Source organism: Aulostomus chinensis, chromosome 22 (assembly GCF_037954235.1).
Source record: "Aulostomus chinensis isolate RoL2024-O1b breed Wild chromosome 22, RoL_Achi_v1.0, whole genome shotgun sequence".
NCBI classification, from domain to species: domain Eukaryota; kingdom Metazoa; phylum Chordata; class Actinopteri; order Syngnathiformes; family Aulostomidae; genus Aulostomus; species Aulostomus chinensis.
The window spans coordinates 9,823,171-9,962,289 of record NC_141341.1 but is presented as its reverse complement, the minus strand read 5'-3'; the positions used below and the strand labels follow the sequence as shown (position 1 = coordinate 9,962,289).

General features: G+C 42.8%; 11 protein-coding genes, 2 long non-coding RNA genes and 1 other non-coding gene across 32 annotated transcripts in view; 8 read left to right on the top strand and 6 right to left on the bottom strand.

Annotated features, from left to right (window-relative positions):
- Positions 1-19,137, top strand: part of ash1l (ash1 (absent, small, or homeotic)-like (Drosophila)) — a 29,035-nt gene extending 9,898 nt beyond the window's left edge. For 4 of the 6 annotated variants that reach the window (XM_086193202.1, XM_086193205.1, XM_086193200.1 and 1 more), the window contains 24 exons: positions 1-56; positions 2,608-3,277; positions 3,445-3,618; positions 3,740-3,834; positions 4,747-4,820; positions 4,952-4,997; positions 5,241-5,349; positions 5,556-5,762; positions 5,949-6,095; positions 8,072-8,180; positions 8,335-8,484; positions 8,921-8,988; positions 9,774-9,940; positions 10,055-10,207; positions 10,346-10,400; positions 10,888-11,020; positions 13,262-13,531; positions 13,712-13,798; positions 13,944-14,034; positions 14,334-14,472; positions 14,632-14,804; positions 15,084-15,250; positions 16,729-17,209; positions 18,209-19,137. The exon at positions 1-56 is cut by the window's left edge. In XM_086193202.1, the coding sequence (XP_086049328.1) occupies positions 1-56; positions 2,608-3,277; positions 3,445-3,618; positions 3,740-3,834; positions 4,747-4,820; positions 4,952-4,997; positions 5,241-5,349; positions 5,556-5,762; positions 5,949-6,095; positions 8,072-8,180; positions 8,335-8,484; positions 8,921-8,988; positions 9,774-9,940; positions 10,055-10,207; positions 10,346-10,400; positions 10,888-11,020; positions 13,262-13,531; positions 13,712-13,798; positions 13,944-14,034; positions 14,334-14,472; positions 14,632-14,804; positions 15,084-15,250; positions 16,729-17,209; positions 18,209-18,300 (3,913 nt within the window). In that variant the 3' untranslated portion in view covers positions 18,301-19,137. The remainder of the gene's footprint in view (positions 57-2,607; positions 3,278-3,444; positions 3,619-3,739; positions 3,835-4,746; positions 4,821-4,951; positions 4,998-5,240; positions 5,350-5,555; positions 5,763-5,948; positions 6,096-8,071; positions 8,181-8,334; positions 8,485-8,920; positions 8,989-9,773; positions 9,941-10,054; positions 10,208-10,345; positions 10,401-10,887; positions 11,021-13,261; positions 13,532-13,711; positions 13,799-13,943; positions 14,035-14,333; positions 14,473-14,631; positions 14,805-15,083; positions 15,251-16,728; positions 17,210-18,208) is intronic. The other 2 variants (XM_086193204.1, XM_086193203.1) reach the window with 1 other exon arrangement.
- A 1,855-nt stretch (positions 19,138-20,992) lies between these two features.
- lrrc71 (leucine rich repeat containing 71) lies at positions 20,993-26,720 on the top strand. Of its 4 annotated transcripts, none has more exons than XM_086193206.1 (17): positions 20,993-21,205; positions 21,538-21,570; positions 21,956-22,090; positions 22,550-22,657; positions 23,046-23,121; positions 23,217-23,291; positions 23,426-23,494; positions 23,571-23,730; positions 23,815-23,898; positions 23,976-24,050; positions 24,173-24,265; positions 24,337-24,385; positions 24,478-24,536; positions 24,628-24,657; positions 24,761-24,869; positions 25,289-25,380; positions 25,648-26,720. In XM_086193206.1, the coding sequence occupies exons 1-17, from the start codon at positions 21,133-21,135 to the stop codon at positions 25,762-25,764; spliced, it is 1,437 nt and encodes a 478-aa protein (XP_086049332.1). In that variant the 5' UTR covers positions 20,993-21,132; the 3' UTR covers positions 25,765-26,720. The 4 variants fall into 4 exon arrangements, with proteins under 4 accessions (XP_086049332.1, XP_086049333.1, XP_086049336.1 ...); XM_086193207.1 differs by having other exon boundaries at positions 20,994-21,205; positions 24,631-24,657; XM_086193209.1 differs by having other exon boundaries at positions 21,014-21,205; positions 22,024-22,090.
- Positions 26,721-26,857: 137 nt separating this feature from the next.
- Positions 26,858-29,433, top strand: rps27.1 (ribosomal protein S27, isoform 1). The gene is made up of 4 exons (XM_086193214.1): positions 26,858-26,972; positions 27,557-27,665; positions 27,759-27,869; positions 29,182-29,433. The coding sequence occupies exons 1-4, from the start codon at positions 26,967-26,969 to the stop codon at positions 29,208-29,210; spliced, it is 255 nt and encodes an 84-aa protein (XP_086049340.1). The 5' UTR covers positions 26,858-26,966; the 3' UTR covers positions 29,211-29,433.
- Positions 28,786-28,915, top strand: LOC147240695 (small nucleolar RNA SNORA35). The gene has a single exon (XR_015111404.1). It is a non-coding gene; the product is annotated as a small nucleolar RNA SNORA35 (small nucleolar RNA).
- Positions 29,434-29,563: 130 nt separating the features above from the next.
- LOC147240693 (small conductance calcium-activated potassium channel protein 1-like) lies at positions 29,564-36,336 on the bottom strand. 5 transcript variants are annotated; one of them, XM_086192443.1, is made up of 12 exons: positions 35,951-36,336; positions 35,036-35,348; positions 34,457-34,900; positions 34,147-34,242; positions 33,629-33,916; positions 32,748-32,783; positions 32,262-32,383; positions 32,009-32,150; positions 31,731-31,841; positions 30,996-31,123; positions 30,380-30,458; positions 29,564-30,258 (listed from the first exon to the last, which is right to left on the bottom strand). In XM_086192443.1, the coding sequence occupies exons 2-12, from the start codon at positions 35,321-35,323 to the stop codon at positions 30,031-30,033; spliced, it is 1,962 nt and encodes a 653-aa protein (XP_086048569.1). In that variant the 5' UTR covers positions 35,324-35,348; positions 35,951-36,336; the 3' UTR covers positions 29,564-30,030. The 5 variants fall into 5 exon arrangements, with proteins under 5 accessions (XP_086048569.1, XP_086048565.1, XP_086048566.1 ...); XM_086192439.1 differs by having other exon boundaries at positions 34,457-35,348; XM_086192440.1 differs by having other exon boundaries at positions 30,389-30,458; positions 34,457-35,348.
- Positions 36,337-40,329: 3,993 nt separating this feature from the next.
- Positions 40,330-58,082, top strand: chrna11 (cholinergic receptor, nicotinic, alpha 11). 3 transcript variants are annotated; one of them, XM_086192447.1, is made up of 10 exons: positions 40,330-40,445; positions 41,996-42,135; positions 42,755-42,799; positions 43,097-43,206; positions 43,364-43,443; positions 45,286-45,453; positions 45,546-45,740; positions 50,965-51,051; positions 52,665-52,774; positions 54,423-58,082. In XM_086192447.1, exons 1-10 carry the CDS (start codon positions 40,394-40,396, stop codon positions 55,158-55,160), a joined length of 1,725 nt encoding a protein of 574 aa, XP_086048573.1. In that variant the 5' UTR covers positions 40,330-40,393; the 3' UTR covers positions 55,161-58,082. The 3 variants fall into 3 exon arrangements, with proteins under 3 accessions (XP_086048573.1, XP_086048570.1, XP_086048572.1); XM_086192444.1 differs by having other exon boundaries at positions 42,755-42,840; positions 43,099-43,206; XM_086192446.1 differs by having other exon boundaries at positions 42,755-42,840; positions 43,369-43,443.
- A 4,761-nt stretch (positions 58,083-62,843) lies between these two features.
- On the bottom strand, positions 62,844-77,834 carry snx27a (sorting nexin 27a). Of its 2 annotated transcripts, none has more exons than XM_086193268.1 (13): positions 77,408-77,834; positions 73,595-73,820; positions 73,243-73,435; positions 72,842-72,906; positions 72,247-72,351; positions 71,926-72,004; positions 71,518-71,681; positions 70,155-70,244; positions 68,706-68,855; positions 68,237-68,365; positions 68,026-68,085; positions 67,667-67,715; positions 62,844-66,867 (listed from the first exon to the last, which is right to left on the bottom strand). In XM_086193268.1, exons 1-13 carry the CDS (start codon positions 77,716-77,718, stop codon positions 66,797-66,799), a joined length of 1,692 nt encoding a protein of 563 aa, XP_086049394.1. In that variant the 5' UTR covers positions 77,719-77,834; the 3' UTR covers positions 62,844-66,796. The 2 variants fall into 2 exon arrangements, with proteins under 2 accessions (XP_086049394.1, XP_086049395.1); XM_086193269.1 differs by lacking the exon at positions 77,408-77,834 and adding an exon at positions 77,210-77,314.
- A 1,889-nt stretch (positions 77,835-79,723) lies between these two features.
- LOC147240690 (ictacalcin-like) lies at positions 79,724-81,809 on the bottom strand. Its single transcript, XM_086192695.1, has 3 exons — positions 81,713-81,809; positions 80,242-80,387; positions 79,724-80,000 (listed from the first exon to the last, which is right to left on the bottom strand). The coding sequence occupies exons 2-3, from the start codon at positions 80,377-80,379 to the stop codon at positions 79,857-79,859; spliced, it is 282 nt and encodes a 93-aa protein (XP_086048821.1). The 5' UTR covers positions 80,380-80,387; positions 81,713-81,809; the 3' UTR covers positions 79,724-79,856.
- Positions 81,810-85,761: 3,952 nt separating this feature from the next.
- s100a10a (S100 calcium binding protein A10a) lies at positions 85,762-87,437 on the bottom strand. The gene is made up of 3 exons (XM_086192605.1): positions 87,282-87,437; positions 86,121-86,282; positions 85,762-86,026 (listed from the first exon to the last, which is right to left on the bottom strand). The coding sequence occupies exons 2-3, from the start codon at positions 86,259-86,261 to the stop codon at positions 85,865-85,867; spliced, it is 303 nt and encodes a 100-aa protein (XP_086048731.1). The 5' UTR covers positions 86,262-86,282; positions 87,282-87,437; the 3' UTR covers positions 85,762-85,864.
- Positions 87,438-89,127: 1,690 nt separating this feature from the next.
- On the top strand, positions 89,128-91,222 carry LOC147240688 (uncharacterized). Its single transcript, XR_015111130.1, has 3 exons — positions 89,128-89,276; positions 89,625-89,778; positions 90,976-91,222. It is a non-coding gene; the product is annotated as an uncharacterized LOC147240688 (long non-coding RNA).
- Positions 91,223-91,491: 269 nt separating this feature from the next.
- Positions 91,492-116,859, bottom strand: LOC147240686 (uncharacterized). Its single transcript, XR_015111129.1, has 4 exons — positions 116,380-116,859; positions 93,807-93,966; positions 92,714-92,821; positions 91,492-91,840 (listed from the first exon to the last, which is right to left on the bottom strand). It is a non-coding gene; the product is annotated as an uncharacterized LOC147240686 (long non-coding RNA).
- On the top strand, positions 91,738-104,947 carry trim46b (tripartite motif containing 46b). Of its 3 annotated transcripts, XM_086192649.1 has the most exons (13): positions 91,738-92,200; positions 92,704-93,029; positions 94,628-94,889; positions 95,078-95,267; positions 95,940-96,138; positions 97,467-97,613; positions 97,885-97,980; positions 98,857-99,110; positions 99,464-99,585; positions 99,792-100,130; positions 102,176-102,405; positions 103,441-103,508; positions 103,602-104,947. In XM_086192649.1, exons 2-13 carry the CDS (start codon positions 93,006-93,008, stop codon positions 104,047-104,049), a joined length of 2,379 nt encoding a protein of 792 aa, XP_086048775.1. In that variant the 5' UTR covers positions 91,738-92,200; positions 92,704-93,005; the 3' UTR covers positions 104,050-104,947. The 3 variants fall into 3 exon arrangements, with proteins under 3 accessions (XP_086048775.1, XP_086048774.1, XP_086048773.1); XM_086192648.1 differs by lacking the exon at positions 92,704-93,029; XM_086192647.1 differs by lacking the exon at positions 92,704-93,029 and having other exon boundaries at positions 91,738-92,212.
- dpm3 (dolichyl-phosphate mannosyltransferase subunit 3, regulatory) lies at positions 116,099-117,380 on the top strand. Its single transcript, XM_086192650.1, has 2 exons — positions 116,099-116,169; positions 116,408-117,380. Exon 2 carries the CDS (start codon positions 116,432-116,434, stop codon positions 116,708-116,710), a length of 279 nt encoding a protein of 92 aa, XP_086048776.1. The 5' UTR covers positions 116,099-116,169; positions 116,408-116,431; the 3' UTR covers positions 116,711-117,380.
- An 8,081-nt stretch (positions 117,381-125,461) lies between these two features.
- Positions 125,462-138,830, bottom strand: efna1a (ephrin-A1a). 2 transcript variants are annotated; one of them, XM_086192819.1, is made up of 5 exons: positions 138,479-138,830; positions 127,858-128,153; positions 127,369-127,434; positions 127,155-127,250; positions 125,462-127,040 (listed from the first exon to the last, which is right to left on the bottom strand). In XM_086192819.1, the coding sequence occupies exons 1-5, from the start codon at positions 138,574-138,576 to the stop codon at positions 126,913-126,915; spliced, it is 684 nt and encodes a 227-aa protein (XP_086048945.1). In that variant the 5' UTR covers positions 138,577-138,830; the 3' UTR covers positions 125,462-126,912. The 2 variants fall into 2 exon arrangements, with proteins under 2 accessions (XP_086048945.1, XP_086048946.1); XM_086192820.1 differs by having other exon boundaries at positions 125,462-127,037.
- Between the last annotated feature and the right edge of the window lie 289 nt (positions 138,831-139,119).

The following is a 139,119-nucleotide window of genomic DNA, read 5'->3' as shown; positions in this document are numbered from 1 at the left end:
CATGGACCGACCTATAAGGAAGGACCGATCAACATCAGCGGAGAGGAGAGAGTTAGGTAAGTCCAATTTGGCACAGTTAATTTGTAAAAGAAACTGTCCAAAAGCCTACAGCAGAGCATCGGCTTATAAATTGATTGACAGGTTACAACATCTGCATATGGTTTTTTAATTGTAATAAGAGAAACTATGAAATTAACTCACTAATAATAAATGCCTGTAGATATTTTAGATGTATTTGTTCTTAAACATTCCATTCACTTATCATGTATGTAGCCCTATAAGCTTTTGAGTTTGATGAGATATTCTGGACAGAAAATCTTTGACCCAATTAAATTTGACATTGTTAGAGGTTATTGAAGTCAATTGTGTACCAAATTAATTTTCCAAAAATAGTTCTGATGCCATTGTATCAAGAATCATGCGGTGGAATTGGACTGGTTGATGTCTGATGAGCTTTATATCTCAGCAGACAGATTAAGTGTTAAACTGGCACAGCCGACTATGCAGCAGAACTAAGCATGTGTGCACTTCAGACATGCTTATATGGCAGAGTATGTGAGCCTTGAATCCCTGATTGGGTTGCACGGTTAAGCCTGTATATCTCTTGAATATCATTCACAATGCTGGGAAGAACCAACCATCTTTGTGTCGAGGTTGTGTCAACACCAGTAGTGATAGTTGTGTTCTCCTATGGTAATTCTCCCTACTGTCTCTGACCGGAACAAGGAAATTACCCAGTGGAATGGGCCACTTTACTGAAAACGCTACCTTTAAAAAAAGTGATACACCCTATGCATACAAGGTCTGACATTTGGTAGCTCTTACTTGTAGTTATGGGCTTGAAAAAAATACGTAATTACTCCGTTGCAAATGTGGATGGCCACAGTCGATATAGCATTTCTGTCAGGGGTGGAGTGTTTTGTTAACATGCTATATTTAGCAGACATTTCCCTCTAAAGCTCACAATGCATGGCTTAGTACTATCTGTCTGTGCACCCAGTACCTGGGCTCAGCTACGGCTGCTGATGTAAGACACAGAGGCTCAATATTGGTTTCATCTGTGTGACAAATGGACCCTGACTAAGAATGATGCGCTGGTGTGTTGCTGTGTATGAGCAGTGGTAAGATGAGTGTTACCTAATGTTTATGTACGTGTTTGTTATTGAGATGTGAAGCACTAGGGTCCCAGTTGAGGCAGCCTGTTGCTGTTCAAAGCAAGCAGGGGTAATCCTGGATTAGAGCTCAGGCCTTGGGGTCAACCAGTGGTCACAGACAGCACTGTGAAGGTAGGTGAGGCCAGTGGTGGGGAGTGAGCTGGCACACATGACGAGTGAGGAAAGATGGAAGAAAAGAGATATGTTTAATATATTGTTATGAAGAAGGCCAGAACAGGATAAAATGCATTTTCAAGTTAACAAAATAAAATGCAAATAAATTTATATTTCCATTTCCAATTGGACATTGGAAATTGTTGTCAGTTCTTATTAGCCCGTAATTAGTTTTCTCTCATCAACCTTCTTTTACCTGCTGATCGGGGTTGTGTGTGTGGTCCCTGTGCTCCCAGTGGGCTGTCAATATGGGTCACTCGTTTGGAGTGCAGTGCTTTTCCACTGAGCCTTAACACATGCCTGACACATACTGTATCATGTTGATAGACGTATACTTGTGTACCAACTAGTATAGTACATTTAAGTTCAACACTACTGTCTCAAATGATTTACTCTGTCCCCTTGTCACTTCTTAGTTCAGCTAGTTTTGCAAAACATAGTCTTGTTTTGAATTTTTGGTATTTTAAGAAAGAGAATTAAATAGATTGTAAGTGCCCACAATGACTAGAAGGAAACTTCCTTAATGAGTAGCCACAGAGAGATGCAAGAACAGTAGAGGGATTCAGTACATGTTTCTTTATCGGTTGGAAGGGGGCAACAGGGGCATGAGGGATCAAACTTGAAAATGCGAAGGTATAGGTTACATAAGTTGAAGACGCCTAACAGGACAAGGCTGAATTAGGGATGAGGGGATGTGCTCAGGTCAGATGAGGGGAGAAAGGAGGGAAACATTCAGAATGAATTCAGTCAGAGAGTTTGCTGAATTAAGCCATGTCAGAAGATGAGAGTTTGAGAGTGGGTGGGGATGTAAGTCAAGGTAAGTTAAAGGAAATGAGAGATTTCAATAATGCGTAAAGAGTCCTGTGAATGGCAAGCTGGGGGAGGGGCTTGAGCAATGGAATAGTAGTAGCAATGATGATTAATGAAAGTGACAGTAAGTATAAATGAGGACCCAGATGAGATTAGAGAGGGGAATATACAGAGAAAATGATCTAATGACCTACCGTACTCTATTTAACATAGTAAGTGTTTTTTTTCTTTTTTTGATGTCTGTGTTAGGTACCAACATGTTTTTTTTTTTTTTAAATCCTACATTAGTTTTGTGCATGACAATTGTTTGTGGTCTGAAATATATAACACTCGTGCCACTCACTGCAGTTCACTGTAGATATCTGCAGTTGACTCTTTGTGAGCTCTTCTAAAGCCACGTAAGATTATGACAATCACTATTTTGTCTGTAGTGTATTCCAAAACCTTTTTTTTTCCTTTTTTTGAAAAGGTTCATCAGGTATCCAGACAAGAGGTGGTGTCCTCTCGAGTCCTGAAGTGCCAGAAGGATCCCTGCATCATCGACAGCAACACCTTCATCAGCCATCTATGTTTCACTCCCATGGTTCTGCCTCTTCCTCCTGCCTCTCCCCTTCCCAGGACTGTTGCCTGGATGCCTCCCTGCCTCACCAGTCCCATCGGCCACAGCCATCCAAGCACAGCCTCCACCACGTCAATAAAATCCTGCGTGCCAAGAAGCTGCAGAGACAGGCTCGGACAGGAAACAACATGGTGAAAAAGAGGGGCCCTGGACGTCCCAGGAAACACCCGTTACCCTCCCCTCCACCATCCCCACCCCCTGTGGTAGGGTTGAATCAGCCTCGACACAGGGACAGAGGGGGTGACCGGTCAATGGGGGGCAGGTGGGAGGGGGATACTGTGACAGATGCTATTGAGTCAGTAGTCCAGGGCCAACGTAGTAAAGGCCAGAAGCGGAAACACTGGGAGAGAGATGGGGATGAGGAAGAAGAGGAGGAGGAGGAGGAGGAGGAGGAAGAGGACGGGGAGATAGAGGAAACTGAAGAGCGATTGCCAGACAGGGAGGAGAACATGGTGGCAAGGCCCAGGCCTGGATCTGGAAGAAGCTGGCTTACTCAGGATGATATCGGTCATTATCACGGGTAAGCAGGTTTTTACTGCAGTATTGAATGTACATTTGTATTCTGCCTAAGAGCCTCTATTATGTTTCAGAGAGTAAGTACTAGTTTTAGATTTTAGAGGTGGTATATGTTGGAACATTTATTATGGCCCGTGGTCACAAGAGACCAAATCATGGTTCTATATTTAGTTCAGTGGAGGGCAAGCCAGATGGGCACTGCTCCCCAGAACCCCCAGGCCCTGTCTCCAGGGAACAAGCACCAGCAATCCCCATAACCAGCCAGCGGGAAAAGAGAGCAGCCAGACCGCCAAAGAAAAAGTTCCAGAAGGCTGGGCTTTATTCTGATGTGTACAAGACTGAAGAGTGAGTCCTAAAGAAATCTCAAATATTTTACTTTTTTTTCTCTCCAACCAGAATGATATTTTTTTCTCTGCTACTCGTGAACTGCGTTTACATTTAACTGTTTCTGTATAAAATATTGAAGCCCCCGGAGTCAGCTGCTGCAGCTGAAGAAAGAGAAGCTGGAGTACATACCTGGGGAGCACGAGTATGGATTGTTTCCAGCTCCGATACATGTTGGTAAGTGTCAAAATTGATCACTTAACCTGTCCAAGGGTGTACCGTGCCTCCCGCCCGAAAGCCGCTGGGCGAGACTCCAGCCCTCCCGTGACCCTTAACAGGATAAGCGGAAGATAATGGATGAGTGGATGGATTCTCTTATGATAATCTAAGCACTGTTAATGAGTCACTTTAGCTACTTGACAAATCAGAGTTTACTACTCAGCCACAGGTAATGTGGCTTGTGTGGTTTGTTTGAGTGTCAACTGGATCATACAAAAACTGGTGGTTTGAATATTCATGTAGCATGAGCCCAGGAAGAACGCAATAAATCCCTGAGTGCTCTTTTAGTATTTTCTAACACATTCAACTTTTGTAAAGGTTTGATTGATTATCTCTAATGGTTTTGTGGCTCCACACTGGTGACATCAGCTGTCAGAGGATTTTTTTTTTTTAACTTTGGCTTGATTGTCCATCTGTCAGTCTGTCCCATTCTCATGAACACAATATCGCACGAATGCTTTGATGAAATTTCCTCATGTATGATACAAAAGTCTATTTGGATTCAAGAATGAACTGATTACAATTTGGCAGTTAAAGGTTAAGTGCACTCTGACCTTTTTTTTTGCCACATCCGCATGTTGATTATAACAAAATGTCACACAAATGTCTTCACAGGATAAATTTTGAATATACTTAAATGTCATTCTAGTTAATTTGCAATTCAAGAATGACTGTTGCATGATGTTTGCCGAGTAAAAAAATTGTACAGCTATGATCAAATGAAACAAGCTTAACTTATTGAATATAAACACTGAATTTTATGCTGGCAACATTGTTAATTTATTCTTATTTTTCAAACATGAATAGAACCTCAAATTGTGTTTCAATCGTATGTTCTCTCTCTAAATTTTTCTTTCTGTTATTTCTCAGGGAAGTATCTGCGACAGAAGCGCATTGATTTCCAGTTGCCTTATGACATCTTATGGCTGTGGAAACACGATCAGGTGATCAGTCATGTTGAGCATCAAGTGTTTTTAGGAGTTGTCGATCCTCCAACTAAAAGAGGGTCAGGGGATTTCAAAGGTTGTAGCCCCAGTAGAGGCTGACACAAGTGTTAATTTCTGTCATGTTCCAGCTTTACAAGAGGCCTGATGTCCCCCTTTACAAAAAGATCAGATCAAGTAGGTATCCAGCTTGGTTCTTGTTGCCTGATCAGTTTATGCACATCCTCATTTTTGCTAAATCATTACACATAAATATATTTACTTTATTGTTTGCCTCAGATGTGTCTTTGTTCCTTGTTATTAATCGCATGTATTGTTTGCAAAACAGGAATTAAAAATATTTGATGTTCTCGTCACTGACCAAATCACCTATTGAGTGTCAGTAAGTATAAAATGGTAATTCTCTTTTATGTGTCACAGATGTCTATGTGGATGTAAAGCCTCTCTCTGGTTATGAAACAACCACATGCAACTGTAGACCTCCTGAGGACTCAACTGAAAAAGGCTGCTTGGATGATTGCCTGAATAGGTATAAGACACACAAAGCACAAATACAATTTGAGGCTGACACTGCTATCATGACAGCAAAACAAAACGTATGTTTAGCTGTAACAAGCAGCTTGGATGAATATATGATTGTATCACAAACAGCTGAATTTTTATGCTTGACCTTCATGGAAATCATTTATCATGAGCAGGTTCAATTTCAGTATGTGCAACTGTCCAATTCCTTAGGATGAGCTTTGCCGAGTGCTCTCCAAGCACTTGTCCATGTGTTGACCAGTGTGACAACCAGCACATCCAGAGACATGAATGGGTACAATGTCTGGAGAGATTCCGGGCAGAGGGCAAGGGCTGGGGAATCCGCACCAAGGAGACCCTCCGTTCTGGACAGTTCATTATTGAGTACCTGGGAGAAGTGGTTAGCGAGCAGGAGTTCAGGTGAGACTGTTTGGTCATGTTTTGTGCCAGGTATATTTTTGGTGATAGCCATGTAAGAATACATGTATGGATTGCATAAGATTAAGCATCCATTAGCATGTCTCGTGTCTTTAATTCAGACATATAAACTAACAAATGGGTGCCCATTTGTTTAATATTCCATTACCCCATATTGTCATGTTTCAGGAGCCGTATGATGGAGCAGTACTTCTCTCACAGTGGCCACTACTGTCTGAACCTGGATAGTGGCATGGTGATTGACAGCTACAGAATGGGCAATGAAGCACGCTTCATAAACCACAGCTGTGAGCCCAACTGTGAGATGCAGAAGTGGTGGGTGTCATAGCAGCGTTAAACCTGTTCCCTCTTACTGCCCTTGTGGTGCTTTTGGGTTCTCACTAATTTGTCTAACCTTTTTCAGGACTAAGTATTAGAGGTTGCAAGCTCAAGCTGTTACAAGCCGCTCCTGGCTCAACTATGTTTTTTTTTTTAACTGTGTTGACAAATAATGAGCACTGCTTTTACTCACTTAGTATATAGAGTTGGTGGAAATGATAGGATTTTCTGAAAGGCAATTGTGTGCATATTCCATCAAATATTTAGGATAGGTGCGAAGCCTGCAGGGCTAGAATAAAATTTTGATTTAGAAATTAAAAGTCACCGAAACTTGCAGGGTTCATAAAATAACCCCAGGATAAATGAATGCCAATGTAAAAATTCTTTGATTCTGTAATCATGGGCATTTGTAACAATACAGTATATCAGGGACAATATGATACTCTTTGTTGTGCTGCCCTAGTTTGGCTGTTTTCCACAGCACCTTTAAAAGGGACACATGTAGCAGGTGCACTTCTTTGTAAATGGGAGTGCTCTGTCTCTAAACCCCAACTATTTTAATGTGGTTATGTGGTGGTAATCTGGTGATATCTAATGTCACTGCCAGTTTTCAAGGACTTAAATGGCTGAAAGGTGTGACACCATGCCAAAACATTTCAATCATTTCTTGAGTGGTTGTTCTCACTGATTCTTTAAGTCCACTGCAACCATGGATTTAGCTAAGCAGGCCTCTCTGTATCTGACTTTTATACGTGAACCCTAGGTGGTTTTATGTTGTTGTGAATCTGCAACATGTGTCACCAGTGTTGAACCATCAAAGGATTTGATTGTGGACAGTTAATGACCTCAGAGAAGTGACTTTGAAATTGTACCCTCTGCCCTCCAGCATAGACCAGCTCATAATGTAGGGCACTGGTTGCTGCATGTATGTGTGTGCATGAGTGTGTAATAAAGCGTGGCTAGACTGAAATAAAAGCCTCCACAAGGGTGGAGGACTTTCAGTACAAAGCCTGACGAGTCATCCATCTTGTCACAGAAGAGAGATTACATGCAGCCGGGCCTTAGATACAGCTGTAGTGCCCCAAGACAATGCGCTGAACCAGCTTTTTACCCCTATAGAAGAAATAAATTATCAAGAGGCTGGCAAACAGTATAGTGTGCTTCATTCTTTGAAGAAAGACGAAAAGCTGGAACACTACTTCATTTGGAAAGGCGACATAATAAGATGTATTGGTGTGTGTTGAGTGCTTGCCAAATCGTTCCTTTTCCCTTTTTGTCCTGATTTTTAAACCCCTTGATTTAATTGTCATTCTAATGGGGAGAGTTGGACAAAATGTTTGAAACTGAGGCATGAACTTGACTTTTAAATTGACTGGGGGACAACATCACTGAATGTTTCCCCTTTACACAAAGCTCTTTATTTAGTTTGCTTCCAGATATGGGCGGAATTTGACTCAGCATCCCAGGCTGACGGCTGTCCCATGTGCAAACAATAAACTGTAGTGTATGATTTGCTTTATGGTCTCTGTCAAAATATCAGGCTTCATCTATCCAACATTTCTATTTCTTTTGAAATGAATTTCTGTCCTCTCACACATTCTGGTGCCTGTCATGAAAACGCATGGAAAAGTGGTTGGTAGTTACTGTATATTTTTTTTCTCTATTAATCACACCACAGTATTTTACCATCATTTACCACTAAACCTGTATAACCATAGACTGTTAGATCCTGTAACAACCTGACAGGTCAAAATAGAGGCCTAATGCACTCCTCCTGAAATGGAAAATTATCTTAAATCATTCTCTCAAGTCCTCGTCCTTTTAAATTCAAATTGGCATATTTACAGTCACTCATTTCTGAAACAGTTTATTTAACAAATGTCCTTGTGGTTTATGATTAAATGCAATTATGTGATAAATTATGTGAATGCAACACTCATTCAACCCATTTCCCCATGACTTGTCTCCTGTAGGTCAGTGAATGGGGTGTACAGAATTGGTCTCTTTGCTCTGAAGGACATCAGCAGCGGTACTGAGCTCACTTACGACTACAACTTTCATTCCTTCAACACAGAGGAACAGGTGAAGCACCCTCTAAGACCTCATTTAAAAATGTTTTGGGATATTTTATGTGAAGGACTTTCATATTAGCTACTTCTATTTTAGAAAGGCTTCTCTTTTTTTCTCACCTACTTAAAATTATTGAATTATTTTGGACATCATTTTTGCCCTACAGCAAGTGTGTAAGTGTGGGTCGGAGAGCTGCCGGGGCATCATTGGAGGAAAAAGCCAGCGCATTAATGGCCTGCCTGGGAAGACAGGAGGGACTCGACGACTGGGTCGACTCAAGGAGAAGCGGAAATCCAAGCATCAGCTCAAAAAACGAGTGAGTGATAAATGTAGATGAAATGCAGAAAAACTGGGGTTAGACATATGAACGTGATGAAAACAAACCTCTAGTTGTTAGGTTCTAGTGCTATTATTATGAACCGGTTGCCTGGAGATTTGTGATAGTTGGGCTCTGTCTTGTTAAATATCAGGTACAGTATCTATGTAGGGCAGGAGTATTTCTGTCTCAGAGGGACTTTTAGTGGGCCAGGTGTTAAAAAAGAAATTTATACCTTAAAGGCTATACTGCCTATTTGAAGCTGAATGGTATGATCATAGTATATGAGGTTATAACTTGTAATTTAATTTCAAACATGTTTTAAAAAAAAGCTTTTATGAATCAGATATCAATGGAATGAACACTAATGATTCCAGGTAATAAGCTGCCAGGTGTTTTAACAGCTTAAACGTACTGTGCCTTTTTATGTTTTCAGGAGGAAGAGTCGAGTGACAGCAACAAGTTTTACCCTCATCTCATGAAGCCCATGTCGAACAGAGAAAGGTACTTTATACACCGACACAGATGTACGCACACTTATAGGGATGTGAATCAAGAACTGGTTCCAAAAATCAGAATGGTATGCATCCAAACTTTTCAGTTCTTATTATAGATGCCAGCTTGTTTTCTGACAGCTGAGCATTGCAAAACCATGTTGACAACCTCATGCTTCTATGATGCTGGAACTTACTGCTGTGAGAAAGAGTCAGAGCGTCAGCCAATGTCAATTCCATCCTGACCTCTCAAGTTTGAAGAACCTTATTTCTACACGCAGGACAGAAATGCTCCTTTACGATAGATGCCTATTCACTGGTGCACTTTAATGATATGCAGCTACCTTGTTTTTATGTGTGCAGGTTTTGAAACGATTTAAACGCCATATGGTTCAAAATGTGCAGTGCTAGTGGTAAAAGCTGTACAATGATCAAGATGGGAACACTAGCAATATGCTGAAACAGCTTCCAAATTAAAGAGTGGAGCTTTTACACACCTGAGTCACACACATGGCTTTAATCTGTGTTTACACTAAGATCACATTTAGACAAAAACTGATGAAGACAATTGTATCCACAAAATGTTATCATTATTACCTGTCCGTGCATATAAAAGATTTTACAGATTTTATTCTATTCATTTATGATTATCATTTCAGTCAAGTAAAATGAATGTATCTCTCAATCCTCTCCTTCCCGAACTATTGTAGTGGTGATGATTGAGAGTGTGAATTCATGAGAGATGCACACAGGTGACCATGTTTACTCATTCCTGTTCTCTGCCTCAATTGTCAGGAACTTTGTGCTCAAGCATCGAGTGTTTCTTCTGAGGAACTGGGAGAAGATGAGGGAGAAACAGGAGTTGCTCAAGAGAGAGGGTGAGAGGGAGAGGGACGCCAGCAGTCTGTCCATATACACCCGCTGGGGAGGAGTCATCCGTGACGATGGCAACATTAAGTCAGGTGAGAGGGATTATTAAGTTGACAAGCAAAGTTGGTTGTGAGATAAAATGAAATACAAATAAAACTGAGTCCAAACCTACTTGGCAAACAATGATGTTTGTGCCCTGTTTCCAGATGTGTTCCTGACGCAGTTCTCAGCCCTGCAGACATCACGGTCTGTGAGAACACGAAGACTCGCTGCTGCTGAAGAAAACACTGAAGTTACACGGACCGCTCGCCTTGCTCACATCTTTAAGGAGATTTGTGACATGATTACCAGCTACAAAGGTTAGTTTCTTTACGGGGATATTTACAGCTTGTACCTGTATGTATATACACACCTTTGTCTGTGCTGCTGTTTACAGATTTAATATTCACTGTCAAATGAAAAATATGATAGAAGTGTGTTTTTCTGTGTCACCTCAGATTCAGCGGGCCAGACCCTTGCTGCTCCATTGGTGAACCTCCCATCGCGGAAGAGGTAGAGTGCAAACCTGCAATAACAACTGTGTCACTCATTATGTTTTCTGTTTTCACGACAGCAGAGATGCTGTTATCTAGTGCATCAGTGTGTAGCACCCACATAGTGTAACAAATTTTGTCCTCCCTCACATTACAGCTGTGACAGCCTTTGCTTTGATTCTCAACCCCTCTTGATGATAATCACTCTGTGTCAAAACAATTACAGATCCCTGTCTTTGTTTAGCTCTATGAGATTACCCTGGCAGGGCTTTTGTGCTGTTGGACACTTTAAAAATCTTCAGATTCACGGTCTTTAACACCAAATGGTCCATTGTCAAATTAATTTTCAGAAAATGCCTATAAATGCATCAGCATTTCGCTGCTTTCCCACTTTTTTTATGTCTTCTTCCAAGCTAGCACCTTACTAAAAATACATGTACATTTTATTATTTTTATTATTATATTTCAGATTTGAAATTGATGTTGTTGTTACTGTGTGCCATCAGGAACAGCCAGTACTACGAGAAGGTGTCTGACCCTTTGGACCTGAGCACCATCGAGAAGCAAATCCTCACCGGCCACTACAAGACAGTGGAACCATTTGACACTGACATGCTGAAAGTGTTCCGCAATGCTGAGGTAGGCAGCTGTCTCACTGTAGTTTAGTGTGGACAGGGGAGGCAGAGGAAGAAATCGAGAGCACCATAGAATCACTTTTTCAAAGTGGAGAACACTTCCCTTCTTGAGTCTTATGAAGCAGACATGGATATCAATTTGAGCTGTTGGCAAGAGCCTCCAGTATTTCATCTCACTGTGCGACAGAACTCTTGTCCACAATGTCAGACAGTCTGTTCGACTTGAGAGGCAGAGGTAGAGAAAATGGTGGCCTCTCGGCTGAGTGTCCCCACTGAAGCTGGAAGCCTCTTGTGCAAAATATGTTCTCTGTAATATAAAAAGTCATGATGTAAAGACGTCAAAAATGTCTCAGTGGCAATGTTCATTTTGCAGGCTCAGGGCTGATTGAAAACAGATTTTCAGACATTTTTACCTCCACTAAGGAGATCATGCTTTTTTGGCTTTTGTTGGTTTCTCTGTTGGTGGGATTACACAAATATATGAGGCTGATTATCACCAAACCTTGTGGAGGGTTGTAGTGTTGGAAAAAAGAAGAATCCATTCAATGTTGGGGCAGTGCTCCTCAACACAGTGAAGAATGGCATTTTTGTTTGGCTGAATATATCATGGAATCATATCATTTAGTTTAGAGATACAATGCATGTTTTAGTCTGCAGTGCCTTTTGAAGTGCTCCAGTTAATGTTCTCTGCTATGAACAATGAGCGCTGCTGGTGCTGCAAGAGCAGCTGTTCAGTGAACAGCAGTGGACTTGTGCCTTTTATATCCGTAATTTATAGCTCAGTATTGTAACAGTTGAGCAGCGCTGTTGCTGACAGAGTATTTTAGAGGAGGAACCTTAGTAGCTTGTCACCAATGCTGAACACATGCAGCCCGACTGGACTATAAAATTGCAGGAGTTTCTTGTTCCCCTGGGAAAGGTCCTATGACTGCAGGCCTTATTAGCTGCAGACAGAGAACCACTGCCATCTATGAGTCACATCTGATTTTGAATGCGTTTGTACCAACGTGAATCAGAATCAGAGACTTAACTGTAGCAGCAGCTGACTAAGGGGGTGGAGTGGTGACGTATTAGACATTTTCAGATACAAACGAGAGAGTGACAGCAGAGCACAGAGCAGCTGATCAAATAGATGGACTGGGCCCGTGCTTGTAAAATATTCACCATGTCCACTTCTTCTGATGACTAAATAAAACTGTCTCTGTAGCGGGCAAGCGAAGAGTAGAGCATGTATGAATGTCTTGTTCTTTGGTTTTATTGGTGGACGCAGTGCGTAATTGTCAGCAGGCATTTGAACATGCAGAGATTGTGCACTAAATCAGTGAGGACCCTTAAAGGGTCGCCAAATGTAATTGGATCTCACAGTTTATTGATTAAAAAATATCGTCACATCGAAGATGTAAAGATTGTTAATCCCTGGCTGAATCATTGCAACAATAGTATGTACAAGACGGGAAGAGAAGAGCATGTGGAGATTGTCATCTAGATAATCGATCACATGTGGCGTCATGCTTCGGACAGATGAAAAATAAATGGTGTTGCCTGTTGATCATTTTTCATTTGAAAATATTTTATTGTTACAGATGTGACTGTTCGTTTAGTCAACAATAATGACTGCTTGAAGGCTAGGTCCTCTTTCAGTCAGATGCCGCAGCATCTAGTCTTTATCATGTAATAACCATGATAACAAGAACACTTTGGAGTCTCTTGAGTATGATACGTTATTCTTAGAAGCCAATCAAAATGATCACTACAGCTGTTACTGTGCAGCTCCAACACATTCTTCCTCCCACTCACTCAGTGCTTTCCTTCTTACACTGTCGACCACAAACACCTCCCAGATGGGGTTTTACTTTTGATTTACATCTGTGTAGCTTAGTAGTTTAAACAAGAGCCACTTGACAGCTCTCAGAGGACCTTATTCCTTCAGTCAGAGAAGTTTGAAGTGGATGTCTAAATTAGATTCTCTCTTTGGCCCCGAGGGCCTTTTCGGTAGACAGAAAAAAATGTGTGAATGTGGTGAAATTCTGGCTGCTGCAAAAACTGTTTTGAGTGTGTCTCCCTGTTTTGCTGTCCCTTATTGTTGTTGTTTATTTTTTTTGTGAAGTTGATAAGTTCAGAATCTGTTTTACTGCTTTAGTGATGAGGGGTAACTGCAAAGCCAAGTTTGAATTCCTGTGAATCTCTTGTTTTTGCTGAACAAATAAAACAGTTGCATATACTACTGTCTTGTTTTTCTCCACAGAAATATTACGGCAGGAAGTCATCAGTAGGCAGGGATGTGTGCCGGCTGCGGAAAGCCTACTACAGCGCTCGTAATGAGGCTGCCGTGCAGATCGATGAGATTGTGGGTGAGACTGCCAGTGAGGCTGATAGCTCCGACTCACTGGAGCGGGACCACCACCACCATGGAGGGGGTGGACCGGGATCCCACGACAAGGACGACGATATCATCCGTTGCATCTGTGGAATGTACAAGGACGAAGGCCTGATGATCCAGTGTGAAAAGTGCATGGTAAGAAGCAGGGAGCCAATCACATGCTGAGGTTGTGTGACGTCCTGATATGAGAATGGCCCGACACATGAGTGAATGAATGTTGATATCATCTACGCTTGTAACTCATTAGACCGTTTCAGATCAGACTGTTTTTAGCTTCTGTGTGACTCAACATATTGATTGAACATCTCCTTCTAGGTTTGGCAGCACTTTGACTGCATGCGTCTGGAGACGGAGGTGGAGCACTACCTGTGTGAGCAGTGTGATCCTCGGCCTCTGGACCGGGTACGTCGATTTCCATGAATAATCCTTGAAGTCTAGGACGTGAAAGTCAAATTCACCTTTGTTTTTTACCACTGACAAATCATTTGCCACCCACTTCCTCCATCTAGCCCGCATATAAATGTTTTTATTGTTGTCATTGCTACAGGAAGTTCCCATGTTACCCCAACCCAGTTATGCCCAGGCTGGTTCTGTATACTACATCTGCCTCCTTCGAGATGATCTGCTGCTCCACCAAGGTATAGAAAGCAGAAGCTATGCTTGTCCTTAACTCTCAAGTTAATCTGCCTTCTAATAGATTCTTCCATTTGTAAGGACAGACTTTGCCAAATTATTTTGAGCATGCTACTCATAAATCATCATGGGAATTTAATTGTCATGGTGACGAAGTGAATTCTTGTTTAAAAAAAAAAAAAAACAATAAAAAAATGTGTGCATACCTTTTCTCTACAGGTCGAGCAAGTTCAGTATGAAGTGATCCATTTCTTGTAAAGTTGCACCAGTGTAGTCAAGTAACCTGTCTTGTCTTTGTGTGCAGGGGACTGTGTGTATCTGATGAGAGACAGCAGACGCACACCTGAGGGCCAGCCTGTCAGGCAGTCTTACCGTCTCTTGTCTCACATCAACCGAGACAAACTCGACATCTTCCGCATTGAGAAACTCTGGAAGAACGAAAAGTAAGTCAATTATATGTGAACAACTATCATAATATAAGAGTGAGAATAAAAGACAGGTGCCACTTATATGTTTTTAACACATGGTACAGTTGCCATTATCAATGCGCTCGTCAGTTTGTGTCACTGTGTGCTACTTTGGCATTTTGTCGAATTTTGTAGGGGGGAGCGGTTTGCCTTCGGCCATCACTACTTCCGTCCTCATGAGACGCACCATTCCCCATCACGGCGGTTCTACCAGAACGAGTTATTTCGCATGCCGCTCTACGAAATTATCCCCCTGGAGGCAGTGGTGGGAACCTGCTGTGTCCTCGATCTGTACACCTACTGCAAAGGTGAGGGAGCACACACACACAAGCATACTCAGGAACACATTGAATTGTGTGTTTAGATTTTTCTTTTTTTCTTTGTAGTGAATGAGTCTTATAAATACTAGTTAATTGTATGAACATGAAGCATTGTAACATTGGTTAGTCTATGCTCAGCGAAGCCTGGAAAATACCTCAGAGACACAAAGCGCAGGAAACATGTCCACAAGCTTAATCTTTGAACATTTGCAGTGACACAGATGTTTGCATATCCCTGACTAATACAAAGTGAATGTCCTCTCACAGGACGGCCAAAGAGTGTGAAAGAGCAGGATGTGTACATCTGTGATTACCGCTTGGACAAGTCGGCTCATCTGTTCTACAAGATCCATCGTAACCGCTACCCAGTTTGCACCAAGCCATACGCCTTCAACCACTTCCCCAAGCGGCTGACGCCCAAAAGAGACTTCTCGGTGAGAGTGATGAAATTTTTGAACTCCTAATACTACTTCAGGAGAGTATTTTGAAAGATTGCACTCAGGAATTCAGAGCAAAATTGATTCATCTGCTTGGATTCGTCATCTCGTTATTTCAGTTCAGTAAATGGAGAGCTGTAAATCTTCTACCATCCATCCATCCATCCATTTTTTTCCCGCTCATTCCTGTTAAGGGTCGTGGGGGGGCTGGAGCCTATCCCAGTGGCTTTCGGGCGAGAGGCAGGGTTCACCCTGGACAGGTCGTCAGTCCATCGCAGGGCCAACACATAGAGACAGACAACCATTCACACTAACAGTCACACCTACAGTCAATTTAGAGTATCAATCAGCCTCGTCCCCTCTTGATGTCTTTGGACTGTGGGAGGAAGCTGGAGTACCAGAGAGAACCCACACAGGAACAGGGAGAACATGCAGACTCCACACAGAAAGATTCCGTGCCCTAAATCTTCTACCTTCTGCTAAAAATTTAGCATTTCCTTTTTTCATAACTGGTATCATTTTGGAAAATGAGGCTTGAAGTGATTTTCAATTTTACAAGGTTCTCTGTGAGAATGGAGGTTAAATTACTGCTTCTTCTCATGTTTCCCAGTTTTTTGGTTGTAGCACAAACCAGAAACAAGTGGAACAAAACCACACCTGGTTTTGTCTCTCATCCAAACCACGTAGACTCACTTGCAGTGAAGCACATCCAGATCTCACTCATCCCTCTTTGTCACTCATGTAGGCACTTTGGGCTGTGATTATGAACATTGTTATCAAGATTATGAAATCTTGATGCTTACAAGCTTGAAGGTTTCTTTATATTTGAAGTGACCACATTTATATGAACAGCCATTCCGAATAAGACACAATTTCAGTTAACTGGTTAGCATAAGTTGCTTGTAGAATATTCCATGCATATTCCTGTTTAAATACTACAGAGCAAAGTCTGATTGATGACTGAAGATGCGCGCCCACGTCATGTCTCTGCTGCAGAGTTTCACTCGGGAATGCTGGGAATGTTGTCCTTTTTAAAGTATTTAGGCTTCTTTGTAAGTTGGCAAAACTTGCTGGAAGCTCATGTGTTGTCAAACAGTTTGCTGCACATTTTAAAATGTTGCAAAAATACTTCTTATGGTCTTTAAGGTGTTGACACAATACAATGCACACAGTAAAATGCAACTAAGAACCGAATACTTTTACTAATTATACTTTTACTTTTCAATGAGATTCATTCGAGATCAGGTATTTAGGTATTTAGAGAATGCAGTACTCTTATTAAGAGTGTTGTCTTAATCTGCTTCATATTGGAGTAGACATAGGCAGTGTCAGGTGAGGGTTTTTTCCCCCAAACCAGTGCCTGATCTAAACTTTCTGGTCCTGATGTTTCTTACCTCGCTCATGTGGGGCCTAAGTTAGCTACATCAAAATGAAAAGAATTTCTGAATCCAATGTTGTTGGTGGCATTTTTGCAGCCTCACTACGTACCAGACAACTACAAGAGGAACGGGGGCCGCTCAGCCTGGAAGAGCGAACGACCCAAAGGATCTGAAGGCTGCGAGGATGACGGCTCTTCCTGTGACCGGGGCGATGACTTCCCCCCTGAGGCTGAAGACAGAAGAGGAGTGGAGGATGACACGGACATGGCCCCGGAAGATTCAGAACTTTTATCAGGCAAGCTTCGACAAGCAGAAGGGGAGGGTGATGAGGATGAAGACGAAGAGGAGGAGGAAGAGGAAAGGCAGGAGGCTGAGGAGCGCAAGGAGCTGGAAGAGGGTTCCTCTGAGAGGATAGGGGAAATGCTTGAGCTCCCGTCCTCCTCAGCTTCCTCGCCACTACACCACCCAGCACTGGGCAGGAGGGAGGCCCAAAGGGAACGTCTCAACAAGATTCTGTCGGATCTGCTGCACAGAACACCCAGCAAGAATGGTGAGGGACCGGGCACGAAGCAGGGGGGTAGGTCAACAGACGAATGAGGGTTACAGCTTCAGATCTCTTGGTGTGACGCATCCCGCGAAACACATTTCTGAATGGCAAAACCTGCCCAGTAGATGCTAATTAAAGCAGAGCATGATCTGCTCTTCAGATCTTGCTCGTTTGTATTGTTTCATACTGTTTTTAACATTGTCCAACAGACAGGAATCTCAGTTTTTTTTATCTGCTGTTTGTTCATGCTTTGTCCAAACTGCAAGCAGCATCTCAGTCTGTTGCATCTTCTCTTCAATCTGCTGAAATTAACACAAATTCTAAATTTAGATACTCTTTTTAATTCTTCGTGCCTCTGGTGATAATCTATATATGATGGATGTGGTCCTTGGTCATTAGGCCACTGTCATCGAATTTTAATCATTTATTCACACATACACAACCCTTCTGCTGTTAAAACTCAAACTTATTCAAATGCGCATTTAAAAAAATCTCCCCAACAAATGCACTATTGGTGATGATTGTCAGTTTTTTTAGGAAAGTTGTTGATGATACAAATAGAATATCACCAGCCGTATCCTTTCAACTGAACACCTTCTGCAGCTGCCTCATAATGAAATCAATGCAAAGGCACCATTATAACTTGGAATGATGTGGCAAGAGTGACTGAGTTTGCTGATTAAGCATAGCAAAGGAACAGATAAGAAACAGTAGGCTTTGAGTTGTAGATGAACGTTAAGAACGGGAAGAACGGAGTGTAACGACAAGGACTTTCCATCTTGCAAAGACTAGACCTCCCTGCCCAAAATGACATCTGAACACCTGAACACATCAAGTCAAGTCAGGTGCTTTCAGAACATGTTTGGACTCCCAGGCTTAAAAGAATGATACCAGCTATCAGACACTTTGAAGATTAAAGCAGAAGAAACACCTTCCCCAACCTTTACCTTTGCTGTTTCTTTTACCTCACCTGTCAGCTGTTTCTGTCAAAGCTCCTAAGCGCCCCCTATTTTTGTGTTCTTCCAACAGCCATAGATGTCACTTATCTCCTGGAGGAGGGTGCAGGGCGACGGCTACGGCGACGGACACTTGGATTTGGTGATTTTGTTGGCAGAAAATAACGTTCTACGTGCCTGGCAAGCACACTGCCTTTCACTTTGTAAGCAAGCTTGCAGAAAATGGAGAGACAGCAAGAAGGGAAATGAGCATTGTTGTCTGCCCGACCATTAAGGGCCACAATGAGTCCCTGGGAACCTCTTCCACTTTACCTCTTCCAAGACTGTCTCATCTCAGCTCTGAGAGGGAGGAGGGGGTTTTGAAGCGCTGACTTCATGTCAATCTTTGCTTTTCAAAAGTTCTTAAGGAGCATGAACAGAGAGAGCTGACCATCACTTCTTGCTTATTTAAGTAGTTTGATGCAGCTGTTTTCTTTTCTAAGGATGAACATAGGAGAATTAACCCATGCACCTAAATGCATCGAACATTATAGACTGGGGTCAATGAATTTACGACTAGCAAGCATCAGAAATGAAACACTTGGTACTGAGCAGGGACGCGTTGTTGAGAGGTAGTCTTTCAGTCAGTGCGGTTTGCTGGAGAAGTGTTCCCCCCGGTGGAACCTAGCTGCCATGACAAAAGAAAGGAGGATCTGCGTGGGGATTTGGGGGGGGTGGGGTGGGGGCGGGGGGAGATGTACGTTGAGCAGTGTGCTCACATGCTGCTCATGAGAAAGAGAGAAAGATGGTGGTGAACTGCACTTTTGGTACCATGGATATTGTGAAGCTCTGTGTAATGTATCTATAATGAAAACACACTAACACTCACAGTATTGGATGATGCAGTCTGGAAAAAAAGCGAGTTAAAAAGTCTATTATCTTTTTTCCTGTTATACTGTAGTAACTCATTTAGGATCAGAGGAAATTGGGGGCCTGTTTTTGACAGAAACTGGGTGGGCGGGTGGGAGGTTGAGTGTGCGCTTTTGTCAGTCAAAGTGTCTTGTTAAGGTTTTGATTTTGATTTTCCCGTGAGGCAGTCAGCTTCGCCCCTCTTTTTGAAGAAACATGATTCACCAGCTTAACTAAATCAGGCGGGAGGGACACCGGCTTGAACTGTAACGCCTTACACAGCCGCGCTCTCTGACTGCCTTTTGCGTGAGTGTGTGCGTGCGTACACACTTATTGTGTGTCTGTACTCTGCCAGATTTCTTGAAGATTTTACCTTTTTTTAGAAAAAAATGAAAAAAAAAATTAAGGGCTCGATGGCAATTAACAGTTTTAAGAAAACTATGGAAAAACAATACTTAACATGAAATGTATCGTGATGGTCATATTTTCTTATATTCTGTGAGACGGGTGGGGTGGTGTATACTGTATATTGGGCGGGGAATTTCAGATTTTTGTCTTTTTGTCTTTAGACTATGTTCCCGGTTGCCATGGAGAATGTTTTGAAAGAATTTGCGATATTTGATTTCTTTTTCCCCAAAATGCCTCTGCTAAAAAAAAAAAAAAAGAAAAAAAAAAGGGGGACAACCTGCAATGTCCCAATGCGGTAAACTGACGGAGAAATGACTAGAACGAGACACTGACGGAGGGAGAGAGGGAACAGGAAGCTGTACAGTGCCAAGTTATGTAAATATACACACTTTACATTGAGGAGTTTCTCCAAAAGCAATATCTTGAAAAATGATTTCGTTTATTATTGTACTGTACAGGACTCAGCCCTAAATGTATTATGATTATTATAATAATGATAATATTATAATTTCTTTTGTTTGTATTACTATAATGAAGACACTTAAGCTCAAAGGAAAAAGTTTTTTTTTTTTTTTTAAATGTCCAGAAAATCTCACCATAACTGTCCTGACGACATAAAAGCTGAGTTTTGTTGCCTATAAATGAAATTCATCTATGTACTGCATGAGCAAGAAGAATGTCAAATGGACACAGAAGGCATTGGGACATGACGGTGACCCAGCAACACCTTTGTCACTGAATATTGTTAATAATATTACTTTTGAGGAGAAATGTACTCCTTGTTTTTTGCTGCAAAGTGTTGAACACTAAAAAAACAAACCAACATAAAAATGTTATGATATTTTTAAATGGTGACAGAAACAAAAGTAAAGCTGTCTGCCCGATATCATGTTATTATTATTTTTTTCTTTCAAATAGAAAATGGTTCCGTTTTGTGATAGCGGTCATTGTATGATGCTTGTACTTGTATTTGTGTGTTTTCTGTGTGATTCGTTTAGTTATTTTTAGACAATCACAAAATAAGATGCAAGCATTGTAAATGGCAGACTGGCGGACATTTTGTGATGTGTACAGTTTGTCAACAACTTCTCCCACTCGTTAAAGGTTTGTAATTATGATTCTTAAGTCATAAAAATGCTGTTGGTTTTTACTTTTTGTTTTATATTTGTTTTTTGTTTTGTTTTTGTTTTTTAATAAAAAGCACTACATTATTGTGAATACACCATGTTGTTCTTTCAGTACTTCTAAGATAACCTGTACAACATGAAAAATAATGGATGTTTTCAACTGGTGTATCAGATCTCTGATGTGTCATGTGACTAGTGTGAAAAGTTTACCTTTACTTGTTCTTTCATCTTTGAAACCTATTGAACAGCAGGTTCTGCAAATCAAACAAACCGGGTGGAAAAGTAGGAATATAAGATATTCTTGTTTGATAAATGGCTGCCATTTCTTGAAATGTGTGTTACAGCACTTTGAATAAGTCGATAATAGTGATAATTACATCGTGTGTAGTTGTCAATCAAATTCTCCTTTAACATATAGTCCCGCAAAATCTCGCGATGAACTGTACAGTCGTTTTAACTGGTGTTGCCGTGGTAACGACACGCTCGCAGAGTCTTGTCCGACGGACCGTCATCGTAACGTCAAGCACGGCTTTGTTAGCTGACTTATTCGATAAGATTACCGTTGGACAAAACAATGTCGAGAAAGAGACAACTGAAAGAAAAGGCAGACAAGACTGGTGTCGAGGATGCGGCTTCGAAAAGCATTGGTCAGTATTTTATGGCAGAAATCAGTGTTAGCTAACAAGCAACACATTTAGCTGTCATCATCGAGTAAACTACAAGTATAAAAGTATAAAACCAGCGTTGTTTCAGTAACCATGCTTCATACTTAAGCACATCATTTTAAACGTATCTGCAAGGGAACTGGTGGAAAATAGCAATGCAATTTTAGAGTAAGAATACCTCAATATTATTTCAGAAGTTATTTGTTATGGAATAAAGTAGTCAGGCATTGGCTTTATTGTCAGATCATTGTTGAATTTTTGCAGTAAATATGTGGGTAATATCTGGAGTAAAATTAATCTCTGTTATTGTGCAGTATCGAATGCAACAATTCCCGCACCAACCTTTGGTAAGTAAGCCTAATCAAAGTGTAGGTAGTCCTTTATTTTGATCTGATTGCAGTTGTAGGTCGGTCATTCCTGAGACATTGACACCAGATCACTAGCCTGCATATCATGTGCCCTCCTCATCCCAAATCAATACCAGTTGGTATCACTGGGAATTTACAGGTCAATTAAGACAAGCCTGATTTTGTTTTAATTAAAAAAAGGAGCAGAGTGTATGAAAAGAGGTGTGTTACATGAGAGGTTCATTAATGGGTGAAACCATGAGGAAGCAGCTGCTGGATCTGGAATGAATGTTTGGTGACAATAAACCTAGTCTAATCTAAAACTAACTTCCCTGGGATTTTGGACCTAATCTGTTTGGATGATCTGCAAACGCACTTCTTCCAGGGGAATATCAGTGCTCGGGCAATGTGGCGATCGACTTTTCTTCCCTTTGTGCTCTTGTGAATATGAAGAATATTCCAGCTGTGAAGACAGAGCCACCAGCCACCCCCTACCCAGATGCTGAAGGAGAGAAAACAGGTAAACATTAGCCTTTGGTGATCTTGTTAGATCTGAGAAAAAGTAGAGAGAATGTTAGTCAGACATTTCTTTGTTTTGAATATTTACTGATGACTAACTAGCATAGCTGATGTGGCTAAAACTGAAAGGTTGAATTACATCAGTGTTGAATTAGAGCTGGAATATCATACTCTGATTACTCTCTTGCACGTCATAAAGACCTGCACCACCATGTTTTGTATTTTTAATGTTGGAGGTCAAACAGCTCTACCTATTAGTCCTGAAGACTGATTAAGACATGCCTTTGAAGGAAGCAGCAAAATATACCAGATTTACAATTGTATAAATAATTCTTCTGACTTTTTGGGTTTCAAGCAGGAGGTGTCAGAAAAGTTACCTTGAAAATATGTGTGTTTGAATACAGAATCTAATTTCTCCCTCAGTTTTGTTTATTTATAATTAAAATAATTGTACTTTCAGAGGATGGAGAGACTAAAATGGATGCTGCTCATAACTTGTTTATGCCCTGCCTCCGGGTGGAGCTGGCCAATGAAGACCCCCTCAGTGTCAAGAGCCTCAAGATTTCTGGTTAGAAAAACAGAACACATGTATACATACAGTATCTGTATCTCTCACCCAATGTCAGCTTGGCTAGGCTCCAGCCCCCCCCCCCATACACACACACCCATGACTCTTAAGGGATAAACAGTATAGAAAATGGATGGATATTTATCACTTGTAATTTGCATTTGTTTTACACGTATTTCATTTCGTCATATGTTGTTCTAGAATCTACATGTATTCACATACTTTTACTGCGTTCTGCCTGGTTTTCTCTGATTCTGATCATGTTTTCTTGCTTTCTTATTTGACTTCTGTCGAATTAACCACATCGTTCTGAGCTGTAAGTGACTATTAAGTGGTTTGAATGATCAGAACTAGAAATATTACTGTACATAATTGGTGGTGAACACAGGATGGGGGGTGGATGAGCAGATTGTCCGGGTGCTGGTGAAGCTACTTCCTTCCTTGAGTACTCTTCAGAATCTTGAGTAAGTACTGAGTTGAGCTGTTGGGTACCATGAGCAGAGTACATCTCTCACTTTTTTGCTTCTTTTGTTGAGTGATATTATCCTCTGTGCTGCAGGTTTTGGCAGGCCAGACTAACAGATCCAATGGTGATTTCTCTAGTGAACGGAATATCTTTGTGCTCCAGCCTTAGGTGAGTGGATTCTGGTCTTATTCAAACTGCAAATCATGGTTTGGTTGTTTCCGAAAGCATATTCTTAGCGTAAAGATAGGAGACTAAAATTGAGTCTAGTATATGTACCTGTGTCTTTTTTGTTTTTCTGGTAGGGTTGTGGTATTAGAGGGCAACCCTCTACCAGAGCACAGCTACCACCTTCTTCTGTCTGAAGAAAGCCTGTGAGTCAAATATGCCCTCATTTTACTCTTACACACCCGCAGAAGCAAAACGTTACTTATCTTTCTTTGCTCTTAGCATCGGTAAGATTTCCCTGCGAAATAACAGGATAGGAGATGAGGGCGCACGTCTGATGGGAGCCGCTCTCTCAACGCCCAGATCTGCAAGCAAGAACCTCTGGTCGCTCAACCTAGCATTCAATTGGATTGGTGATGCAGGTGCAGCACATATTGCACAGGTATCACTGACAATGCTCGGAGTCGGTGTTCTCTATGTATTTGACCCTCATGATGTTTTTGAGTCGTGCTGTTTTGTGTCCTAGGGCCTGCGGTTGAATCGTGCGCTGCTGATTCTCTCACTGTCCAACAATCGGATTGGAGACTCCGGGGCAGCTTCTCTGGCGACGGTATCCTAGGAGATGCATTTAAATAGGTGCTTTTCAAAGTGTTATAACATCAGCTTCCCTTCATATCTCCATTTCAGATTCTAGGGGAGTTTGCTTTGACTCATGAGGAAGTTGTGGAGAGGAGGAAACTGCTCCTGGAAAGACAGAGTTGTGTAAGTGTTGCATGAGCACCTGCTCAGTCTGGAACTCATCGTGACTGTAAACACAAAAGAATCCTGCGTAAAAGTAACGACTGAGCCTTTGAAAGCACCACGTTTCTCCTTTTGTTTTTCAGTCATCCCTCAAAGGCTATGTGAACCAGCATCCTGACCATCTCCCCACAGTAGCAAGTAGTTCTGCACTGGGAAAAAGCACTTCTAAAAAAAGGGTAAAATGTCAAAAATTCAGTGAATGTACGGTGCAGTCGCAGTGGTATCCTAAGCAATTTTTCCGTCACAGGAACCATCCAAAAAAGATGACAAACCAGTCACAAAGTCTACGAAGAAATGTAACCGCTTCTGTTACTGATACTCATTTTTATTATCCTCTGGTTTCTAGGATGTTTATTTTTCATTGCTTTTCCTTTTCAATGTCTTCAAGCTGCTGCACCTCAAATTAAAAGTAGCAAGCTGGGGTTGGGCCAGAAACCAACGCAGGAGGTGCACTTAATATATAAAAATCATCATTTAATAATTATTTAGTTTTATTATTTTTCTTTTCTAATTGTCATCATAATGCTTTGTTTTTCAGCAGGACAGTTCAAGTACATCCCTTAGTGAGGTTTGTTTATAGTGATTTACTTTGGAGCCACAGCGTTCTTACAGATGATAGAGATGTCAACATTTGCAGCACTTGTGTTATGTCCATCCATTTCAACCTGCAGGCAGAGACTGTGGAGATAGTGCACCCCCTGCTGGATAAGTCAGTGCAGTGCAGGGATGGAAACGTCTTCCTGCCTGGAAACACAAGGCTCGTCTCCCTCAACCTTTCAGGTCAGTAACCGTAGAGTTTTTATCCCAATTTAAAAGAGAAGAAAATCTAGAAAGAGTGGACATATGAGATATCTCTGGTGCAATTGTGATAAAAGATATACTTCACCCAAAATCCTGTGCAAAATACATGTTTGGGTGAAGTATTGCCTTACGTTTGATAACCACAATATATTATTTATGGTGAGCATCAAATATATTTTGAATTCTCAGGTTCAGCAGTTTTTTACATTGTTAAGAGAACACATACCTAACATGTCAAAAAAATGAAAGGTTTCTTATTTATATATCACAGAAGGCTAATTACTTGGTTTTTGCCCATGCAAGCTTTTGACTACAATAAATAATGCTTATTGCTTTGCAGTCCTTTAGCAAACAATTCAAATGAAACTGTAGTTCTTATTCTGTGTGTGTTTGTGTAGGAAACAGAATCACAGAAGAGCCTCTGTCTCTGTTCCTGTCGTCCCTGCAAAAGCAGGGTGAGGGTCCGGGTCTGCTTCGCCTCTGTCTGCAGGTTGGTTTCACTTACACTGACATTATTCACTATGTTTCCACAACAGAAAAGTATCGAAGTGTGATCTTCAGTTATTTTATACATGTTAAAATTCTATGTAGAGAAAATTGGAGTAAACATTTTACTGATGTAAAATCTGGCTGTATGAGCTCACGGGTATTGAGAGTTTACATTCACATTGTTCATTTGCAGTGGTAGAGGAGCATAAAGATCATTTCTATGATGATGTCTGATGTCTCTCTCTCTCTCTCTCTCTCTCTCTCTCAGAGGAACCGTATCCCTCCAGAGAGTGAGCCCTATGTGAAAATAAAGGAACTGATGACCCTCAGAGACCCTCTTAACAAAGACCGTGGAAAGACTGGAGAGATGGGGGCGAAGGGATAGAGAACTGACCTGCAGCTGCCACAGACTGAACACCAACTTACCTGAGTTATTGCAGGTGTATTGGTTTTTTTTAAGGCTTGACAAGACAGTGGTGGCACTTGGATCCTTTGTTTTTATCAAGCACATTTTTCATGGTTTTTGTTACCAGTGGCTGGTCATTGGGGTATGTCAGTGTTTTAACAAACTGTAGTAGAACTGTGTACAGTGTCAGTGAGTTCACAGATGTCTGAAGCAGACTTTTTGAACATATATCAGTTTGTACATTATCCTCACTCCAAGCCTTGTCCAACTCCCTCCTTCTCAAGGGTAAACATGAATGAATACATAATGGTTTTATTGCCATCATTATAGAAATAATTATTTATAAATGGTATGTCATATCAACTCCATCAAGTACCCGAAATTTCCTTGAAGAGAACATAAATAGTGTGTACAAATCCAAGGAGGGTTGAAAGAAGGGCAACTTGGCTTGAATAACCCACTTCAACCAGGTCCAGTACAGGAACATATACAGTTTATGTGTCAAGAATATGTGTCTATGGAGAACCATGGGCTGCATGACTGACAACCTTCACAGATATCAGCAAATACATTTGGTTTCAAACGATTTTTCATTTTATATTTATTATTTCTGTATGTAAGTTGTTCCTATCATGATAATAATATTTAAGTTGTTATTTTTTATGGTTGTTCTTTGTTATATTTAAGATATTTTGGACACGGTATAAAAAAATGGACTTTGCCTAAATTTTTTTTTTTTTTTTTTTTTTTTTAATATATGTTATTTAGTCTTTAGTCATTCGTGGGAATTACTTTCTTCATTCATGGAGTAAAATGTTCCAAGGGTAAAAAATTTTGTTTAAATGTTGGCAAACACAAACTACAGCCAACATTCTTTGATTAATATTTTCAGTTTTTAGAACATACACAAACTTGTCTACCTATCCACCTAAAACATAGTCCATGTGTACAATAAAAAAAGAGACTTGTATATTTTGCCTTAAAGATAGTAAAAAAGGAAACCAAAAAATATATAAATAATACTGATTTCATTACTTTAAGATTTACTGTTTGACCTTACCAATATGGCCGTCGTTTGAGTTAAAAACGTCACATCCGGCTCAGACTCAAAGGAACCGCCGATATCAAGCCCTCGCTTCCGGTAATGCCTCCTTTTCGGCAGCGGCTACATCTTCGCCAACATGCCAGTGAGTATCCGCAGGAGGTTTTCAAATGACGTTTTTGCTGTCTAATCGAATGTTCGAGCAACAATTCACGGTTCACTGTGTACCTAAGAAGTAAACATTCCGACCGCTGCTTGGAGACGTCTCAGCTGGTGATATTTAGTGCCAGTTTTACTTAAATAATCTTATACGTTTGAGCGCATTGTGACACAAGATGGCTGCGCGCACACGGCAAACATGGAGCCAGTTCAGCGGAGGACCTGAACGGAACTTTCATTTCATAATATTTGTTGCCCCATAATATTTGTAGTGGTTAAAAACTGATTATTCTGCCTGTATGTGAAGTATTTAAGGGACTCGCTTGCTCATGAGAAAATACGTAGCGGTAGTCAGGAGTTATCTAACCCGAGAAATGTAGGCCAGCCGAGAAGCCTCCTAAACGCTGTCGTCTCCGCAGAACAACATGGTGACAATAGAGGTGACGTTTTGATTGCAACAATCCGCCGAAGACCTAACGGTTATATGTCCGTTGTTGTGTTTAATTTACTAGGAAACATTCCTGCTCGCTAAATCGCAGGTATTTTTTTTTTGCTTTCCCCCTTCTTCAGCTCGCAAAAGACTTGTTGCACCCATCCCCTGAGGAGGAGAAGAGGAGGCACAAGAAGAAGCGTCTCGTTCAGAGTCCCAACTCTTACTTTATGGATGTGAAATGTCCAGGTACAGGCCTGCAAAATACAGAACGACCCTCATCACAATGTGATGCGTACATGCAGGAAGCTTCTAGAGTATGAATTGCTTCTTTGTCCCCAGGATGCTACAAGATCACGACAGTGTTCAGCCATGCTCAGACAGTTGTGCTGTGTGTGGGCTGCTCAACAGTCCTGTGTCAGCCTACTGGAGGCAAAGCCCGTCTTACAGAGGGTCAGTATCACCAGAACGCTTGTATTTCATCACCCTGCACTTCAGCCCATAACTGTATCTCCTGGCAACACAGGCGCTCATTTGTAGGCTGTTAGGACTTTCAGAAGTGGACGTTTGGATATTTTGTTGAAAGCCAAGGTTTGATTATTTGTCTTTGTCGGTAAACCATCAGGCTTCCTCACAGAAAGTTGGTGATTTTCTGTCTTCATGAGGTTTAAGCAGTATGTTAAGAGACATGAGGTATTTTAGGGGGGATATCCACATATTAAACACTTTTTTTCCTCTAGATTTGACTTAAATACTGTCTGTATTTAAAGTTCTTGTGGGCTATTTCATCTCAAGCTGCAGATGCCATCTTGCCACTGTCATCCACCCAAAATCCAAAGGATCTTCAAATTCTTCAGAAGGCTCTGGGTGTAGATCACATCAGCAGTCTTTTGATTTTTAGATACACGTTCAAATATTAATTTTTCCTACTTAAGTTACTTTTCCCTTTCAACTCATTTACGCAATAAACATGTAGGTTTATTGATGATGGTACAGTCATCCGCAGACTGATCTTTTACTTATTCATTTATTGATACAAATGTAGTTCTTCTAGTAGCTTCTTCGAGATGCAGATTTAATGTCCCTTTAAGTCACCAGACTTGGCGTTTGGCATCTTAAATCTGAGTTTCTCCAACGCAAAGAGTCTGGGTTTTTGTATTTTTCTCAGTTGCCTTCACGCTCAGGAAAAAATAAGACTAAATGTGCAGCACCAATCCAGATGCCTCCGTTTAGTCAACAGCCAATCAGGAACCTCTTAGTCATGTACTGATCTCTTGCTTTTAGGAACATGAGACTAAGGTGATTGATCAGATCCACTTGAGCAGATTGATTTGAGAGTTATCTTCATATGACAGTTTGAAGTCGTCGGCCGCACTGCCAAGTGACTGGACTTCCTCTATCGTGGTCTTCCAATCTCATTCCAGTGCCAGATCAACCTCGGTTTGCAGAAGGGTTGAGCTAGATTGGTGGCCCCTCCCTTTCGAAGGCTGAGAACATCCGTATTGGGTCATACAGTAGCTGGCAGTGTAACATAGTATAAATCTTCATATTAACTTATTGTAAAAGCCACCAGGTATAAGCCATGTGTTGCTTCATCACTTCTTCTTATGCAGATTAAATGTTAGCATGTTGTCACGCGTTGAAAATGGATGACTGGTGTATCAGCAGCATGCAGGAGGACGTCACAGTCTCCTGCAGTATTTCTGTCCCGTACGTCCTCACTCATCGGTGGTTGTCTGACTATGGTTCTCATTGGCTCCGGCAGGGTGCTCATTCAGGAGGAAGCAGCACTAGCTGTTCTCCCTGGAGCTGGAGAGGAGAGAAGGGGATGGACGGTTGATATCAGCGTCACCTGCCTTTGAGACGGCGGTGGAGCCCGCGGTCTGATCCGATGTGACCTGAAGACGGACTTGACAGCAGATAACTTCCACTGTCCATGTTGAATGATCAGTTGTTGCTGTAACTCCACCTTCCAACCCTGTCTCTCCTAATAAAATATTGTTTTGGCTAAAGGAAAGTCTGTGTGTCCTTTACTCGGCTTTGCTTTGTAGAGTCACAGGCAATCAATCCAGCAAGATGGCATAATTGGACATAAAGCTTGAATCATATGACATCAAACTTTATTTGAACACCTTTTCTTTGTACAACAAAAGTGCTTTTTTTTTCCCAGATAAAGCCGCCAGGATCGTGTGCCCAGGTGTATATACACATTTTTGTCAAGTCACTTCATAGGGCATAGTTCTGTCCAGTGGATTCATTGGGTCTATAAAACATCAACGGTGTGTATCAGGAGGTGAGTGCATCAGTGTTTTTTTATTAGAAACTCCATGAAGATTTTGCATAAAACAAATTTCTCATACCAGCATAAAATTTTTGAGATTAAAACTGGAAATACTGTCCAACAATGTTACCAATTTGTCAATGTAACTTACTGTAGTTCTGTGTTTGACAGTCAGATTTCTCTGCCCATCGTTTCCACAGTTGGGTTTTATAGTAGTTCTGCTACAGAGTATCTTAGTACAACTACATGCTTCTGTACACTCTTCCCTTACACTCTTTTTCCTCCTCATCACAAGATGATTGCAGCTTCACGGAGAGCAGCCCACCACTCTCTCTACCTGTCACCGCTCACGCCGGCTCCCTCCGTCTTCACCTCCCTCTCTTTCAGCAGGTGGCGGATGGAGGAGTTCTGCATGGACAGGGTGCTGGACAGGAGGGGCATCAGGCTCCTGAAGCCCTCCCTCAGCTCCCCCACATGCTTCTCCAGACTGTGGATGTGTGTGTCCAGCTCCCCCCTGCAGCCCTGCACCTCCGCCAGGACGTCATACATCAGGCTCTGCATCTGTGTTGGGGTTCATGTCCATGGTGGCATGTGTTGTTCCGTGTTTAGAGAGAAGGAAGAGCGATTAGACGGTGCTTTGCCAAGATTCACTGGACGGATTGGAAGAAATGCGTAGACTTGCCTCTCTCACCTTGCAGAGGTCCCCAAGGGTGTTTCCCTGGTCCGCCAGGATCCGCTTCTCCATCTTCACTCGCCGCAGCCTGGTGACAAAGTCATTTAATTCATCATTTACTTTTACAATATGATGACTGCGGAAGCTTCAAGGCTCAGTCCACCCGCATCACCAGATAGATGATTAAAACCCACCCCAGATAACCCATTAACACAGCCACTCACTGTGGAAGGAAGTTTCTGTTATGCATTTTAAATGTCTTTGCACGCATCACATAAAAGTTGTCCAGGTATCAATAGAAAAAATACTACTTATGCAAGAAATAGTCAAGTGTGATAAGAGTAGTACCATTACAGTATTGTGTAAAAGCATTTTACCATTAGTGTTGGCTAAAGTTTTCAAAAAGCACACAGTCAATGTCAGGAGGATTATCTGTTGTATCCAGGCAGAATATAGGAGAGGTAGAACTCACAGGTGAAGGAATGATTTAGATTTTTATTTCTTGATACCAGCACTACACAAAGTAAGAAGCAGAGATTTTTTTACAGGTTATAAAATTATTTTAAATTTTAAATCCGATTTTCCGGAACTGTGATGCGTTTGTGAATGAGGTCAGGAGTCTTACTGGTGGATGGCCAGAAGCAGCTTGCGCTGGTGCATGCGGACTCTGGTGTGGTCTCTTTCTCTGGACAGCTTAGTGTGTTTGTAGATAAGCCACGTCTCCCTCAGCACATTCGCTGCTGCAATTTTTATCTGGTGAAAGGACGAAGAAAAACACCTTAAAGCCTTGTTGTTGACAGCAAAAATGTTCATTCATTTATGCTCCTCCGAAAACAGGATTCCTTTTTTCCGTAATAATTATTTCTAACACGTTTGATAAATTAGTGTCAGTAGCTTAAAAAAACAAAGACTTGCTGCTGGAGAACCCTCGAGTCGGATTTCTGTCTGAAGAGGCTTTATGTTTTTGGGGTTGTATGACCATCCTAGCCATCTGACCTCAGGAAGACCTGGGGGGAATTTTTTTCAAATTTGCCACAAATGTAAACTGGGACCCGATAATGAACTGATGACATTTTGGAGGTTGAAAGGCACGCTGTGAAGAGTAGAGCTGCTTTTTTCCCATAGGCGGTAATGAATTTAGAGCTTTAAAAAAAAGACTGAAACAGATTTGCACGTAAAAAAAAGGTGACAAGTTGCTCTATGTGTTTCACATTTGACAAAATTGCGTGTTGGGTGCTGTTGGAAAACTGAAAAATGAAGGAAGGAATATTGGTTGAATCAGTAGAAGCTCTTAAAACAGTGAAAAACCATCTAGCTTGCTTCTATTAATGATTCCGGCTTCCTGGAAAACTTTACTCACCCTCTTGGAGATGTGTGAGTCCATCATGAAGTTATGAACATGTTTCTCTGCTCTTGTCAACTCCAGCTTCCTAGCAACCACAGCTACCACCAGGACTGTGCAGCCAGCTCCCTGTCGGAGTCACAAACACGCACGCACACGCACACGCACGCACGCACGCACACACATACACACACACACACACACACACACACACACAGATATAATTTATTTATAATTTATTTATTCAGAATTGCAATCATCTGAGAGTCCTTCAGATCTTAGTTATACATATTCACCATAATCCCAGTGAGGAGGCAGATGCTGCGACCACAGTAGGTGTGAGGAACCACGTCTCCATAACCGATGGACAAGAAGGTGACTGACACCATCCACAGGGCCTCCATGTAGTTGCTGCTCAGGTCCCTGTAGTTGTGATGCCTGCAGGAAAAAGATGCATCGAAACTGACTCAGTAGGCTATTATCATTATTATTGTTATTGTTATTATTCATAAAAAAGTCTTTAAAAAAAAAGCTGAATTTCACAGGTACCTCTCACAAACGTGTAAGCCCCAAGCTGCAACAATCCACAGAGAAACGCTGAAAATCATCAGCACCGTCCCGGGGTAGGTGGTCATTAGTGTTTTTCCCACAAATCGGGTGTTGAAATGTATCTGAAAATCATAAAAAAAAACGGGATGCATTATGTCATAATTTTGACTGTATGAGTTAACTTAGCCAGATTATTTAGGATAGCACCTGTCAGATTACGATTATATAATACAGAATAGATGAGGGATAAGAAAAAAATTGTTCTCAATCTGGCTTGAAACATGGATAGTGGGTTTGGCATTGCAGCGGGGACACAAAGGTCATTTGAGACACTTTTAAATAGCAAATAATAAGGGAAGGGATTAGCCGAGAGCATATTATCAGCTGTGGAAAAGAAAGCAGACGAAGCAAAGGAGAGCTAGCGAGGGATATAATCAGCATGTGAAACCACGGGGATTCATGGGAGCGAAACTGTGATAGTCACACCTCAAGTGTCACACGTCTACAGACCTCTCGGCCCACCTAGACATAAGACATAAACAGATGTACGTGAAATGTTCAGAATAGAAGCCCAGTCCAAATCATAATCTGAAAACAGACGATTTTACCCCGTCAATCTGGGCTCATGGCAGGTCGCTGACGACTGCCACAGTTTTTCCAGAGAAAACAAAATGTAAAATTCTACAGGTTAAAAGTTTTAGAGCACCCCGTCTTTTTCCAGTTTTATTGAAACTTTCAAAATTGAACGACTGGTTGTATTTTCACGCACTGGAAAAGCTCCAGTTTTATTTCTTGCTCCTGCTGAAACCTGCAGCGTATATGTTGCAGATCTCTTTAGCAGCTTTTGATCTGTCAGGTTTCACTGAAAAAAAAAGATCTGCACTTTTAGTGGACTGTCTGTTTTGTTTTTTGTTTTGTTTTTTAGTTCGTGGCTTTATTTCTGGCTGTTATGATGGAATACACAACTTCCTGCAGTGAAATGAGGTCCCAATCATGTTTCAGAGGATGCAGGAGCAGCATGTGTAGAGATAGATGTCTTGGAAATCTTTAATAAAGTTTTAATGGCTTTCTTTACTTCTGTTGCTGCAGAAAAGCTATTAACCTCCTTGATCCCTGAAAAATCCCAGGCAGTTTAATGCTGACCTTTGTTCCATTTAAGGTGATTAAATGGACAACAACTGCGTACATTTCAATCAAAAATGGAGAAACAGGGGTTTTCTAAAACCAGCAGTGAATATTACAAATCTTCTACAAGTTTTTCTCTTTATGAAGAAGTGTTCTGACCTCATCACAGTACTATCCAAAGCCAAAAACAGGCGTCAAGGCCAAAGCCAGATTCTGACGGGAGCTAGAGGGAGACCTCCCACCTTATTGAGGGCTCCAATGCTGCGGGAGGCCGTGTCAGTGAAGAGACGGCTGTGCAGCATCATGGCCCGGCCTAGCAGGTAGAGCCTCAGGAACATGGGCAGAGCCAGGACGATCTCCAGCTCTGTTTCGGAGAGCGAGAGACGCGCTGTGGTCTGCTGGAAGTACGCCAGCAGACCCACTGGGTACGGATGGATGGCCACTGCTGCCAGCTCCAGTGCTATCAGAGCCAGACGCTCAGTTGTCATGGCAATTCGCCAATCTTCAGCACCGATGTCATGAACATAGAGCTTCCAGAGAGAGAAAGGAAATGAATGAAAATCAGCATCCTTAGAGTCCGAGATGAATCATGTTCATATTGCGGCGGCTTCACTTTAACTGTCTGGAGACGGTGTGGGGACCACTGATAAAGCTCAGTGAGGACAATTAAACAAGCCGATTCTTTCACTGTGAATGAGGCAGTGACTTGATCGTGTTTCCCCAGGGATGTGATCAAAGCGATGATGTCATCACCAATTACCTGCACCTCACAGCAGTGGTACGCCACGATGAGGCCCAGCAAGATGATCGTAGACACGCTGATGATGGACTTGAGTGTCAGCGAATAGATAGAGCTCTGCGGGGTGACACACACACACACACACACACACACACACACACACACACACACACACACAATCAAAAAGGTAATCTTATAATCTTAGATACATTTAGATTGTCCACTTGCATTCATAATGAACGTGCTGTGCATATGCAGGTGCTGGGGGATCAATAAAGATGGAGAGTGTTGTGACCTTTCGCTGGTCCTTGTTTTCCTTCGACTCACTGACCTTGCTGTAGATGCTCCAGGAGAGCTCCGTCTCCATCACCATCATCACCACGCCAAATATCCCTACTGCCAGCGCGCAGTCATTCAGCCGCTGCCTCCTCAAAAAGAGGGCCCTTCTGTGCACCAGCCGCCACCCGATGTTGTGGGTCTTCCAGTATGGGTCATCCTTAGCATCCAGCTTTTTTTGTTTTGGGCTGGGTGGGGGACTGGGACTGCTGCTCATGCCGTGACATTCAGTGCCTGGCAGCAGGCCTTTGGCCTCAGACGGGGTGGGATCCTGACAAAACTGGGATGACTCATTGCGAGGGTGGGGGTCATCATCCTTGCTGGTGATGATGATCTCTGGGAGGCTCTGGTGCTCGTGAATCTCCCAAGTAAGGTTCCCTGACTTCGGCAGCCCCCTGCTCTCTGCTTCCTTGAGGTCTACGTGCCACCTGTAGAGGCCCTTGAAGGGTGAACCACAGGGAGAAATGGGGACGTCGGTGAAGGAGGTGACTTTCTCCTGGAGTCTATGAGCACCTGTGTTTTTGGCTTTACACTTATGATTATGCTCCTTGTGGGCTAAATTTTGTCTACTGACCCCTGATCTTTTCTCACTTTTCTTCTCTTTGCCTTTGTCTCCTCTCCTCATGGAGCAGGGCGAGGTGGTGACATAAAGGTGGCCATTGTATAAAGGTGTGGTGGCCATGGCCTGGGTTCTGTCCAGCCACACTGTGCGATCAGCGGATGTTTGGACTGTGTGGTGGATCCCACATTGGGGGGAGCAGGTCTGGTGTTGCGGAGCTGTCCGGGGAGGGAGGAGGGAGCGCTGGTCCTCCACTCCACCTTCATCCACCAGTGAGAAGTTCATACAGGCGGAGTGCTCCATGGAGGTGTAGACGAATGTAATCTCTCTGGGGGGTTTGAGGAGAGATGGAGGGATGAAGGGAGAAATGATTAAAGAGGTGATGGTGGCAGGTGAGAACCAGTGTTGGGGAAGAAAAGACAGGAACCGTTATTAGTAGACCTGCTGTGTCAGATTTCATTGTTAATGATATTGTTTCGTTCTCATCTGTCTATTGCATTGTTGTCAATTGTGATGTGTTGTTTAGATTTGTGTACTCAAAAAAGCAAAATGACACAATTTATCCGATCAGAAATGCACGATGCTATGAAGATTTGCGCACCCTGTTTACAGAAGTCTGAAAAAATGTTAAATTCTTTCTCTGTGGGCAAATTGTACGGAAGCTGAGAACAGCCGTGTTTGTAATTATTTTTCTAATATCACATGGAGATCATGAACTAACTATCTCAAAAACACTTTGTTCATTTTCTCATGATACAAAATAATTAACTTATATTCTCCAGATGACAGCATTATGAAAATAATTACAAGCATGCGCGTCTGTTTCCGGCTTCCGTATTTATCCACTAACATCTTATTTTCTCAGCTATCAAAGTTAGGTTTGCTAACCTGAAAGCGAAAGCATCTGCAGGGGGAAGAAATAGGCCTTACCTCTTATTTTCTCCTCAGGTATTTTACTTTTCTTCTAATCCCGAAGGTCACATTGGAGTGAATCCCAATAAAATCCTCCAAAATAAATCTCCAAAACACATCACCTTCTCTCAATGGTCAAACACAGTAAAAACCCATCGAGCTGTAATGTTCCTCTCATGTGCGATCAGATCAAAATATCCCAAATGTCCTCGTTCTGTCTATATGAAGTCCATTTGCAGCTTCAGCACTGTGGAGCCCCTCCCATAGATGGGAGCAGAGGTTACCAACCTCTCCTGCATATGACGATGTGTGAGGTAAATACTCATTGAGAGCCATTCCATTCTCCTGCATCCATTCCCTTGTTTGGCTGCGTTTCCTGCTTTATGATTGTCCACCATCCTTAAAGCTGCGCGGCTTAATGACAGCAAAGACTCTAAGTTGCAGATGTTGCATGGAGCAAAGGCAAAGAGGGAATCATCTGTCAGAGGTTTTTTTTTTTTTTTTTTTAGCTGGGATTGGCAGATATCCACCTCTATGAGTGTGTGTGTGTGTGTGTGTGTGTGTGTGTGTGTGTGTGTGTGTGTGTGTGCTTATGCATGGTGTCAGAAAAAAAAAATCAGGTCGTAATAATTTCTCCAGTCTGATATAAATGACAATTACATCCCTTTTCATTTCTAATTTTATCACCGGGTGTCATTAGTGTCACGGGAGACGTCCAAGTGGGTTAAAACAAATAAAAACCTAATCTTCAAAGCAGAAAAACAGTCCTCAATATGAATTCAGCAGATTAATATCACAGATTAATCAAGTGAGACCTGATACTTATGAGCTTATGAGATATCAGATATGTCACCCTGTAACCAAACAATATGCACCAGGCAGGCTGGAGTATTAAACATTAAAGTCATAACAATGACATTGCCCATCATTTATTCATCTAAATCCCTGTGACAGATGGGTCTCCAGATAATAGAGCTCTCGTCACAAGGATAGGCCCAAGGAGCAAAGGGTGGGCGAAGCGCGTCCGGATAGTAGTGGGATAAAGAGAGGAAGGCATTATCTAATCTGGATATAACATGTATTTAAAGATAGATCATGGGTGGGGCAGACAGGTGGGGGAGCAAAATATGGCAGGCCAAGCTGATCAGTCTGATTTTTACTTCCTCAGACATGCTACCAGATGTAAAACGGATTAATTATGCTTGATTCACTCAGTTCCCAGAGACTTAGCCAGATGCTGCTGCTGCTGCTTGGATCTTTTGGTTTTCATATTCCGCAGCCAGGAAGCCTCCATGCATGACCGTCAAACCCTTACAGCTTCCCATCTAAACAGCGAACAACAACGGGAACATTTCTGAAACCCAGCAAAAACCCAGAGACGAGCGGATTCTGCTGCGCTAATAAAGAGCATGAATGTTGTTCACTGTTGTCTCTTTAATAGCAAGATGCAGGATATATGCACATCTGCGAGGCTTCAAATTAATTCAAGCCTCCAGCCAAGTGCTTGTAAATCCTGGCTCTAGCTGGTAGCTAAGTATGTCAATTCTTCTTGCTTCTGTGGCCGCTGGCCAAAACGTCTTCAATTAGTCTCTTCTATTGCAAATCATTCTTTGGCTTTGAAGAGACTGGAATTAAGCTGTGTGTCCACTAATTGCGGTGGCTGGTAAATGGTATTTCATACCCTGAATCTTAAGTGAACGTCAGCACACGATCCGGTCGGAATGGTAACTGCTTCTGTTGAGTCAAGATTTGAGGAATTTGACAGAGTTGCATGAGTTAATTCATCAACAACTAGAAAACACTCAGAAAGGGTCAACTTTTGCCCAGGTGGAATTGTGGCTGCTGACACTTTCATGCTTGGGTCCTAATTAAAGCAGCGATGAGTGGACCTCTGGACCCCCCGACATTTTTGAGTTTGAACCCTGATGCTATTCGGATTTTGCTCGTAGGAGCAGCATTCACTGCATCCACTAGGTGGCGCTGGAGAATGCAAGGGTTTGTATGAAAACAAAAAATGTATCTTTTTGATGAAAATCCAACCTTAGTTGCATCGGGATTTCTTCTTACAACCATTCACTGCATCCACTAGGTGGCGCTGGAGAATGCAAGGGTGTGTATGAAAACAAAAAATGTATCTTTTTGATGAAAATCCAACGTTAGTTGCATCGGGATTTCTTCTTACAACCACTCAGCTGCTCTATTCATATTCCACATGATCATTTTTATTAGATAACATTAACTCCAGCTCCAACTGGCTCCTGGGGTGGGGGTGGGGGATGGTGTGTGTGTGTGTGTGTGTGTGTGTGTGTGTGTGTGTGGGGGGGGGGGTTCTAATACTCTATTTAGAGGAACTTCATCAAGACAAAGCAGAAAAGCTACTGACAATTAAGACACCACACATGAGTGGATGTTTGTGCTGGTTTTGTCAATAGTGTCCTATTAAGAGGAGGCAATGTGTCAGCGTAGGGGAGAGCCTAATCCAATCAGCAGAGTAATTAAAAACACAGCACAGCAGTCCTGATGGTCAGACAAGGTATTCAGCATTTAGCCCAGAGCTGTAGTCACGCCAGGTCAGGGCCACGGGGCCCCGCTCAGAATCAACAACATTAGCAGCATGTTATTGTCCACATGATGCCCGTAATCAGCCGTAATCCTTCGCTGTTGTCATTCATCTGCTCTGATTGTCTCTAAATTAGCCTTCATAGCAATGCCTCATTTAGCTCTGTTTAATTCTCATGAATTAACCACCCACCTCCCAAAAAAACAAAACAAAAACAAAAACAAACCCTCACTGGGAGCTCATTGTAGTTATAAAACTAACCACCAGGTGTCACCCACGCCTCAGCGCCTCCAATTGCTATTTTTATGAAGCATAATGAATGTAGTTTTTTGGCACTGTATCACAATGGTGGTGCTTGGTGCAATGAGGGTTTTTTTCAACCCATAAGCACTGAGAGAACTAATTTTAGATACATTTTAGCAGCAAAAATGAAGCAGCAGCAACAGGATGCTTCCCCTGTGCTCTGGTCTTCCTCTCTTCATCCATCCTTCTTATGGCCTCTGAGGAGCACTCACTATCCCTCGATGTGCAGCCGAGCATGAGTGTGGAGCTCGGGACCGCCGAGCAGAGGGGTAATTCTGAAGGGCAGTCGGTGTAAGAGGGTGATCTATTATACAGTCCAACACTTTCTTCCTCCTCTCTTGCTCGCCCCTCCTCCCTCCTCCCTCCTCCCGTCCTCTCTCTCTCTCTCTCTCTCTCTCTCTCTCTCTCTCTCTCTCTCTCTCAGTCTTTTGGTTTCCTCTGCCCTTGCATCAGCACTTCGTGAGGACAAATGAGAAGTAGAGTTTAAGTATGCACATTCCTGTTGCCCTCCTGCAGAGCCTAGCACTTTCTCAATTAAACTGGAGTCCATCTGCCCGACTGATTCAGAGCCCCCCCCCCCCCCAAACACACACACAGCCCCCTACCTACCCACCCACTGACTGACTGGGGGAAGCACTAGTACACACACACACACACACACACACACACACACACACACACACACACACACACGCAGACACGCAGGCGCACAATCCAGCCGTGCCTGACCATAAATATTGTGGAGGGAGGGCTGGCTATCACATGTGTAACTGGCTGGCATATATGTTGCACGGCACAATTATTATCCAGCCAAAAAACAAACACACACTCACACGCACACACACACACGCACATACTCACACACACACACACACACACACACACACACACACACACACACACATATACTCACACATACACACACACACACACACACACACACACACACACACTGAAAGGAATAATTCATCTTTCATAGTTTTTCTTCACACACGTGAAAGAGGAGCGACATCTTTTAAGGAAGATATAGCAGTAATTTTTCTTCCCGGCACCTATTTTACGACCTTTTTCTTATCCACACTTGACCTTCTTCACTTAATTCTCCATTACACCGCACATCTTTTTAAACTGTGAGCATCATCGGTCTCTGTTGTGTTTAATAAGGTCAACCCATGGCGATGGACCAATTAGAAACTCTCCTTCCTCCACCTCCTGCTCGATCCTCCACCCGTTCAGCCCCTCAGTCACTGACATTTTTTTTTTTAAATCTAATGCTCTCCATTATAGTCCCACCTCCCCAAGAGCCAGAGAGAGAGAGAGAGAGAGAGAGAGAGAGAGAGAGAGAGAGAGAGAGAGAGCGAGCAAAGCCACCATCTCCTCCTCTTCCTCACCTCTCTCTCTCTTCCAGCACACGCTCCTTCCCACTGATGCTGAGTGGATGCAGACCGGGGGATTTCCAGTAGCTTCCTGAGTCTGTCCTCCCTCTCCTTTCCTCTCCTTTCCAAATCCCCCCCACCCCTCCTCCTCCTCCTCCTCCTCCTCCTCCTCCATCAGCCAGAGCTTCTCCTCCTCTCCTCTCCTGCTCCTTCTACACCAGGATGTGGCACTCGATGGCTTTGCTCCTCTCTGGATTCTCCGCTTTGATCCACGGTGAGCTTGCCCGCTGTCTTATTTCATTTTGGTTTTTTCTTCTTCTTATCTTTAAGATTCAGAACGCTGCAGCTGCACTTAAACCACAAAGTGTGATTTCCCCCCCCCCCTTCTTCTTTTGATTTGTGAAGTATGCAGCATAATAAGTACAAAAATAAAGACTCCTGGAGTAGAAAAGTAAGAATGCGATGCACCTGTTTGCTCACCACATTTTTCGGAAATCTTATTTTATGAGTTAAATTCCTCTGCATGAGATGTTTGGAAGCGGCTGTGCGGAGAGGCGGATGACATTTGATGCAGCAGACATAACATTTCATTGCTACTCCTTTCATTCATTCCACGAGCGTCTTCCTGTCCAAATCCCTGCGCATGTCAGGGGATCTGAACACACAGAAAAAGAGGTCACAGATCAATTGAATTGCATATATAGATCAGCGCTTCCATCTCGCCTCCCTGATGTGTTGTGGACGTGTTGCTGCAGCTGAGCTGTCGGGGGCTCGGAGCAGCACAAGTCGCAGCTGAATGTGGAAGCTGACAGCGGATGACAGAGCTAGAGAGAGAGAGAGAGAGAGAGAGAGAGAGAGAGAGAGAGAGAGAGGGAGAAAGAGGGAGGGAGAGAGAGAGAGAGAGAGAGAAGAGAGAGAGAGAGACTGGGGAACTTACAGCCGACAGCGCAATGCTCGGCTCGGCTTGTTTTTTTTGTTTTCAAGTGCAGGCTTTACATTAAAAAAAGTACAGCACATCAAGAGGAAAAGTTGCAGAGAGAGAATAGTAAAGTAGACTCCGATTATCTACAAAGGACAAGAGGTAGGAAAGCATGTTAAAAATGAACTGCAGCCTAATGAGCCCCAGCGCTTCATTGTCACACCTCTACATCCATTCAGTTTGTTCTATCAGCTCAGAGCATTTCAAACTAACCTAATTATACATTCATTAGTGCCAATTATTCCCCGATAAGGTTTCTCACTAATTACATTCTCTTTCTTGTTTATATCAGTCACTGTTCTCCCCATCACCATTTTTAAGTGAAAAATGCTGCATAATGTTGCTCTAATGTTCAACCTTTTCGTCTAATAGAGGAGCCAGACCTTCCCTCCGTGTTTGATCAGCAAAGCCTAAACCGTACGCTTGCAGATAAAACTGACTTTATTAAATTAAAGGGATGCTTATCTCCCTCCGGTGAACCTGTTACCTCAGTCCATGTGTGCCAGCGTGCAGGAGGAACCTTCACTTCAAAGCCTGAACCATAAAATTCAAAATGCAGGACCAAAAAAAAAAAAAAAAACAACAAAAAACCCCTAGAAGTTAATACAGATTTCTCCAATATTTCTGTTTTCTCTCTCATTTCTTGTTGACCTTCTCCAGTTCCTGCAGGACAAATATGTGATTTTCTCTTTAGCATCCTCCTCTGCTCTCCATTCCAAAGTCACCTTCTCGCTTTAGAGGTGGACCAAACATTAACCCATGCAGAATTGGACTCTGCTTCTTTTTTCCCCCCTCTTCTTTTTCTTCTGAATCTAAATGTCTCTTGTAATCATCTGCCGGTCCAGTGTCCATGCAGGGTCCTCACCAGAGGAACCTGCTGAAGAACCTCCTGAAGGACTACAACCGGATGGAGCGGCCCGTTGGCAACGACTCGCACACCCTCACCGTCACCTTCTCCCTCAGCCTGGTTCAGATCATGGATGTGGTGGGTGATTTTCGCACTCGCGTTGACGTTGAATACACCGGTCGTCCTGATACTGTTGTGAAGTAGCAGAAGGGCAGTTACGGTGTAGCCGATAGAAAGAAAAACAACCCTTTTCTTGTCATTTGTTAAACTGATCTTCTTCCTCTCTCGGTGACACAAACCCCTTTGCATTGTTCTTCTCCTCCACGCTGCTCACTACAAACACGTTGATCGATTTTACAACGGCAACAAAAAAAAGACAAAACAGTGTCAAGTTTAAAGATGAATTTGTCCTGTAGCAGTAATATCATTATCATCATCAAGATATCCCAATTGTGATCCTAATTATTTTTGGCCATGCATGATAATTGCGCAGAGAAAATCAGGCATCACCAGACATCTGATGATGTACTGGATGAGCTTTTCCCCTCTTCTGTGCACATTCGGGGTTTACTTTTGTTTCGATGATTGATTGATAAATCTGGAAATTAAATTTTGGTGTTGTGTGTGTTCATGCCAGACTGGTAGGATATGTTAGTCACAGCAAATGTTGTCTGCAGGGGAAAGTACAGTTTTTATGTATCCTAATCTTGGCTTCTCTGTGAAAGACTGAGTTAAAAATGTCTAAAATGTTTCGCAGGATGAGAAGAACCAGGTGCTGACCACTAACATGTGGCTGCGGATGGTAAGGACTCCTGGAGGGTTTGGTGAGATAATAATTTGGAGGTGATTTGAATGTTTTAAGTGAACTAGTGTACATGGTTTCATATTCAATTCTTGTCCCATGATTGAATCTCATGTTAGAAGTGGAGCTTCGTTTCGACACCTGAGAGATACACAGGAGTTATACTTTACTTTGATGATGAGTTGTCATGCTCCAGACCCCGCAGCAGCGTGTGTTTTGGAGATAACGCGCCTGCAGGAGGAGACAGACTGTATCTGTTTGTGTGTGCGTGTGTGTGTGTGTGTGTGTGTGTTTAAGAGTTGGTTCGACCATTATCTCCAGTGGAACCAGAGTGAACATCCTGGAGTTAAAAACCTCCGCTTCACTACTGACCAGATCTGGACACCAGATATCCTCCTCTACAACAGGTACAACACGCTTACATGCTTGCTTACACTCACACACACACACACACACACACACACACACACACACACACACACACACACACACTCATAAACACACACGTTCCACCTCAACAAAATTGTTTCATGTCCCTCCTTTTCCTCTCGCGTCATCCCTCAGTGCAGATGACGACTTCGACTCCACCTTCAAGACGAATGTTCTGGTCAACTCCAGTGGCTATGCTGAATATCTCCCTCCAGGTGGGTCACTCACTCATCTCCATTCATGCTTTCACTCATCCCTCTTTTTTTCTCCTTTTTCTATCATCTCCCAGAGGTGCAGCGGCAGCATCTCGTTCTGCAATCTCTGCATGTCTCCCCTGTTTGTTCAGTCAACATTAATATTTTATTGGCATAAATCAGCATCCCTGGTTACAGATTCCCATCACTGGGAGTAACACCTATAAATAGGAGACGCTCCTTTCTTCCGTCTCCTGTCTTAACCCAAACGCAAGACCAGTGCAAGCCTGTATAAGTAATGGCTCCCCTGGGCTTTCACAGGTCTTTATCTTGTATTCCTTCATGTCTTTCTACATCTTTGTCTTTATCCGCTGAGACAGCTTTATCCCTGAAGTAAAAGTTGCGAGAAACACAATCTTATTTGTTCAGTTAGTGTGTTGTTTAATAACCTGATGGTAAATCCAGGATCAGAGCCTGTTAGAGGGGGGTTTGGTACACTGAGAATCAGGCAGGTTTGGTAACATGGATGATGAAAATACTGGAAAACACAAGAAAGCACCAAGCAGTTTCTTTTCTTTTTGTTGTTGTTTTGTTTTGTCTTGAAGCGCTGGCTGTATCGGCCTCATTGCTGCTCCACAGGTCTTTTCATGCAGCTACAGTTAGTGAATAAAAGGCGACAGGGCTGTAGGTGGTAGGCATGGAGCTTGACACCAGGTGGATAATTCAAAGGTTGAGGATCAGTGTGTGAATCTTTTTAGTTTCTTAACACCCCTGCGGAGCTGAAGCTGTAAGGTTGTTGTTGTTGTTGTTGTTGTTGTTGATTTAATGACATACCAAAGTATACCAGCTTTAAGAAGACGTCTGGTGCCACTTACACATAATAGCCAAATTCTAGGATTTGTGATAGCATCTTGTAAAAAAAAAAAATTCTGAATTTTATTTTAGGAGCTGCACTGTGATAAGAGGTTGTTTTACACTGCAGAAAAATCCAGGTTGCCTCGAGGTTACTAGATATCAGTGAGAGGCAGGTTACAGAAATACTCCGCATGAATCGTAGAGCGGCGGAGGTAGCCAGAACAACTCCATGCTAATCAGGGTAATTTAGAGGTTTAGTGCTTTGGGACTCCATAATGGGAGGACCTCAGACCCCATGAAGAAAAGGCAACCCCCTTTCAGGAACTTGTAACTTCATTTTAAAGAGCAGCGAATGTATAAAAGAACATTTATGGCTTCTACCTAAATTGGTGTCATTTGTGCAAACCCCTCCATTCCACTCTGAAGGCTGATATTCACTCTTGTCGGCCCATAATTAATTAATTTGAGAGTCTTGATGTGTTCATTTCAGTAAAGTGCCAGAGACTGCCAGAGACTGCCAGTGACCTCTCCATGAATTATTATGATTCCTTCTAGCTGGGGGAGGGGGAGGGGGAGGGGGGCACCAGTGTGTCTTCATCATTTTATGTGCCCGTGTGCGTATGCAAATGCGTGTTAAAGGGCATTTATTCAGCATCACAAACGTGTTAACCTGATTGGGGCACTGTGCACGCTGAGGGTTGGCCAACAGCTGTGTGTGCAGACTGTAACTGTTGGCAGAATATCTGAAAATACTAGTAGACACTGCCAGCTTTTCTTCAGTGTATTTGCTTCCAGTCCTCTTCACTCTACATTTGCTCTATTGCAGCACTTTCTACATCATTTTTTTTAAATATTAAAAAGTAAAGTAGTAGAGTCTTAAGGGCAGGTTGATTTGATTAATTCTCTTGGTCAGGCTTTCTGCACAGGCAGCTTTCACACACACGCAGGGAGCTGCAGGGGTTAATGTTGGTTAATATTCTCTTCTCCTCCTCCTCGTCTTCCTCCCAGGAATCTTCATGAGTACATGCAATGTGGATGTTCGCTGGTTTCCCTTTGACATCCAGAAGTGTGAGCTAAAGTTTGGTTCCTGGACGTACGACGGCTGGCTGCTGGACCTCCAGATGAACGACGCCGACATCTCAGGCTACATGCCCAATGGAGAGTGGGACCTGATAGGTGAGCTGTCATCAGGAACATGCACCTGGGAGTCTTACTCTCTCTCCGACAGCTTCCATCTGGCAACGTCTGCCCTGCTCTCGTCTTCTCAGGAGTTCCTGGCAGTAGAAACGAAGCTTTCTACGACTGCTGTAAGGAGCCCTACCCAGACGTGACCTTCATTGTGACAATACGTCGGCGGACGCTCTTCTATGCCCTGAACCTACTCATCCCCTGTATGCTGCTGTCGTCCATGACCCTGCTGATCTTTGTGCTGCCGGCTGACTCTGGAGAAAAGATCTCGCTGGGTGAGTGGGTCAAAAACGGGGGGTGGGGGGGGGGGGTCCCTATAGATCAATCCTGTGACTCACTTCAGTTACAGTTAGTTATCCTGCACAAAAACTAAACACCATGATTAGTATTTCAGTGACATTATTTATTTCAGCATCAGGACTGTTGAGCCAACATTTTTTTCCGCCTTTCACATCAGCACTTTTACAAGAAGAATCAGCCATTTTTTTTATTTTCTTCATAGTAAATTTTACTTTTGGAGGTGGGGCCACAGGACAGTTTCAGGTCAGTGTCACAGGGACCAGTGTTGACCCCCCCCCCCCCCCCGTCTATAAAACAGTATCATTATCCATCCATTTTCTACCTTTTATCCTGCTAAGGGTAGCGGGTGGGGGGGCGGGGGCTGGAGCCTATCCCAGCAGCCTTTGGGCAGGCAGGGTTCACCCTGGACAGGTCACCAGTCCATCACAGGGCCAACACATAGAGACAGACAACCATTCACACTCACAGTCACACCTACAGTCAATTTAGAGTATCAATCAGCCTCGTCCTCTCTTGATGTCTTTGGACTGTGGGAGGAAGCTGGAGAACCAGAGAGAACCCACACAGGAACAGGGAGAACATGCAGACACAGAAAGATGCCGGGGCTCGAACCCAGAACCCTCTTGATGTGAGTCAAGTGTCAACTGTTCTAGGCCATTAACAGGAAAGAAAACAGAACATTTCAGAGTCCGAAAAATATTTAGATTTTTTTCCCCATGAAAATCCATAAATATGAGCATTAATATTTCGCTTAAATTAATTGATACTTTGTATTTTAATTAATCAGTTAGAGGGACACGTATTCTCCAGGAGATGGTACGGTGGTGCGTTCTTTATGTTCTGCACTGGTGATCCAGGCGACCTGTTTTTAGTAGATGGGGAAGAAAACTTACGAGCAGGTTTTGACGATCATGTTCTGGACCCACGTAGCCTCCTTGGCGAAGGCTCGCCCTCTCTGAGTGCTTTCTACTTTTATTTTTATGATCCCTTTTGAAATTCTATGTCTGCCCGTGACAGCTGCTGGACAAATAAACTGTCAAGACATCTGATAAAGACAAATATCAGACATTATGGTGTCAGGCAGGATAACGTCCAACTATAACCTTGGCAACGATCTGAAAATCAAGTCCAACAAACTGCAAGTGACACAACTATCAGATTGCAGTAGTTTATCAGAGCTATCCAGGAAGCAACTAACAGGAAGTGGCATTTTTAAAGTCGCTACCAGCTACCTCTGTCACCTCCCCAGTTAGTAGCTACAAAAAGAGATTTTAGAATAATTCTTCAGAAGAACCGACACGGTTTTCTTCCTTTGTGCGTTGCTGTTGTAGATCATAAAATAAACATTTGCAGAAGAGTGTTTTTGCTTCACTGGAGGCTTGTGTGGGTGCATGTGTGCAACCTCAGATCAAATCTCTGCAGGGCATCTTCAAGAGTAAACAATGTATTCTGTTAAAACGTACTCCAAAAAAGAGGAGTCAACAGCAAACGTCCACGTGTGCTGTAAAAAAAAAAAAGAAAAAAAAAGAGAGGCGCCTGTGAAATGGGTTCATGTTGATGCTTTTACATCAGCAAAGAATTCTAAATTGAAAACGTCACTCCCTCAACATCCAACCCAGCCACCAGGAGCGCATTAGCAAATCTAATCTCTACCCCGTTGTGAGTAATTTAATGCTTGAAACCCCCAACAAACTGAATCTTCAGCATAGATTTATAGACATAGAGAAGGGGAAAGAAAGAAGTGGCGCTATGTGAGGAAAGATGTGGAGAAAAAAAAGGGCGAAGGGAGAGGGATTACCAAATGAAATAGAAAGGTGAGAAATGCGGGGAGGAGGAACAGAGATGGGTCGGTGGAGGAAGGCACTGAAAATGAAGCACAGACCTGAGAAGAGAAAGAAGGATGAGAGAATGACAGCAGGATTGGGGTGGGGGGGTGGGGGGGTTGGGGTTGCAAGGAAGAAGAAAGAGGGGCCTGGAAAAAAGAAAGGAGAGACAGTGGTGCGATCAAACAGCAGCCGAAAAGACAGTTTAATATCTGCTTCGAACTACTGGGCGCACAAGATGAAAGATGCTCATGACGACAACACGGACTGCAGACAACAGGCTGCGCTTTGTCTCAGCGGATTAGTTGGTCCGGAGAAAATGAATAAAACTCCCAAAATATTACATCATCGTTCAGGCGCTTCGGTCCAAAGTGAGTCGTAACAGCGCGTTTTGTGAGCAAGTGAAACCAAATACCCACCGTCGCTTTAATATTTAGCGATTTTTCTAAGAAATGAGTAGAGAAATTAGAAGAAAGGGTTCATGAGGGTTCCAGAAGCACAGATGTGTCGGACATTCGTGACTTAATCATTAATACAGTTGTTAATCTGTTCATCAGTAATTATAACTCCTCCTGGCTGCTGGCCAAACCTTCCTTTGCCCTTCTTCAGTACTAATAAAAAGGAAATCACAAATGATGCTGAATCTGTACTTTTAGTTTCCAGCTCTCTGGTATTTTCTCACGCTCAAAATAGTTTAATAACATGAAGAAAAAAAATCAGCCGATTTAGCAAAAGGTGGTTTAATTGAATTTATCTGTTTCAACTCTTGCTTTTTTATTGCTGCGCGTTGGAATTTTCCCGACTTGAAGCTTTATTACGACATAAAAAATAATGTCCAACTAAACTACAGGAAGTTTTGATGTTCACTTGTGTGGAAGTAATTTGGAGTAACTGTAGTAATTTGGTCGGTGCAACAACAGCTATTTATAGTTTTGAAGTTGTAACTGATGCAAACCAAATGTCCTTCTACACTTTGTTGCTTCGTGTGTTCCAGTGTTATTGTCAAATGTTCTAGTTCTTAAATGCTCAATAGGAGAGTTACACGAAAGTGTTGCTGGAATATTAATTATGACAAGATTAATGACGAGTCTTGGTTAGACAACAATGTCAACGTAAGCTTTGTGAAATAACGATGGTAATTTTACTCTGACATTTCATCGACCAAAACAATCAATGAACTGATCATCAGCGTAAAAAAAAAACCCCTCAAAAACCGCAGCCCAATATTCAGATGTCACAGACTAATTAAGATGACTCATGTCTGACAAAACGGATCAGCCAGACAGGAAGCGGGGACAGGAAGCGCATCCCTAACCTTGATGCAGGATGCATTACGTTGCATTTTCCCAACAAATAAAAAAGAAAAGAAGCTAAGCCTTACACACACGGCCAATTAACCTATTGATGTAATTAAGGCTAGTGAATTGATTAGGAAGGAAGAGCTTACACACTGCCTTCCAGGAAAATCCTGTCACTAGTTTTGATGTAGGAGGCGCGGGGATCAAGTGAGGGGGTCCTCGGGGTGAGACGTGCGCGCTAAGTGTGGAATCATAACATGAGCTCTCCCAATATCCTTACAGGGCATTCTCTTTTTTTATTTCTCCATCTAATAGTTTAATGAATGCTTTTTGCAGTTATGCCAGCAAAGCACTCGTTTAATTCGTCAGGAATGAGATAGAAGCGGAGGTGGCTGAATGAAGATGGAGCCAAAGAGCAGGAGTGTGTGTGTGTGTGTGTGTGTGTGTGTGTGTGTGTGTGTGTGTGTGTGTGTGTGTGTGTGTGTGTGTGTGTGTGTGTGTGAGGGGTGTTTTCACACATGTACCTAGATGCAGTTCTGACAGGTTAAAAAATGTCCGCCTGCTGTGCGGAGGTGCTTTCTGCTGCAGTGGTGCAGAATGTCAAAAAAAGTAATTCACTGTATGAGCGTTAGCTGCTCTTGTGCATAAATCGAACCCCATCTCATCTGGAGTTTGAGGATTCAGCTTGTGGGCTTGTGCAGGGTTTTGAGAGGCCATGGGGGTCAGTGGGATGTCACAAAACCTCCCGACTCGTCAGTCAGTGCAGTGACCAAATTGTCATCGTGTCATCATTGGTGTCTGACTCAACAAAACGATCCAGGATTACCCAAGAGTGTCATTTCAGGCACTAGACCCTCAGACCCTAGACCCTAGACACTAAGACACTAGACCCTCAGTCCCTAGACCCTAGACACTAAGACACTAGACCCTCAGACCCTAGACCCTAGACCCTCAGACACTAGACCCTAGACACTCAGACACTAGACCCTCAGTCCCTAGACCCTAGACACTCAGACACTAGACCCTCAGACACTCAGACCCTAGACCCTCAAACACTAGACCATCAGACCCTAGATCCTCAGACACTAGACCCTCAGACACTCAGACCCTAGACCATCAGACACTTGACCCTCAGACACTCGATCCTCGTCCCTCAGACCCTAGTCCCTCAGACACTTGACCCTCGTCCCTCAGACCCTAGACCCTCAGACACTCGACCCTCATACACTAGACCCTCGGACACTAGACCCTCAGACACTAGACCCTCGGACACTAGTCCCTCAGACCCTAGACCTTCAGAAACTCGACCCTCAGACACTAGACCCTCGAACACTAGACCCTCAGACACTAGACCTCAGACACTAGTCCCTCAGACCCTAGACCTTCAGACACTCGACCCTCGGACACTCGACCCTCAGACCCTAGACCCTCAGACACTAGACACTCAGACACTCGACCCTCAGACACTAGACACTCAACCCTCAGACCCTAGACCCTCAGACACTAGACCCTCAGACACTAGACACTCGTCCCTCAGACCCTAGACCCTCAGATCCTACTCTCCAATCACTACTGAGTTTCATGTTGCTCATACATCCAGAGACTGCTTGCAATTATGGTGCTGCTAGTTGAAAAGTAGTTTCTCTTAAAGTGGTAGCTCACTGAAAAAAAAAAGAAGCAAGTTCAGTCATGACCTACTCACCCTGACGGTGATTGGAGGAGGTAGAAGTTTTTTAAGCCCACAGAAAAACCTGTTTGAGTTTCACAGGACAAGGCATTGCAGTCGTCTCCAACATTCATGTAAACAAGTACATGATAAAACCACAACACGCCTCCAGCATGATCATCACGAGTGTCCTGAAGCCTCGACAAGCCAAGCTGATTAGAAACACGTCACCGATGCCGTGTTTTTGTCTGAAATGTTTTGTGGACTAAAAAAAACAAACAAAAAAAACCCCAACTTCACCTGACCTCCCATAAGAATGGAGGTCAGATCACGACTGAATTTAAATCTTCCAGGTGAACGAGCCCTTTAACTAAATGTAGCTTGTAGCATGCTGACGTCTCTCTGTCTGCAGGCATCACCGTCCTGCTGTCTCTGACTGTTTTCATGCTGCTGGTGGCAGAGATCATGCCAGCTACATCTGACTCCGTCCCTCTTATAGGTAAGTGCGTGTGTGTGTGTGTGTGTGTGTTTTATGAGTGATTTAAGTAGCAATATACTCATTAATAGACTGATTGGATTGCATAAGCAGCACTAATCAACATTTTATACTCAGAATGTTGATAATGACTTTGTGTGAAAGTCTCAGTTGTGCCAACACAGAATTATGACCCAGACGCCGCAGCTTCCCCGCAGCACTGTGGAGCTTTTTAGCATCTTTGCTTTTATGGCCTTCAAACTTAGCGTGTTTTGTTCTCTAACTCAGTGGAAAAAAAAAAAATCTAAATCTCTCTGATTTATTATCTGAACCCAAGTTGGCTTGTGAGGAAATCAAACGTATACCAGCGTGAGAGCCCAGAGGAGCCCAGAGGACTCCAAACCAGAGTGAATATTCATCAGGTGTCCAGACACACAAGTTAAAATGTACGCTAATGTTGCCGTGTGTCTGCTTGATATGTAAATATTCCGCCTGATGGTTCTGGTGCCATTGATCAGATCAGCTTTAAAGTGCAGTCTGAGTTTGCAGCTTGCTACGATGCTCTGAGTCTCAAGACACCTTCTTTTTTAACAATATTTCCTCTAAGAGGATTCTGAGTTGGTTTCTTTCTCTTTTGCATCCTCCTATTCCTGCTATTATAACATTATTTTCCCTTTTATATCAATATAATATTGATCAAAGGGCTCTCAAGACTGTACCCTATTATTTTCATTTTGGCATTTACACAGTTACCTAAAAGGCCCTGAGGTATCGAGGGGCAGTTTAAAATCTGGATGAATTTTCGTCAAAGTTGTACCCAGGACTCATCTTGGCCGACGGAAGAACAGAGCGGTTTCTTTTGAGTGATCCAGGGATTCTTTTCAGGGATATTTCACCCTTGTAAATAGGAAAAGAAATGTGTCACTGGCTCTGATGAAATATTCACACATATTTCTCACACTTTTGGAAATATTTCCAGGCGTATATGACGGTTGCTTATTTGCATACAACAGAAGCTCTCTCTAATCGTTGCATGAGTATTTGGGCATGGGGACATCCGCACACACACACACACACACACACACACACACACACACACACACACACGCGCAACGCACTCCCTTCCATCGCCAGCAAATAGATCTACACGCTGCTGGAGAAGGAACATCAGAATTTTGATTCATTTTCATAATCATCGGAGAGATGCTTTCAGCCTAATCTTAATAATTCAAAATAACAACCCTGACGCTGAATCCGGGAGGTGGCTTTAGCAGCCACATTTGTAGGCAGATGTTTCAGAAGCAGCTCGCTGTTCAGCTTGAAGATATCCGGGAAGGTGTGTGTGTGTGTGTGGGGGGGGGGGGGGGGTAGACAGACAGGAGTGTCAAAGTCCTGTCATTCTTGAGTATCTTGTGAAATAAGTTCTTCTCACAGGCAGTGCTAGAAAGAGACATGGAGTATTTTTGCACACGCGCTGGGAGGATAGGGAAGAGTGACATTAAAGTGTTTTTATGAGACTCGTTAATCTTTCCTCTCTGTTTTTTCTTCTTTTAAGGGCCGAGTAGGAATTACAGCGCAAGTATAATTACATAAAAATGAAATATCATCATGTTCCATGCTTTATTCACGCCTCCCAGGTCAGTACTTTGCCAGTATAATGATCATCGTTGGGATGTCAGTTATCGCCACAGTGGTTGTTCTGCAGTATCATCACCACGATCCCGATGGAGGAAATATGCCCAAATGGGTGAGCTTGAACTCTTCATAATTACAAAGATGGCTGCTGAAAGCCTGTTATTAATCTATCACTAGTGTCGCTCCTCGTCATTCCCGCTGACATTTTCCCCATCTATTGGTGCAACCTGCGCTCCTCTGCCAGTTTCTTTTTTATTCATCGACTTCCTCGGCTGTGACTCATCTGGCACTGTCATTCTGCCTCAGAGTGTTCATCAAATACCTTGCCACAGACTCCAACTGGAGTGTGTTTCAAAGCACTCTGGGTATGTGGGCGGATTCCTTTCGACTCATTCTCGCTTCTTATTTTCCTTTCTGTTTAACACTATATATGTATTAAAAAATGCATCAAGTCTTTTTTTTTTTTTTTTTGCAGATGCATTTTGCTCTTAAGTGAAACGTCAAAAAAAAAATGAAACGTGGACAAACGGTGTGAAACATCAGCGTGTAATTTAAAAATCAGCTGGCTCTCTTAACACCTTCTCTTGCCAAATAAGGACATTTTTGTTACATTACACAGGAGGCGATATTTATTAGGTTGTTGTTTTGTTTTGTTGTTGTTTTGTTTTGTTGTAGAGGGGAAAAAAAATTACAAGATAATAAGTTCTGCTTTATACAGATAGATGCATGAATAGCTTTATGTCATGAAAGTGCAGATGCCGTGTATATCGACACACTGGAAGGACATTCTGTTGATGAATGGCCCGTTCAGACAGTCCAATGGCCAATTAGCAAGCTAATTGATGTGGTTCAGGGGAGGGCATCCAGCCAGCATCGGTCCTGGCTGAAGCCCGGACAAAAACAACAGCATCAGGGTCCATCACCTGGCCGGGGAACACACGCCATGAAGACTAATTGAGTGGTCATCTGGATATTAACTGTACATTTGATGCCAAATACCCATGTGGATGTTCTTTGGCTGACGTGTCCTTCCAGGGGACGTGCAGTGGGTGTTCAAGAGGGGTTTGTTGTCATGTTGTTTTTCAGAGGAAGGAGAAAATTGACCTGATAATCAATTTAAACTGCTCAACATGATGAAGCCGGCATGAAAACCTTCACTGGTTTGTGGAGTCACGTTCTTAATTTCTTGCAACAATAGATGGGATTGTTTTTTTTAAGATTAACTGCCAATCCGGTTCATAGCAGTAGTGACTTGCCAATCACTGAATAGCCACGCCCAATCACATGTCCTGTTTACCGCTGATTTTATGAAATATGACTGTGTTTTACAAATCCAGCGCGATGCTGTAGCGAAGAGGACTTGAACTATCGGGAGAACGTTTACTGATGTAATATATTGAATCAGAATCAGGGACATTTTCCTGAAGTCTTCAACACCTCAGGGGGTGTGTGAGGGTATGGGGTGGGGTGGCCGCCCCCTGCTGGCCATCAGAAATTAGGCAGGATTATGGCTTCACTTTTCAGAGTGAGAGTCTGAAAAGTTAATGCTTTAGTTTGACATGGTGGCTTATCACTCATGAAAAAGACATTTTAAAGGTTTTGTTTTTTTGTCTCAGGCACCAACTTGTCACACCCATCATGGAGCTCATGCACCTTCTAAGGCTGGCAGCTCTTAGTGATCACAGCTTCCATGTTTTCTTGACCTGACGTCCTCTAAATGTTTCTCGACTCTCATCTTCCCATTTCTTTCCTTCCTGCAGGTTCAGCTTGTCTTGCTTCAGTGGGTAGCCTGGTTTTTGCGAATGAAGAGACCCGGGGAGAACGACAACCTAGAGCGGCCACCGTGTGCCCCCCACCTACGACGCTGCTCTTCGGGATCCCAAAGCGGGAGTATCCCCAACCCTCCGGACCCCACCCTTCACCCGCTGCACCCACAGAACCTTGCTCCTCTTCAAACAGGGCCGCTTCACGCTGGACACCCTCATCTGCACGTCCAATCCAGCGCCAACAACAACGGGAACCTTCTTTACATGGGCTTCCAGAGTATGGAGGACCCTCCAATGCTCTCAGAGTCTGTCCAGAGGAATAACATCTCTACTGGCCCTCCTCGGGTGGCAGGAAGCCCACCTCCGCACCTGCCATCACAGTTCTGCAGTTCTCCACCTCCTCCCACCCCCAATATTGACACTGTAGGCTGTCCCAGCACTGTCTCCAGTGGTGGGGGCTTTGGAGGAGGACTGGGAGGAATAGGAGGGTGCTCGGCTACAGGGATGGGGGACCCCCAGCTTCAGGCTATACTGGAGGAGGTACGTTACATGGCGGATCGTTTCCGGGAGCAGGATGAGTCAGAGAGCATGGCCGACCAGTGGAAATTTGCAGGTGCCGTCATTGACCGTCTGTGTTTGGTGGCGTTCAGTGTTTTCAATATCATATGCACCATCTCTATTCTCATGTCTGCTCCAAACTTTGCGGATGCTATTTCCAAAGACTTTGTTTGAACTACCAGGGGGGGGGAAAGAATGAGAGAAGCGTGTAGGTATGGAAGAGGGGAATTAAATTAAAGGATGAAGGATGGAGTGGGCTCAGATCCAATGAAACACAATTTCCCATGAACTGTAGGCTGGGTGATTTGTGATTGTGAGGAACTGGCAAATGGGTAGGGGGAAAAAAAAAAAGGTTTACTTTGCAATACATCGTGTTTTGTAACTGAAATAAAACAAGAAAACAAATGAGAGAGGCGATACGGAGTGACGTTGGGGTGAGCAGGGTGCTTTATCAGAACTGTGAGGAGTTTAAACGGATTGTAGTTAATTGAAAGACTTGAATCCGAGATTCAAGGAAAGACAGAAAAAGCAACTTCTGTGAGAAAGTCCTGAAAGCAAGAGAGCAACTGCGAGAGTAAACAGTGGTAAAGAGATGGACAGGGACAAATAAATAGGACAGACGTTCAGCCGGTTTATTTTCTCAAGGAGGGACGACAGCCCTTCACTCCCACATGTTGAGAAAAGACTGCATCGTTTAAAGTGGTCTGAGGAGGAGAGGGTGGTGATGGATGGGGAATAAGACATTTTACAAGAACAGAAAACAAAGAAAAGCCATGAAGGAACAAGACCTTCCCTGGCGGCTGGCAGACGTAGGTGGAGTACGAGGCTCGGTGCTGGGATACACGACCCGGGCTGAAGATCAAGAAGGCTGCGGCAGAGAGGAACCGACGAGGATCTCATCTATTATTCAATCTCATCCATCTAATGACCGTCAAATTGAAAGACTTCAGATAATCTTTAAGACTAAATAAGCTTTTAAGAGATGAAGTCCGCTCTCTGCTAGCAAACCACTTTAAATTACCAAGGGCTTATCTTTTGGAGACGATTGGCAATCTGCAACAATCAGCAGAGATCAAAAGCTGCTCAGTAGAGGGCAAAGCGTGCGGCGCTTATCAAGACCGGAAAGCTAAATTAACCGCTCATCGCCAACGTAGTGGCCAGTGGTTGCACCACAGTGGAGTCCTGAACCAATAATAGCTCACTGAGCAGTTACCTAAGTGGATCTGGCAGGTACTAATAGACCTCGCTGGATTTCATATTAAAATTTTAGTAACCCGAAATGGAACGTCAAGGTCTTTATAGGAACCTGAGAGGCACGAGGAGGGGAAAAGATCAGTCAACCCCCGCCAACCCCCCCCCCCCCCCCCCCCCCAACCCCAAATTAACACGGAGAAGCAACATCCCATCAAATTCCCGTCAGATCCCTTCGGGGGTTTACAGCTTCTCAAGTGATTTCACATCCATCAAAAAGAAATGAGATTTTTATAGAACTATATTTTCATGAAATTGACTCCAGTGGGTTAAGTTACGACCTTCAGCCGGAGAAGTGCAGCAAACAGAAACCAACAAAATTAAATAAAGCTTCAATCAGTTTGGCACTGAGGTAATTTAAACAATGATCCTACGTGCAGCGCGTCGGGCTACCATGTTGTTCTTCTCCCCGGTCAGTCTGAATGTATGCGAAATGTAAATTTTGGGGGGGGGGGGGAAATGTATGGGGTCAATTAGCTGCTCACTCACGTAGAGAGAAAAGCACTGAATTAAATATGGGAAAAGTTACAAAAATCACATTTCTGATCAAAAGCTGGTCTGAGAACAGAATCTATAAAGAGCACTATTCATCTGAGTGCTCCAACCAGAGGGAAAACTCTACTGTACGTGCAGCATATCGTCATTAAATATCAGCGGCGTGTTTTTTTTAAACACGCAAAACACATTGCAACGAGCTGAGAAAAAAAAAAGACATTCACGCAAAAGTACAGAATTACAAAGTTCCAATGTACTGCTGGCTTGAGCACATTTTGTATAACGGATAATGAAGGAATTACTAAGGCTGCAATTTCATGCACAGTGCAAGACTATAAGAGTAGATGGAGTCATGAAAAATGGCTTCAAGCTAAAGGAATTCAGCTGAAAGCTTTCAGGACTGTTATCCTACACCTCAGAGCAGGTAATTGCCGCGTCCCCAAGTTCTCGACGGCTTTCTCCTCTCCTAATGCTCCTCAGCCAGATCCAGCCTCCGGTGTGAGTACATACTGATGTGCCAGAAAATGTACTTCCATGTTTGTTTGCTGTTGCTGAGCACTTAAAAGATGCGCTCAACAAATATAGGCCACATAAACAAATGTTTTTTTTTAATTAAACCAATCTCCTCCCACACGTTCGATTCTATACATCCCTTTTGACTGTTCAGCATACATTCAAACTGCCAGCTGACACATAAAACGAGCTCATGAAGAAACAGTCGTACAATAATCCCTTAAAAAATAAATCGTGGTGTGATTTTGTATTTTTTTTTTCTCACTGTCAATAAACGGAAACAACAAGACCAACGATGTGCTAATTCATCTTTCGCCACTTTTGAAAATTCCCCAGGCCGCCTGAGGCACATGGCCATACGTCAATTTGTGTCTAATGAAGACAAAAATGTTCACAACAGGCTGCGAATATGTTTTCTTTGGATTGGTAATTTCAGAAAAGAGAGTGGGAGAGGCAGGAGAAAATGCATTTGTTAGGAACTATATTTCTATATTTGCTGCTCTCTGACGTCTTTACAGCTGCCTGACGTTCTAAGAGAATCACCATGTTCATCTTAATGAAGGAATATGACATCGTGTGACTTTTGCACAGTCGTGTGCGATGTAATTTTCTTAGGTTGTGCTGAGAATATGGGAAATCAGCTTATTTGTTGGTTTGGATCTTTTCATGTGTTGCAAGAAAACCCTGAAAAATTGCATTTTACATAAAAACGGAAACGTGAAGTCACAGGTTCCTGTCCTACACCGACTCTGCAGTGTTGTACAGGCTTTTTCTCATGTAAGCTGACACTTTATACCTCTTTTCATCACCTGTCTCCTCTCTCTTTCTCTCTGAAGTCCTGGCAGGCAGAAAGGGGGTGGGGTGGGGGGTGGGTTGGGGGTGTCCCTCTAGCACATACTGACACCTCACATCTGTACAGAGCCTCTCTCATCCAGAAAATAAAGGATTCTCTCTCTTTTTTTTCTACCACTGTTGCCCTCCTCCCTATTTCTGTGTTGACAGTGGTTTTGGCCCCCACACTCAAAAACGAAGAGAAAAATGACAGTGAGGGGATGTGGGGGGGGGGGGGGGAATGCTGACTCGCAGTTAGTGCTGGACAGGGCCTTAATTGATCACTCGTTCAGAAAGAAGAAGAGAGGAGGGGTGTAGAGAATGAGATGGGTAGAAGACGAGGGGGAGGGTTAATGGAGGAAAGAGGGGGCACATGGGGTAATTCATTGGATTTATGAGGGACAGCAGCAAGGAAGATGGGGGGGGGGGCTCAAGCATGCGTAACTCATTCACAGGCATCAAATGAAAGGCCAGCGCACTACATCACACACCAGAAAATACATATTAGAGAGAAATAAACACAAATGGGAGGCGTATGGTCATGACGTGGAGCGTGGTGTTTGGCCTTCGTCGTGCCGCTCTGCCAGCGTGTCAGTCAGACTGAGTGAGGAGGAGTCAGGGGGTGTATTTATAGTAGCGTGGTGGTCCTTATTCAACCCAGGCAAGGCTCCCTGTCTGACGGGCTGGCTCTCATTCTCCCTCAGGTTGAAAAATGTGCAGCGTGAGCAATCTAGCACCCTCTAGATTTACTGTGTGCACTCGTATGGAATAAAAGAAGACCGTGTGTGTGTGTGTGTGTGTGTCCATGAGGAAGATGAGCCAGTGTATGTGAAGAATCGATTAGGTGCTGTTGTTATTTTCTCCCCTGATGCCCATTTAATAAGAGAGAACCCTACTAAAGTGTTCTCCCAGGCTGCACGTATTTTAACAGATGGGTGATTCAACTTACTACATTCGCTCACACAGCTCCATGACGGCGCTGATATGTAAGCTAAAAAGATGTCATTAGTGGACAACATACAAACGAGCCCTAGAACCGAACCTCATAGAGAGCCACAAATGATCTACGTAAGGAACACGCAACCTCTGCTTGCTGATTCACATCAACATCTGCACAACACAGATTCCACACATGAAGCATGTGGACGCACTGAGAAACACCCCGCTATGTGCGCTCTCTGAGGGTCCCGGTGTGCTGCACTGCATGATTGCATCCAGGCATCTTGCGGCTGGGGCCGATCAATGTCTTTTAATTACCAAGGGCCCACAGCTCTGGTCGATACAGCTGACGAGAAGCAGTGGGAGAGACAGAGAGAGATGCTCCAGACAGTGATTGATGCCTACTCCTCCCTGCAAGCCTACCAACAGATGTGTTGTTAGGGTAGATTAATCCTGCCAACTAACGTTCACTCACTTTACTGACCGCCGATTGATCAGGCCGGGCCGTCACGGTCACAAGGTTAAGTGGGCACGAGGTGCCCCCTCCCCGAAGAACTCAGGACTTTTAGCCAATAAGTCAAGGTTGGCGATAGATCTATGGTTAAATGTCACGCTAAGATTCTAACATCTCAGAGTTAAATGTGCTTTCGTGATTGTTTGTCAAGACGGAACATCAAACATGCCTACGGAACAATAAGCTAAACAAAGAAAAACCTACAGGCGACGATGAGGAAACTAAGATGTCATGTTGCCTTGGCCCGCCATGTCTGCCCGCGCGGAAACATCTTAACGATTGGTCGGGTCAAATCAGGTCACTCCTGTAGCCAGATGGCTGTTGAGACACTTTGATGACATCACCACCCGTCGACATCCCAATCTCTCGCCAGTCCCATCCCTGCTTTTCCTGTCCATCTCCGTATCTCCATCGCTCTCTCCCATCTGCCCTTTTGCGACTCCTCTTCCATCAGCGGCAGCACGTGATGGCATTCGCCGTAATGTGTTGGAACCAGCACGCAACTACCGAATGAAGTCAGACAATACAGACATTCACGGTCCCCACGACATCGTTTTTAGTGGAATATGACAGGTAACCATAGTTACCAGGCGATGAATCCTGATTACTTTGGTCATCTCCTGAACTTTTCATCTAGTAATTATACATTGGAATATTTCCATCGTTTTAATCTATGATCATAAACCTGCAAAAGGAGTATGGATGTATCCTCAACCCCCCCCCCCCCCAATCACCAGAGGGGGGGATAAAGGTCCTAGTTCACAAATTTCATCAAAGGGTGTGAGAGATATTAATGGTTGTGTAAAATCCAATATGGCTGCCACAGGAAGTCTGCCAGCAATGATGAAGAGCAGATGTAAACGTAATTTTTTTTCTGTTTCCAGGTTAAACCGAGCTTTAACCTGACTTTAGATCTCACGATATCGCAAGTTAATGGACATGGATTCTGTGGTGTTTACCCAGCAAGCAACAACATTCAGCACCTGACATGAATCACTAAATCATTCATGATCCAGAACTCTTAATGTACAAAGGCTGATATCTTTGATTTGAACCCGTCAGGCTCCTATATTCCATCATTCTTCTACAGTCACTGAGTTATGAAAGCGGAACCAACACCACCAGCGCCATTCTTATTGAGGAGGAAGGCGAGAAGCGTCTAACATCTCTACTACAGACTATCTGTGTAAAAGTGAGTGGCGTGTCGGAGAGACTCCCACACCATTTCCACTGATGTCCCAGTACAAGAGGACATTAAGTGGACTTAACACATTTTCCCTCTGGGGTGACAACTGGTTAACAACATCGAGAACATTAATTCGAGAGGATGGTTCAAATCTGCTCAAAAAAAGAGAGAGGCGTTAACGTCCTCTTCCTTCCCATTGAATGTAAAGACTGTTGCTACTGTCACTCTGTTTTATCGTTAAAAACCGTTTGTATTAATTTGATATCCAACTTCTCTCCAAGTCGGACATCAAACGTAAAGTATGAGTAGGTGGCAGGCTGCAGTCAGCATGTCCCAGCGAGAAAGCTCTAATGAAAGACTACTTAACACCTCAGCGGTGCCAATGCACACAACATTTTACGGGCATGCTTCCACGAGGTGCATTAAGAGGCTCTGTGTTTCGGTTTGAATAACGCCTCACCTCATTTTGTCACTATAACTCCCGATGGACTCCCAACAGCTCTGTGTAGCAGAGAACAACATAATGATCCGTGCAGCATACGGCCACCAAAATGTCACTGCTCTGAGCCTTTTTTTTTTTATCAGAGCCGCCCTGCCCTGGGACCAGTTCAGGACTGTGCAGCACTCCTCACTTCTGCTGCAGAACTGCGAGACAGCATTCAGGCCAGAAATGTGAAGCGCTAATGTACTGAATTAAAGCAATACTCCACCTGTAATGTGTATTTTGCCTTACATGACTCACAAAAGGTGTTTTTTTCCCCCTTTTTTTATACCTCCTGCATCACTTTGGGACACAAGAATACAGGGAGACTGGTTATGTATATATAGCTTGAAGCTAACGGTGACTGATGACTAATAACAGCGAAACTGTCCAAATTCTGTTCGTTTACACACTCTCAAGCGCATCATCTGGTGTAATCCGTGTCTTCTTTATTCAGCCGTATGCTGAGTAATCTGTTGACACTTGGGTTCATTTTTTTGCACAGCGCTACTGTGAACGAGTGTGATCAAGTTCTTAATGTGCCAGCTGGTCACGGCGGAGCACCAAAGCAGAGGAGTTCGAGTTGGTTTGATTTTAGTCCAAATAAAAGTGCTGTTGAATGACCGAACAAAGATCTGCCCACTGAAGACGTGGATTATACTGGACAGCATGTTTGAGAGTCGGTAAACTCACAGCTTTGTTTTTGTTGGTCAAGAACTTTGCCATTAGCTTCAGGGTGAATACATGTCTTTTTCTGCATTCCGGAGAAAAATGTCATTAACAATGTCTGTGTGAGCTCGAGAGACCGATCTGAAAGGCAAAATATACTTTGGATGAAGTATCGTTGTCAAGCGATAAAGAAGCACAAGCCAGTGCCAGCCTTGAATACAATATCTACTCATCACACCGCAATCTGTCTGCTCTGGTTTGTGTATAAAACCCAGTAACAGATTAATATGCTTTCTCTTCATCTTTTTAGATGAGAGGAGGAATACTGACATTTTTCCTGCCAACAAACTGTCATTTCTGCTTGTTGTCATGATGAACCCCCCCCCCCAACCAACCTCTTTGTGTCTTATCCAGCAGGATAAACATAGAAATACTAAGGGTGGTGGTTGTGGGGAGACGATGACACTGTTGTCAAATTAGCTCCATGCCAAACAATTTTGCCCTGAACTTACCACTGGCAATTTAAAACGAGCTATACATGATGGCTTGCATGAATGCCTCCCACACACAGACAAACCAGACAGAAAAACTCCACAAGCGAGCAGAGACTGTTGTGCGTTTGCTCGCCACCTCACAAAAGACAGCGTCCACGAAAGGAGTTTACTCAGCATAGCTGTAAACATTTGAGGCCATTCGAAGACATTAAAACCTTATTAAGTGAACCCCCTTTTAGGATGTAATTGGTCCCAGTTGAGCCATGTAGTTGCTTTATCGCCTCGTCTTTTATAGGACGTTCTTGACACTGGTCTGTTGCCGGAGGGCGGGGACACAATCCATACATTGATAAACACAATCTGAGAATTTTACGATTCAACAGCTGGTAAAAAGCTCCTTCAGATTACTGCCAGCATAAATAAAATGACTCCGCAGTTGACTTAACGTCTTGAGGAGGAATAAATAAATGTAGACCGACAGCACTTTCCCCAATATATAACTTTATTTAAAATTTTGTTACAATTTATTACTCTACACGACATGTCCCAAACTTTTTTTTTATCCCCTTATATTGGTTAGTAAACCTTCATCCGTTGCATTATTTTTTGTAACAATATAAAACTCTTCACGTTGTAGCCTAGCTCAGCATCAGGTGTTATTGGTTGTCTTAAGACGCCTTGTAAATACGCCGCTGCTCCTCTTTTTTAAACAGCTTTTGTCAGCGTGTGGTTAGCTAATCCTCCACACATCAAGTGGCTCCCCAATTTTTTTTCCTTTTTTTTTTTTTTTTTTTAGTAGTTTCTGCTTAAATAAATAAAAAGTTTTGAGCTTTTTGAGCTGGAGAAGCAAGAGTGCATTTGTCCTGTTTCAAAGAACTATTTACAGGTTATGTTGACAGACAAACAAGGTTTAATTCTTTTTTCCATTAATGTCACTGCCTACTTGCAATGGGGGAAAAAAAAAAAAGCCCCCGTGTGTCAGAATGAACAGAAGTTAATGACACAAAGGCTAACACTTTAGAAACGGTACTTACATCCACCCTTCATGTTTGCCGTACAGGCAGGACACACCAGCTGACCCTGGAGCACCAGCGGCTAGCGACGCCCTCTGAGTCTGGATGTGCGTTATAGAGGTCGACCACCGTCTGTCCTAAAGCACTTCTGCTGAGACTAGTGTTGGTGGCTCTCGCTTGCATTGCCAGCATCAAAGACAAAGAGACTGAAGGGCCTCATTAATGCTCCTCAAACACGAGCCTTAAGAGTCTTGTGAAATGCCGTAGAGTCAAACTATCTTACACCTGCCACGGAACTGTCTTATGAAAATCAGCGCCGGGTGTGTTGATAGAGCAGAACGGCATCGTTTTAGTGTTGACGCGGTGGCTCGTTCTGAGGCTCCTGTATCGTGGCCCTGCCGTGTTTGCTGTACAATACAAAGTCCTCGGTGTTCTCCTTTTTATAAGGAATCATTCATTAACCAGCCTGGGTTGTCCAGCATCTCAAACACAGCATACACTGGCAAAAAAAAAAAAAAAAAAAATCATACTATGAATCAACTGTATACGTGCCTAACATTCTCGTCATCTCTCCGCTTTCTCCAAACAGAGTTACTATGACATTTACCTCACTGACAACTGACAGTACACACACCTGGCTGTGACTGAGCATAACGTGGCACCTGGCGCAGACAAGACAAACCCAGACATAAAATTATTATTATTTTTTTCCTTTTTAAAGAAAGCAGCTTTCTAGAAGCCTACGCACAGCGGCACAAACCACGGGGACAGAGAACAAACATCAAACAGTCAAAAAACACTGCTTTGAATACATTATTGGGCGGAGTGAAGCAGTTGGCTGACAGGGAAAAAAAAAAAAGAAAAGAAACAGAGGCTGCACTGAGTGCGTTGAGCCAACATGGTGCTGCCACGGCAACCGCATCCCCCTGTGATGATGGGAGACCAACCTGGAGAGAGTAAAAGCAAGGGGACAGACAAGCTGGCGTACACAATCACACGCAGCCTCTATCTGCCTCTCCCGCTACATCTTATGAGGGAAAACAAGTCATGGTTCAGCATCTCCAATTCATATGTCATCGTCTCAAAATTGGCTATTACTTTGGCTGTCAAAACGACCATCCAGCAATCCTCAAGCCATCTGTCTGAGGGTTGTGTGTGTGTGTGTGTGTGTGATAATAAAGTCTTTAAGTCTGACACAACAACTGGATGGCAAAACTAAATACATAACAATGTCCTACTTAATGATTTGTCAACACACAAACGGCAGCTAAAATGGGAATGTTTGAGAGAGTGTGTGTGTGTGTGTGTGTGTGTTTATATATGTTGAGCTGAGAAAAAAGCCTGTGAATGGAAGCAGACATAAGAGACAAGACTCCCATTTGTCTCCATCTGTCTGGCGTCTCCTATGTCGCACGGATACAAAACCCCTGTCTTCATTTGCAGACTCTTGCACCGACAGCTCATCAGACACGTCCAATCAGAGCCTAAAAGCTTATCAGCAACGTCAATGACAAACACAGAGGACACACACACACACCAAGGTAGCTGACTGAAAGCTAATTAGGACTAAACCCAGGCATGAAATAAACACTATGTTGGTGACAGTGAAAACTAAATTTGAACCTTCGCTCTTACAGTCAGTATGAATAAACAAAAATGAGTCACACATTTTCTTTCTATGTTACAGTTTTGTTTTGTTTTTTTTTGGACGCTGCCAAACGGCGAGCACAAGTCAGTCAGTAATGAATCGCCAGAGATAAAGATCTAGCCCTTAGTGGGATGAACAAAACTATTGCATTCAAGTTAAAAAAAACACACTGTTGCCATTTCCTGTCAGGATGTAAACCTCTACTAAACAAAAACACGTCCAGAGAGAGAAAACACACATCATTGCATTGAAAAAGTGAAATGCTGCTGAAAAACAAAAAGATCATCATCATCATCATCATCATCAAAAGAACAAATCATCATCTTGTTGTGTGCACACACACCTATCGACACACACCTGGTTAGAAACACCTAACACTGTATCCATTTAGTATGAGGCAGACAGCTGCCTGCATCGCCGCGCCTCCCGATGGCTGTGGTCACAGTCGCACAACGTCATGCACCACCTACTCTCTGTGCAATGCGCACACACACGCGCACACACACGCGCACACACACACACACACACACACACACACACACACGCGCGCAATACACTCTGTCCACCTGACATGGTTAATGGACAAACTGCAAAGGAGAGATACTTTAGTGGGCGAGTGACAGAGCCCGCGGGATCACTCTTTAGACGATTTCTCTACATACTCAACACCCACCACTAGATCTCTGCTGCCCTCTGCTGACTGTTTAGAAAACTGCAGCTCAGCAGACTCGTGTTTGTATTTGCAATTTCGTCTACTGTTTAAAAAACAGATGACATTTCTGAAACATCAATACTTCTTTTCTGTGAAATCCCCACTGTGAAACACTCAAAAGGTTTTTTTTTCCTTCTTTTTGAGTTGGTGGTGGTGGTGGGGGGGGGGGGGGGTAATACTGGCAATAATAGCTGATTGCCAAAGATGATCCTAACAAGGTGGATAAGAAAGGACTTAGCACAACTTGAATGCAAATCATGTGAGATCAAGAAACCAATTATTATAGCTCTTATATTAATCTATATTTCATCAGAAGGATTGTGAAACATATTCACCAACGTGTCCCATCTGGTACATGTGTGTCAAATGATTCCTGACAAAACAGAACACTTCTGACCAAATAGAAAACATTACTGTGTTAATGTCCAGCATCATTGTAAAGCAACATTTTGCTTTTTTTCTTCTTCATCACTGCCTGTGACAGTAGTGTAAACCCCATTTTTCTCTTCCCTCTCCCTTCTTTTATCATCGCCGTCATCTCAGTTCTCGTCCGGCCGTCGAGGGCCGAGCCGAAGGCTTCTGACCGAGCAGATGGCATTGGCAGAACTGATTGTCACAGTCCCGTCCAGGATGTCAGCTTCCTTGTCAAGTGGCATTTTCGTCGAGTTGCTCCCTTCACGCAAATGACGCTGCACCGCTGTGGTAACCTTGACTAGCCACACACTGTATGCTTGTGTTTCTTCTCATTTGCTCATGTCCTGCCCCGTGTCACTGGGTGGTTGGAAAAAAACAAAACAAAAAAACAGACACACTATGGAGTTCTAGTGAATGACATGAGAGTTGACTGGTGTTTGCCTTCCTTCTTTGCTCTTCTTGCTGTGTGTATCCCTGGGTTTGGTTACGTGTGACAATTCCAATTTCCCAAATTGGTCAATTCCAGTTTGTTTTTGGGGCATGGATCACCTCAGTCTGTCACTCGGTTCTGGTTTCGTCGATGAGCGCTCTCTGGGGTGGGTGTGATGATGCGAGTGGATCAGTTCTAGTTCAAGTGATGATCAATAGTTTTAGGAAGTCGCAATCTCCCCCCCTAGGTGCCGCCATCCCTTCTGCTGTGTCTCCAGAGGAGGCAGATACTCTGGAATAAAGAGAGATGGTTCAGGGCACAAGTCTGAATGACGGGCTGGTTTTTTTTGTTGTTTTCGCACGTCATGTGACTTATGAAAACACAGGCAGAGCACAACACGGTTGTGTGTGTGTGTGTGTGTGTGTGTCTCACAGCAACAGTCACTGTGAAATCCTTGAATATGCATTGTCCCTTTGTGCCTTGCTGACGCCCTCACACTACACCACGTCAGCGTTCTCGTCGTTCACTCATCCTCACAAACACACACACACACACACACACACACACACACACACACAGCTGGTCTCGTTCTGTCTCACACAAGTGAAAAAAAAACCTTCAGCTTCTCTGTGAGGTGTGAGTCTCTCTGAGATGGTAACAGTCCTCTTCTCAGAGATATCTGAGGCACTGGAGGAGAATTTATTCCGTCCTAAGATCTCAAGTCTATTGTGAAAGTGGTTCCATAAATTACAATACTTTTTTTTCTGTTTTTATAGTTGGCAATTGTTCTCCACCTTGTAAAGCAATTGAAGCTGACCGGAAGAGATAATAAAACAAAACAAGCCACTTGAATGGCCTTTGTGTAGCAGCCACGCTGATTTAATGTAGGGTGGATGTAGGGTGCTCATAAACCAGAGAAATCTCACATTTATTTCTGCCTTTAACACACAAAAATTAAAAATCTCCCCCACCTTCCCTTGTCAGGTTGGTCTCTGTACTCTACTGTACTGCTGCCCGTCGATCTCAAATCTCTTCAGTAGTGGTGTTATTTTATGAAGAATATTTTGTACTCAGGACACAGACTGCTTACCATTGTTACTGCAGTTCTTGTTGTCTTTGTCAGATTCCTCTTCCTCAACCTGAAAGCAAAGAAATCTATTGACTGGAGATTTACAATTTGAATTTAAAACATCTAAAAAAAAAAAATCTCTCTCTCTCTCTATATATCTAGAGAGAGAGAGAGAGAGAGAGAGAGAGAGAGAGAGAGAGAGAGAGAGAGAGAGAGAGAGAGAGAGAGAGAGAGAGAGAGAGAGAGAGAACAAGCCTTGTTTTGTTTGCGAAAACAGACCTAATGATAAAAAAAAAAAAAGATACGCCAAAATTAGATATATAAACTTAGCATGGAGGCATGTGCTTCCCAGAATGAAAGAGGAAAGGAGTGGTCTGTACCTGCTTCCTCCACTTCTGCTCACAAAAGACCCGCTCGAAGCACTCGTGCATGTAGTTAAACTGTGAGGAAGTACAAAAAGTACAGCACAGTCACCTCACAACGCATTCATCTGTTGCTTTTGGTGTCTTATCACGATGATGAAATCTCTTCATTTCCACGTGAAATAAATTGCAACGTTTGTCCTTCTAAAACAGCAATGGATGCACGTACGTATGGAGTGAAGATCTTGACCCAGCGAGGTTTCTTCTCTCCTCTGGCATACTCGAAGCAGAAGGCCATTCCCTCCTCATCAGTGTCCCAGCGTTGCATCTCCGCCCACTCAAACGCTATCACCTGGTTCTGAGGCAGAGAGACAGAAATGCACATGCTTGATTTATGATTGTGCAGACATGTACAGTTTGTGTTTTAGAGTCTGTCAAGTTTTTAAAAGTTGAAAATGCACTGCTTCTGCCTTATATATTCAATCTGTTGGTCATAACTTCAAAAAACAAACAAAAAACCTTTCACCTAAAACCTTAATAACAAAAAGTTATCTGTTAGTGAGTTGTAAATTTTGAAGGGGCAAAATTGAAAATATGAAAATCATCTATCACAGGATAGAGTTGAAAAACAAATACAAAGTGACGCGACAGGATTCTCTCTCTCTCTCTCTCTCTCTCTCTCTCAGAGTAGCACTCACCTCTAGTGTGCCGTCCTCAGTGCAGGCATGCAGCTTGAAATGATGGATGCTGATAGCTGTGATGACGTGTCCCTTCCTCCTCGAGTCACAGGAGCAGTGAGGGAAAACCACCTCGTTGTAGCCCTCACATGACCGTAACAGGCTCAGGTACTGTTGCACAACAGACAGTGAAGCAGAAAATTCCCATCACGTTTACATCACTTGGTATCACTGTTAGTTAATATGTATCTTGGACACAAACCTGATTTCTTACCAAACTACTGTTATTACATTACTGATATGTTGATGAAATATTTTAATTCCTTTAAAAAAAAAAAAAAAAAAACTCTTTGGAGATGAATCTCCTGTTCTTTTGTCTTTAAGCTGTGACGGAGTAAACAGATTCTGCTGTTAAGACAGCAGAAAATTTTCCAAACACAGTACTTTGGCTGCGGAAGCCTCATCATCCACCTGACACAGAGCACAACAAAGTGACGTGGTTGGTTTCTAACCTACCAGGTTGTCATTTTTTTCCTGCCCAGCGACCACATTGCTTAAATAGCAATTGTACTTGGTGTCTATGGGCGTGTTGGTGTTAAAATGTGACAGTCAGGCGCATTGTACGCACATTCCTTTCCTGTTGCAGCACACAGCTTTTGCGCAATGATCAAGAAAATACGGGTCTTAAGTCAATGGCACATTATTCAGAATACAACTACCCTCCCCCCCTGCATGATCAACTTATCTGAAAATAGCATTAACAAGAATGCATAAGCGCATCTCTAGTTTAATTAAGTGTTTTTGTGCATTCACTAATGAGACACAGCAGTGTTACTCCATTGATCATTCAAATCTTACCGTCAGATTAAATCCAGAGTTTTCCAGGTGAGTTGTTAGTTATATTGATGTTGTTGTTTTTTTAAACAATTTGTGACCAAGACAAGAGAGGCTGCACTCGGTAATAATTATCATTTACATGCACAGAGGAATGTCCCTGCAGCTAATATCATGGGGTAATTAGGCAGCACAACTAAAAACTCTCATCCTGAACAGACAGAGAAGCTGCAAGGAAAGTCTCTAGGGGAACTCAAATTTAACTTTTAGCCTCTGAAATGCTTTTAGTGGTAAACAAGTGTGTTTCCTTAAAAAAAATGCACCTGACCCTAAAAGGGATTCAATTAATTCATCTATACCCAAAACACATCTATGAAAAATGAAAAAGACTCAATAAACCAGTAAGTTTGAAATGTGCTGTGCAGCAACAGAATCGAGCCATCTCGCTCTGCCATTGACATTCAACAGCTTTATCTCCATTCCTAACATAGAGGGTTTATTCTGAGATGTGAAAGGCTTTCAGACATTTCTGTTCGTTTGTATTTGGTAACATTTCGGTGACGGCTCTGGTAAGCAGGCACAGAGTGTAGTCATCCCAATCCCCTCCCCGAACAAAGACGGGTCTGTGGGACTGACCGTGGCCATCTTGCGCTGCTCTGCCAGTTTCTGCAGCTGGTAGGATTTGTCCTCTGTTTTTATGAATCCCTTCTTCACATCATCCAGTGCCTAGACAGACAGACAGACAGAGGCATGTTGAAATACACCACCGTTTAACATTCAGCGTAAATAAACAAAAATTAATTATTCATGCAAATCAAGAGGAAATACTCTGAAATAACTCCATGACGGCAATAATTTTACATTTTGAGTATTTTGCATAGGTTTGTATTCATGTTACGGGGTATCTACATGTGACTAGTTTCACTGGGTTTATGCTGAACCACAAATGCCTGAAAGGCTTCAGGTAGTGACCTTTATTGGTCAACAGACAGCCCACAGGCCACTGCTGCTGTTGTTACGGCTATTTTTAGTGCATTTGCATTGGAGGATTATTTTTCTAGTTCACACGTTGTGCTTCAACACTTGTGGAGGTTTAAATATATTCAGCCTTCTCTCTTCAAGTGGGAACTTAAAGCACCGATTTGAATGTGGAGCAATCTGAGTGATAGTGGAGTGATATTTTGTGGAAGATATACTTTATCAAGAATTTCTGTTGGTAGCCACTGGACAAGGTCAAACACTGAATGATAATAGTTATTTATCAACACGTTAAGCTGGCAAGAATTCAACTGATGCTGTGTTTCGATGCATTTTCACATCTCCCTCTCGCCTGATTCATGGAGGACACGGAATTCCATTTTGTGTCAAATATTCCTTCATATTCCAAGACATGTTTATGTAATGTTTATACAAGTGCTTTTCCTCTAGAAGCTGTAATAAAGAAAATCGCCAAAAGACCCCCCCCCGCCCCAAAAAAAGTGTTTTGAACTTAATGGTTTGTATAAATTCTGATTAGACATTAGATGTTAATTGATCCAGCAGCCAAAACCTCCAGTTTGTGTACTGCTCATCAGGACACCAAACAACTGCATTTCAGATATCAGTCAATTAGCAGATGAGCAAACTAGCAGGCCAGCTGCTTCTTCAGGACTGAATGGGCTTGATGCTTCAGTGCTGCTGATGCAATGTGGATCCCCTGTCAGTGTCACGCCTAATGAACCTTCTGTTCATGGACTGCATACCCTCAAACAACAGCAAATATAAAGAATAAAGAACTCGACAGACACCTGATATAAATAGTGAGGAGGAAAGAGGTAGAAAAATAAATAAAAAAACAAGTTCCCCTCGATACGACAGAAATCCTCCATGACCGAAAATGATGAAACTTCCATCCATGTCTGAAAGAAGTTAATCAACTCGAGAGGAGGAAAGCTCAGTACATCTCATTTTGAGTTGAGTCACCTTAAATCCATGGCCAGTGGGATTCAGCAGTTATTACCTGGTGAAAGCAGTAGTGCAGTGCAAGTGGGTTGTCTCTGAGCAACTCTTCCTCCTGGAAGCTGAACAACCATTTGCGAAGCGCCAAGCAAGTCCCCGGCACGGCCGACGTATAGTTCTGCACATACAGCTTGTGTGGAAACTCATTAGGTGCCAGCTTCCGCACTGGAACACAAACGGAAAGGGGAAAGATAATGAGGAGGATGAAGGGCAGTGGGAAACGTCTGCACCCTATTACCTGCCTTTTCTGTTTAAAACTGCATGCATAAGCTTTCACGGAGGGCTTTTCACTGACAACTGGTGTGACACAGGCCTGAATTTAGACAAACAGTGCTCATGTGAGACCGCATTGAAATTATACACAACATGAATTGAGAGCACAGTGGGAAACATCAAATCCAGTTCTCACCAAATGAGTGATTGATGACCTCAAAAAGGGCGAAGTAGCTGGCCATAATACTGTCCATTCCAACCTTCACCACTAACGCCTACAGGAAGAGCAAGAGTCAGCTATGCAATAAAAACCACAACATTTCTACACCATGAAACAGGAGTTACTTTGTGTTACACATTATCTGTCTGCTGTTTTGTCTTTTAATTTCGGCATAATGTACATTGCGCACATACATAAGAGGATGATTTGATCTTCCGAAATCATTGTAATTTATTCTAAATTTTAGGATAAGCATGGATCCAGCAGCCAGGTGCTCGGAGACGCCGGCGGTTTTACCTGGTAAACTTGGTCTGTGGTGCTGTTCTTGCGGACTCTGACAGAGATGGTGGTCTTGTCTGGAAGGGCTATTCGCAGCTCTACGTCTGTCACTCCATTATAGTTCTGAAAGGTTCAGACAAATCTGATGAGCGCTGCTCTACACCTGGATTAATTAAGAGTGGATTAACAAGGATATGTACCTGGGGGATTTGTATTAAATGAAATCATTCTGGATTATCAAAAATATCAACAAGCCAGGTCTACTACCTCTAAGTAGTCCGAACACTTCTGTTTGTGTTTCTTCAAATTCAGGATTTAATTAGTAGTAATCACATTTTCAGCTGTAGTAATTCCTCTGACCTCCAGCAAAGCAATGCTCTCACGCTCAAAGACACAACAAAAACATGACTGCTGGCCAGATTCTTTCAAGCATTTGCACCAAACTGTCATAATTTCAGACTGCAAACTGAGATATGATTAAAAAAATTAAAAAAAATAAACATTTCATCCAGCATTTACAATTTGGCCACAAAAATCCCCAATACCAGCAAATACAAGTTCCAGAGAAAGACAATGTTGCATAATTAAAGAAATGCCCAAATATGATTCAAACCTCATCTGATTCAGAGAGAAACTCCTGCATGATGTCACTCTCGCCAATCACCCGCACAGAGCACACTAGAGATGCATACAAAGAAAGGAGAGAATGAGCAGAGGTCAAAGTAAACAAAATTAACAAAGGGCGGCTAAATGTCACATCACTTGTGTCCTGTTTGTTGAAATTTACCGTCCATGTACAATGAAAATGTTTCACATCCACTACAGATGTGATGTGACTTAACTTCAGCGGCTCCAGGTTGAACTCTGCCTTAGTTTGAGCCAGTTCTTCACTGATAATATATTGATCTTCACGCAGAGATCCTTTTGTAGTCCTACATTCTTTTAAAATAATGGCGACGACGACAACAAAAGGATCAGTTTAGAAATAAGTGAACCTTCCATCACAGCGTGTACCTCGCTCAAGGTATTCCTCCAGGCCTCTGCGGCGAGCATCCAGCTGTTGCTCAGAGAGGGAGAAGGGCCATTTCCCAGGAAGCTTTGGGAAATTGAAGTTAGAAAACTCCCTTTTCAAGTTCTGGTGTAGGATTGCAAACTCCCTGTAGCGCTTCGAGCACAGCTGTCTACCTGACATGTACACGTTGTATACCTACGGCCAGTGAGAGAAACATAAGACAGGTATGCCAGTGTCATTCTGATACAAGTACAGAAAACACATTTGTACCACGTGTGACAGATATTTTATGGATTGTGACCATCCTGTTTTGAGAACAAATGTTCGTAGGTATTGCTTAAAATCAGCACTCACCACAAACCTCTCGGAGTGCTGCTCTACATGTTTGTACGTGGGGATGGAAATGGGCACGGCCTGCTTGTCGCTGTAGTCATAGTTGGGTTGGACATCCTCTCCTCCTTCCAAGCCATCAGCCTCCTGCGGTGGAACCGACAGTACCGCCAGAACCAGCTCCTTTTCTCCGGCACGGATCAGGTCCACAACCTGCTTATGGGTGGCTCCCTCCACACTCACGCCATTACTGGAGGGAAGGCAGAGCAAAAAAAAAAAGAAAAAGAAAAAGAAAAAAAAAGACACAAAAAGTTAGCATTCTGAGAGACCATCTTCTCACGCGACCAGTTTGTTTTTCAAGATAGCTGATGATTTGCAGGGGTCAGTTGGTCCAACAAAAGTTCTTGTTGGTTAGAATATTGTCATTATTACTGATACATATATTCACAATTATACATATTGCATTAAAATATTTTATCTTTTTATTGGACAGCCATATAGCCACACAGCAACTAGCCCCCTTCTCAATTATCAAGCCCCCCCCTGTCATTTAAAGTTTTAATATATTATTGCACATTTTTATAGTACTTTTGAGACTAAAATAATAATACCCTTCTGCAGTTGTGCAGGTATTATTATTTGAGCCCTGTTTGCACTAGAACTGCCTGGGGATCTCCAGTAATAACAACTGCAGAGACCTTCTATGATCCCAATCCTGTGCAAGTCTGCCTTGTCCATAATTTGTAAAGTAGAAATTCCAGAGCAAATGATCATATTCCCCCAAACACATGCCTCATGTGATTATATTAGTCCTGTGCAAATAGGCTTCTGGGTTATTTGAACAGTGAATGCTGAAGGGAGCTTCCAGCCACACTGGGTCCCGCTGCACTGTGCGCCGTCTGTGGGGACAAGCAATCCGCTTGTGACCCACATCTACAAAGTTACTGATCCATTTCTCTGAGAAGTGCTGAAGCTGAACTGTCACTTTGGTTAATACAGCATTTGGGGGGGGGGGGGGCAGGAGCTGCTGCTACAGTCGCCACTCTTGAACAATGGGCACCAGACACAGAGACCGTGTAAACTACCAAATGCTTCACAAAGAGACATCCAGATCCCCTAACCGACCAATCGAATCGTACAGACAGCCAACAGAGTTTTTCTTTTTAGTTGACTCCAGCTCTGATGATCCAACTCTCAATATCACGTAAACAGATTGAGCATTTGTAACTGAACAGAGAAGAGGTTCACCAGAAATTCTAGTCTGGTGGCATCTCTGGTAGGAATAATAATGAGGATGCATCAATTCGCTGTTTCCTCTCCCGATACTGATACATCTGGTACCAGTGATCTCTTATCCCACAATTAAAATCCAGAGTGTGATAACTGTGTGAGGTAAGACAAGGCCAGAGACTGCTGTGCTACTGAAAACTGAGCTGGTGGCCTGGGGTTGCTGGAAGAATACGACTGGTTGTAAAACGTTGAGTTTTACAATGACTGACATAGATCGGATCATTCACATTTTAGCCAGACCAAATCTGCCCGAGTAAGGTTGGCACTGATGTCACTGCTTAGGTGCACATCCTAAATACTATATAATAAGAATAATAAAACATTTAGCATCCACCCTACTTCTACAGTCACACGTGGTAATGCTAGCAAATTGCGTCATCCATTGAAAAACACTCTCTGGCAGTGCTGAATAACCAGCTCGGCTCCGATGTCCCCTGTCTTTATGTCCAGTGATACACCTCCTCTCTTGGCTCTACTGAGGCCAGATGGCAGCAGCATCAGGTGTCTCTGGTAATCTTCCTATGAGAAACAGTGGGACAGACGCAGGACAGGAGGGAGCGAGCGAGCGACAGTGAGGGCTGGAGGACAAATGGCATACGTACAGAATATATGCCACATTTCCATTATTGTTTATACATTTAAACGGGTGTAGTGTTCATGGATCAAAGCCTAAAGCAGCCAAACTGGTTGTAGTGGTGGTAGTGAAAAATAAATAAATAAAGACAACAGTTTGAGATGAAAAGGCTGCTTTATTGGGGGAATTGACACGATAGCATTCCTCCGAGTTGCTCAACTGAACAGCAAAATTAGGGGTTGGAGGGGATTAATGGAGAAGCTAAAAGGAGAAGTTTTACTCTCGTCACTACTCTGATCCCATCATCCTCGTTAGACAAAACAGACACAGCAGTGCCAGCCTGAGAGCTGTCTTAATAGCTGATAAGCAACAAAGGGGGTTGGTAGGATGGGAATTAAGCTAAAACAACAAAATTAAGGAGAGTTCATGATAACAGTCCTCCTTCTGTGTTGTCAGTTATTCTTGTTGTCACATAATGATTACATTTTGATGAAAGGCTGTGTTTTTATTAACAAAGAAATGAAAAAGGTTTCAAACTCAAAGCAACACGAAGCAGCAATTTGTGGGTAGTTTTATGGTTACTAGAGTATTTCTGCTTTTCACCAATCAAATCAAAATTTCAATTAAAATCCCATTTTAAATATGAAAAGAGCTAACTGAGGCAAATCAAAAATCTGAATCAGATGTTAGCAGCAGAAAGAAACATGACGTACTCTGGTAAGCACCAACGTTGCATTTTCTTAACCTTACTACATAAAGCTTCAAAATAAAATGCTGACTTATGACACACTTTGCGTTTTTTGCAACAAAAAAAAAAGATCAAGCTGGTTAATAAGTCACATGACATATGCAGGCTTTGTCATATGACCAGAGAGCTATTAAGCAGTTAAAAGTGAGGGAAAAAAAACTGACAGAGGTAACATGTTTTGATGCCTCAGCAAGTAGTGGAATGGGCTGTGTTCCTCCTTTCCCTTTTCCAGTTATGTCAAGTTAAGACCATCTAGTTCACATTTGCATGAGCAAGCTTTCATTTTTGGAATCCTCACATTAGGGCTTCAACTCAGCCACAAACATGAACAACAACTTCTGACACACAACTACATACCTAAATACAGAATGCACTCTTTGAGAGTATGAATGTGTCCATAGCTGTCAATATACAGTATATATCAACTAAGCCCACAGATCTGCGACTGTGACCTGAGGAAATCCAAATATGGACATGTCTCATTGCAAAGCTAATTGTTACATAATAAAACTACTATACTAAAAAGGCTGGAAAAACGTAACCCCTGATTTTCAGTATTGGTAGCCTACATCTTTATCCAAACCTTCTCCCTTTATTCGACTTGGACCTTGGGGAGTTTGGGAGAGAAGTCCCTCACTGACCGCTCGGCTGGACTGTCAAGCGGCGTCTCGTCAAGACAAGAAGCGCATACTCTCACACAATATGATGCTGAATTTGAGTGACAACACTGCCATCCACTGTCTTCGGGCAGGGACATAGTACTCATTCCTACTATTAGGCATATGACAATGCAATGTCAACGAGGTTGTCATTTACATTACGCTCTCACAGCCACGCTGAGTTAGTCGCTGCGCAAACAGACGGGGTTAGCTATAGGAGACACTAGCTACCTGGCTAGCTAACTAGCTAAAGCTAATCAACATGCACAGCCTGTAGTCCAACTTATATAAGCTGGTTAGCTTTCAAGTTACGTTACCTCACTGGTTTGAACTAGGAACGGCTACATTCGCAATATCCCATAACTCACCTTTTAAGAGCAAACTGGATAAACATTCAGCGCCAGTTAGCCGTGTAAACGGCTATTTATGTTGTCATAAACAGACAAGTGACGCATAACATGAAGCTGGTTTATGTCATGCCTGAAATTGGATCAACAGTTCAGCTGTGGAGCTGGTGGTGCTTGCTAGCTACCTGGTGGGAGGCGAACAGAGTGAAGCTGACTTACACCTCCAGGATCCTGTCACCCTTTGCTATCCCGGCTCGGTCAGCCGCGCCTCCGGGCAAAACGGCGCTGACATGCTGGAGAGGAGCGTACAGTTCCCCGTTGATGCTTCGAAGCTGTCCTCCTTCACTAACTTGACCGCGAACGTTGAACCCATAGCCGGACTCCGACTTGACAATCCTCACCACCCGCGGACCCGACGTTACTGTCGCTGCGTTCTGGCCCGGAGTTCCCGCCGACGAGCCGACAACCGGACCGTTACGGGATGCCGAGGGGAGAGCGGACCGAGTTTCATCGCCTCCTACATCCGCCATCTTAACCACACAGGCCCTACCGCCCTCTAGTCGGTGCTGTCTTCTAGCAAATTCAAAACAACACTCGAGCTCTGTCCCTGCAACGTTACCTCCACAGACCGACCCTGTAGTTGATGACCCGCCCACCGGCTCCGTCATGAGACAGGGCAGGAGCAACGTGACCTCCCGGAGGCGTCACCCAAAGTCTTCCGTGTTTATAGTCAGAGTTACAAGCGGGCAAGGTTTTATTTATAGAATAATTATTTGTAACCCCCCCCCCCAAAAAAATTGTAAACACGTGAAATCCATAAATATAGACTATTATTATTATAAATATCGTTATTCGTACCATATGTGGTCCCTCCATTTTATAGGTCTGAATGAAAAAAGTGGATATTCTTCATCTGAATTACATAATAATCTAATGATAACCTGTCAAGATTCTTGATGAATCTTCCTTCTTGACTCAAGAAGGAAGATTCACCATACTGAAAAGAACATTTTCATTTGTGAGTTGGAAACTGAACATAGATTCGTACCTTGAAGCCAGCTGAGTTGCTTTTCAATCATACTTTAATCAAGCGTTAAGAGAAAGTAGATATAAAGCTGGGGGTGGCCCGAAGGGCCGCTGGTTCGATCCTCACTTCCCCCGGTGACCATGCCAAAATGTCCTTCAGCAAGACACTGAGCTCCTGATGGCCCTGCCTGGTGACCCATCCAGGGTGAAGCCCACCTCTCACCCAGTGTCAGCTCACACACACACACACCCTTAAAGAATAAGTGGTATAGAAACTGGATGGATGGATATAAAACTATTTACTTGTGTATTCTTTATTTATCTTTCCTCACTATCGCCTCGTGACAGTTGGAGAACTGATGCAGAACACTGATATGGTCTTTTTTCCCTCTAGTTGCTCTCCGTTGCACATGTCCTGATCACTAGCTTATCAAAAAGAGGCATAAGTTAACTGTGAAATCAACACACTTATGCTGGAACAACAACAACAACAACAACAACAACAAAATTGCAGGTTGCACACGCACGATTACTCAGTTAATGCTATAACTGGACTGAAATACAGGAAGTCAGTTATAATCAGTGAGGTTCAGTAAAAGTCTAGATAATCTATATCTCCCCATTTATATCACAGCAGGTTTTTCTTACTGGCACCGGGTGTCAGGCGCCGACCAACAAGGTCAGGTTACCAGTTAGTCACAGGGCTAAAGCATTCGGACAACTACATTCCCCGTTACACCAACAGGCTAGAAAAGTCTCAGCTGAGCATCTGCTCATTTTGCTTATAAACTTGAATCGATTTCATCTGGTGTACAGTAAATGAATATCAAAGAAAAATAAGAGTCAAAAATCTAGAATAATGAAATGTGTGTTCATGCATCCAGAATTGGTAAGAATTTAAGTGAGCGAGTATTAAATCTATTCATTTTCTCCATATGATTAATGCATATAGGGTCAGTTGTCAACAATGTGTTTCTATATCACCCCCCAAAATAAAAAACTATTTGCATGTCACCATTTCAAAATTATATTCTTTTAAAGAGTTCATTTCCAAAACGAGATAAAAGTATGCCTTAAATATATTAAGAATTAGTAGAACATATAACTAAAATAAATACAAATGCATTTAATAAATTACTACATAATTTTCAGTGATTTATATATATATATATATATATATATATATATATATAAATTTATGTATTTTTTCCCTTGTTATACTTTTTTGTTACAAATTGTTTATCAATTAATTCATCATGAAATAAAATAAAGATGTTTTTGTGTTTTTGGCATTATACACACATTATCAATATACTGCTTGTCATAACTTGCTGTTCTCTCCCATAATTAGTCCTTTAAGATTTAAAACAATATGAAAGCCAAGTATAAATTAAATGAAACCATTGGCAGTGTTTTGTGTCACGAGTACAATAAACTCACTTAGGCATGTGAGCGTTGACAAGTCTGATCAATATCGAAGCCACACAATAAATGACAAACTGCAGGGGACAGGTTTCTCAAAGAAAAAAAGTTTATTGATTTATGTGATAGAATATAATTTATCATGACTTCATGGAATTGTTTTAGTGCCGTAGAACAGACAGGTGGTCCCTCTGCTGGCCCGAAAGAACTGCTTGGTTCTTTACTTCTTGCTGGTGAAGAACTCATGGCACATTTGAGTGAGGCAGCAGACCAAGCTGACAAATTCCCCAAAGTCTACATTGTTATCTTTGTTCAAGTCCAGGTCCGAGAAGATGCGGTCTATTGCTGCCTTGTCGTTGGCTTTCTGCATGTGAAAGAAGCGTAAACACACATGTATTACAGATTATTCAATTTTCTGGAAGGTTATTTTAGGTAATTTGATGCATCTTAGTGGCCCCGGTCCTCACAATGCTGGGATGATTTATCACTGGTCATGTGATGATGCTCGAACTCTCCCTCTCATGTGAAATTGAAATAAAACCCAATATTCATGCATCTTCTTATCAGTGCATCCCTGGGATACGGAAAGGTCAGAGGTCACTCACCCCCAGTAGCTCTCCGAGCTCATTCTGAATCAGCTCCTTCAGCTCTGCCTTACTCAGGGTATACATGTCGCCCTCCTTCTCAGAGTAGCTATGGAAGGTGGTGATAAGGAGAGCCATGGCCTGCTGAATCTTAGACATGATGATTACTGGTGAAAGTGGACAGAAAGAAAAAAAGAGTTCGATATTGTTCATTACACGGCTATGCTGCTCGCGCCGACGTGAGAGTTGTGATGACACGGGTTCAGGTCAGGTCTTTATGGAGCCTCGGAGCACTAAATGAAGAAGTTTGATGCTGCTATGACTCCATCTAGAGGCAGAGTCTTGGGCTGCTAATTCCATTCACTGTGGAATGGATCATGTGGTCTTGTGGTCAAGTTTGGAATGTGAAACAAAGGACATGTTTATAACTACGATGTGAGGGTGTGGCTGCAGAGGACGAAAGTCACATAGGCTCACATCCTGGAGGCTGGTTAAGATGGAATGCATCAAATTCAGTCAGTTCTGGTTATTACTTTTTTTTTCTAGACTGGACATTCATCATTAAAATTTGGTTATAAGCTTGCATCGCTGTTTCTATAACTAATTCAACAATAACAATAAATCTGTGGATGACAAAATGCCAAATAAATTAATCTGCAAAGATAAATATTCTTAATAATAGTTTTCCTCTTTGGTTGCAAGCGGTGCCTCATGTCAGTGATTGTGTTTTTCTCTGAGTTTTCCATGGAGTTGGATAAAAATAAACCCAGGGTTTCCACCAGGGCCCTGCCACTTTTTTCTCCCCATCACTAGTCTCTAACGTAGCATCTCTGCTGAGTGACACAGGATGTTTGTAATGCCAACAGCTGAATCTCTCCAGGTAACTTGGAGGAACTATAGGTAAAGCAGCAGGCCAAGACTTGTTTAAAGTCCCAGTAGTCATGTTTGCTTGCTTAACGTGCTGCTCCTGATTTTTTTTTCCAAAGTTTTTTCCTACCCCTACCCCTTCCCCAAGAGAGTCTGACTTGTGGTTGCATTCGGAAGCCCTCTCTTGGGTGTGGTATGAGGAAACCATGGTATCAGAGGCTTGGTAAACAGACGGTGATTGTGGAGGAAGAGAGAACAATATGAAAAACATTTGTGTGATACATACTGGACATCCAGCCTGTTGTAATTAAAAACAAAAGTTAAAGCTTGTGGCTGACCTCTGAATATACAAAGCATTGGTGAAAGGAAAACCCAAACTGAAAAAAAAATAACCGGCATCAGTAAAAATATACAGTTGGTTTAGCAATAGATTTCACAAGTAATTCAGTAAAGTTAAGCAACAAAGAGCATGCACACAGAGCCAGTAACTGTGCCCAGTAAAATGGGTCGACTGTTTCTCCATTCAACAGAATTTCACCCTGTAAAAAGTTTTGGAGCTACTTTTTTTTTTTTTTTTTTGAAACAATCCACAAAAAACCCCCTCAAAACTCTGCTATCTACTCACCAAGGCTGATTTCAAGGCTTTAAGAAGAATGGAGAGTGAGAGGAAGTGTTAGAGGAGCTGTAGTGATTCAGAACTGGATGCAAAAGATGCTTTATACATCACCACACCCTTCATCCCTCCCTCAGTATTCCTCCTTTCATCTCCAACCACTCCTCCCTCTCCCATCTGTCCTCTTTTTCCATTTCACCAACTTTTTGCAGATGATTTATCTGAAGTTTCTCGTCAGGATTTTTTTTTCTACTAAACCACCATTTTAATTACATTTCTAATGTTATGTCCTCGAGGGATAATTCAAGACAGTAATTATGGCTACTGATACTAAAGACGGCATGAGACATGTTGCATCTGGGTGGCAGCAGGCTGCACGGGACAGTGTTCGCCAATGAAAAAAATGGAATGTTTTGTACTCCATTTGCTTGTTCCTGCTAATTTAAGTTCATCCACCGTTCCATAACGATCTAGTTTGTTGCAAACAGAAAACTCTTTGGTAATTATGTAGTTTCAGAAAGTCTCATTTTAGAATGGTCTTTATGTGAATTGTTTGCATACTTGAATGGTGAAATCTGTGGCAAAAGTGTAATTGGATTTTTTTTTTTTTTAAAGAAAACTAAATTATAGTGTTGTGTGTTTTCCCTATTTTGTGAAATTATTTGAGTTGCACACAATTTTCGAATGAAAATGTTGGACATAATGACTCACTGTTATGGTCTAAAGTGGAGCAACTCTTCCTTGCAATTTTGTGGTGGAGGCAGTGACTCATAGTCATGTTTCTGATTTCATGTGTCAGACTGCAGAGACCAGAAATCAGAGACGTAGAAATCGGTGCTGTGGCAACTGTCTGTTTGTGTGTGGTCTGTCGTGTGACATGATATCAAAGGCTTTATTACTGTCTTCCCTCTTTAGTCAGGGTACAGTTGTTTCACTCTCTAATTAAATTCATTCAGTAATGCACAACACATAAGCTAGAAGACAATGAGATGTCTGAAATTGCTCAGTCTTCTTTTACAGTGTAATATTTGTATGATATCAAATGAGGACAAATCTCCATAGAAACCATAGCCTGTATATCCAGCTGTGATTCATATCAAACTTTTTCCAGTCCAGGCAGAAAGTAAAACTCATGGTGGGTCTGTGTAATATTCAGTTCCTTACTTTTGTGCCATCGTGTGGTCAGTCAGAGAACTGAACTGGAGGCCTAATAGCTCCACCAACAGCACTTTTTCTAATTTCACATCCACCCACCACCACGCTCCACCCATGAAGAATATGTCCATCCATCCATCCAAACATTTTCTACCGCTTATCCTGTTAAGGGTCGTAGGGGGGTGGAGCCTATCCCAGCAGCCTTTGGGCGAGAGTCAGGGTTCACCCTGGACAGGTCACCAGTCCATCACAGGGCCAACACATATAGACAGACAACCATTCACACTCACAGTCACACCTACAGTCAATTTAGAGTATCAATCAGCCTCGTCCCCTCCTGATGTCTTTGGACTGTGGGAGGAAGCAGGAGTACCAGAGAGAACCCACACAGGAACAGGGAGAACATGGAGACTCCACACAGAAAGATCCTGTGCTGGAGTCTGGGGCTCGGACCTGGAACCTTCTTGCTGTGAGGCAACAGTGCTGACCACTGCACCACCGTGCCTAGAGAACATGTGACAATACATATATTAAACATATAATAATGTCCTCGATCATTTTGGTTGTTCTCAGACAATATAAAAATCAGGCCCTCCTTGTAGTCCCGCTTAACTCTGACCATGCCGTTAATCTCAAGTTAAGTCTGGGTTTCATCCTGCACAACAGAATCTTTCGAAACGCACATGAATAATGCAACTCGGTCTGCACGCGTCATCATAAACTGTAACTGCTCCAGAATTCAGCAGCTGGTATTATTTCCAGAACTCGTTCCATAGGTCATGTCACGTCTGGTGTCAGCAACACCAGCTTCCTGTTCAATTTCATATTGTTTTCAAAAATCTTCTTTTCACATTCCTGGCTCTCTGTAACCTATCACGTCCTCATCTTTTTATACTTCAAGCAGTTTAGAGCCTTCAGCCGTTCAGGCTGTTTCTATCAGCTATTAGCTCAAAAATAATGGTTGACTCAGGTTCATTATCTAATTTTGTAAAAAAAAAAAAATTTAAAAATACAATTTTTTTTAATCAGAGATATCACATCATTTAAAAAAAACTATAAAAACACACGCCTACATTGTCCACCATGAGCTGAAAATTATAAAAAGTAAATTTTCTCATGCTGGACAAAACTCATCAACCACCACCCCACCCAACAAAAAAAACATGTGACTTATGACCTAAGAAACATTTGACTCACATCTAACTCATAGCAAAACAAACAAACAAACAAACCAATAATTCACAAATAGTGTCAACATATTTAGAAGACATAACAAGTATAACAATAGTATGATATAATTTCCCTTGGCAACAAACCAGATGTTGGGAAAGTTAATGCTGTCAGAGCTTTTGCCACTATTGTTTGTCAAATTGTCCACAGTGTGGGGCTGTTCTGCCTGTGTGTGTTTCAAAAGGTGTGGTTGTGGAGGTTTGCTCATCTCCAGAGTCCCACAGATACACACAGGGAGAGCTGAGAGGTGCAAGCGGGATCACAAGACAAAGGTCGTGATGCCGGTTTCAGTAGTTGTTCATCTACAGCACAGCTCAGACTGTGGTGTGTTATTCCCAGACTTTAATTCATCTCGACAGTTTGTGATTTTATGGTTTTATATCATGTGATAATAATACAGTTTGTATACATGGATGCATATCAACATTCAATCAGCCAAGGAGATTGCGGATGTAAAGACAGCAGGAATTCCAGCTCCAAAGTCAGCTGTGGGTAACATGGGCGTAGCTCTTGTATAAACTGAAGGATGCACACGACCTTGATGCACACTCATACACACACAGAACATTGTAACCTAGCAACTTGAGTATTTGCCCAGTAACCAAGAACATTGGTAGGCCTCAAAAACGAGTCCTGCCCAAATGGGTGTGTGCTGATCAGGAGTGTCATATGACATCTATGCCCTGAGTTGTGTTTGCTAGGCAAGCTAGTGGAAGGTGGAAAACGTTCCTCTTTTTACTGTTATTGCAAGATAAATCTTGCAAACAACAACAAAACCATTTGATATTTTCTTTTTATTTCCCAGCCTAAAAGCTTGAGAGTATCTACTGGGGAGATTGGATTTAGATTAACAGGAGTCAGAGAGTTGGTTTATCCTGCTCCTCTCTCTGCTGTTTGACCAGACATGAAACACCAGGAAAAGAATTCAGTGGAAAAAAACAGACACACAACAATCTGCTGTGCCTTGTGACTCAGTGCCGGGAGTGATCTTACTTTAAGAAATCAGGCGGGCTGGAGTTCCACTAACAGCGCTGAGTTGTAAAGCATCCTATCGCCCTTTTTATCTGTTCATGAGTGCATCATAATGTGGAGAGTTGCAACACTGTGGAGGGGTGTGTACGTGGCTCCAACATTCTGCAAATTCCTCAGGGCAGCAGTAAGCTGACTGTATCAAATAGTGAGGGAGAGGCTTGTCTGCCCTTTCACCCCCCGAGGAAGCATGAACTACAGGGCAGAATTTCATCATCTCTGCCTGGTACAGGGAGCTGGGGGGGGCGGGGGGGGGGGGGGTCTTTTGAAAGAGCTTTGCCATGATGTAGAATGAAATTTTCTATTTTTGGTATATTTGCCTTGTCTGTTGTTTGAGAGGTGTGGCCACAGGGTGTGTAATGTCACAAAACATCAAAGCCAGCCGATCTTGATGCACTGTGGTAATTTTGGTTCTTTGATCTCTTCCAGCTTTGATTACATCATGAATTTGTACATAAAAGCTTCAAAACTACTCTGACATCCTGCCTGTCATCCAGACCCCAGACTTCAAACTCAACACAGCACTTTCTTGAGGCACCAGCAATGCCCACGTCATATTTTTCACTGGACGGGTGACTGATGAGTAACTTCATCAGGGGGAATTGTATGTAGTGTGCTGTATGTAGAACAAGAAGACACAACTTGGGTCAGTTTCAAAATGTTTCAGTACATTTAATGGACAAAATGGATCTTTACAAAAAAAAAAATTGAAATGCTCTTTGGTATCTTTGTTCTTCTACATTTATCTTTTTAATGCTTTCCTGTCTTTTTCATATGCAACTTATAGCACTGCTCACAGGCGATGGAAAGTCCGACAACCAGAGAAACAAACTCCTCAAAGTCCACCTGGCCGTCACCGTTCGTGTCCAGGTCTTTCATGATCTTGTCCACAGCAGCAGGGTCCTTCTGAGACTGGGAAAGTGGAGAGAGGGTACATAAAGGAAGGGCTCAGATAAGAAATATGTCCTTTACACTTGTTTAAATAGGTAGATTGGTCCTGTCTTACCTTTAAGAAGTTTGACAGCTCGTTCTCCATCAACTCCTTAAGCTCACGCCGATTGAGCGTACCGCTCTTGCCATCCTTAGAAGCGTAACGGTGGAACACCGTGATGAGTGACTCCATGGCCGTTTCCAGTTCTGAAGGCATAGCTGCTGGAATGTGTTTCAACTGAGAACAGGAAAAAAGGGGAAAAAAAACTGATGAGTATCACTACTCAAATATATGCATTTAAAAGAACACTAAATTCATAAAAAGATTGTGTACTGATGAGCTAAACTAAGAATGTTCAGAAGTAACTCACCTTCTAATGAAAAGGAATCAACAAACATGATTTTTCATATTATTTATCTGATTTTGCTAAAAGTTTGCCCGGGTGACTAAAAGGTGAATTGGTTATATTTAAGGAGGCTGGAAAGGGGAAGCAACCCTTTGCTCTTTGCTCTCATGCCCTGCTGATGAGTCATACTAATGAGAAGTGAGAGAAGCTGGATAGTTGACAAGAACTTAAAAACAAAAACCTTAAACACACTCGGTGAGTTCACAATGAGAGGGGGAAGGAAAACCAATGGGGTGGTGTGTTATTTGAGAGAATGGAAAACTCTGACTGAATCACTGAGAAAAAATGTGCTGAGAATCAAAATGGTGACTTCCATGCAACGCTTGTGGAGAGCTTACAACAGCAGAGCCCCTGTGAGTACATGCCCTGGGTCTTAACCACACCCTTCACCTCGAGTGCTGAGCGAGATTCCCATGGTTTAAGTGCCCTCGAGAGTTTTCAGCAGAGTAAAATGAGATGAAGTGAATTAAAAATGGGATTTTTAAAAACTTTGAAATAACCCACTCACTTATTGTGCTACGTACTGTGCAAAATCATTCACAGTCCTATCCTCAGCAGATAGTTGTTTGTTCAAAAAAAAAACCAACAAAACCTTAGGACAATCACAGCATGCATCATCTAGAAATATTCCATGTATATTAGTAGGATGAAATTGATCAAACTGTAAAGATCATATCAACCACCAGTGTTGCGCACCTCCCTTGGCTAAAGACTGAGAGTATAATTACCCAGTGGAATCCCTCCACGCCTAACTGGGTCTACCCCCAGGTGTTGTAGAGTTAATAAACCTGGGTAAGAGTACCGTTAGACAAGAACCGTTAGTTCCTTACCGAGCAGAGCTGAGAAGCAGCTGGCAGAGGAGAAGTGGGAATGTTGAGAAGCTGGGAAAAAGTGCAGCAGAGGTTTTATAGTCAGGCGCCGCCCTGGCTGCCTTGCAGTGTGAGTCAAGCAGTGATTGAACAGTGGACCCTGCTGAATGTGAGCCGCTGCTGGACGGACAGTGGTGGGTGGTAACATCACAGCGATAAAGGTTAAATCAGCTCTGTTGTCTGTTTAAAATAGACAACATGAAGCAATCACAGATGGGAACTGATGTGACTGATTCATTAACTTGCGAATGAAATGCAATTTCAGAATGGGAAAACAGTGCTGCGAACTTGGTTGATTCATTAGTGTTGTTTTTGTCAGTCTGACATCATTCCTGAATAGAAATGCCAGAAATGTAGTTTTTTTTTTTTTAAGTGAGAAGAGCCTGAACTCTTCAGAATACAATTTAATGAAGTTAATTACTCAACTATTAGTCGGTCATGAGGCCTCTTTGGGCTTTTTTGCAAACACTTTTAGAGATAAAATCACTCAAAAGCAACTCAGTGAGTGAGTGATTGACAGCACATGCAATCAGCTGATTAGATGTAATCTAAAACACCAAAACAAATCATATATTCTTTAATGTTCTAGTGAGAAATCCACAGTGTGTTGTTAGCATTGAGTTGATGTTGATATGCTTCATATTTCTATATTCCTTCTTAGTTCTGCTGTATGCCACTGAATTTGCATATAGAAATGATTTACTTATTTACAGTAGGAAATTAAAAAACAACCCTTTCTCTAATTTCAAATCATGACAGATTTCCTGCATATTTGATAGACTGTAGTTTGGAACATGTGTTTTTTGTTGTTTCTTTTAATAACTGTGAGTTGTAGCCTCACATTCCTCCTGTCTTCATTGAGTTTAAACACAGGAATTGTGGGCCCCCTTGTGGTTGAAATATGACATTACGTAATGGCACTGTGTCATAGAGATCTTTTTTTTTTTTTTTTTTTTAATTTAAGTACGATAAGAGCAACAATTCCAAGGTCATCTTCCGCTTATTCCTTACTAGTAAGGGTCACGGGGGGGGGGGGGCTGGAGCCTATCCCAGCATCTACGGGCGAGAGGCGGGGTTCACCCTGGACAGGTCGCCAGTTCATCACAGGGCCAACATACAGACTCACATTCACACCTACGGTCAATTTAGAGTATCAATCAGCCTAGTCCCCAAATTGCATGTCTTTGGACTGTGTGAGGAAGCCGGAGTACCCGGAGAGAACCCACACAGGAACAGGGAGAACATGGAGACTCACACAGAAACCCGGAACCTTCTTGCTGTGAGGCCACAGTGCAACTGGAACAGAATACCTATTTAGGAGTCATAATAACATGCTACTGCTGAATTCATTCCAGCGCTAATTTAGATGGCTATGACTCTAAATTGCAGACATTCGCCCATTTTCATTTCAGATGTTTTCAGTCAATTTAGACAATAATGAAATTGAATAAAAAGAGACTTAAACTTAAAGATTTTTAACATCTAAATAATAGAAGCAATCGTACAAAAATGAAACAAAATCAAAATCATCTGCCCCGGTATGAAGGCTTACCAAAAGAAATCCACCAAAACGAGACTCAGATGAGACTAAATTACCTTGATTTATAGTCTACTATGACTTGACGAAGTAAAAACAGGAGGGTACAGCTAACACATATAAAGACAAAAAAGAAAAAAAAGGAATAAATGCACATTAAACGCCACTTCATTCCGTTTAATAGTTGAAAGCGTTAACGGTCCTCTTACCCTCATTAAATTTAAGGTCGTACAAAAAAAAAGAAGAATGAATCAAGTTATATTCTATAGCCCGTTCCATGAGGGTTTGGGCTGCCCTTTTCTGAACCAGAAATACCAGATAGACTAATTCCTGCAAGGCGTGGCAACACCTCAGTGTTTTTACTTAAAAGCCCTCATCCAGTCCTCTCTTCATTGTGAGGATTCATCTTGTGCATCCAGGTAAGAAGGCCACAGGACTTCAGTAAATTTGTGAACTTCAAGCTTTTTTCACCCTGCTTGTGATTTCATTGGCATAAAGGATTTTGGATGTAAAAATCTTGTATTTGATCAATTGTAGGTATATTTGTACTTGAAAGAAACAGATTTAAGTACACAAGTTAAGCTACCGTGCATAAGTGAGGCTGCTTTAACTTTTTGTGTGTAAAATCAAGGAAGAAGCTAAACAATTAGACATTCCTAAAAAGAAATAGTGTATGATCAATTCAATCTGCATTCTTAGTCTCCACCCTCCATCTGTTATTACTGTGAAAATTTGAGAATTTGTATTTCCAATAATTTCTCTTACAGACCAGCAACACTCTTAACGATGGACTCCTCTGCCCTGGAGGCTGCTCTTGGACTCATCTTTGGCACCTTCTGCAAGTATAAAGGTGCACATGACAAACTGGACAAGGAGGCATTTAAAATGCTACTGTTGGAGCAGATGCCTCACTTTTCTCAGGTGAGGAGAATCATCGTAACACTGCGTCACTACCTACTATTAAGATATTCTTGTCTTGGCGCCTCAGTTGTAGCGATCACTAATAACAGGCCAAAGCAAAGTGCAGGTCATAATAGCGCCTGCAGTGATTAGGTGAGGCGCTGTGTTTGACACATTGCAGTTAAAATGTTTGACATGGGGTGGGGTGGGGGTGTGTGTGTGTGTGTGTGTGTGTAATTGTAACACTTTACAATAAGCATACACTAATGGCTTGATAATATTAAGTAAACCGTCAGTTAACAGTAAACTGACGTGTCTAGCAGCGGTCTACTGATGGTGGTAACTTTATGGAATACAGAAAAGTTGGATGGAAAACCCAGGGTGGGGTTAAGGTGAAGCGTTACATGTTGACTTTGCAGTAAAACTCCCAAAGGGCATTAATAAATGGTTAATCCTGCTTCTTCTGCACTTTCATATATAAACATATATTAAGCGTTATTAAAATAATGCATAAACTCTGCTGCCCTGACAAATAAAGCCCATACAAATATTCATATTGTGTAATGTGGCATATGAACAGCGGGTCAGTGGATTAGTATTTCTATTACTGGAATGCCTCAGAGAGAAAACCACATGCAGACCAGCCCAGAAAATGCTCAGACTTCTTAAGGCCGGCTTTGGTGCTTTCCAGTTGCCACTTTTTTTTTTGTTTTGTTTAAATCATAGACCTCCTTTAAGTGTCTCTGCCAGCTTCTCTGACAAGCCAGTCATTAAGGCTTTAAAATGGTAGCAAGAGAATTCTTTCTACATATGAAAACAGGTCCCACAATCTCGTAGAAATGGGGCGCGACAGCAGAATCTTCAGAATTCATGAAACTTTGCACCAGTTGGATGAAATTCCTCACATACTGGAAGGGAAAAAAAAGTACTTTAACTCTATCTGTTAAACCATGCTAACATCTCTTCTCCCAGCGAACTCTTTTCACTACAGCCACTGTAAAGCCCCGTTTAAATGGACGTAACTGCAAACCAGAGTCTTGGTCTTCGATCCCTCATTGAGGTTTCACAGCTCTGATGGGTTTTAAGACTTTAAAATGTTGTGTTTTTACACAATTTGATTGTGGCAGCCGGCCTAGTGGTTCTCTGGCTCTCTGATTTGCTAACTTGATTTTCTGAAGCAATGTTCCTTCAATGTTTTCTCTTCTCATTCACGTATAGAGACCGGAGGACATAGATTCCATTTATAAATCAATGGACCAAGATAAAGATGGAAAGATGGATTTTGCAGAATACTCCAGGATGATCGCCATATTTATCACGTTGCAGTCTGACATACTCCAAAGTATCATCCAGGAAAGCACCCAGTAGGCGGCGATGTACGTGTGAAGCACATCAGGAAATAAAAATTCACATGTCTGACGTGTGGTGTCACATGACAAAATAAAAAGATTTTGCTTTTTGCTTACTTGTTTGTTTGTTTATAAAATGCTGATTCACACAAGTCGGACAAAATGAGGACGTGATGAAATCGTGCCTCCTGAAGGTTGACTACAGAATGACGTCATTTTAAAACTATTAAACAGCATAATTCAATGAGAGAGGGGGACACATACCTTTTATGAAATTCTATCAAAGTCTTCACTGCAGGTAGCACAGAGATAAATATGAGGTGGAAACATCCAAACACACAAAAAAGAATGTTTTTTTTTTGGTTTGTTTGTAGTTTAATACTTTAATGAATCTACAAATGATTATGAAACAAAAACAAACCCAAGCATCCAGCTCACACGGGACATTTTACGAGGCACTAAATTTCTCCCTTTAGAATTCCGACTGTGGCATTTTCATTTAAGAGCCCCCACCTCACAGCCTCCATCCTTGCTCTACAGATTTTGGAGTTCGAAGTTTTCAGCTCGGAGACAGGCTTGAAATGGAAAGCAAATGTATTATAAGTGAGAAAAAAACACCGCTTCCTCAGTCTTACTTTCACTTCCAGTGACATCCAGCGGTCGTACGACTCTCTGCCACGCATCGTTTGGAGAAATCCGCTGCAAGATGGGGAAGGAGGGAGGGGGCGGGATGTCTGGGTGAGGAAGAAAGCCCCCGGAATATGTTAGTGGTCAGCGTGGATATTGACCTCAACAATAAATTCAGCAAGCGGGGTTTTCATTATTTTGACGATCACAAGGTGACGTTTATGATTTGATGCTCTTAAAATGTCTGGATCGAGAGTCATTTGAAAATTATAAACCACAAATTTACCAATCGGTCGACTGAGAAATATTGTTTTATCAAGACGACCGAATTAGCACAAACTTGAGATGTTATTATGACTTTTTGCCGACATACATGGCGGTTCGGATCCAGATGATGTCAACAAGAGGCAGCTCTTAAAATGGAAGGGATGGATTTAAAAGCAGCCTCATCCACCGTGGAAGCTTTGGTTCGTATCAGTGTGAGTATGCGTGCTGTCGCCAGATATTCATGTCAAGGTTTATTGTCAAGGTTTAGAGGTTTATTTTCATATTTTTAATATTAAAACGTTCTATATTTTTACTCGAATTAAGCACCTAATTAAGCGCTTGCGCGTCTCCATTTTTTTTCTTTTAGCAGCAGCCGGACCATTTCTGTCACATAGGCCTATTTGTCATTTAGCTGCTTTCAAATTATATGTCATGATATTAAAATGTCGTGTTACGTGCGGGCTGATTTTTATTTATTATTCCCCTTTGGTAAAAAAAAAACAACAAAACAAAACAAAAAAACGGCAGCTAGCTTCGTCGCGTTTCTGTACCCCGCATAAACGGAGCTCCTCTGTCTGTCAGTAAAATTCTCCTTCAGACTTAAAAGAAAGTGTGTAATTTTGGGGGATTGAACACGAGGCTGTTTAACCATCGAATGTCAAAATTCCTGCATGAAATGAGACGTTTCTCTTTTTTTTGGGAGGGGGGCTTACTCTGGATGGTCGTTTCCATGGAGACGAGAGGAGAGGATGTTGCGTGCAGCCGCTTGAGAGTCAAAATACGGAGATGGTAACAATTAAGGTCTAAAGGTTTCCAGGTACCTGCACAAGAGAGAGCACACTGAAACATCCCTGCACTTACAGGGGAAACATGATGCATCTTTTAATTTCCTCGAGAGCCCGACTCAGCCACTCTTCGCAGGCGATGTAAAGTCTCAGACCCCTCCCCTTGTTCCAGAGATAGCGCTCCCTCTATGCTGGGAATGTGCGTGTCTAGGCTACTGTCATGGCGCCCAGGTTCCAGGTGAAGGTAAGGATGCGCTGCTGCAGCCACGCCGGGCTCAGCATCAGCAGTGCGAACCATGCATTTGAAATGGATGCAGGCAGCGGCCTAGCTATTTGTCGCGCTATTGCCTGCTTGAATTACGTTGGTGGCATTATAATGGTTTAATTCAAGGATTTGAAATGGCTGGAGAAAGAAGGGGGAGAGAGAGGGAGCGACAGACCAGGGTTGACATTGGAGGATGACACAGAGACTGAGGGGGACCAGGGAATTAGGTTATTGTATTAATCCAGTCCAGGGAACTGAACGTGTCTCTGCTCGGGTAATGTGAAGTATTATGCTATGTTCAAAATGGATCATGGAAACGATCCATTTCCTGCCATCCATCCGGCTGAGTGAATGTAATATGAGCTAACTAGCCTTTAAATTCTCAGGCAAGCGTGAGCCTCTTTTACATAAATCCGAGTCAGAGCAGTTTATGTGATGTGTGCTGCTGTGGTAAGCAGTCCCGGCACTGCATCACACTAGAGTGACAAAATCCCCACTCACTCAGTCAGTTTGTCTCCTCTTGTTGTTTTTTTTTTTAAGTTAACTCAATGTGTCACAGACGAAACGCTGATGCTTCTGGTGCTGCGCTAGATTTGGCTGCAGGTTGAGTGTCAAGGGCATTGGTGAAAGCAAAAGGAAGCAGGGCATTCTCACGATAAATAACTAAAAAAATAAATAAATAAATAACAACCCAAAAATGTCAAATACTTCACTTGCGCTTCCTTCATCAAAGACTGACCCCTAAAGCTCACGTACCAGGACATTACCAGGGATCTGGGAGCGGTGATGTTCACTTTGGGCAGGCACAGCAGAGGAAGTTATGAGGTCACAGGCTTCTTTGTCGGCTAGTGTGTCCTTTTCTGTCACGTCCATGTCCTTGAGCTCCTCGCCGCCTTCGGCTATGAGGAGCTCTTAACTGAAATGACCAGACAGTAAAATGGTGCTTTTCATATACTGTCTAAGACTGTACATTTTCAATTATGTTTCTGTTCCTTGCAACTGCTAACCATCATGAGGATATCGAACAAATGTTATCTTGGTCATCAAAACGATCAATAATCATTGCTATCGACTGAAATTGAATATGTTATCGCCGTAAATTTTCTGACTATATGGCCCTTTTGCTTTTGAATGATACAAATTTTCCATAAATAACGGCGTCTCAAAATATATGAGCATCTCTAATGGTCGTGAAGCTTCTCTCTAAAGGGAGCTACATCATATGCAGAGGTAAGCGATTCATTCTCAGCAGTATAGCTGAATAATTAACATCTGGCCTTTGTGCATATTTAACAAGGCTGGTGCTCCATGCCGCCTGTCTGGGACAGTTCAGCCTGTCCTCTCTGCTTATGTTCTACTCTAATACTATGTCTCTTTGATATTCTTGCAAGTTTTAACTATGAAACCGCAATACTTCATTTTTAAAGCAGTGGTATGAGTGCTTGCAAAGGTATTGAAAGTGTTTGTTTGGTTCTTACTGCTCACACACCCTCACCGTACCTTCAGAATTGACTTTAATTGCATGTCTCAGCATGTTCTCCTGTCATAATAGCAACTCAACTATTTTCTTCCCACAGTCAAACATGAAGAGCCTGGAGCATGAGCTGCATTGCCCTGTGTGTAAGGACATTGTCAAACAGCCTGTGGTCCTGCCATGCCTTCACAGCGTCTGCCTCATGTGTGCCTCCGAGGTCTTGGTGGCCAATGGTTACCCGCCTCCAGAGCTTCCACCAGAGCCCAACTCCCCAGCCTCCACTCCCAACACCCGCTCACCCAGACAGGCCCGCAGGCCTACGCCTAAAGCAGAGCAACGTCCCATTGACCGTGTGCTGCGGGCAGGTTTGGACTATCTTCAGTTTTTCTTAAAAATTGAATCTGCTGAGGCAGAGAGACAGTTTAAATGCTTTCTTACAGGTAACAGAACTTGTAGTTCTGCATGGCATTTTGATCCTCATGTTTGATTTCATTGCAAATCACTATCCAAAGACAAAAGGGACAAAAGGGTCATAATGTTTTTTCCTCTTTAGGTCCCCACCCACCATCACCATCCATGCCCAGGTCTCCAGGGTATGGAACGTATCCAGGGCGCCGCCGGAAGGAGGGCCCACCCCTGGTGATGATGTTCCCGTGCATCCCCTGTGGTCGCGATGTGGAGCTGGGAGAGAAGGGACTCACTGACTGTCTGCGTAATCTCACCTTGGAGCGGATAGTAGAGCGGTAGGTAATGCGCGCGCGCGCGCACACACACACACACACACACACACACACACACACACTCACTTTCACAAAGTTTTTGTTCCTCTGCGTGGACAAGAGCCATGGCTGAGGGCGGCCTCACATTTATGGGCTGCCTGTTTTCATAATTTTTGTGATGCAAGGTATTTCAGAAACATTTCCCTTCAAATTTGGTACAAAGTCCATTCAGACTGATTGAGATTTGTTTGGTCAAAGGTAGGAACTGTAAAATCCCTTTTTTGGTCATTCCTCCAGAATTCAAGTGTAGATTCCTACAAAGTTTCACAGAAATGCCCTTAATTTCCCTTTGACATCATAATGTAGTGCAAAGACACATTTCTGGCCATTCCTATGAAAACGCTAGCCTATTTGTTAGTTGGACTGGTAGCTTTGAGTAAATGACATCTGATCACAAAATCACCAAAATCACATCGCCAAATTCACTAAAGCTTCAGCACAGAAGTTTTATATTTGATTTGTTTTTGGTTCGTAGCTGGCTCTTTCTGCATTCAGGAGTCACAAAGAAGTGATGCTGAAGTAGAAATGCATCTTGAGCTCAAGACACCTGTTTACAATTGCCAAAACAAACTTTTTAAGGGAACTCTCTTTTTGTTTGTTTTTTTTCTCTTCTGTTCTACACACGACCCCCACCAGGTACAGACACACAGTCAGCCTGGGCAGCGTGGCCGTGATGTGTCAGTTCTGTAAGCCTCCTCAAGCTCTGGAAGCCACCAAAGGCTGCGCTGACTGCAGGGCCAATTTCTGTAACGAGTGTTTCAAGCTCTATCACCCGTGGGGGACGCCACGGGCGCAGCATGAACATATCTTGCCCACACTCAACTTCAGGCCGAAGGTAAGACACGGTAACCCCCTGAAGTTAATCTACACGTCTTTAGATAGCACATAGATTTCACAGTATTCACACGGATAAAAGAATGACATAATGTTGGAAAACAACTTGTCCCACTTTATAGCTGTTGGCTGGTGTAAACATTTTAAACTGGTTTCCTATTAAGCCAACTAATCCAAATTTATATTAATTTCCCTTTTGTCCTAGCACTCTACACAGCAGCTGCTCCTGCCTGGAACTCTTTGTGGACACTTCTAGGCCTGCTGGCTGTTGGCTGCAGCGATTCAAATCACTGCTGCCAATCTCCCTTCTTTTTTTCTTTTTTTAAACAAACCTGCTCTACGAAAGAGAGCTACGCCTCTCTTCGGTGTTCACTGAGGGGTAAAGAGGCAGGGTGGAATATGTTGGGTCTGATGCTTTGAACTTTCTATCTGAGTGATTATTTTGCATGCAAATACAGACCAAAAGCACCGCAGAGTCATCGTATTTAAATGGGGGTTTGATTTCATCAGATGATATCGCGCTTATACATTTAGCCGTGAGAAGCAGTCGCTCTCATCCTGTTGTCTTCAAACTGAAAAATAAATACGTGTCATTAGGATCCGCTTTATTGGGAGTTCAGCTGTTGAAATTCAGAATGTGTCGCAAGCGAATTTAGAACAGTTGAGACAGACGTTTTTCTTTGACACCAACTTGTCTTATCATGTCACAATGGGTTTTCGTGCTCCTCCCCAGTTTGTTTCCATTTTGAATGTCAAATTTTAATGCAGCGTGTCAGATAGACGCCACACTTGTTTCTCACCTTAAACCATTAGTCACCACTTAAGCATGCATTTTAATTGGGAGTGCCCGAATATAATAAGCGTGTTTGTGTAGAAAGATCAAACCAAAAGCCACTAAAAGCTTGAGGTGTGGTTCCTTTTTGATGTACTGAGTAGATTATACCAATTTCGTGATATTGCACCAATCATAATTTTACAATTTAGAAAGAGACAAAATGTGAATCTGGAATTAGATCCTGATTCAGGTCCTGATTTGGCCTTGTGCTTCTGTTTATTTAAAATGGAATATAAATTATTTTTATATTATTATAATTATAATAATATGATCCCATGTATCTAATGTGTGGTCGTGTCTGGGCTATAGTTCATGCACCCACTGTAACAAAATCCAAAATATTTGGTTTGAAATAAATCATATGAAACAACACACACACACACACATACCCGTGCGCATACGTCTTCATGATACCTGTCACCATGGTCTCTCTCCTGAGGTGAAACGATACTTGGGATAAACTTGCTTCTAGCTAATTTGGCTGTCGTCATCAGGTGTTGACCTGCACGGAGCACGACCAGGAGAAACTGCACTTCTACTGTAGGTCCTGTCAGCGGCTGCTCTGTCCTCTCTGCAAACTGCGCCGCCTGCACACCGGACACAAAATCCTGCCAGTCGCTCAGGCGTACCAAGCCCTGAAGGTACGACTCGGACAATATGATATGACGCCATTAAAAGAGAAAAACAAGAACACTGTAGAAGCCACATTATTTTAAGTGATAATTCTATCAATATGCAGCATGTACGATATATTTTGCTTGGTTGTCGTTCCAGTTATCCTCTTGATGTAGTGATATGATGCTAAAAAAATGTGATGCTCAAGCAATGTGCACCGCAGCACTACAATGGTAATACAATTACTACGATACAATTCTGTGTATTACTTGCTTTTATGTCGTGTTTCTGCAACAGGAGAAGATTACAAAGGAGCTGAACTACATTTTGTCCAACCAGGACACAGTTCTGTCACAGATTACACAGCTGGAGAGCGCCATCACGCAGACTGAGGTGATTAGTACTTTGGGCAGACAGAATGTTGCAGAACATCGAATTAAACCCTGACAATAAACTGCAAAACAACTGACAAGGCTCCCATGTATTCACTCTCTGCCAGGCAGCCACAAAAATCTCCCTGATTGAATTGCCATCATGAGAGTAAATCATTGTAAACTTCATATTTTATTGATATTATATTTTATAGTGTAATTTTATTATTATCTGTCCATACACCAGATGATGGTCTCTTTAGTGGCCATTGTATTTTTTTTATTATTGCTCATGAATCAGTAGGGTGAAGGAAGGCTAAAATCAAGACACCTGTTGGTTTATGTCTTTGTTGGTACAGGTTGATAGAAACATACTGGTGCAACAGTTGATTTGACAAACAAACCACGGAGCTACTTCACACCAAATGAGGTTATTAGCGGTGGACGTAATTGGTGGAGTTATTATATTTCCACCGGTTTTAAACATGATCGGACCTGTTTGGTGTCAACACATCTTTAGTTAACTCGTGTCTATTTATGACAACCTTGGCTTTAATCTAATTTATTACATGTTTCCTGCAATAAGTGCTTATTTAATTGATTCCCAGAAACAAAAAAGTTACATTGATTTATTATTAATTGAATGCAGGCAGAACCCTTCTGCAATGTTGTAGTTCGACGTGTATTTATGAGATTTAGTCCAACAAAATTGTGAAAACCGGATGATGGAGACGCACAGCATTGCTAGATCTGTTGTTGTTTCCGAAACTCAAAACATGTGGCAGATGTGTCAGTTGTAAGCCTGCGTGAGTCAACCTGGCTTGAGGGTGGGATGACATACATAAGTGTGGTTTTCAGATATGTGAAGATGTTTTTCGTTGTCTTTTTTTATCACCAGGTAAACAGCGTGTCTGCAAGAGAGCAGCTGGCCCAGAGTATCAGGGATCTCACGGCTGCTCTGGCTGAACGCCACGCCTCACTTACCCAAGCGCTGGAGGTGGCGCGGCAAAAACGAGGCGAGGCATTGGCCGCTCAAGTGGCAGAGAGACGGAATTTGTTGGAGCATGCAGGGCTCATGGCGTTCACCCAGGAGCTGCTGAAAGAAACAGACCAGCCCTGCTTTGTTCAGGCTGCTCGGCAGACTCATAACAGGTTTTCAATTTGTTTATCTTTGGCTCGACTCTCTGTCGAGATCAGGACATCTTCTATCAGCCCCGCCCATCTTTGTTGGATTCATTTTGTGGTCTTTCCTTTATAAATAAAACATGTTTTATACACATCTAGTGTTTGCAGAGGCCCATAGTATATTTGAGTTGTTTTGCCAAATGAATCCATGTAAAAGACATGTCCAAAGAATGGTTTGGACAAATCTAGACAAACAAAAACATAAAAGAATGCTTTTATCCTTCATATAAATTTACTGCCCTCTCCATCTGTCTCACCCATCTACCAGCCTTGATGGAAGCAGCACATAAACATCTACCTTCCTTTCCCATCTGCACCAGGTTCAGCAAGGCAATTGAGAATCTCCAGCACTTTGCCCTGGCCGCCGATCCGTCCTTCAGACACTTCCAGCTGGACGTCTCCAAGGAGCTCAAACTACTCACAGAGTTGCATTTCATCCAGGGTGAGAGGGGGAGTGAAAGGGGAGGTAGAGGAAGAGAGAGGGAATAAGATAAGGGGGAAAATACAGAGTTAAGAGGAAGGGGTGGTGGTGGTGTTGTTCCTGTCTTCCACAGGACCTGCTATATCATAGATTTAAACCTCTTCTGTCTCATAACAGACATGTTACTCTGACCATGTTATTCATGGAAACTCTATTTTTTGCCACAGCTCCTTTGGCCCCAGTGATTGACACCCAGCATACTCTGGCTTATGACCAGCTCTTCCTCTGCTGGCGACTGCCACAGGAATCTGCACCCGCATGGCACTTTTCTGTTGAGTATCGCCGTCGCGGTGTGGTACCAGGAGGGGCATCCAGAGGCGGGATCAGAGGGGGATTATCTGCTGCTCGCTGGGGGTGGCAGCGACTGGATGAAGTGAGTGGGACCAGCACCGTGATCGACAGGTTGGAGATGGACAGCGTGTATGTGCTCCGGGTGAGAGGCTGCAACAAGGCAGGCTATGGGGAATACAGTGAGGAGGTGTACCTGCACACGCCGCCTGCACCAGGTGAGCACGGACTGACTTATGTAGCTCTTCTTCTAGAATGGAATTGCCATCTTCTTGGAAAACAGACACATTTGCCATCCTCCCCAATACCAGAGTAGACACCCTTCTCTGTGGGTACAGTATGAGGTTACCCTTTCAACAGGTAAAACCAGTTCAAGTCCAAACAACTCAGGCATGTAAAAAACAAAACAAAACAATAAACCCAACACATTCTATCCTCCTTTGGCCCCATTTGTGTCCAAAGGCGTGGCACGAACTGTCAGACACCACACCTTGGTTATGAGTCATACATACACTGAGATATTAATCCAAAAAGCTTGAGCAGTAGAAAAGACTTTACATGTAATTCATATTTAGATATTGTAAAAGAGTTCATCTTTGAGTTTCAGTGCACGAGCAATGACTCCATAGAACTGCTGGGGGAGCTTGCATGCGTTCTAACAATATCAGGAAATTAATTTTAGTGCCAGGAAGGCAAGCCGTAAGAAAACGAGAAGTGTCAGATTAGGTTAGCCCCTAAAATGTCGCCACTTTTACAACTTTCTTCAAATGATGATTCTGTTGATTTTTTTTAAAAAACACGCCTCTGTTTTATATTCCTCAATACCTCCATAATTGTCTTCCAACTATTACAATAACTCTGTACTCATCTAGAATTAACTTTGTCGAACACAAGTCAACATTTAGACGTACGCTCAGTGCACCACTCCCTCTGCTGTTACTGTAACGTACCGTCTCTGTGAAACAGTGGCAGATAGAATTACCACCCCTGATACGGTGCCATGAATATGTTACTCACATGTAACTATTAATTAAAGTTGCCATTCTGTAAAATATAATAAGATTGCATGATTTTTCAGGTTTACTTCAAGACATTCTGCAAAGAACAAAGCAATAAATACTCAGAACTTATTCGTGTTTGAATTCTCCTTCATCTTTCACGCTGCTAATAAAGCTAAAATGTAAGAAAGGTATCGTGCAGGTCCAGAATGTGTTTCTAATCTTCCAACCAGCAGTGATTCTGTTGTTTTTTTCTTACTTACAGCCACTTAAATCCATGACAAGTTTATGACAGCTACAAAAAAAAAAAAATCTCATTATATCCACACAGCAAGATGTCTTCCAGGACCCATTCGTCTGCTCACACCTGCTATCATTTATCAGTCATGATAAAAGCTTTAAGATGGTTACCGTGGTGAGCACTTGATAATTCATTCTCTTTTTTTTTTTCCTTGCTCATCCCCATTTTCCTTTTCTCCACCTTTCCTTCAACGCACCCTCACTCTCTTTATTTCCTCATCATTCTCTCATGTTTTACTTTCATTTCACAGCTTTGTCATCCTCTTCTGCGCTATACATCCACGCCGCCAACCCCTCATACCTCCTACGGAACGTAAGAAGTGCATCCATATCTCTTAGCCATCCCTCTGACCCCATGCTGCAGAATTATCTCCTCTTCTCTGTCTATTTGTGGTCATCCCATGCATCCCCTGTTCTTCCACTCTCATTTACACCCGTCTACCTCCTCTTACAAGATCTGTCTCCGCGGTGATGAGGTTTGCACTTTGTTAAGACCTCAGGCTTAACAACATGGATCCCATTCAGATCCAGGGTTTTTTTTAATGGTCAAGTTGAGTGGCTGGTCAATTCCTTGTGTCCCTGTAGGCTGTTTTTTCCTCCCTCCTGCTATTGCAAATGCTCCCTCCTCTGGAAAATACTGCAACCCTTACCAGAGCTTCTTTGCAATAGCTTTTGTATTTGACTCCCTGAGTCATCAGTGTATGGATCAGTGTCCTTTTCTAGTTATTCCAGTGCTGGTGGGAGGAGGTGCATGCCTGCCCTCTGTTCCTCTTATTGTCTCTCTTCTTGGTTGCTCCTTGTTCTCATTTCTCCTCTCCTTGCTGCTTCTGACTGTAAATCTGTACCACTTTCCCTCTGTTGAGTCCCCCTATATGTCATTTTAAAATGCTCTTATATTTGCTTCTACTTTCTGTCTCATTTTAACTGCTACGTCCTCCTGCTCCTCACATGGCATCTCTCCCCAGTGCTTAACTTCTACCTGGACTCTCGCTGGGGTCTCCATGCCGACCGGCTGGTGGTCAGCAAGGAGCAGCGCTGTGCCCGTAGCGTGCCTGGTCTGTCTCTGCTGCAGGCTGCTGACCATGCTCTCACTTCCTGTCACCTGACCTCAGACCTCCTGGTAGGAGACGTGGCCATTACACAGGGGCGACACTACTGGGCATGCTCAGTGGAGCCTGGGTCTTATCTTGTGAAGGCAAGTGCAAGCTATGTTAGAACAGAGCGTTGTTAGGTCCGACTCTGAAGTATTTATTAATGCTTTAAATTTGCTAGATGATGTCATTTTGTAAGAAGTGCATCATATCTTTTGTTTTGCTTTATCAACAACCTTCTGCTCAGCTCTTTGACAACACTGCAGCATATTCCTTTTGATTGAAATGATACCGGCTGCCCCTCCTCCTTCTTTGTTGCTCAGTGGGCGTGCAGGAAAATACAGCGCTGGTTCCTGCAGGGCTCCAATGAAACTGTCAGATAAAATATTTTGGCAGGGTCACGACACCGTGCTGCTGTTACTGAGCTGTGGAACTAATCTTGTCCTTATCAAGAACTTTGGGTATTTACGACAGGACATCTTTGTGCCTGAACTGTAAAATTTGACCTTTATGCACTCTTTATGTGATCTCTTTCAAGTGATCTAAGTAAGGTAACTAAAGTAACTAATGAAGTTTTTGGTAAATTTCAATGTCATGCACGCCCACTTTTGCTCTCCCTCATGTATTCTGGTGTGTTCTTTGTGGACTCTCTTTCTTCTCTTCATTTTATATTTTTATTTCAAAGTTCTAATTACACAACGGATGTCCAAATATGTCTTTTTGATCCCCTTGACTGAAGGACACCAACACTAAGTGGTACAGAAGTACAACAGCACTTTGCAATATTTGTAATGTAGAATGAAAAATTTGCCATGACATCACATCTAACCTTATGGGGTCGGCATGGCTCAAAGGTAGAGTGGCTGTGTTCGATCCTCACTTCCCCCAGTGACCATGTCCAACTGTTCTTGAGTAAGATACTGATACCCTAATTGCTCCCGATGGCCCTGCGACGGACTGCCAACCCATCCAGGGTGAACCCCGCCTCTCACCCAATGTCAGCTGGGATAGGCTCCAGCCTATACAGTTTAGTGACTGTATAAAGATAACAATCACTTCAGCATACGTGTCCAGTCCAAAATTTGCTTGTATCATACATGACAAAAGAGAGAAATAGTTCCTCTTTCTTCTTTGAACAGGTTGGAGTTGGTCTGGAATCTAAACTGCAGGAGTGGTTTCATCTACCACAGGACATGGCCAGTCCCCGGTGAGTGGCTAGACTATGATGTTGAAGTTAGATAGAAGATCAGTTAAAAACAAGGAAGCAAACTTGGTAAATAATCTGTCTGTCTCACCCCAGCTATGATCCCGACAGCGGTCACGACAGTGGAGCAGAGGACGCCCTGGATTCCGCTCCACCCTTCTGCTTTCTCACGATGGGTATGGGTAAGATCTTCCTCTCCCAGCATAGCTACCATCACCACAACAACAACGGGAATGGTCACCGAGACCCCATCACCAACGGCAACAGCCCCTCCACACCCTCAGGCCTCACCTACCCTCTGCCACCCCGGCTTGGTGTGTGCCTTGACTTTGAGAAGGGTCGAGTCACCTTCTATGATGCCCACTCTCTGCGACCTCTGTGGGAAGGTCATGTGGATTGCTCCGGCCCCGTGTGTCCAGCTTTCTGTTTCATAGGCGGGGGGGCACTGCAGCTGCAAGAGCTCGTAGCCAATCGCAGCGCAGATCAGACTCCAGTTCGGAGAGTAACCATCCAACCTCGCGTCTCTAATTTAAATAATAACTGATGACCCTTTGGAGGTCATGTTAATTTCGGAATGTTAATGTTGAAGTATTTACTCAGCTAGAGCAAAAAGTTAGAATTCTCAGCGATTTTTTTTTTTATTTTATTTTTTTCTTTGTACAAGAAACTGTTTCTATAGCAACAAATATGCAATGTAATTAAGTTTCTTACTTTTTGGGTTTATGCAGTTTTGCAAGAATCTTTGCTTCAGTAGTGTCTGGTATATCCAACACTTATGTAATTCTAACTTTGATGCTTGCACTTGTAGCCAGGCTATGTTGCATATTGATAGAGGTAATGTTGATACAGCACCATACTGTCATCTCATGCCCTTAACGCTGAAAGCTTCATTTATGTTTTAAAGATATAAGCATTATGTGAGTAAACAAAGGTCTTGTCTATTTTATTGCATCAATGACACAACTTGTGTTTTACACACACAGTTGCTGGTGATGAATATTATCATGAGCCCAACCAAAGTTACTGTTGTTCTGAGATGTAGATGTGTTAAATTAGAGGTGGAGAAGCATAATGAGGCAATACTCTAATTAGATGCTCCAATTACACCTCTGCTGCACAGCTAATCACTAGGTTCTGGGGTTGTGTTTGTGCATTTTGTATTTCAAATACATGAGCCTAATGTGTGTGTGCGTGCGTGTTGTGTGTGTGTGTGTGTGTGTGTGTGTGGTTTGACTGATAACGACATCGATTCATTGACTGGTGGGGAAAAGTTGTTTTCTCACAAACAATGCTGATTTTTTTTTTTTTAACCCTGCTTGATTGTAAGTTGATGAGCAGCGCTTCTTAAAATGATAAGCAGATTAAATTCTTTAAATTTCACCTGCTGGCAGAATGTTTGCAAAAGAAAAATGGATTAAGCAAATAAACACGGGATTAAAAAAGATGGTTTAAATAATGAAAATGCTTTCTGTTTCCTTTTGTTGATGTTTCTGTTCATTTGGGATTCTGATTTTAATTATCATATGTTTTAAGAATTGTGCCACTGATTCACCACTAGGGCGCAGCAGGACATCACAGACACACACACACACACACACACACACACACACACAACTTTGTCCTAACACACTGTAAGGATCTTTTATTATCTGTAAAGATGTTGGACACACTGGAAGTAGAATATTGGTAGTTTTAGAAATGTGCTGCTCGAAGCTGAAACAAAAAGAAGGTATTATGAGTAATTCCCATTATCTTTAAACTCTTGAAGGTTTGCTTTTAAAGAACGCTGACTAACAGAAAAAAAATGGAATCATATTGCTCAAGGATGTGTACACATCTATAAGGAGTTTGATTCAGTCTTTCAGATATATAGCTAAAACAGGCTGGATGAACATGAAACATGAACATACTATGTGTGTGTGTGTATATGAGATTTATGATTTATGAGCATTTATAAGCATTTAAACCACTGACAGGTTTGATATTGAGTATAATACAACAGCCCTGCAATAAATCCTTCAAGAGGATTATAATCTTCAGCTTTTACTAAATCTGTTTCTGAGCGACAAAAATTTAAGTATGTGACAAGAGGACAAAGTGCAGTGGTGCAGAGTGCAAGCAAAAAATGAGAATAAATGTCTTTACTTTTAATGTAATCCTAAAAAAAAAAAAACCATACAGTTTGCAAAAAGCAGACGTGCTGAAGAGCAAGGTAATTAAGTATAATGGGTATTAGATTTATTTCAATCTATGCATGCAGTGTTACACTTGGATTGGCCACTAATAGCCATGATAATGAATCACCTATTTAATGGCATATGAGCCTTTACACATGTTGGCTGACCTGCACAACCATCATAACGTCTAATAAGAGCCAAGTTCTTCTCCAGCCAAACGGCCTCTTATATTCGAGTGTGTGAGGGATTTTGTGGGAAATCGCACAGTATATCTAACTTTACTGTTTAAACACACTTGCAATAAATATGGATTTAATAGCAGCGGGTGTAAAATATGCGTCCTTTCAGCCCAAAGTGGCCCCTCATGTTAGCATGAGTTTTAAGTGTAAATGGTGCCCCCTATTGGCTGATCACCTTTGAAAACACACTAAAGACCAAGAAGATCCTCTTACCATCTATCAAGCGCTAAACTTCTTACCCTTTTCCTGATAGGAAATCATATACTCCTGGAATTTTACACAAATCAAAGTCATGCCTGACTATGAGATTCTTGCCCAATGAAACACCTCTTCTGTGAGTATTGAATAGTGATGACCATCTGCTTTTAGTGGAGGTATTAACGCCTCACATGTGTAGGTGCTTAGCATTCCTTATGTAAATGTAATGTAAATCACATGAGTTTACCTTTTATGAGCTTCAATATGAAAATCCACATATGTGTTTAATTAGGCCCATATTGAATGGGGGGAACTGTAGGGGGATTGGGGGTTTGCCTTAACCACATAGGGAAAATAAAAGAATTGGGGAGGGGGAAGAGAATAGAGAAATAAAAGTATAAAGTCTCAACATGAGCCAAGGTTCTTTTGCAACGTCCTAATACACACAGATACAGCCGCCAAGGCTTTACCTCTGATCCCTGCGTGATACAGAAGAATGTACTGTACAGCATGAATATTGCACAGCCCTCCACCCATGAGCCTCTTGCACTAGCAGCACCTCTTTTTCTTTTGTCCAAATCTGTAACAGATTGGGTTTAGTCTGACTGGAGGTATGCAGCCACAACACCACATGTAGGGGTCTGCATAATCCCTCCACTGTGTATTAAGCACACAGCATGGGCATTCTTTTAAAGACCTGGCAGGAATTACCAATACATAATCTCCGTGATCATCATTTAGTATAGTTCAGAGGGAGAGTAGGGGGGGGGCGGGTGGGGGGGGGGGTGGGGGCGTCTGTACTCATGAAGGATCTAAAAGCCATATACAATCTGTGACAGAGAGCGCGGTGCCATCTGGAGAACACATAGGAGAGTCTGTTGGAATCCGTTAACCCAACTGTCTTAAACAACATGAAGCTGAACCACATGTCAAAAGACCTGATTTGTTTGTTGAACCTGTTCTGTGCTTTCTATACCCTGAAGTGGAATATTATTGATGGGGGAACCTGCTTAATACTTCTCTGTTGAGGGAAACCCATTACTGCAGAACTTTGCACTGGAGGCCTGCAGTGGGAATTATGTAGACAGTGGGTGACATAATAAAGACATTAATACAGTGTTTTTGTGCTGCAGGCTCATATTTTTTCCATCTGAAACCTCAACTAAGCTGTGGAATTTTTTTTCTGATTGAAGATGTAGATGAACCATTAATCTTCGTGAGCACAAACAAGTCTCCTAGAGTGACAAGTCTACTGATAATCGCCTCTCTCTCCATATGTATTTACGGAAGGGGACTCTATCAGAATCACATCATTCCTTTCTTTTACTCACTTTGCTCTCCTTTTAAATTCAATAAAGTTGATGTTATTCATCTGGACGCAGCCACTGTTGAAACATTTATGTTTCTATTTCTCATCCATCTATTGACCCATGAGAATGAAGAGCATTAATAATACACATCTTCCTGCTTTTATCACATTGATAAACTGAATCGAGATAGAAAGAGAAAAATCAATCAGCTAAATGTTGGTTAAGAGGATTTGAGGAGCGTAGCGGGGCCATCTTCCCTCACTACACCAAATGAAGGGTGACAGTAATGCTGGACAGAGCCCATATGGCCACATACTGTAACCTAGTGCTCTGCAATTGGAAGAGAAGACACTGGGCTAATTCAATTTAAAATTTACACTCCAGTATCACATCCCCACCTATTGGATTTGTGGAATAGACACTGTAAAATACTGGACTGAGTATGGATGCAATAATTGTGCACACATTTTGCATACAGCAGATAATTGGAATATTTGTGTGCCCTGTGCCATGAAAAACCACATAACAGGAGACCATTACTACCTGATTTAATCTGCCTGTCGGGTAGGAGGCTGCAGCTATTGGTGGTTGGTTTGAAATGGTCTTAAAGTCATATTATCAAAATTATTGCTGTTATCGGAATTATTTTATGGTTTAAATGTTTTAAATGTTCAAAATGTACTCAAACTTAAAATGCGCCCTCTCCTTAGTGTGATGATTTGTACGTTGAAGCCGTAGCTGACACACGTCACCTACGCCAGCTTTGACATTTACACTTCACATTCACAACATGGAAACGCATCCCTGCTTAGCCACCGTGTTGAGTTTCTTTGTGTTTACAGCGGAAACTGAATTAGATCATGTTAATAGATGTCGAAACAACTTCCATTTACTGAAATAAATATAATACTGAAAAGAGCTCAGACCAGAGGAGGGGATGTGTAGGGAGGATATGTATGGAAATGGAAGTCTGAGACAAAAATGGCTCTGTATTTTGAAGTACACTTTTGTAAATGTTCCCTCAAAAGTAAAATATTGATCTTTAAGAGGCCAAAAGTGCATCTTTTGATTGACATCCAGGTTTCAAAGTGATTTGAAACTCACTGAAAAGGTACACAATTGTCTGTCAAAAGGTTACACCCTCAGCCAGGAGCATTTTTTGCTCTATTTTTAAGTGTGTAGGAGGAGTGATGTTACATTTCTTGGGAGGCTTCACCGTAACCTATGGCAGACATTCCACCATGAATCTAGCTTTGTTCCTCTTATGAGGCTGAACAGTCTCGGGACTGCTGTCACTGAGTTTTTCAACGTATGGGCCAGCATGATTTCATTTTCAAACAAAACCTAAAAGAGCAGTAAAAATCATTTCATCTCCAAACCCAAAGCAAACAAAACCTCCCATCAACACATTTAAGAACACCAGTTACACCGTATATTGCATCTGTCAGCTGAGACGTCACGTTGCGTTTCCAGTCTTTAGGCTAAGCTAAGCTATGCTAATCGGCTGCTGGTTGATTGACTGAACTGAGAGTTGTGCCAATCTTATCATCTCACATTTAACAAGATTAAAAGATGTTTTATGGCCACTGCGGTTGCACAAATACAGTCAAGGAGGCTCTATCACGGACGGAAGATAAAAAAAAAGAAATAAATTCGACATGAGAGATATCAAATATAAAGCAATAAAAGAGAGAAAATATCCCCAAGTCAAAACTATCGCTTCAACTTCAAAGTGAAACCAAGAACGTGGATATCCCATCCTTAAGAAACAATTTCATTCTGCACTCAAAGGAACGGTTCAACATTAAAAGTCTGTGTTTTGGATCAAGTAAGTGAACTATACTACAACGCTTTGGCCATGGAGGTGTAACTTTAAAGCTAGCGTAACATCATATGTCTTTACACTCTGTCTGAAACTTTACAACTGGGATATTATTGTTTCCATAAAAGTGAGATGTGCAGGAGCATTTTGGCGAGACTAATGATACAAAATTCTTGATATCAAATGGTGTGAGCAGGTGAGGGACCATTGCACGGCTGGTTAGAAACCACCAATTTTGATGGAGCTTTATATACTTTGTGACCAGTCCATTTACAACGTCAGTCAGTCGGGCAGGATGGTGCAGATTGAGTGGTTTTCCACCACCAACATGCTGAGTCGAACGTCAATAGTCCCTGAACAGTTAAAATTCCAGGTGCCTGAAGAGAGAAAGGCAAGTCAGATGAGAATGTCAACAGGGGATCTGTAAACCACACGTTTCCTGGACAGCTCTGTCGAGACCAGCTGTGTATACATTTTGGCCTGCGTGATCCCTGTGTACTGTTTAAGCAAAAGAACTAAAAGATGGAGAGCAGGGAAGGTGAAAATAAAAGATGAGCCCCCCCCCCCCCCCCAACACACACTCCCCCCAGAAAAACATGCAGACGTACACAGAACACAAGGCAGAGGAGGTGGTGTTTAATCTGTGGAAGGAGAAAAAAACACAGTGACCAGACAACTTCCAGTCCTATCTGTTACCGTGTCAATACTTCACAACAGCCCTCCCCCGCGTCCTCGTCTGTCCCTCCTCACCTTCCAGATGCTCACTCAGTGAAGGGGTGAAAGGTTGGCAGGTGCCTGGGGGAGCTGCAAGGAGCCCCACGGTCAGATTTCTGCAAGGTCAAGCAGTCTTGGGGCGGAGAGAGGGAGAGAGAGAGAGAGAGAGAGAGAGAGAGAGAGAGAGAGAGAGAGAGAGAGAGAGAGAGAGAGAGGAGAGGAAAAGGCTGTGGTGGTGGTGGTGCACAATATGGCCAGTGTCCAGAACAGGAGATAGACGGGACCACCGACCAGCAGTCTCACCTAATCAACTTCATTTAGGTGCAATGACAGACAGCCACGCCTGCCTGAAGCGGCCAACAATCAGCTTTCAGGGTATTACCCACTGCTGCCCACCACAAATCCATAATCCTTGAATCCTTGACCTTTCGCATTTTCAAAATAAAGTCGACAGCCGCAGTAGCATTGACAAACGTAGACTGCATCATTTCTAATGGGTTTTTCTAGCACCAAAACAATCTGTAATTGCGTAAATAAAACAAAACGAATGGCTGCACCTTTTGAGTGACAGCCATTGATTATAAGTGACACACTTCACAATGATTAAACTCTCGCAAACTTGTTTGAAAGTAATTACTTTGTCGGATCAATCGACGCCACACACAAACGACTGAATGCGCAGTATTCATGCAAAGCAGCGCTGATCTATATAATGAGACAAAGGCAACATCTTGTGTGCAGCCAGTGATGCTTGCAGTTATCGGCCAGACATAATGGGGGATTGTGTGTAGCTTTATGTACAGTTGGTTTAGCTATCTGATGCATGCTCTAGTTTCTCTATGCCCCCCCCCCCCACACACACACACATTACATCATTACGTCAGTGAAATAAGTCAATAAAAGTTTGTTGGTGTTGGCGAGAACAAGTCCGGCTGACTGCAATTAGATTCTATCAACCCGTACGGCTTCAATAGTTACTATTTTCTCCTGCGCAACCTTCAGAAAACAGTACAGTGGACAGATAAGATAATTAGGCAGAAGTCCCATCCTCTCCCATTACCATCCGTTATGTAAACACACCATCAGGTCAGTGGAACCCAGTCTAGACGTGCAGCTCTACATCATGTGCCCCTTGCTGGGTACACCGCACTGACCCACATTAATACATTTATAATCAATACCTCCCGAGGTCCTGTGCTCAGACTGGCCTATCAAGGAAAATGTGGAGTCCAATTTAAAATGTCCCCGGGGGGAACTTTCATAACCATGTGCCAATTAGTTCCACTGTCAATAATGGTAATGCTAAAGGACATTGTGTTCTGGGGTGAAAGGAGAGGAGCGATAGAGGGTGATGGGGAGGGGAGGGGAGGGGAGGGGAGGGGAGGGTCATGGAGCTCATGCCCGTTGTTCATTGTTAATGGCTGTTACAGTGACAAGAAGCATTTGATCAGACACACACACATACATTGTGGGCTGTGTCTGAGGGGGTTGTGTTCATGAGGCAGAATTACAAAACCGGTGAAGATAATAAGTAATGACGTCTTATAAAGGTCAACAAACAAAGCACAAGTGGGACAAACACAGGCCGTGTGATGAGATTCATTAGGACAGCATTGAGAGCGTGGAGAGAGAGTGAAAGAAGGGATGAGGGGTGGTGATTGGGGGGTGTGGGGTGGGCGTGCATTCTTCCACAGTTTCACCGCGGCCGTCACAGCAGCAGCTGAAACAGGTGTGTGTCTTTACTCGGGGCACACGGGGCAGGACAAGTGCTCTTCTCACATGGTTCAGACTGGTCACACTTGACCACACTCTGACCTGACACCCACTTGAGTCACCCAAGACTTCATTAAGGAGGCCCTAAGCAGCTGAGGGGTCCCACAACTATTATCTCGGCAATTTGATAGAGACTCTTGCGGTCTCCAAATGATGATGGCTTGAAAAGATTTATGAGCAGTCAGCTCATCAACGTCAGAACTTTCAGGAGCCCCCGCTTGGAATTCAGGACCCCTGATGAACTGCATCTCCGGGACCTCCACCCTGATGCGTCGGCTTTGATATGCAGTCACCTCACCTGTCTGAGAGACTCTCGCTAAACTTGCAAAGTCATTACACAAACTTTTCCCAGTTCTGAGCAGGCAGACAAAAAACAGACACACATATAAATGTATGCAGCAGTGTCAGATCCGTGAAGTTAAATACGGAGCTTAATACAAAGACATAAAACTACACTGAACGTTTGTGTTTGTGGTATCCACAGCATGGGTATATTTCTTGTCGTGGTAAATGAAATAGAACAGTAATAGGGAATAAAAGTTGTTTGTTTCATCTTCATCGTTGTAGTTTTATTTATGAATATTTTGTCATCTTAGTTGCTTGTGTTTACCTTTGCTAGATCAACAAAGCATAAATCCACACGACAGACAAAATGAAGGTTTCGCTCTCAGACCACTTTTACTGGCTCGTGAGTGCCTGACGATCAGATTTAATAATTAACTTTCCTAAGACCAGAAAACCATGAAAATTCCTGTGGTTATGTGATTTCTACCAAACCCTGTAAAATAAGTTTCTGGATAAAGTTGAGTAAAAAAAAAAAAAAAAAAGGAAAAATAATGATTTCATTTATCATTTAGAATATCTGCTGATAAGGGTTTGGAGTTGTGAGACTCGCTGCTTCCATCTCCCAGTTGTTAGCTGATAGGTTAAATCAATTTCAGCTTTGCAGATCAGAATCATATCAAAAAATGAGACCTGAACAGTTTGGCTTTGCTTTGCCTGGCTCACCACTTTTTATTTGTGGTCCCAGTCAAGTATCTTCAAGCCTTGTCCCTGTAACCTGGACACGATGACGCACTTTTAGTCACTCTTCCCTTTTCCCAAACACATCGACACCCACATCTAATGACAACAGAACACACTGCCATGGGCCACAGCTCAGGAAACAGAGGGCTTCCTGTTTTTGAGTCCCAGCTCTATTGTTATCTCAACAGCATTTCTTTCTCTCCCTCTTTCTCTCTCTCTACCAATTGAGTTATTACAGAAAAAAATCATTTAGCTAAATCTGGGGCTCTCAGAACTGCCGCACATTCTTATCTGAACCTTTCACTCTGCTAATATTGACAAAGCTAGAGAGTCAACACAACTTTCAATCGCCACTTTTTCCTGATTTATCTATGTCTCTAATCTTTTCCCTTTAGATGCAGTCACTCCTCTCTGCGCTCGAGGAGTGAGTATCTGCTCTATAATCACTCTGTCTCTTGACAATCCCTCACACACACACACACACACACACACACACACACACACACACACACACACACACACACACACAGTCCGTCTGCACTGCTGGACTCTTGTTTTGGGAACTGAGGTGCTACATGCAGTCTGTAACGCAGCTGAAGGTGTTAGTGGGATTGAAGAAAAGTCTGGATAAGCAACAGCTGGATTTAATGCACCATTAAGGTCACTGGTTGTTCAAGCTGCACCTGCAAATCCCCTGATTTCACCCCCCCCCCCGTCTAACTCTCTCTCCTCTGTCTGCTCCCTCCCTCCGCTCCTCTTTTCTCTGTTGCCCTCTCCTCTTTCGTCCACTTAGTCACCCTTTCTTTTCATTCCTGGCCTCTCAGCTTTCTCTCCCAGCTCTGAAATCCTCTTCTCTTTTCTGGTGCTTTATCAAAAATAGCTTCTCTCGTCTCTAACCCTGGATCCCCGTCTCCTTCTTTGCTCACTCATTCTGTCTCTCAGCCCTTCTCTCTGTTTCATCGCCCCACCCGCTCACAGGCAGTTGTATTGTGTCTGCCAGGCCTTCTCGGCTGGAGCACAGGTTTCCTGAGTACTGGAACGGAACAGGAGCTGGCAGTGAGACACTCTGAGAAAAGCCAGCTCCACTGTTCCCACTGAGCGTCGCACATGCTCACACTGCTGCTCACACCGATGCGACACGCAGGCGGGACTCATCACACACTAGGATCTACGTAATGATGCATTGTGAGACGCGTGATCCCACCTGGGTTCAGAGCACAATCAGAGAAATGTTACTTAACTCTGAATGGTTAAATCAAGGGTGGCCTTTTTCCTTTTCATTTGTTGATTTCATTTTTGCTGAGAATTCATGGAAAAGAAAATGAAGAACAATTTTGATTGTGAATTAATCCATAAACCAGCGCAAAATCAAAAAATTCCGTCTGAAAAGGAATAGTTGCTTTTCTACATGGGCGACTGTGTTAAATTATATGAGGTATAATTTGGATTTCGGTATTAAGAATGTAAGGCCTCGGCTTTTGGTTAAAGACATGTTTTTGAAATCCTAAAGATAAATAATTTATAAATATTTCAAAAATGTATCTTAAAAAGGTTAAGAATGAATTAATTGTAACTAGAAAACACTCAGAGAGCGTAAGTCCACTAAGGGGAACTTTCGGCCACTGGCAATTGAAGAGCACGTATGTTGTGGACGATCAAATGATGTCTGACCGCGGGGAGTCCAGTTGCAACAGTCCTGTGTTCTGTGGTGAAACTGGCCGCCTCGCGGTTTTCACAGTGACCCATCATCAGTATCTTATCACACTTTTACCAAATTTAAGATGGTACAGATCAAACCTCAAGGAGCACATCAGTGTAGGAAAAAAAAGAAAAGAAAAAAAAAGTTTTACTTCCTGTTGCCACCGCGGGTCCTTCTCTGGCCCATGCTTCACCCCTCCGGCAGGTTTGGTAAAAACCAGCCTCGTAGTTTTTCCTGCTAAAAGGCAAATGCCACTGAAAGACCTTCTTGCCAGAGGTATTTATGAGCTAAAAGTAGCCTGAACACATTGTCCCAAGTTTGACTTGAACGAAGGCACACATGGTGTCGAAACGTTACGCCTCTAAGTTTGCTGCCTCGATCCGTGCACTTTCAGAATACTTTGGACTACATTTGTGAAGGTTCCCCTGATGTAAGCATCCGTCATGGTGCGAGGAATTATAACACGTATAATGAGTGTTTTACAAAGCCAAATAAAAGATAAAGCATCTATCAAACTACACTTGAGAACTTGGAGACATCATTGCTGATTTTAGGATTCAAAGATTTACAGTTTCTGCTATACAGTTGTAAATCTACACTGGTTTCTTGCTTATTACAGTCTGCATAAACAGAAGAAACCTGCCAGCCGCCTCTGGCAGTCGTGCAAATGATCACTTACACTATTAATACTGGTGCAGACAAACATAAACACTTGTGTCCTAAGAATAACTCAATTTTCCCCAAAGAATGATGTTTATTTCTTGGTGGCTGCCTTCCCCCATCAAAATGAATGGTGTTTACATCTCCCACTACTCCTCATTTCACCCTGGAGGGGTCTGCCCCCCCCTGCACCTGGACAGTTTACCACCCTGAATGCACGGACGTGCCCCTCAGCACCAAAACAGCCACAAAGATCAAATGACCGTTTGCTCCTGGTGGTTCCTAATGGAAATGTTGAATTAGTATTTATGTTTAGCTTTAAGCTAGAGCTAATGGTAATCCAATTTTCAAAATGGCTTTGCTAAATTAAGAGGATGACACAGAGAAACTGTTAGAGGTCTCATGCGTGTTAAAAGCCTGGCTGGGGAACCAATTACGGCCTCAGTTGAAACAAATAGTTTTCTCTCTCTCATGCAGGCAACTTTCTCATGGTGTTTATTTTATTAGCAGAGCAGGAGTCGTTTTAATAAAAGGCAGATACAATGATTGAGATTTACTGAAAAAAAAATTAAAAAACAAAGTAGTTCAGTGTTACTCTTACTGAACTCTTTTGCAAACCACCAATCACCAACACACGCAGAGTGATTCAGCAGTATAGTCAAATATGAATTACACCTTTCAACAAATTGTGCATTCTTGATATATTAAAATACACAAAGCAAAAATGACAGGAATGCTTATAAAAGTAATGGAAGTAAATAAAATAATCAGCAATAGTAAATTCTAAACTGACCTTTTTCTTTTCAGTATTATTCATATATATATATATATATATATATATATATATATATATATATATATTTAGTTTATTCATGTTGGGCATTTAGGTTGTTGGGTTTGATAACAGCAGTATGTCTTTTGTCACGTCGCAGTTCTTTTATAAACAAGGATCTGTGTGAAGTATATAACAACCCCATTTCCCACAAGACATCGCGCTTTCTCTACGTCATCATTAAGCGCAGAGCTGAGCTGGCAATTGAGAGAAGGTAAATATATCGTGTTATTTCTCATAATACTGGATTTTAAAACTAAATTCTCCCGAGCACGAAGTGTTATTTTTGAGTTCAGCTGTTTTTTTTCGCCATACCCGCGTCTCCCCTGCTGTCGTTTCCCGTGTGTCGCGGTTATTGTATAGATGACATGATGCTAATTTGACATGCTAAAGCTAATCTGAGAGAATGAATTGAGGCTCTTACCTTCTGCTACCTTCATCTTCTCTCTCAGGTTGTTTCCTAGGCAGCCGCCATCATGACAAAGCTTATGGAGTGGCTGGTCGGTGTGTCGGTCGTGGTCGTAGTTTGGGCTTTCGTCTCTTTCGACCTGTTGGACCTGAGTCTGCCGAAGTCCTACCGAGAACTTGCCTGGCCGATGCCCCTCTATCTCCTGGTTTCATTGGGCTGTTACTCTCTGGCCACGGTGGGTTACAGGGTGGCCACCTTCAATGACTGCGAAGGGGCTGCAAAGGAGCTCCAGGACCAGATCAGAGAAGCCAAAGAGGACTTGAGGAAGAAGGGCTTGAAGATGTAGTACCGCGGAGGAACCCTCGAGACTGACTGTGAACCACGAACCAACCTTTTATTTAAGGGGTCACCTGAACTTTGTCTCTTATTTTTTTTAAACATACACTTTTCTCATTATTTTTTCACCAGCAGAACATCAATAAGTTTTTGTTTGTTTGCTTGCTTGCCTCATTTAAATATATTAATCAGATGTACTTGTAGTAATGAGAAATATTAGGCCTAATGGTAGTTTCCCATCAAATATGGTAAAATGCTGATCATACTGAATTAGTTTCTTATTAAACTAGACTGTTGCAGGTTGTCTGACTGATCAACTCAACTAGATGAAAAAAAAGAAAGGCTTCTTAAATTGACAGTGCACTAGCTGAAACCCTCCCTGTGGGATACCACTACATTTACATGTCTGGTATGCTAAATTATCATCTGTAACAAGTTGCTGGTCTCTAAAACACCATGAAATGAAATCAGAAAAGTCGCTTTGGAACAATCAGAATGAAATCAGAAGAAGTCTTTTCAATCTGACCTCGGTTTAGGTGGTTTGGACCGACCGTGTGTGTCTGGAGATTGCTCGTCAGTGTAAATTGAGTTTTATCTGTAAAAGTTGGTACATTCCATTGTCCTAAATGTTTCCTCCAGCTACTGTAGAAGCCTGATTAAAACAGAGTCTATTTTCTTCACTTTTTCTGCCCACAAATGTGTATGTGTGCGTGCTCAGATCAAACCAGGAGGTACACGAGTGTGTGCATGAGTCCTTGCAAATATGATACATTCCTTCTCTCAAGCGAAACCCACTTGGCCTTGAACAGTTGATATAAAGGCTCAAATCAACCTCTCATGGTCTCCCTCTGTGCCAGACCTCTTTGTCTGATTTTGTACTTAGCAACATGAAATATACATTATACAGCATTTCCTTCACTTCCCTCTGCGATGCTTGTTCCGATCAGAAAATGTTAGCTAAATATGTATTTTTTTTTTAAGTAATCTGTTGTTGGCAAGTCCATTTCTTTTGTGTGAGCCTGAAAAGGCTGGCTATGCTCATTTTCAGCGGGTCCCTGCTGTGCATAAACAAAGCATAGCCTGGCCAAAGGCATCATTATAGGCTTTCAAAAGTGCCCATAACTTCAGAACAAATGCAAAAGAGTTGGCAGTCCGCTGTGTGCAGCTCTGCCTGTTGTGCTGTTTGGCTGCAGCCCCATCATGCCTTGGAACACCACCCCCCATGAATGTCTGCAAGCTGTTGCTAGAGCAGCCTGGATGAAAGGCAACCTGTTATTTACCAGAAAATCTTCTTCTTTGGCAATTACACCAAAGGATTCCCGCGGTAGGCAGTTATGTTCTTACTAGTAGCCACATGTGAAATAGTTAATCACTTTCCTTTGTCATCGTTCTCCTCCAGTCTGACTTTGAAGACATCCATCTGTTCTTTCTGTTCTGCGGGCCATCAGACATAAGTATAAATCAGATGTGTGATAGGTCGTACGCAGTGCACGCTGATGTGAACAGCAGTCTGTGCCTTTTCTGTTTAATCTTTTGTTTGAAACCTGCTCAACGTAAGCTTCATCCCTGATTTAGATTTTTACATTACAGTAAGTGTAAATCTGCGTAATCTGACGTAGAAACAAATGTTCGAGAGGTGACCCACAAGTGACCTCACACACTCATGTACTTTTTAAATCTCCCCGCATTTAATTTGAAGCAAATGTTACATGACTTCCATCGTGGCTGCTGACAGAAGAGAGACACAAGAGGATGCACCTGATAGAGCAACCTGAAGCAACGAAATCCATAATAATGACGGCGCGCTAACTCTTTGGACTCAGAGGTGAGAGGTTTGCGCCTCCAGTGAGAAATGCTGCTGAATTTCAATCAACTTCTTAAAGATTCAGCGTTGTCAACACAGACATTTTAAAAAGGGAGGAACATTTTAGAAAAGCAGCATTAACAGGCCTTGGAATTGTTAACCTGAAGTCTTCAGCTACCTGATGAGGAGGAGGAGGAATAGAGTTAAATGGAGAGCTGATTAGCCTTCCTCACTGGTTTGTGCTCATGTCTTCAGCTAATCGGGACATTTATGGTTCCTCTGACTAAGTTAAAAAGTCAACATCTTGCAAAGAGGTAGAAGGTTTCCAGCTCTGATCACCGTAAGTGGTGTTATGCTTCATTGTCTGCCACGATAATAGTGATGGGGGTACACTTTTAAAAAACATCATCACAAGAGATGCACCTTAAATCGGAACCAATATTAAATTGGCCATAGATACCAAATTAAAACATAAAAATAAACACTTCTACAACCTACAGGTTTAGTCACAAACATGTGGAATGTATCAATCATCATTCAAATGTGTCAGTAGTAAATTATTCTGTTTCAGACACCTGAACACCGCAAACTGTAAAAAGGCAAGAGCAAACCCTTTAAAGTATCGTCTGAAGCCTAATTCTGTCATGAAAAATCAATCAAAGGACCAGCTACTGCTTGTGAAAAAATATGATGAATGCAGGAATCCTGTTGCTGTCAGCAGGGGTGCACTTACTACCTAAAGCTGCCGCCTCTAAACTCTGATTAAAACATTTGAAAGATTCTTAAAGAAGGACTCTGTGTTCCTGAAGACTGTAGCTGGACTGTTTCCTCCCACTGAGCGATTTTCTGCTAATTAGACGTCCAAGGACATCTTATTGTATGTGGCCTTGTAAGCTAAACTTGAATTTAGTTCAAAAGGTGAAAGTTTTGTGAACAGCATCTAAATCACATCGAACCGCATCACAACTTCACATCCGTGTGCCATTGAGAGAGAGAGAGAGAGAGAGAGAGAAAGAGAGAGAGAGAAAGAGAGAGAGAGAGAGCAGTTCTACATATTTCAGCGTGAATATCAAAGTTCTGCAACTCACATATTTACAGATGCTTGTGTGACATATAAATTATGTAATGAGTGAAACTACTTGGGCGAAAGGGAGAGATATAAAGGGCCGCATGGTATTTGGAAGCCCACACGGGCTTATAAAATGATACATATACAGCGAAAAAAAGGAATAATTACATAATGACAGCAAAAGAGCACATATAGAACCAGGTCAGATACCATCCTGCTCATTACACATCCATAAAACATAACTTCAGCACATCTAATGCAAAAATCAGAGCTTTTAACACTTCAAACATAAATCCTCTTAAATGCTTTTGCGAAGTTCTCAACACAAATTGAGCTAGAGGAAATATCTTCTCTGAACAGGCGCTGAGGTCTGCTTTCATCAGTCACAGAAGCAAATGTAGAAATTCAGCAGGCATTTGAAAGAAATGCTTACATCTGAGATTGTGCTATAATGGTGCGTTTCAAACTCTTCTAGATCACGTCGGTGATGCTCATTCTTCCTCAGGACAAGCGCCGGAGGCAGGATACCACATCTGAGCTGAGCTACGGGCGATGCTACAACATCACCACAACATTGAAATTAGGTCTGGTGCTACAGGGCTCATAAACACAGACACCATCCATACACGAAAAAGTCTAATTCTACTAATCGTTAATCTTTTAAATCCAGTTTACTACACTGATTAATGCACATTTGATTGATTGTTATGGTGATGTTGTACGTTCGTCTTACGTAGCTTTTAGGCTGTAAATATTACTGAAATATGCACTGGGCCCCTATTTTGAAGCTCTCAGGTAGCTTATCTGGGTGTCCCATTTCCCATATATCTACATTAACTTCTGTCTTATGTCGCTGTGCTTACATTTGAACAGATTTTGTGTGTGAATGAGCCTAAACTGAACTGGACAGCATGTTATCTGTTATTTCGTGTGAATTTAGTTTTATTTTGATGTTATTTTGAAAGCGGTCAGAAGGTGCCGTGCTGTTTTGCATTCCTCGTATCGTTCATTTTAACAGGCCACATTGAGCAGGAAGCTGTAACCAAACTCCAAAGTAGAGATTCGGTTGATTCTTCTCATTATCTTTGCTATGACTTGTTGTCAGTTCGCTCTTGTGACCTGTAAACCCGTCCGTGCGAAACTCATGGAAGATCCTTGATATAGAATGGATAAATGGTATCTTTCACATCCCTTTTTTCTTTTGCTCCATTTTTTCTTTTTCTTTTCTGGGGGGTTTTGGGGTATGTGAACCTACTTACTGGCATTTTATAATTGCTCTGTCTGGTTTTGGCAAGACAGGGTTTAGACAGAGAGGCTGACCGAGATGACAAACATGCACCGAATGTTTTTCACCTTCTGCTCTGAAGACGAGAGGTGAGAGACATCAGATAAATTGTGAGAGGAGGAGGCTCGACAGTGAAGGAAAAGCTAATGGGGCTGAAGAAAGTGAGGAGGACAGTCTTGGGGTTGTGCCCGCAGCATGGCCCCACCGAGACCTTGAGACACTATAAAAAAGCATTTCTAGAGACACTCAGTGACACTGCTGGAAGCAAATCCATCTCGACAGGCTGAGAACCAAGCCTGAAAAATGATAGGTTATCATTTTTCTGCACAGAAAAGACTTTTTTTTTGTTCCCACACACACATATTTCACAGCAAAACCTCAAACCCATCTAGAGACGGACAGAAAGAAAGATGGAGTTAGTAATCGAGGCCCTGAGCTGAAAGAGATGCAGATTTGATCAGTTTGACAGATATGGAGAGAGGGAATCAGTTGAAGGGACAGAACAGAAGAAGCGTGGATGTGAGATTAAAAAAGGAACGAGTGACTAAGTGACACTGACAGAAAACCAAAGCTGGAACAAGACAGATGACCTTAGCAGCAGTGATGACCGTGAATTACTTTTTTCTTTTTTCCAGGGAAGAGCAGACCACACCCCGACCGCCAGCAATGGCAGGGGACCAAATTGTGCCCTGATTGGCTCAGACATCCCTACTTGTTCATCGAAGCCAAGTTGTTTCCTTCCCATCATCCCGCCTGACCCTGCTGTCATGTAAAGCTTTTACAAGCTGCGAAGCAGAAGAGGGAATAAAGAAGCTTCCAAACATGCTGCTACATTAAAATGACATTTAATCTGAACATGTACTTTGTTATCACTGCTCAAAAATCATGTGAACGAGGCTAAAAGTCACTCATGGGTCAGCCTATTGTTCATTTGCTGCTTATAAACAGCTGCTTTCATACTTACGGGACACCGGGTTCCTATCCCAGGGCACCGTGGAAGCTTATAAATGCTACAAATAGCTACAATAACATTAGGTAACCTCCCGACGGCCCTGTAAAGCAGATAGCCGTCGCTCTGCTTGGGAGGTTAACACACACTAGCAGGATGGTCATCACAGCTCTCGCTGGTACAGAGGCTAGAGATCCAGAGACGGCTCAGCTGGACTCTGAAGTGTGGATCTTTTTTCATAGGTCTCATGGCCTCCTCCCAGTTTTATAGAATCACACACTGGTGGCCCCCCTCGGTTAAACACTAACATTAGTTTGATTTATTGTAATCCCAGCGTGGCGCTCTCATGTGTTGCCATCACATTTGAGTCAGTAGTTGAGGCTTTAGTTTGACTGAAAAACCATAAAAAGTCTTTAAACAACACTTTCTCCTGGATCCAGATCCTGCAGACGACAGATGGGACAGGTCCCCCCCCGAACTTCTGAAAAACATGAAGTCATCCCCACCTGTTAAATGTGCACGTGTGTGTGTGTGTGTGTGTGTGTGTGTGTGTGTGTGGACACTGCAGCAAGTGCAAAAAAATACAGAAGACTACAGAAATGAAATAACTGCCAATTTAACAACAAAGCAGAAAACACAGATGTGACCAAGATCATTTCAGAGAGCAGCCACAATCACACATTAAGCACAGAGAGCTGCAGCCTTTAGAAAAACCATCACAAAGCAACACACACAAAGGACTTGAAAGCACCAGACTAATTTAGCCAATGTGATATTGTTTCTTAATTTGTGTGTGTGTGTGTGTGTGCGTGCGCGCACGCACGTGCCTGTCTGCTGGGTCACAGTTAACTGAGACATTGCAGGGAATTAAAAAAAAAAGACATCAGGTCATTTTTTTCTTGTAGTCTCAAAATGCCGCTGTATGAACTGGGAGACTCAGATGTGTTAGAGTCCGAAAACAAACGTTCAGTTATGTTGCCTCCAGACAAACGGCGGTAGATTCTGCCGAGGTCATCAACGGCAACACACTGAGCAACAGAGACGGGACAGAAAGTTTCACAAACATGCTGCCTACATAAGAAGTTAAGTGACACATAGCGAATTACTTCTCATCTGTTCTGACTTTCAGAATAGTGATGGTGCATATGCGAATGTGCGAAAATAGATAATACGTTTTTGCTCTACAGGGGATTGATTAATATTTATTTGTTGCTGTTACAGCAAATAACAAGATTCATAGTTGGGGACATAGTTATTAATATTTGTGGAGATCTGCGCCTTTAGCTTTTTAACACTTTCTGACTGTTGGATTAAAAAAAAAAAAAGTAACCAATTTCCTTGGTTGCAACTGTTTCCTAAGAGTGCAAATAAAGGAAAGAGGTTGCAATGCTAAAAACAATTTATTGCTGAGTAAAATTTCCATTTGGGAAAACAGTCCATATGAGACAGAATCATTTCTCTAATACGGTCTTTATTAAGATAATATAACCTTACTTCAAGACATCTTTACTGTAAGTTTTGGCAGATGACTTTCTAAAAACGCTCAACATAATGCTTTCATTTTTGCTTCTAGTGACCAAAATGATGTTTTTCCCCTGAAACTCTGACTTTTTTTTTTGTTTCGCGGTAGAAAATAATATTCTTTTTTTGTCAAGATGGTTCAATATTTCTTTGAGGATTCTGAAAATACATCAGGAGTCATCTTGGCTTCAAAAATGTTGGCGGTTATTTTGTTTTATTACACGAAAGGCACAAACTAGTTTTTCACACACACGCTGTGCAGTAAATGTTCTGCTGAGTCATTGTCCAACATTGATCATGTTCACAACAGGCAAAGATTTTCCATTCATGCTGTCTTTGCTACTATCTTGCAATATATTGTATCAGTTCTTTGAATGTAGGTGTTAAAATCACGCGTGCGCACATGCACACACACACGCACGCACGCACAAACACACACACACACACACACACTTTAGCTTCTAGTTTTTTCTCCTGCAAAACTAGTAAAGACATTGTCCTTAGAATGTTCTTGCTTTTAATGTTTAGTCTGGTTATCTCTGGACTGCCTTCAACATTTAACTGCTTCAGAAAAGCTTTCACACTTGCAGTTCACAGTTGCTCGTATGCTGAACGAGCAAATAAATACGAAGAATTGTCTCCCCTTGATAAGATTCTACTCAGAGGAGCCACTTCTAGGGGTCAGCCAGTTAAGAGGCCTGTCCGCCTGCCTAAATTTATGGCCATCCCTTTGAAAACATTGGGGAGTTGTAAGGCAGTGGCACCAGTGTTTGGTGCTACAGCTGCTTTTACTGTCACGGCTGTAAAGCTCCCCTGGGAGGGGAGAGACAAGGAGAGATGAGAACAATGGCTTGTCATGCAACTTGCAGACAAGCAAAGGATCATGGCTGGAGGAAAGAGGAGAGGTGTGTGTGTGTGTGTGTGTGTGTGTGTGTGTGTGTGTGTGTGTGTGTGTGTGTGTGTGTGTGTGTTGTAGCACAGGGTGGAGGGCTCATGAGGTTGACAGGATCACACCTTTCTGTGCCAAAAGGCAACCCTCACGGTAACGATACACTGGTGTGTTTTTTTTCCCCCCTTCATCTTGCCAGTGTTTTCTCAATACAGCCAATTGGAGCCTCGCCTTAACTCCTGTCACACTGGAGTGTGTGAGCCATTATCTATGATATTCGCTCCCCTGCGCACATTTTTCAAGTGTAATCAAGAGGAGTCTGGGTTTGGGTTTCTGTTATGTGTTTCAAACACCCAAATCACCTTATTTTCAAGGGGAAACAGGTGATCTTCCCTTTAGAATAATGCTGGGAAACAATAGGTCTTTATTTCTTGTTGTTTTTTTTAAGGGTTAGATAGTTTCAAGCCGAAAAAAAAAATGAAAATTGAATTCTAAGCCTTTCAGGTCACCTTTTCAATAATAGATGCTAAAAATTGCCAACGAATCAATTTCTTTGTGTGATTATCATAATCCAATCAGTTCTCCCTCTTGAAAACAAAGTGACACAGGAGATGAAAGCAGTTGTGAGAAGCTCCTCGTCTGTCATGGGGTTCAAGGCCAGGTAGTCTGGACACCTCTCCAGAGAACTGCTAAGTCCAACTCTGGGGTCCTCGCACAGGGGTCAGTCTAACAAGGGGTCAGTCTAACCTTCCGTCACATGCTTGCATGAGAATCTACCAAACAATGTCAGCCAATATGACATCTACCTGTCAATCATTCAGCAACTTTTGGCAGCATGTATGTCTACCAGCTAAGCTATATTCGCGAGTATGGTAAAAAAATTAGTACGTCTGTGTCTTTGGGTGGTACCCACCTTAAACTCTGGATTCTTTACCCAAAATCAAATGGTTTCCAGCTTGCTGGCTGGGATTTATTGACGCTGATGACAGAAGGATATGTGATTCCTCCAGGTTAAGAACAATTAGCATCACCACATGAGCTTTGTCTCTCTCTCTCCACCCCAGACAGAGAATACTATTGAGGCCTCATCTAATTTACGGATACGCCCACTTTTCAGCGCTCAATCAAATTCCTCCTAATGTCATCGCCCACCTTTCAATCCTGTTTCATTGAAAAAAAAAAAAAAAAAAAAACATCAGAACACTCTTTAATAAATCACAAGGTAACTGTTCTGGTTTTCCAAAAATATCTTTTTTTTTTATTTCACATGAAATTTTCACATTTATCATATTTATCAAACAGGTCTTTTATATAATCTTCTATATATTTATATATATACATATTATACACGTCTCTTACTTACACATGTACAAAATTAGGAAACAAGGATTCAGATACAAAATACAAAAAAAAAAAAAAAAGGACTGACTTCAGTGGTCACTGTTGTGTCTTGCGGTTCAAGCCAGCCTGTCAGGTGAAGATGTGCTTGGCAACTCGGTTCAATGCCGTGTCTTGTCTGTTGTGAATAATCCAAAATGGTGATAATTATTCTAAATAGCTGATTCATTCACTTCAGAAGAATACTCTTGTGGATGCACGGTGGTTGGACACATGGAAGAAAGCACCATGATACACACGGCCGAGTCCTGGATTTGATACCAACTCTTTCATGTTGGACAGTTAAACCAAAACAGGGGCGAGTTCCAACAAACAGAGAGGGCCAGCCTCTCCAGGATACACACAACATCTCAGTGTTTGCTTTTGGCAGAATTACATTTTGTCTTATCACTCTCTCGATTGATCGCCAGCTGGTTCGCACGCACTCCCTCACACACATATTCTCCATTCACTCAAACTCCACAAAATCTCCCTCCATTACAAACGGTAAACATTTCATTTGGTGCACACATGGTATATACAGTAAAAATGTCTCAGCTGCAAATGTTATAAATTATCTTCACAGAATGTACATATGTGTTTTTTCGTGTGTGTGTGTGTGTGTGTTTGCGTGCGTGTGTGTGTGCTGTGCGTGTAACACTGTTGCGGAGTGTATGTGTCTATACTGTGCAGTGTAGTGCTACAGTATTTAAGCACATGGTCGTGTTTTCAAAGGAATGGTTGTCATGAGAACAGCCTCCATGTCAGTCAATGCTACATTTGAGAAAGTAATCACTCAATATCATTACAATACCATACAATACAACAAATAGTACACGATAGTCAAGGGTGGAATAGTGTACAAGTTGGAGAGATGACTGATCTTTGGCTCAAAAGTTAAGGAGATTACTTTTAAAATGCAGATTTAGTCCACTTATATTTATATAATTCAAACAGGCGTGGTCTCTTTGTTCTTGATTGTTCTTCCTCTTCATCTTCTCTTGTGGGGTTATTGTCCAAGCATGTTTTTAAGGAGAACCCCCTTCCAAAAAAAACAAAAAAACAAAACAAATCAAGGACAGCTTGATCCAATTTTTTTAAGAAACACTGTCCCCTTTTGAAAAATAAAAGTTCAGCATACTCAGCACATTAAGTGCAAGTGAGTCCATCTGTACTTTACAAGCTTCAAAAGTCTCTCCCTGTGACCAGCACCGGGCATGGAAAACTGTCTTTTTGAGTCAGTGGTTTCATCCCCACAGACTGTCTTCATTGTAGTCCCTGAAAAAAGGTCTGCCAACAGCAGTTCTTTCATGTCCTCTCAGTGCACCAAGAGCAGTAGTGAGAAAGGGACCAGCAATGAGAGGACTGAGAGGGATGTCGCCGCCGCTGCAGAGTTTGTCCGTACGCTCTTCTGGACTTCTGGCAGTCTTACGACTGGATCATCTGCTTGAAGATGGGAGATAAAAAAAAGGACACATTAGTACCGCATATTCACACCCCACGATATCCTGACGCTACCTGGATAGTTAGGAATTTAGGTCACGGGGTTGGTCAGCATACCTGCAGGCAGTCTGTTGGACGGGTTGTGAACTCCACCTCCGGCTCCAACCCCAGCCTCACCTGTGCCTCCTTTTGCTACTCTGGCCTCTTGAGAGCCTGAAGAGGAAAGAAGAATGCCATCAATTATTCTGTTCCTGTCTTACAATAGTCGAAGACGCCTGTTATTAAGTGATTGGGATGTTCTCTTTGGAGCGAGGAAGGTAGCGGGACTCACCATCAGCAGCCACGACGTCCACCCTGAGCCTGAGGCACTCCTGTCCGTGGTGGTGTAAAGGTTTAGCTACAGGGAGGAGGGCAGAGACAACACATGCATTAACATCTTAACTAATGCACTTATCCTCCTCTGGCCCCTTAATCCAACTTCATGCATGCACACACTCATACACAAACATACACACTAACTCTTGGCCGACAGACAACAGACACCGGGACAAAGCTTTAGGAAGCCATCTGTGACCGGGTGAAGAGTGTCTTGTCCTGCCGTTTATCTAATTACAGCTATGGTCAGGGTGACAACATTGCTTGGGCTTTGTGGTTCCACTCTAGCAGACATGTTCATTTCAAGGTCCAAAGAACTTGCTATCAAACTCTAGCATATCACTAAATAACACTGCAGGATTTTCTTCTTCTAGGTAGTATGATTTCAAATATTTTCTGGCAAACACACTGACAAAATCTGAGGGAAAGCTGTAGTGACACTTACAGATATAATAGTAGCTTTCTCCTTGGCGAAACTCCTTTCCCAGAGTAAATGGAGTAAAACGCTGAAACTTTTCAGAGAACTTCTCAGGGGCGTGAGGTGCAAACGGATGGCCGCACTCCCACCGCATCTGGTCGTAAGACTGCGGCTTGCAGGATTCATAGTCCTCGCGTTCCACCATGTAGAGCACATACCGCTCCGCATCCAGCAAGGGCACCTCACCCTGAGGGTAATGGGGGCACACGATGTCCAGGTAGTCATTAAGCTTCACCTCCACAGCGTAGTCATCCCACACAAACCTGCAGGGAGGGGGCAGAGGAGGACGCTTAGTGGCAGGAGACTGATAACCATGGTTATAGCATCGGAGCGGTAATAAATATAAGCCTCAAAACCTGTGATTATATATTGATCGGCTGCACGCCAGCGTACAACAGGGAAATCAGAGGTAAGACTGAGCGACCTGGGAGTGAGAGATAGAGAGGAAGAGAGAGTGTGTGTGTGTGTGTGTGTGTGTGTGTGTGAGTCGGAGTGGAATGAAGAGGAAAAACACAATAAGGAAAAGAGTGATCTGCAGAGAACAAGCACATAAATATGGATGAATGTGAGGCTGCTGCTGCTGCTGGAGAGTTAGCGCTGAGTTTACATTGATAGCATGTCCCCCTGGAGTTGAAAGTTGTTTACAGAGAAACATTAGCAGTCAGTTAGCTCGTCAAGACAGGAGATGAGTATTGACATTTGCAGGGCTGCACGCTGCTAGGGAGGCAGAAACCCAGGTTTACTGGGGTAGAAGTAAGACATATGTTTTAACCCCTTCATTAGAAGCAGACTGACAAACACAACACCAGCGTGGAACTGTCTCCCTCTCATTACAAATACAGAGGGAGAGTAGAGACAGTCAGACTGTCTGTCTCCTGGGGTCTCCTCCCTGCATCCCTCCCTTCACTCCTCCACCCACTTTATGATAGCCTTAAGTAAACTAGTCCTCCCTGTCTTCTTGGACATGGGTCAAAGAGCAGTCACTTAAAACTTTTTATCACTTATTAAATTAAATTATTAAATTACTTTGTATATTCACACATATACAAGTCAAATGGCTTTACATGTATTCTCTTGCTGTGATATGAGTTGACCTCAGCTGAATTGTCACCAAAAGGTATTTCAACCTTGCCCCCCCCCCCACCCCGACCCAGCCACTGATCCAGCAGCACCTCACAGCTCCTGCTGTCCTCACCGCCAAAGCCATCTATCACCAACAGCATGGAGCTGGAGCTGGAAACACACACATGTCCCCGTAAATCCCATCTATCAACAACCTGAAGCAGGAGCTACCTACTGTTTGTACCCACAAACCTTCTTACACACACACACACACACACTCACACACACACGCATATTAGTTTACCATCTCCCACTGTACTGGATCACCAGCAGTTCCCTGAGGATATTTGAAATTTGACAGATATATATTTTCATAACACACTCTGAGAATGTGTGTCTAATATAAGGTTTGTTGCTTTTGCAATTAATACATTCACAGTTAGTCAGGCTTTCAACAGTGTGGGAAGGAGGTAGTCAGCCAGCGAGAGTTAAGTTACTGGCAGCTATTTAATCAGATCTAAAGATCTTAAGGAGTTTCAGCCGTCTCCGGGATGCTTACTGACACCTTAACCTCGCAGCTAAAACCTTGTTTCCCTCGAGTCAATTTTTCTTTGAGAGTTCTCATAAAAACACCCTCAAAAGTAACAGCCAGCATTTGTGTTTGTGTGACAAGGTCCAGATGCATGACAGACGATTGAAGTGCACAGGCCCCTGCTGCTCGTTAGCTGCTGTGTTTGTTTGTTGTCGGGTTCCCCCCAGCACCCATTTAGTTAAAAAAAAAAAAAAATGGACAGACGCCGTGGCTCCAAAATCTAGGGCCTGACTTACGCTCCCCCCGGACCCCCTCCTCCACCTATCCTTTACCCTCACTGCCTGACTGCATTCCCTCAATACTGATGATCAGATTAGTAGGCCACCATTACAAAAGCGAGGCAGACCAGTTAGAAAACAAGCACCTTTTTAGTGTCTTGATGAATCTTCTGTACTGACTGTGCTGATAATAGTGAGCGCCAGCAAACTTTGAGGGAGAGAGAGCAATAATTATCATTTTGCCACGGTCCAGACAGCTTACTGCTTATCTGCAGTTTGCCTGCCACGCTCTGTTTACCAGACTGGCGGTAAAGTGTTTTTACCCCTGCCACTTTCAATTCCAGTCGAATCGATAACACTATTGAACAAACACTGTTGTCTGCTTTTGCCTGACTGAGTTATCATCCCCCGCCAAATACTGGAAACACACACAAACAAACCCCACGCACCCAGTCCCTCCCTCACCCTGAGCCCTGATTACAAACTGGATGTGGTATGGTCTCAATGTGTTCATCAAAAGGGGGTCGAAGGGGGGTGCAATTAAAAACACAAAAAGAGGCATTAAAGTTGCCCTAGAGGGGGGTAATTATGCCCTCCTGCTCCTGACTTCCCAGCCCCTTTAGGCTGAGAGTTTTTGGGGGGGTGGACAGAGGGCATGAAAAGCGTAGGCGGTGGGGGGGGGTCAAAGGGCTTGTGTTGGGAATGGCTTTTGAAGTTTGCCTCAGTGAGAGTTTCTGTGAGTGCTACTGTTGCTCTATCAATGCTAGTGTTCCATACAGTGTCTCTATTCACAGCACCGATGGAGTGCCTCTCTCAGCAGAGAGAACAGAGGCTGAATACACACCCACCGAGGCTGGCTGGCTGGGCTAGCCCCTTTTATTAATGGCAAATACATTTAATTATCCAGCTGCCTTTTGTTCCCCTCTAACACCTCGCTATTGAAACGTTCCACATCATCAGCCTAATTAACTGATCGGAGTAACGCACTTCAAAGAGAGCTTGGGTGTGTGTGCGTGTGTTTGTGTGTGAAATGGTTTGGCTAACAAAATCAAATCATGCCACCTTCAGTTTTGCAGACAGAATCCTCTTCCTCTCTGTCTTCACCTTTGATTTTCCTCTCCCAGACAGTTTAATTCAACACCCCCCCCCCATCGTCTATCCCAGGATGCTCACTCTGTGTTAATCTGACAGAAATCACTCTTGATACATGTCAGTCCACCCTAAATTGGGGGGTTTGCATATGTTCCTCGAGGGATCCGCTGCACTATTTAACCTGCAAAGTAGGGCTGTGGGACTTTGAAAACACGTCGTTGTTAGATATCAGATATCAGATTCAGATATTGCAATTGCCCTGTGATTTGCAATATTAAGGATCTGTATCTGAAAAAGATGTTTTTCCGTAGTCAAGAAGGTGATGACGGACGGAGGTTGAACAGCACACAGTCAAAAGAGGTATCATCCTGACAGGTGAAAACACTTCTGGAGAGACGAGGAGAAACCTACACCTTGGAGTTCTCTAGTTGCTCTTTTTCCTTTGACAGACTTTGAATTTTAGTTAGACAGGGAATCTGGAAAAGGTGAAACTTCAACCGACTGTAAGGAGGCACACCACCGCCTACCGCTATGGACTCAGACGTACATTTGATAAACAATCCATTCTTCCTTGGTTCCTGTATAGTGAGACAACAACAGTAGTCCAATTAAATTGTTGGCAACAACTAGAGCTCGACTGTAACTGTGTGTGTGTGTGTGTGTATGTTTATACACACACAGGTACAGCCAGTGAGTGGGACTTGATGATGGGCTGACGATGAGCTTCTCTAATTAGGCAGTCATTTGTGGAGCTATGGCACGTATGTCTGTCTAAGCCTGAGACATTTCACTGTGTTATTGTTTGTGTCTGAGTACGTGTGCGTTGCAGCTCGGAGGAATCTGGGAGTATGTTTCTATCATGATAGGGTGGATAATAAATGCCAATGATGAACAGCAGTGATAGTAGCGGGGGAATGTCGAGTGTGTGCGCGCAGTCTTGTGAAAAATAAACCGCGAGGCTTCTGTTACGCCTCTCCCGAGAAGGAATTCCTGATTTATCAGAGCCTCTTCAGGAGCAGGAGTCTAATCTCTCTTCTTTAATCTCTCTGGCCAGCATTTTGCTTTCTTCTTCACCTCTACCCCCTCCTTTCATCCATCCATCACCCTCTCATCTCTGCTCTCTTTCGCCCTGTGGAATGCTGGACCTCTGAGGCAAAGAGGCCACAGTGTGGATCAAAGGTCGGACTATCGCCAAGTCAGCAGTGGAGAATTTTATACACGGACAGTCACCGAGAGTTAGCTTTGTGAATTTGAATGCCTATAGACAGACTCAATGATCGATTCCATGCACTGCATCTCAGAGGCTCACTCAAGGACATCGGGCACGTAAAAATGGTTTTTGTCTCGGATTTTACACACGCTACTAATATGACATGAAAGGTGACTGTTCTATGTCGCGGATGAGTGAACCGGAATGTTAGGGGACCACCTAATCGGCTGGTCCTAGCCTGGATTACTGGGTGGAGCAGAGGCTGAGCTCGGGTCCATTCATCAGCACCAGACCCTGCTTAATACAGGGGCTTAGAGTGGACAGTGAGGCCCGAAACAGGGGCCGAGGGCTGCGTAAGGGGTGAGACAAGCAGGGTGGAGCTTTTTTTCCTCCCCCTATTGTCCTCAAACAGAGCAGGGGTATTACTCCTTTACATTGAAGATTTGGAGTTCAAACAGAAACACACTGATTATGGACATGCGTGTGTTCAGAGGGGAAAGTGAGCAGCGTTAACAAAATAATAATAAAAAAAAAAAACCAATTCCTTCCAGGTTGCATCTCTGCCCCAATGGTGGATAAGAGATGTCTGAGGCGTATTGTGAGCACAGTTAGGGAGACTGTTTAACGTTGCGGCTCAAACTTTGTTTCATCTATTCATCAATCAATGTCAGCCTTCCCCTCCCACTCGCTGTCCTCCTTTCATCACTCAATAAGCAAACCAGATCCTCATGTCAACTCCGCCCCTCCCCCGCTAGACTTGCTGAACCAATCACAATCTCTCACGCTGGTATTCCAAATATGTAACTTTCTGACCCACCGATTGCAGAGCCCAGCACAATGCAGCGTGGGTATGTCTGGTTACCATGGAAACAAATATGCTCCAACTCCTTTGACTTCCCCCTTATTAACATAATATTCCAGCCGTCATTCTTTGTGTGGCTTTTTGTTATCCATCCCAATAAGTGTTCTCTGTCTGCCATTCAACCTTTGTGCGGTCAGATCATTGGTCATTCCGCTGACGTTTCGGGCTGAAATAGCCGAGCTTCTTTGGTCACCAAGTAAAGCTACAAAGCTTTAAGTCCAGCGGAGAAATAATTGGCTGAATCCACTGAACTAAGGAGGCTTAGATGAATACATATGCTCTTTCCAACTGTCTCACACTGTCCCCAGAGCCATTTGTATCTTATGAGGGCCAGAACAAAAAGGTCACCATTGACATCACATTGCTCAGGAGGCAAATGTCTGTACAAGAAAATCAATTTTGCGGAATTGATTTCCACAAGATAAGACTTGCTCACTGTTGTTTCTGACAAACACAGCCTGGTCTTGTAGCTTAATGAATTCCACGGGTAATTTACAATAGGCAAGCACAGGCCAAAGTTATTAAATTGACTTTTAAATATAGCAGTAGCTACTCCTGCCTACACACCTGGTAGTAATAATGGTAATAAGCCAGTGTACCTCTAGAGGGTAGCCATATATACCTTGGGACAAGTTTGCTCACTAAATTCAGCCGACAAATAAAGCTAGAAAAGTCTGAACAATGACTCTTATTTACACAACCAAAAAAGCCCTCTGGTTCTTTTTCAGAGATATTATCAGACCCTTGCCGGCTAATTTGTTCTCATTCAAACATTCTCGGTGCACTGAAGATTTGACAAACAAGTCTGGAAGACACCCACACCCATTCTCCCTCACACACGCCGTGAAAAAAAACTCAAGCGCCACTCATACTGGCACCATAATCTGTTTACAAGTAGAGTCGGGACAGGACAGTTGTCGAGGGTTTATAGAGGAGGAGCAGAGTGGGAAGGAGCAGGGGAAGTCTGCTGCTTCGATAAGGAGCAGACAAAGAGGATGGGCTAGGGGCAGAGAAGAGCTGCTGATGGGTGATCAGAGGGAGAATCCCTAATAGAGACAGATTTGACAGCAGGACAGCAGGGGAAGGTAGATCCCAAATCATCCTCGTGGTCCCGCATTCATCACAAATCAATTTATCGCCGCTGATCTACTTACGCTCAGAGTGAAAACAAGTTCTCATACAAGCCTGGGAAATCAGACTTTTATGGTCTTGTGTGTGCATTCAATGTGTGAGAACTGTATTGTTTACTGTCCAGACAGGATACGCAGTTTTCCCGGGAAAAGATGTAGCCAGGAAGTGCAGCACTTCATAGTGAAACACACAGCAGACAGCGTGCAGACTTTGCTGACAGCATGCCCGCGGGAAGTTAAAACCTTTGGCCTGATTCACTATCTGGTGCAGTCAATAAACCAGGCCTGCCTGTTTCTGACACTGCAACAAGTGGGAAAATGACAGTAAATCAGCTTTAAGGAAAAATGTGAGCTCTCACCTGTTTGATCATCAAAGTCATTCTTATAGACAGTAAGGATGGCAAATGTCAACGCGCTTTAATAACCATGGAGCCTATAAGAGGCGATTAGTATCTGACAATCTCTTGGAGTATTTCCCCCAGATTGAGTTCATCAGACAGATTGGAAAGACAGATTAAGGGTGGTGGGAGGGGAGAGGGGCAGACGGTGCAGGAGAAAGACAGGGATAGTCTTAGGAGTTTACTGAAGAGGTGGTTGCGAGGGGGCAGTGGGTTTTGAGCGAAAACCAGATGGGTAGGGGAAGTAGGAAACCTGGATGTTTTTTGAGGAAAGTAGTTTGGGTCAGATTACTTGGAAATCACAGAAATCCCTGAGCTATTGCTTCCTCCCAATCACACCCGCTGATGTGCACACACAATCTTATCTTTTATCTCGAACGTGCGCATGCACACAGGCATTGAGGGTGCGCGCGCACACACACACACACACACACACACACAACTAAAGCTTCACATACACCTTTGTTTCGACATCTAATTCCTGTCCTTTCATGGCCGGAGTTCCCAGACTGGCTCTACAACTTCGACAGGACACTCGAGATGGTAGAAGAATACACGGACAGACAAGTGAAAAGACTGAGAAGACGAGAAAATAGTAGAAGCAGGTTTGCTGGGAAGACTAGAGTGGCTTTTCAGAGGGAGGTAGAGGAAGGAAGCAGAAAGAAGGAGAGCTGAGTTGGAAAGAAAGCATGAAGGAAAGGGCAAAGTGCCTTGTGACTGATCGCCATGGGTGCCAAGAACGATGAAAAAATTCCACACCTCTTAGAATGCTTTCCTCCTTCCTTTTCTCAGAGAGTCTGAGTTGGAGGTAAGGAAATAATAGACTGAAAAGGGGCAGCTTGTAAAGTTGAGATAAAAGCTGGTGAAGGAGCGAAGGGGACCCAAAGACAGGAAGGGGAAGAATGAGACTTTCCCAGAGGCAGGGCCACGGCCGTGCAAAGAGGGGCTGGTCTGAGTGGCAGCCAGTATTCAGGGACCACCGCCGTGACAGAATGACTGACAGATTGATAGAGGCCGAGCCACTTCATCACATAGTGAACTCTGACCCCCAATCAGTCACACCAGTTACTATTCTCTTTCTGTTGCTCACCGTGAAGACCATTCCCCAATTTGTATGGGAAGCCTCACAAAAACGTCCATATTGAGTGGATAAACGCCAAGAAAATCCTCCATGTGGGTGAAACATACCTTAACTAACTCCTTTATGTGAGCCAACACGGCTCAAAAAAAGCAGTTAAATGAATTTAACCACATTGCCAGCAGTCGAAAAAATGAAACCTGTAGCATTAATTTGCAGCTTTCCTCAAATTAACTGAGCTCATTAAAGACAAAAACGTCACCACAGATGAAATAAGGAATGTGTGATTACAACAGAAAAGGTGGTGATGTTAAAGTGAATCAGATGTGTGAGTGTGTGTTTGAGCGAGCGAGCCATGAAACAGTTAACAGAGCCGAGTTGAAAAAAAGAAGGGAACCTGGCCAAGACGAGGGGGAGGGAGGTGCTGGAGCGAAGGAGAGACAGGTACAAAGCAGAGGAGGAGGAGGAGGGGGGTGTCGGTGGTCTACTCGTGCTCTGTCAGCAGGGAAAAGTGGGGGGGGGGGGGGGGTGAGAATGAAGCAGTGAATGAGCAGATTATTGCTTCACGTTGGAGTTGTAGAGTCCAGAGGGCTCTGGGGACGATGTTAACATCAATCACAACTGTGTGTGTGGCGTGTGTGTGTACATGTAGCAGTGTGTGTGTGCAACTGAGTTAATGTGTATGAGAGTGGGTGAGTCACTGAAATCTGGCAATGTTGTAGATGTGAGGGCTTCAGACACTCCTTTCACAAAGACACGTACACACTCCGGCATGCAGGGACCCAAGCTGACTGGGTATACTGGTGAGCCTCTTTCTGGGAATGAACCCTGTGCTGGTGAGTAAGTGGTTCCTAATCGGACAAAAGGATTCACATGTTGGACAAACGGTGTTGGGAAATGATGTCATTGATGCTGGATGCAACCTTGGAAGCCAGCAGGTTCCTAGCACCTGCACACACACAAACTCACACACAACTGTGAATAAATACACACTTGGTATTTAGTCTCTTGGTGTGTTTGTGAGGCAAAGCACACACACACACACACACACACACACACACACACACACACACACACACATACATATATATATGTGTGTGTGTATATGTATGTATGTGTGTGTGTGTGTGTATGTGTGTGTGTGTGTGTTTTGCCTCACAAACACACCAAGAGAGAGAAAGGAAATGAGGCTGCACCACATGCACCAAAGCGATCAATCCAAAATCGATGAGATTGATGACAACTTTCTGACCAATGGTGCTGGAGGGGTGGGGAAAAAAATCCATGAGAGAAACAGCGGACGTCAACACATTATCAGGTCATGGGGAGCGCGGATTGCTGGAAATAATGAAAGTTCCAAATGAAACATCTCAGTTTTTTTCTGTGAATACAGGATTAAGAGTAGCCAAAGGCGGAGATTTAGCACAGTCATCGGGGGGGGGGGGGGATAGCAAGTGCAAAGAGACGGATTACCATACAGGAATGATCACTGTAGTTCTGCATACAGCGGGGACTCAACAAAACGCCTTTCCATCTGGGACTTCATTCAGATTTTCAGTGAAAGGCTTTGCCGATGTAATTATGGCCTTTCTGAGAACAGTTAATGTAGTTCCAACCACAGGGGAGATCAGGAAGGAAACAGTGGAAGCTTGTGGGAGAAAATTTGAATATCTGGGGTGTTTGAGACCAGGATGAGACACATGCTGGTACACCAGAGAGAGAGAGAGAGAGACAGAGAGAGAGATAGGAAGGGAGAGAGAGAGGGTGAACACAACGCTGATTGATTTGGATGGTGTCACTTGTTGTGATTGAGTGGTTGTCTGCTAGGAGAATCTGTTTGTGTTCGTCCACCCAAGTGTGTGTGTGTGTGTGTGTGTGTAAAGAAGTTCATCTGTGGCGTGTAAATGGAACCCTCCTCGGACCCCAGCCATTTCACCCCAGCCATCATCAACCATAATTCTAATTGACCCCCACTTATGCTGAGTGGCCCCTAACCCTGACAATTTGAGCTCCAATTTCTCCTCCCTTAGCAATCCATCTCTCTCCCACAGCATGACCTACTGGGCAGGCCTCAAGTTACCTACTCTGTCTCTGTCATACACCATTATTACCCGACTTACCACCTGAAATATGAACACCCTTATGTCTCTCTGGCAGCCTTGAAACCCCCACGTGATATCTCTTGATTTAGGAGACACAGCAACCTCCCACTCCCCGCTAAGGTTAGGGAACTCTGTCAGATGGAGAGGATATTGCAACAGATAATTCACCATGTTTGGTTGTGAGACAGATCAACCAATGCAAAAAAAAAAACAAAAACCCAAAACCAACAGCTAGAAGTATCTGGGTTTCATCTCAAGATGTCGACAACATGGTTTTCAAGGTTTCCTTCGATCAAAAAAAAAAGTACATTTGTGCACAACCACACAGAGGATAACCACTCATCGCTCAGTTAACTCTTTTCATGAAACCCTCAAATGTACCAGTTTAAAGCCGCTTTCCTCCCTTCCAAAGTATGAGCTGTCCAACTGTCTCACTGTAGGTTCAGAAAGATAAATTGGCCCGGATGAACCGAACTAATCCTACAGCAGAAGCGCACATATTGCGACCCGGATTAAATCTGAGCAGGTTAGACAAAGTATTACAGGTAAACAGCATCATAATAACAGGCTCGAGCCATTACAAAAAAGGAGAAGGGGGGGGGGGGTGTTATAGAGGGAGACTCCAGCATTATCATGACAACAGCAGCCTGCCATCACAAATTCATCACAACATCCTGGTTGAATATGCATGAGTTACAAGTGTTCAGACGCGCCTGAATGTGGATGATCATGACCTGGTACGGATGCGCGGATGATTTGTCTACAAGTTTGAGATGCCAAAGGATTTGTAACATGCACTGATTCCAGATTCAAGAGGAGAGCAAATGCGATAGTAGATATTTACTTTGGGTTGGTGCTGTTCCAGTAGACGCTGTGCCGCTCCGCTGAGGCGAACCAGGTGCAGACGCTCACAACGAAGCCCACAATCCAAACCAAATCCATGGTGGAAGAGTGGAGGCGCGCAGAGGGACACACACACACACACGCACACACACAACTCAGGTAGGTTGTGCAAAAAAACAAAATAAAAACCAAAACAAAAAACAAAAAAACAACAAGAACAACCTGAAACTTTACCGGAAAAGGTTCGTCAATCCGCGTTTAGATTTAGGACTTAAAAAAGTAGCGCTGGAAGAATGAAAAGCAAGGTTCGCAGAAGATAAACGCCAGTAAAGGGATGAGGTTCCGCAGACAAATCCGTAGTGAATGAAAGACTGAGCTGCGTGGTGCCTGATTTTGTGAAACGCCCACAGCCGCAAGCCGCGCCCCCCCCGCACAGAGGGGACCAATCAGAGGGCTGTCCGAGGGAGCCCGAGCTCCGCAGGTCTCTCTGGGTAAAACTCTACTTATGCTCGTGTTTACATGCTGTACACTTAATAATACAAGTCCAGCCTGTTTCCAGCACAAATGATGCCTATGATCTGCTTCAGAGAGATTTATTAGAACGATTATATTCATCGTTTGTGTCTGCATCCAGATATCTTC

Coding starts and splice junctions, on each gene's coding strand:
- rps27.1 (XM_086193214.1), top strand. Junction 27,666..27,758: donor TATGGATGTGAAATGTCCAG/GTACAGGCCTGC, acceptor CTTTGTCCCCAG/GATGCTACAAGATCACGACA. Junction 27,870..29,181: donor CAAAGCCCGTCTTACAGAGG/GTCAGTATCACC, acceptor TGGCTCCGGCAG/GGTGCTCATTCAGGAGGAAG.
- trim46b (XM_086192647.1), top strand. CDS start 92,153: ATGGAAGGGATGGATTTAAAAGCAGCCTCATCCACCGTGGAAGCTTTG. Junction 95,268..95,939: donor TTGGAGCGGATAGTAGAGCG/GTAGGTAATGCG, acceptor GACCCCCACCAG/GTACAGACACACAGTCAGCC. Junction 99,111..99,463: donor GCTCGGCAGACTCATAACAG/GTTTTCAATTTG, acceptor CATCTGCACCAG/GTTCAGCAAGGCAATTGAGA.
- efna1a (XM_086192819.1), bottom strand. CDS start 138,576: ATGGATTTGGTTTGGATTGTGGGCTTCGTTGTGAGCGTCTGCACCTGG. Junction 128,154..138,478: donor TGGAACAGCACCAACCCAAA/GTAAATATCTAC, acceptor CCCTCCCTGCAG/GTTTGTGTGGGATGACTACG. Junction 127,041..127,154: donor GTCCAACAGACTGCCTGCAG/GTATGCTGACCA, acceptor CCCATCTTCAAG/CAGATGATCCAGTCGTAAGA.
- LOC147240690 (XM_086192695.1), bottom strand. CDS start 80,379: ATGTCTAAGATTCAGCAGGCCATGGCTCTCCTTATCACCACCTTCCAT. Junction 80,001..80,241: donor AGCTCGGAGAGCTACTGGGG/GTGAGTGACCTC, acceptor TTTCACATGCAG/AAAGCCAACGACAAGGCAGC.
- chrna11 (XM_086192444.1), top strand. CDS start 40,394: ATGTGGCACTCGATGGCTTTGCTCCTCTCTGGATTCTCCGCTTTGATC. Junction 43,207..43,363: donor GATATCCTCCTCTACAACAG/GTACAACACGCT, acceptor GTCATCCCTCAG/TGCAGATGACGACTTCGACT. Junction 43,444..45,285: donor TGCTGAATATCTCCCTCCAG/GTGGGTCACTCA, acceptor TCTTCCTCCCAG/GAATCTTCATGAGTACATGC.
- snx27a (XM_086193268.1), bottom strand. CDS start 77,718: ATGGCGGATGTAGGAGGCGATGAAACTCGGTCCGCTCTCCCCTCGGCA. Junction 68,856..70,154: donor AGCAGCGCAAGATGGCCACG/GTCAGTCCCACA, acceptor GTTGTGCAACAG/TACCTGAGCCTGTTACGGTC. Junction 68,086..68,236: donor TCAAGATCTTCACTCCATAC/GTACGTGCATCC, acceptor ACTTCCTCACAG/TTTAACTACATGCACGAGTG.
- s100a10a (XM_086192605.1), bottom strand. CDS start 86,261: ATGCCTTCAGAACTGGAAACGGCCATGGAGTCACTCATCACGGTGTTC. Junction 86,027..86,120: donor AGCTGTCAAACTTCTTAAAG/GTAAGACAGGAC, acceptor CCACTTTCCCAG/TCTCAGAAGGACCCTGCTGC.
- LOC147240693 (XM_086192439.1), bottom strand. CDS start 35,323: ATGGAGCACTCCGCCTGTATGAACTTCTCACTGGTGGATGAAGGTGGA. Junction 32,384..32,747: donor GTAGACGTGTGACACTTGAG/GTGTGACTATCA, acceptor TATGATTTTCAG/ATACATTTCAACACCCGATT. Junction 31,842..32,008: donor GCCTCCTCACTGGGATTATG/GTGAATATGTAT, acceptor TGACTCCGACAG/GGAGCTGGCTGCACAGTCCT.
- dpm3 (XM_086192650.1), top strand. CDS start 116,432: ATGACAAAGCTTATGGAGTGGCTGGTCGGTGTGTCGGTCGTGGTCGTA.
- lrrc71 (XM_086193206.1), top strand. CDS start 21,133: ATGTCGAGAAAGAGACAACTGAAAGAAAAGGCAGACAAGACTGGTGTC. Junction 21,571..21,955: donor AATTCCCGCACCAACCTTTG/GTAAGTAAGCCT, acceptor CACTTCTTCCAG/GGGAATATCAGTGCTCGGGC. Junction 24,386..24,477: donor CACAAAGTCTACGAAGAAAT/GTAACCGCTTCT, acceptor AATGTCTTCAAG/CTGCTGCACCTCAAATTAAA.